Genomic DNA, 143,682 nt, shown 5'->3' with positions numbered 1-143,682 from the left:
AGTGGGTTAAGCCTCTGCCTTTGGCTCAGGTCATGATCTCAGGGTCCTTGGATTGAGCCCCGCATTGGGCTCTCTGCATGGTGGGGAGCCTTGCTTCACCCTCTTTCTCTCTGCCTGCCTCTCTGATTACTTGTGATCTCTCTCTCTCTCTGTCCAATAAATAAATAAAATCTTTTTTATATAAAAAATATAAAAAATTTTTATATAAAAATATCTTTTTTATATAAATAAATAAAATATTTTATGTAAAAAAAGATTTTATTTGAGAGGGAGAGAGAGAGAGAGTGAGCGCATGCAAGAGCAGGAGGTGGGAGAAGCAGGCTCCCTGCCAAGCAGGGAGTCCGATCTGGGGTCTATCCCAGGACTCCAGAATCATGACCCAAGCCAAAGGGGCGTGCTCACCCAACTGAGCCACCCACGTGCCCCGAAATACTCTTTATCTTGATTGTGGTGATTTGTGTACATCTGTCAAAAGCCATCAGACTGTACCCTCTAAGTATGTGAAGTTCATTGTATGTTAGTTATGCTCACTAAAACTGTTTAATAATTACTTTTTATCCTACAGTAAATTAGCTTGCTGTATCCGTTTTTTAAAACTTACCTATTTTAGAAAGAGAGAGCATGAGCAGGGGGAGGAATAGAGGAAGAGGGAGACAAGCAGACTCCCCACTGAGCAGGGAGCCCTTACCCAGGGCTCAATCCCAGGACCCCAGGATCATGGCCTCAGGTGAAACCAAGATTCAGACACCCAGCCGACTGAGCCACAGAGGCACCACTATCCTGCTGTATTCTCAAAGACAGATATTCACTGTTACATCTGATGCTTTGGCATCAGTACAAAAGACTTAGAAGTATTAAAAAGAATGAGAAACATGATCAAAGGGCAGCTGCCTTGTGGTTTAAAAGAATGCAAAAATAACTTCAATCAACGAAAGGTTAGTACAGATGGGGAAGCAATTTTAGAAATAAATGCTAATTATCCTCCTTTCATAAATTATTTCTACATATATTTTGTTCATGACCTGTTTTGTTCCTTGAAGTTAAACTTTTTTTAAACTTAAAATTTTAAAGATAAATAAACATACACATTTTATTGAGGAAGGAGATTGTAATCATTGTGACCGGTTACTATCAGATATTCTGGCATGCTTTGTAATGTATACCGGGGCTGAGCGATGGCAAATGTTTTTTTAAGGTAATGAAACAAGGGTGTTACTTGTCAATAAATAAAAGTCAAACATGTATTAGAGGGAGAAATGAATTTCTCTTATATACATTTGCCTTTTGTCTCTTATAGACAGAACTTTGGAAGAAAATTAGTTTTTGTGAAAACAAGATGTATGTGAACTTAAATTCTTTAAAAGCTCAGGGGTGCCTGGGTGGTTCAGTCCGTTAAGTGTCTGACTCTTGATTTCGGCTCAGGTGGTGATCTCAGGGTCCTGATATTGAGCCCCGTGATGGGCTCCAGGCTAGGCGTGGAGCTTCCTTAAGATTCTCTCTCTCGGGGCACCTGGGTGGCTCAGTGGGTTAAGCCTCTGCCTTCGGCTCAGGTCATGATCCCAGGGTCCTGGGATCGAGCCCCGCATCAGGCTCTCTGTTCCGCAGGGAGCCTGCTTCCCCCCTTCTCTTTGCCTGCCTCTCTCCCTACTTGTGATCTCTGTCTGTTAAATAAATAAATAAATAAATAATCTTAAAAAAAAAAAAAGATTCTCTCTCTCCCTCTCCCTTTGCCCATCCCCCCAGCCGTAGAAAAGAATAAAATATTGCCATTTGCAGGAAGGTGAATGGAGCTAGAGAATATTATGCTAAGCAAAATAAGTCAGGTAATGACAAATACCACAGGATTTCACTCATACATGGATTTTAAGAAACAAAACAAATGAGTGAAGGGAAAAAAAGAAAGAAGCAAACCAAGAAACAGACTCTTAACACTAGAGAACAAACTGATGGTTACCAGAGGGGAGGTGGGGGTGGGTATGGGTGAAACAGGTGATGGGGATTAAGGAGGGCACTTGTGATGAGCACCAGGTGATCTATGGAAGTGTTGCATCACTTTGTTGTACACCTGAAACTAATATAACACTGTGTGTTAACTGGAATTCAAATACCCCTCCCTGAATGCTGAAATCCAGATCTTTTTGAGAATTCAGGGTCATGACTAAGTGGATGAAAGAGAAGTCATTGTAGTGACATGCCAGCAGAAGTTGCCGGAAACCCACTGGTAACTTGCTGGGGAAAATCTCTCCTCAGAGAGGCACCCTGCTATAAAACCATTCAAGATGGGTGCCAGGGGAAACTTCTGGACAATAGATGGGGCCGGCTTCTGTGCACTGTGGGACTTGCATGCTGAAGAAGCAGCATTAGTGAAGCCCAGCATCTAAATGAGCCTGCTGGGCAAACACATCAGACCGTGGTAGGAAATCCTGCCCTCCGGCAGTGTCTCTTCAAACACCTCTTACAGAACTGAACACTGTGCAGCTAGTAGAAGACAATTTCAAGGGTCCTGACCCATTTTCCCACCCGCAGGTGAAAAGGGTAAATTTGGTCCTGAGAGTCAAGGAAGCACTAACTGGCACAGGAAGTGAGAAAGGAGGAGGAAGAGAGGCAGTGCACGGAGTGATGAAGACCCAGGAGATGACCTTATAGCACACCTCACGCAAGCCCACAAGGTTCTGAGGAACAAAGGAGCTGAGTGCTGGTCCTCCTCAGCCCTCCAGCCAGAGGATTTTGGATCAGTTACTATCTCTCTGCAGATAAAAACAGTTCATTTTTTTAAGATTTATTTATTAGAAGGAGAGAGCACGAGCATGCGTGCACGAGCAAACAGCAGGGAGAGGAACAGAGGTAGAAGCAAACTCCCTGCTGAGCTAGGAGCCCAATGCAGGGTCTCAGTCCCGGGGCTCTGGGATCATGACCTGAGCCAAAGGCAGATGCTCAACTTACCGAGCCACCCAGACGCCCTGAAAACAGTTTAATACTTCTCTGGGTCCCACCTGCTTTCTCTTCAGAAAACTATCATGGGGCATCGGGTGGTGCAGTTGGTTAAACATCCATCTCCCAGTTTCTCTTAGGTTGCGACCTTGGGGCCATGAGACCAAGCCCTGCATTGGTCTCTGTGCGCAATGCAGAGTCCGCTTGAGATTTTCTCTCTTCCTCTCCCTCTGCTCCTCCTGTTTGTGTGTGTGCTCTCTTTCACTTTCTAGAATAAATGAACCAATCTTAAGGAAGGAAGAAAGGAAGGGAGGGAGGGAGGGAAAGAGGGAGGAAGGAAGGAAGAAAGAAAGAAAAAAGAAAAGAAAAGAGAGAGAGAGAGTAAACTAACTATGGTGTCTCAGGCAGGAATAAGTACCCCCATCCTCCGTGGTTTTCACATCACAGGCTGTATTCATATGGTGGCTGACTCGGGGCCCACAAGAGTTTACCCGAAAGTGATGGCTTGAGCAGACAGTATAGTCATTTACCCAGCTTACCCCTCCCCAGCAGGCAACCAAAAAGCAAAGGAAGGGCAACGTAAGAAACATTTATTAAGTGTTCTTTACCACATAAGCCCTTGTGTACTTACTGTACATTTACATATATATTTTATACACATACATTTTCCAGAAGACCTGAAAATTAGTGACTTGTCCAAGTGCCAGAGCTCTGACTTCAACTCCTCCCTTGTCATTCTGGTTCCAGACTTCAGTTCACTAATCCACGTGGAATGTTGGCTCTCCGTAGATATCACTGGGATGTATTGCTGATAAGACAAAGCTGAGCTTATTCTTACTGCAGTAAAAGCAACCTTGACAGAATTTGGGGTGGGGAAGTGAAGCCAGGATGTTATGAGATATTGGAGTCTGGCTTAAGGAAGGCCTTTTCGGTGAGGGAGTCTTGGTTAGGATTAGGTAAGGATGGTGATGTCTTGATTTAGGTTGGTCACCCCAACAAGGTGAGGATTTTTAAGGCAAGGAATTCAGAGTCTGGCAGGGAGTATTATGTCTTTCAGGAAGTTCCCAGAATGAGCAATAAAGTCATTTGCAACTATTACCTTCTTGGGCAAGAGTGTGCTGAAACAGCAAGTTAAGATGACGACAACAAAGTTTGAAGTTAGAAAGTCACATTAGTGAGTGTAGACAGTAAGCTCTGTGGGTATATATGGTTTAGGTTGTTATCCTTTAAGGTTTTTCTCTTCTCCTTCTTTATGGTCACATTCAAGCATGATGTGTGACAAATTATTCTGTTAATGGGGTGATCATTAACCAATTTCAATATGAAGACCACTCAGCATAAAAACTAGCTCTTACATAGTCTTCTCTATGTGTTCTTTATATCCTAGCTCATTGAATCATTGTAACTCTGTGGGTAGGTGCTACTTTCGTCTACTTTTTATAGATGGCGAAGTGATGCACAGAGAGGTTTCAGAACTTATTGCTGTTTACGGTGCATTAGGCATTTGAGCTGGGAATTGAACCCAGGCAGTCTAACTCCAGAGTCCTTTTTAGGACCTAATCAGTATACTAGTATACTAAGTATTCCATATTAGGGCTTTACAGTTACCATTCCTTCAAATCATCTGTAACTCCTATCATTCAGATCAGAGAGGTGATTCAGATTAATCTATTGCCCAAAGTTATCCAGTTAATAAATTATAGCCTTCAAACAAAGTCTGCAAACTTCCTCACCTGAGTAATTATTTTCTCCACCCCCCCACTTGGTCTTCTTTAACTACCTCTTGATTTCCAAAGAAGAATTAACAAATCTATGGGCGCCTGGGTGGCTCAAGTTAGGATTTCAAGGTCCTAGGAGTGAGCCCCACATCCCAGGGCTCCTTGCTCAGCAGGGAGTCTGCTTCTCCCTCTCCCTATGACTCTGCCCACAATTCATGTTCTCTCTCTCTCTCTCTCTCAAATGAAAAAAGTCTTTTTAAAAAACCCATTAGATATTGTCCAACAAAGACAAAATACACCAAAAAATCTAGTTCTGTAGTAAGTTAGGGGTCTCTGCAAGTTAGAGCAGGGACTGAATTCTAATTGCTTCTGTATAATAGAATAAGAAAAAAAGACAGAATTTCCATGTTTTCCTAGCTTTGGAAGTGACTGAAAATAATAATCTTTGACTTAGAAAAAATATTTTACTTTTATAGTAGAAATGTAAACACAGCAATGATTTGCGATTTCTCAACATGTTCTTTCTTGCTGAAGGACATTTAACTAGTTTTGACCTATAGTCAGGATAAGCATAGCACACAGGCAAAATTTCCAACAATAAGGATCCACAGACAAGAAAGATAAGTCTCGACTTAAACCTTATTTGGCAAAGAGAAAACAAAGCATGGCACCATTAAATTTTGAATGCTAAATATATTTCCTTGCTCTTAGCTCAGGAAATAAAGCTTTAGAGAAGTCACTAGAGTTGACCTTCTTTTATTCTTTAACAGGATAAAACTCTTCTCTCTTTTAGTTCATGTGCCCTTTGTTCTGGACTCCAAAGTTGATGGACAAGTTGATATACAGTCGCTCTGAGTACAGGGGAAAAACCAGAGGTGTGTGGCTTACAATTGCCAATAAAGATATAACCTTTTCTTTGTTGTGCATTTCACAAGCAGATTACATAACCTTTTGGGGATATGTCATCACCTCCAGCAACATACTCATTTTTTTAAGTTTTTATTTTTTTAAGATTTATTTATTTGAGAGAGAGAGAGAAGGAGAAGAAGTACAAGCCAGACGGAGAGGCAGAGGGAGAAGCAGACTCCCTGCTGAGCAAGGAGCCCAACCTGGGTCTTGATCCCAGGACCCCGGGATCATGACCCAAGCCGAAGGGAGATGCTTAACCGACTGAGCCACCCAAGCACCCCTAGTTTTAATTTTAATTCTAGTTAGTTAACATACAAAAATATGGAGCAGTTTGCAAATTTGCCTATCATCCTTACACAGGGGCCATGCAAATCTCTGTATCTTTCCCATTTTAATCTATGTGCTGCTGAAGCAAGCACAACAGTAACATATTTAAGTAACATATGCTAACTGCACAAGGATACTTGGCTTTTTACTGAGTGTAGTTTGAGTTGGGCTTTGTTGCTTCCCTTCTTTCCGCATGGTGCATACAGAGGGAGGAAATGCGAGAGAGGGAGGCAGGGGTTGCAGGAATGTTCTAGTAGGCCCGCTTGGAGAAAGGCACACATGTTTCCTGTTCATCGCCCCAACCCAACACACACACCCACATTACATAAAGAGCCCCATGCAGACAAAAGGAGCTCTTTATGTTGCCTTAAAATGACATAGGAATTGTTTCTCAGTTGCCCTGCACCAGATTTACATGCCCAAAGCCATGCAATATTTCCACACCTTAGTGCACCCTAGTCCCTCTTCATCCCCTCTCTCCTGACATCATTTCTCTGTGAATCAACTACTGAAGAGGCTGTCACCTGGTTTCTCATGTATATCACATTTAAATCAAATTAAAGAGAACATTACACTCGAGAAAAGCCTCACATCAGTCAGCAAGTGAGTATTTGCCAAGAGACTGTGATGAGCCCACACGGTTAGCAGATAGCAAGTAGATCCAATATAGGAAGTGGCTTCCCAAACAGGAGACTCTCCTTGTGTTCTTCGCCAAGCCAGGATTCTCTTCTTTGGGACAGCCTCCTCAGCCTCGAAGCTTTGTCCATCCCTCTGAAATGCAACTAATCAGTATTTTGTCTCCACTTCAAAGAGTAAAACTTCTGGAGCTGGGAGCCCAAAGGTAGGTACTTAAGTGCTGACTTACTTCCCTCACAATCCATACCACTTCTCTGAGTAGAATCTGTTCATGATTAATCTCTCCCATCTTGATTCACATTGACTCCCTCTCAGATGGGGATTTTCTTTCTGACCTCATCTTCAAATTTCGAGTTGAATACTACTAATGCCATGAAATTAGAAGGGATGATTAAATTTAGGGGGGAATTATATAATTGTTCTCAAAAACATGCCCTTGAGACCTTAGAAAAGATGGTTATTCCTAACTGGTACGTTCTTGTTTCATTGTAGAGGTAATTTCTCTTATTATCTTCAAATTAACTTTTACTTCTTAATTTTACATGGGATTTCTATTTGAAGTCAAGTTGTATTCTCCATTTCTTTTCCTACCTAAACCTCCAGAGAAGATTTTGTGTATGTGTTCCTCACTCACACCATCTGTCAGTGAAGAGTGATGGAAGGTATTTCAGCAGGGGTTCTCGTGAGTGGTAGAACTTTCTCAGGAAACGTGCTGAGGATGGACCTGTTTTCACCCTAGGGATGTGGTTGTGTTGGTAGATGGATTCCCCAAAAGAGCAGAAGCGCCAATGTGAACATAGGGCTGGCAAATTTTTAACTGGGGGAGAGAAGAAAAAGGATTTGAACAATTGGGAGTCCTCTTTGCTTCCAGGTGCAGCGTAGGCACGAAACTGTCTTAACAGGTTTTCCTTTAGGCTCTACTAGACATATGGTTAGACTGAGATTATAAAGCCACATTCAGCCTCTCCAGATAAATTACTAGCCTTCCAGCTTCTGTGGCTCATGTTGGGACCATCCTTGTGTAGTCCCGGAAGTGGCTGGTGTCCTGACGTTCTTAGGAAGAATAATGGTTGTCCCCAAAGGTCCGTGTCCTAACCTCTGGAGTCTTCACAAAAGTATCCTTCCATGGCAAATGGGAATTGAGGTTGGGGTTGAATTAAGGTTGCTCATCAGTTGACACCATGACAGGGAGATTTTCCTGGATTATTCGGTGGGCCTAGTGTAATCACAAAGGTCATTAAAAATGGGAAAAAGGAGTGTCAGATTGATACCAAGTGAGAAAGATGGGACTGGCATTGTTCCCTTTGAAAATGGCCTGGGTCCAGGAATGCAAGCAGCCTCTGGAAGCTAGAAAGAGCAAGAACACAGATTCTTCCCTGGAGTGCCCAAGAGGAGTACAGCCTTGACAGCACCTTGATTTAAGCTCAGTGAGACCCATTTTATACTTCTGGCCTCAGAGCTATAAGGTAATAAACATGTGTTGCTTTAAGCCACCAAGTTTGTGGTAATTTGTTACAGCAGCCATAGGGAAGTAAAACAGGCACCCTACGGCTCCTTGGCATATTTTCGTTTAATTTTTTTACCTTATTGGATTTTTTTACTTTAAAAAAGAGTTTTTTTGTCCTGCTTCACCAATCCTGCCCATCTAATGTTATAATGTGATATTATTCTTCCCCAAGTTTTTTTTTTTTTAAATGAAAATTTTCACTCTGCAACTTTCCTCTTTCCCTTAAAATTCTAGGGATGTTTTTCCAGGTTAGTTCAGATGTAACTCCATATAAAAGTTAAATGTTTATTCTTTTTATCAAAGCAATTAAAGAAAATATATAGAAAAGGGCTAAGTTGAGGCAAGAAACATAAACAAATATTAACCCATGACTCTACAATCTGTGTAAAGTCTGCTGATAATTTTAAAATATCATTAATGGATATAAATAGGTAGTAAATCCATACTGTACATATTAGTACAAGATAGTAAGTAAAAGCTTTCCCTCTTTTCCTTCCTCCGTATTCCTCTCTCCAAAGGTAACTACTCTTCAAGGCTTCTTGTGGGTTTATTTTAGAATTTGTATATATATGTGTGTGTTTGTATATATATGCATGTGTGTTTGTGTATGTTTCTATCCCACACTTATAGGAGACCATTCATGTTTGTATACCTTGATTTTTTCCTCTTAACTTATGTTATAGATCTTTGCCAATGTGACATACACAATCTCACTTTTAGTGGCTGTATAGTATTCTATCTGAAGGCTATTCCCAATTTATTTGACCAATTTCCAATTAATGAATGTGTTCATGATTTATTTTTTTCCTCTATAATAATGTTGTAATGAACATCTTTTTGAACACAATTTGAAGAACTTTTGCAAGCATACATCTAGGGTATGTTTCTAGCAGTGGCATTACTGAATGCAAAGTACATTTAAATGATTGTTGGCTATTGCCAAACTGTCCTCCAGAAATCACTGTATCATTTGAGACTCCCTCCATAACCATATGGCAATGTCCATTTCCCCAAACTCTCACCATCACTAGATACCATTATATATATTATATATATATATATATAATATATATAGGTATATATACATATATATACACACAATATATATATATATATTATATAATCTATATTATATATATATATATTTAAAATTTTATTTATTTATTTGAACAGGCAGAGATCACAAGTAGGCAGAGAGGCAGACAGAGAGAGAGAGACGTGGAAGCAGGCTCCCCACCGAGCAGAGAGCCTGATGCAGGATTCGATCCCAGGACCCTGGGATCATGACCTGAGCCAAAGGCAGAGGCTTTAACCCACTGAGCCACCCAGGCACCCCACCATAATATAATTTTAATTTATTACTAACATTTTAAGTGATACACAGCATTTCATTATTTTGATTTTCATTTCTTTAGTTATGAACAGGATTGAGGTAATAATACTTCTGACATTTAGTTGCTTTGTTTGATGATTCACATGTTCATTTGGAGGAATGACAAATCTGATTATAACAAAATAAGAAATGTTTGTATATAATCTAAAAATTAATTCACAACTGACAAGTTCTGCGACTTTGAGCAAATCTCCCTGGGCCTCAATGTCCTCATTCTCACAATTAGGTTGTACTAGATAATCTCTAAGAACACATCTAATTCCAAGTCTACAAGTTGAGTTGACACAAGAAAAAAGGATCAGGGGCACCTGGCTGGCTCAGTGATAGTGCGTGCAACTCTTCATCTCAGGGCTGTGAGTTTGATCCTCAGGTTGGGTGTAGAGATTTCTTAATAAATAATAATAAAATTTTTAAAAAAAGATAAAAGGATCAAAGATATCACAGTTACAAACAGTTAATGTCTCAGTCCATTTGGGCTGCCGTAATGAAATACCATAGATGTAGTTTATTTAAAAAATTTATTTCTCACACTTCTGAAAGCTGGGAAATTCAAGATCAAAGCACCAAGATTCATTGTCTGGTAAGAGACAGATTCCTGGTTCATATGTCTTCTCACTAAAACTTCACATGGCAGGAGGGACAAAGGAGCTATCTGGGGACTTTTATATGGACCCAAGTCCCATTTATGTGGGCTCCGCCCTTATGACCTAATCGCTTCCCAAAGGCCCCACCTCCAAACACCATCACAAGGGGGATTAGGTTTCTTTTTTTTTTTTTTTAATTTCTTTTCAGCGTAACAGTATTCATTGTTTTTGCACCACACCCAGTGATTAGGTTTCAATATATTAATTTGGAGGTGTGGGGCAGAAACATTCAGTCAGTAGCAATAAATAAGCCACAATGTATAGATGTTTTTTAAAAATTGAGAATAATAATGCACAGCCCCAGGGGAGAGTCTTATTTATTCTTGACTTTTTAAATGTATTTTCATATTTTTATGTCTTAACATTTTAGTTAAATGGTATAGAGCCAAACTAAAATGTTTAAATGAGAGGAGAAACCCTTATTTAAAAATCATTTCTTAGGGGCGCCTGGGTGGCTCGGTGGGTTGAGCCGCTGCCTTCGGCTCAGATCATGATCTCAGGGTCCTGGAATCGAGTCCCGCATCAGGCTCTCTGCTCAGCAGGGAGCCTGCTTCCCTCTCACTCTCTTTGCCTGCCTACTTGTGATCTCTCTCTGTCAAATAAAAAAATAAAAATAATAATAAAAAAATCATTTCTTATTTAGCAACAGGGTCCTTTCCAACTCTGTGGCTTATACTATGAATTTATTTTTATTTCTTTTTATTATGTTCACTTAGCCAACATGTAGCACATCATTAGTTTTTGATGTAGTGTTCAATGACTCATTAGTTTTATAAGACTGGTACCAACATTGTTCAATTGTATTAATTGTTTGTTTTAAGTATCATTATTTTATGTATTTACTTCCACATATCTATATGGTCCTAAGGTGTCATTTCTATTGGGAATATTAATTCATTGCCCAAACAGATAGCCGTTTGCCTAGAAATTTCTCCATGGTGGTTTTTCAGATGCCTTCCAATTTCAACTAGAGTTCTATTAACAAAGTATAAAAATAGCTTTTTTTCACACAACTCTGTCAACAACTGATTTATTTTTACTAATTAAATATAGTTAAGATGACACCACATAATTGCTCTGATTCACACAATTTGAAATTCTTCTGGAAGCTTAACTTTTGTGGGTATTTTTTGTTTGTTTTGTTTTTAAATTAAAGATTTTATTTATTTATTTGACAGACAGACACACAGAGAGAGAGGGAACACAAGCTGAGGGAGTGGTAGAGGGAGAAGCAGACTCCCCACCGAGCAGGGAGCCCTATGCGGGGCTCGATCCCAGGACCCTGGAACCATGACCTGAGCAGAAGGCAGATGCTTAATGACTGAGTCACCCAGGCACCCCTGGAAGTTTAACTTTTGAATAACATTTGATATACTTCTTCTTACATAACTGTACGTTCATATTCTTTGACCATGCTTCCATTAGAAAATAGTTACTGCCTTTATAAACCAGTATCTCCCTCGCTTACATATTTTGGTGTTAAAATTTCCATTCCTACACATCAGTTACAAGTATCTTTCTCGGGGCGCCTGGGTGGCTCAGTCAGTTAAGTGTCTGCCTTTGGTTTGGATCATGATCCCAGAGTCCTGGGATCGAGTCCTGGGATCATGTCCCACGTCAGACTCCCTGCTTGGGGGAGAGTCTGCTTCTCCTTCTGCCTGTTCCCCTGCTGGTGCTCTCTCTCTGTGCTCTCTAGCTCTCTCTTTCAGATAAATAAAATTTTTTTAAAAGTATCTTTCTCATTCAGTTGTTTTCATTTTATTATTCATTGTTGTGGGAAAACATTTCACTTATTAGATCCATTTCACTACAGTTATTTTTATTACTTTAATTCTCAAAAAATTACCTCCCTTGTACAACTGACTTAAGATCTGTGATTCCACTTTCTTCTAGCATTGTCTATGGGTGGCTTTTAATATTTAACTCATTAACTAATTTGAAATATTTAGAATGTGATACAAGTTATTTCTGTTATTTTATTTTTCTCCATTTTCATATTCATTTTCTTTAACACATTTATTAGTGATTTATTTTTATTACTTTGCGTCACCTCACATATCATATTTTGACATCTTAAAAGTGTTATTTGTCTACTCTTTATTGCTATTTTACTTTATCATTCTATTTTCTCTATTTAGGATAGTATCAGAAAATTATGGCAATCGTTTAAAGTTTGACAGAGTAAATCTTACACTGTTATCTTTTCTTCTAAGAATATTGCTTGGTTGCATGTTTTTCTTTTTTTTTCCTCTTAAAGATTTTATTTATTAATTTGACAGAGAGAGAGATCACAAGTAAGCAGAGAGGCAGGCAGAGAGAGAGAGGGAAGCAGGCTCCCTACCGAGCAGAGAGCCCGGTGCGGGACTCAATCCCAGGACCCTGGGACCATGACCTGAGCCGAAGGCAGAGGCTTTAACCCACTGAGCCACCCAGGCCCCCTGGTTACATGTTTTTCTATAAAAAGTTTACAGATAGTCAAGTTCTCTTAAGCATTCTGTTGGTATTTCAATCAGTAATGAATTAAGCATAGAAATTAACTTGTGAGATACCTTTTTTATTTTATTATCTTCCTAAACAAGAGCATATATATTTCTTCCTGTGCTCAGGATTCTCATTTCTGCTATTAAAGATGTCCAGTCCTTTTTTATAAGTTACAGATGCCCCTCATCAGATTAGTAGCAAACAGTTAATGTTTCTATCATCCCTGACATTTCTGAAATATGGATCATGCAGACTTTGTTTTCACCACCCAGTCACTTAACATTTTGTTGTTTATGCAGTAGTTTCCCATCCCTTATCTCATTTGAGACTCACACCAACCCTATGAGACAGGTCAAGTTCCAGACTTATGACTCCAAAGATGAACACATGTAAGAAGTTAGCCCAAGGCCCATAACTCTTGAAAATAAATCTCAAGCTCCAGTCTGGAACCCTCTCCATCTCCATTTTGGATTGAGAAGAAAACATGTAGGGGCGCCTGGGTGGCTCAGTCAGTTAAGCATCTTCCTTTGGCTTAGGTCAGGATCTCAGGGTCCCAAGATTGAGGCCGTGGTGGGGCTCCCTGCTCAGCGGAGAGTCTGCTCCTTGCTCTGCCCTTCTCCCACCCCTGCTTATGCTTTCTCAAATAAATAAATAAATAATTTTTTAAAAAAAAGAAAACAGTGAAATGCCATGTGTTTTCTTTGTTATTATTGTTGCTTACTGTCATTTCCTTTAGATCAGTAAAAATTCATGAAGGTTCACATGGTACAAAAAGCAGACAAATCCTGGCATTGTCATTCATTACTGTTGTGCTGATAAGCAAGGCTTAAGATCTTTGAGTGAAATTGGAATACCACCTGTCATGTCCACTTGGTGAGGTTTTAAAGATAAAATGTCATCATGTAGATGACAATCCTAAAGGAATGTTTCTAAGGCAAAGTCACCAAATTTCTCCTAGTCAAAATTGTAATGTAGAAAGTGAGGAGTGACCTCCAAGTTTTCTTCCTATGCAAATATTCCATCATTCAAGGCTGTTAACTAGGGGAGCAATATATATTTAATTTAAGGTACAATATTCTTGCTTGATAATTGTAGTCTCCATCTTTTACTGATGGTGGCAGTGCTTGTCTCTGTGGACAGCAGAACTTCTGGAGTTACAACAATCTTGGTAGATTTCGTAAAACCTTTATTAGGTCTGCTACATGTTGTATAAGGCCCAGGGGTATTTTGTAAGTGAAAATGAAGTGAAACTTTGTCTTATGTTAGAATATAGTAATAGCCTCTTTTTTTTTTTTTTTTTTTTTGAGGGGCACCATTAGGATGTCCCCGGCCCTGGGGTTAATTCCTGTCAGGTGATTGTGCAACTCTGAGCCAATTCTTTACACTAGAATGTTACGACATTCTTGTTGGCGGCCATCGCTATGTCCACGTCAGTTCTTTAAGTAGGTTACAGGTCATCCTGCACATAGACACCCCTTTTTTTTTTATTTGACAGACAGAGATCACAAGTAGGCAGAAAGGCAGGCAGAGAGAGAGAGAGAGAGAGAGAGAGGGAAGCAGGCTCCCTGCTGAGCAGAGAGCCCGATGTGGGGCTCGATCCCAGGACCCTGGGATCACGACCTGAGCCGAAGGCAGAGGCTTTAACCCACTGAGCCACCCAGGCGCCCCAACACCCCTTTTTTTATTGCGTATATAAATGGCAGTGTGAACCTTTATTTCTTTTTAAGGATTTTATTTATTTTTAGACACAGAGAGCATGGGTGAGGGAAGGGGAAGAGGGAGAGAAGATCCAAGCAGACTCCCCGCTAAGCACGGAGCCCATTGGGGGGCTCTATCCCTCAACCCATGAGTTCAGGACCTGAGCCAAAACTAAGAGTCTGGCGCTCAACCAACTGACTGAGCCATCCAGAGGCCCCAGCAGTGTGACCCTTTAAAAGTACAATCCATGGAAGGGATTAAGATACTCCGGTCTACCTGTTAGACACTGGATTTTGTATACTTCCATAAGCAGAGGTAGTCTTGGGCAAAAATTGTGAAGGTTATGTCATTTATCCTCCAGCTTCTATCTTTTCTTCCAGATCCTCTCCTTGACCTTTTGCCCAATTTTCTTCTATTGGCAGGAGCTAGATCTGAGAGGCAAGATTTAGAGCAAAGAGCTCAGCTCTGGCATCAAAAAATCTCTGTTGTCATCCTTACTCTGCTACTTTGAATTTGATCGACCCCAGATTGACCTGGTTTCCTCACTTATAAACAGGGGTGAATGATCGCTTATTGAAGGCTACCAGAAAATAAAACAAATAGGAAAGTATTTATGTAATTTATACATTTAGGTTATTAATGTATCAAGATCTGAACATAAATATTTTATGTATTACTCCTTACAGTAGTTTGTGAATAATCCCAGGGTCTTTGCACATGCTGCTGGCCATGCTGGAATGACTTCTGCCTTTTACCCTCAGGATTCAGATTCCAGAAGGCTGGTTCAAATTCCCCTCTTAGAGGCTCCAGTAGTACTTATGTTTACTTCTGTTGGTCTTTACCACATGTTGCAATTCCCATTTACCAGTCTGCATCTCCCTCCAGATAAACCAGATGCTTTAAGAAGCAGACACTTTGAGGACATGCAGTTTCATAGGTCCAGATAAACTATAAGACGTCTAATAGATACTTGGTACCCAGGGGAGAAGAGGAGTAAGAATGGATAGAACAAATATAGGTAAAATGATAATACAAGACAGATGAGATGTACTCTGGAAGGTAAAGTAGGGACGGGTCATATTTGCTTAAGGAATCCACTTCATGGAAAAAGTGGAACTGGAGATAGTCTTTGAAGGATGAGAATAGTTTGACAGGCAAACATTGACAAGACAGCATCCTAGATGATGGGAGCAGCCCAGTCAAAGGCACAGACAGAATAGGGGAAAGAGCAGACTGTCTTTGGAGGGAATGGAAAGCACACTCATTGGCAGGGGTAGAGTACAGATAGGGAAGTTGTGGGGGGGTGCGGCTAGAAAGGTAAACAAGAGCTTACTCTGAATTTGGAGATGAGGAAGTTGAAAGAGTTCCCACTGCTGTTTGGCCCTTGTCCATGCCTTCCCCTAAGTGCTCAGAACAAGCTCCTCCCACTTTTCTCCTAACACTTCCAGTCAGGCCCCAGTCTCCTTTCTGCCATCAGTAACTAGCTTATATCAGGAACCTCTTCTGGGACTATCAGAGTAAACCCCTGCCAGTGATTTACTCTCATTGCCTTTTCCTCCTACTATCTGTTTGGTGTCAAAAAAAAAAAACAAAAAACAAACAAACAAACAAACAAAAAACAAAAAAAAAAACACCTCTGTGGTCATCCTTACTAGGTCTTCCAACTTTGTCACCCTGATTTAAACAATCAGAATCTAGGGACGCCTGGGTGCTCAGTTGGTTAAGCAGCTGCCTTCGGCTCAGGTATGATCCCAGCATCCTGGGATCGAGTCCCACATCAGGCTCCTTGCTTGGTGGGGAGCCTGCTTCTCCCTCTGCCTCTGCCTGCCATTCTGTCTGCCTGTGCTCGCTCGCTCTCCCTCTCTCTCTCTGACAAATAAATAAATAAAATCTTTAAAAAAAAAAAACAATCAGAATCTACAGACATAGGGCTGCTTTGAATTTCACTTTTTTTAATGGTTACATGATTTCCATGTGATCCATACATGACAAACCAATAAGGTGAAACATGAGAAATCACCAAATGAGTCACTTGGACAAGTGGTGTGGTGGGCTGGGTGCAGGAGGCAGAGGGTTTACAAGACAAAAAAGCCAGATGAGCTAGCAGGACCGGTCCATGTTTTTTTTTTTCTTGCCATGCCCTGAAGACTTTCAATAACCTTGCATCTCTGACCCTAGCCAAGCCTGACCAAAGCAGGCATGGGGCCTGAAGTAATCTTGTCCTGTTAGCCTTGTGCCAGTGCTTACTGTCATGCTCACACCTTGCCTCTGACCTCTTGCATGTTGGCCGGACATATGACTGTATATCTGTGTTGCCTTCTCTATGTGCACAGCTGTTTGCTCATTCCAGGGAGTACAGCACTTCCCTGACCAACCTGGCTGGCCCTTTCCACTGTAGGGCCCTGACATGGCCTAGAGATTGCAGCTGTGGCACTATATTGAATGTTCTGGAATGATAGTTTTGATCCCGAGCCAGCCACTATCCAGCATCTCTCTAACCTGCCCTCCCTACTGCTGACAATCTCAGAAGCCATTCCCATAGATAAGTGAGCTCCTCTAGCCCTTGGACTGCTCTCTTCCACCTCATCACCATTGGTCTCCACCACAACTATCTTTGCTGGGCCAAAGATGAGCATGTCAAAGACATGAAAAGGGACAAACATACTAGGTTGCATTGCTGGCCCCAGTTTTTCACCCCTACCAGCAGGCAGGCACTTGCCATGGTCTCATCCTGGGTGTAGTGAATTTCCCTGCCACTTGATTTTGGCCTTGGCCATGTAACTTGCTTTGGTGAATAATATCTATATGGAAGTTTGAGCCTAGGCCTCAAACGAGGAGTCAAGGCCTTGCATGTTGCTATTTGTTCTCTTGCACTTATGCCATCTCCATAGGATGAACATGCCTAAGAACAAGCCACCTTAACCAAGGGAAAAAAAAAAACCACACATGGAGCAGACCCACCCTATTCAGTACGCGACATGCAGTGAGAAAAAGGGCTACCCTAGCTGCCACATCCTGAAGCAGTAACATCCAGCTGAGCCCAGCCTTGATCAGTAGAACCTCAGGCAAAGAGTAGATGCACAAAGACTTCTTGCCTACCCTATCTGTCCCATGTCACCACTGCTGACCAGATCAGGGTGACCACTTGATTAAAGGGAAGCAAAAGGTACATGAGATGAGCTAATCAAAGCATCTTTTCAAGGGTTTGTATGTGGAAACAAATTGTAATCGGTAAGGGACAGGGCCAGCTAGACTCAGAACTGGAGGTGTCATTCAGAGCTCTGGGCAACCTCATAAATAGATAGGGAAAGCCAGTCTTGAGAATGAAGTGAGGAAACAGGACACATGTTCAAAGAGTTAAGAGAAGGGCACCTGGGTGTCTCAGTGGGTTAAAGCCTCTGCCTTCAGCTCAGGTCATGATCCAGAGTCCTGGGATCGAGCCCTGCATCGGGCTCCCTGCTCGGCAGGGAGCCTGCTTCCCACCACCCACCCACCTGCCTCTCTGCCTACTTGTGATCTCTGTCAAAAAAATAAAAAATATAATCTTTAAAAAAAATTAAGAGTTTAAGAGAAGAGTCCCAGAAAGACAGAAACAAAAAGATGACTCGAGTAAACTCAGTTCCCAGAGGCCTCTAGAACCAGCATACACAGAGCTTCATTGAGCAGCAGGTCTTGTGTCTAAGAAGTTGTCAATCCTGTCATTAAAACCATCTGTCATCTCCCACTTGGTGTGTACACGTGTGTGCACATGCACCTAGTATGCACAGCATTTTATTTTTAGCCAGTTTAAGTGGGTTTTGTTCCTTGTAACTGAAGAACTGGACTAAGATATTTTCCATAGTGGAGGAAGAGGAAAGAAGAGCAGCCAATTGTGTGGTTGGCATCCCATCACATGATAGAAAACCACACCAACTGCAGGTGGGACCGTGTGTCATGTAGCTTTTGTTGCATAAGAAACCACCTTGAAGTTGAAGGGGGCTCAATAACAAAATATGTTGCTGGCAGTTTTGTGGAATGTGATGGCCCGGATCTTTGGGACATTCGTGATGGCTCTTCTGGTCTTGTCTGGCTGGGCTGTTGCTGGTTGTTCTAGGATGGCCTCACATTTCTAGTGATTGCTAAGCCATTTTTCTAGCAGGGCTTTAGTGGCAATGACTTATCACTCCTCTATGGGGGTCACTCACCTCCCAACAGGCTAGCCGAGGCTTCCCCACATGGTGGTTTGAGGACTACCAAAGAGGAAGCAAAAGAGCAGTAGCCCAAATGAGGAAGCTCATTTTAAGTTTCTGTTCACGTAATGGTTACTAGTGTCCACGAATCATGGCATATAGACCCAGAGTGATGGAGACTAAGCAAGGGCCTACATGCAGGGTGGAGTGAACACTTTGGAAGCCTTTATTGCAACAATAGAGCAAAACTACAACAGACAGGGAGAGAGAAAGGAATACTGCCAAGAAGCGCCTGAGTACAAGGGCCAAAAGCCAAGGGTGTGGTATTTTTAAGGGAATGAGTATAGGAAAACCTCCATTTTGCTATAACTCAACCTGTATACCTTTGGAAGGGTGCAAGACTTTAACTTGGGGACTTCTCACTCTACAGTCATGGAAACATTGGTCTTAATAGTTATAAAATAAACCATAAGTATCTACAGTGTTTTACCCTCGCTGGAATGCCTCATCTCCATTTCCTCCTTTAGAAAAGAAGCATTTCAGTAGAATTTTAACAAGGGCAGAAAATATCAAAAGATTAAAAATAAAGTATTCCCTGAATATAGTTTACATAATAAGCTCTCTTATACTTGTTAGTAGAGAAGACTCCCAAATAATAAACATAATTATGGGGGGATACTGTTCTGTTGCAAACACTTCACTGGGGTACCACCAAAAGCCCCAAATCCTTACTTGAAATGGGGCTTGTCTCTTTAAGTATCATAACCACATAGCTGTGAATCATAAGTTAAATGTGGTCACTCTGTTCCCTATTCCTGAACACATATGTCAGCCTGGGTATCCATATCTGCAAAGTTGGCAGATAGGAAGCTTCCAAAGTTCACTGCAGTATGGACTCTGTCACCTGTGGAATATGCAGGCATCCCAAAGCGTCTAGACATTGGCACTAGATTACAGCAAGTTCTCCTGAATAGGCAGAAATGTCATATCTCCCCATCCAGAAGAAGAGGGAGTCATGAAAGGAGAGCCATACAAATGTATGCTCTTCTTGTCATACACATGCTAATTTACAAATAGAGGTTATTTCTCCTTTAACTATGTTCCTCTTGCTATGTTGCCTAACTGCAAGTCAGCAATTGTGACATCACCATCATTTCCAGGCAGCCAGACACAGGCTACAAAGAGAAAATTTCCATTCGCAGACTGCAGTGTTACTAACAGCACTTAGGGAAAAGGATATGAAGGGGAGTGGAGAAGTTAAGGTATACAGTATTTGAAAACCTAAGTACAAAGTATGTAGGACAAATTTCTGAAGAGCAGGGATTTGTGGACCAACTGTTTTTGTTTCTTTAAGATTTTATTTTTAGGTAATCTCCATACCCAGTGTGGGGCTCAAACTTACAACCTGGAGATCAGGAGTCACATGGTGTACTGACTGAGCCAGTCAGGCACCCCAAGGGACCAAGTGTTTTTAAAAGAAGAAAAAAAACCCTCTGTTCCCCATAAGCCAGTGATTTCATGTGTGCCAATATTTTGCAAAATTTTAAAATGACCTTTTAAAAAATTAAATGTCTAAGCTTATTTAAGTACAACCAGAATGAATCTTAATAAAATTTATTTTATCATAAGCAAGGAAATAGCCAACATAAGCCATGTGGTCAAAAATAAAGAAGGTCAAAATCAGAGAATTGAAATGGCAATGAAAGGGAAGCAGGTGATTTCTCAACCTAGGTAATGAATGCTCAGTAATGCACAGTCAGCCAAGGAACATGAGTAGAGGCCAAAGCCACTCAAATATGTCGAAACTATCTCTACAGGTTTTTAAATAGACTTTATTTTTTAAAGATTTATTTATTTGTTTGAGAGACAGAGCACTAGCAGGAGAGATAGAGGGAGGAGGAGAGAGAATTCCAAGCAGACTCTACACTGAGTGTGGAGCCCGGTGTGGGGTCTGATCTCACAACTCTGAGACCATGATCTGAGTTGAAACCAAGAGTTGGTGGCTGAACCAACTGCATCACCCAGGTGCCCTAAAATAGACTTTATTTTTTTAGAGCAGTTTTAGGTTCACAGGAAAATTGAGCTGAAATAACAGAGATTTCATATATACCCCCTGCCCCCATATCCACAGCCTCCCCCATCATCACCATCCCCCACCAGAGTAGAACATTTGTTACAGCTGATGAAGCTACATTGACATACCATCACCCAGAGTCCATAGTTTACATTATGATTCACTTTTAGTGTTTCCATTCCATGGGTGTAGACAAATGTATAATGACATGTATCCACCATTATTGTATCATAGAGTAGTTTCATTGCACTAAAAATCTTCTGTACTTTGCCTATCCATCCCTAAGTCTCCCCCACACATGCCCAACAACCCCTGTCAAGCACTGATCTTGCTGTCTCGGTAGTTTTGCCTTTGTCAAATTGTCATTTAGTTAGAATCATACTGTAAGTAGGCTTTTCAGATTGGGTTCTTGCACTTAGTTATACACATTTAAGTTTCCTCCATGTTTTTTCATGGCTTGGTAATTCATTTACTTTTGGCGCTGAATAATAGTCCATTGTCTGGATGGACTACAATTTATCCAGTCACCGACTGAAAGGCATCTTACTAGCTTGCAAGTTTGGCAATTATGAATGACGTTGCTATAAGCCTCGGGTGCAGGTTTTATGTGGACATAAGTTTTCACCTCCATTGGGTGAATACTAAGGAGTATGATTGCTGTATCATACAGTAAGAGTATATTTAGTTTTGGAAGAAACTCCCAAACTGTCTTCTAAAGTGGCTGTACCATTTTGCATTCCCACCAGCAACAAATGAGAGTTCTAGTTGCTCCACATCCTTGCCAACGTTTGGTGTTTCTCTATAGCTTTTAATTCCTCATTCTCTAACATAGAGAGATTGATGATAGAAATAAAGACCTAAGTTTTGTGCACAGTGGTGAGGAATGGAGCCTGGGTGAATGGAGTACAGAAAGTATGATAGAAAACTCTGAAAAAAGACCACAGGGTCACCTGGCTGGCTGGGTTGGTAGAGCATGCAATTCTTGATCTCAAGTCATGAGATCAAGATCATGGTCATTAGTTCAACCTCCATGTTGGGTGTAGTACTTACTTTACAAAATAAAATTAAAAAGATCACAGCTTTTTTTTTTTTCAGTGATGGCCTAATTATTTTTATATATATATATATATATATATAATGTTTATATGTTTGCTTTCAGAAAAGAGTACTATTGATTCATTGTAGGTTGGTTCATTGTAGGTTGGCTTATGCTCTGAGTTCTTTGGCTTATTCTCTGAGTCATCAGTAGCAGTAAATTCATAAGACGCATGTATGTACCTCACCACTTGGTGGGCAATTTCCTACATTTAAGTGACCTTGGCAAGTAACTGAGATCCTTGCCTTTATTTTCTTCAGCCCTAATAAATGGAGTTGAGCTAGACAATTTGAAAAATTCTTCCCAGTCCTTTAAGAAATTACATCCATATGTTTCTTCACAAATAAGAAGTGTCCCTGAAGATAAGTGCTTTCAATGGAATGTTTCCTAAGAGAGGAGAGTTTCCCAGTAAAAAGGCTATGAATGTACTTAAATGAAGATCGTCATTCCTCTTTCCTTACATGCCATTCCTGTGTGATAAATGATAGTTTCTTCCAAAAATTTTCCTAATCAGGTTTAAATATGGAGCCTAAACAACTAAACTTTAGTTACCCTTTCTTTTCAAAAGCATACTTTTAAAAAAAGAATCAGCAAGGGGGTGCATATGTGGCCCAGTCAGTTAAGTGTCTGACTCTTGATTCAGGCTTGGGTCACGATCTCAGAGTCCTGGGATCGAGTCCCATGTCAGGCTCCCTCCTCAGTGGTGAGTCTGTCTTCCTCTCCCTCTGCCCCTTGTGCTCTCTCTCTCTCAAATAAATAAATCATAAAAATTAAATTAAATAAAAAACATCTGCAAATGAATGATTATAATCCCATTGAAAGTAGAGAATGCCCTCATTCAACATCAATTTTTGTGCTAAGGAGAATAGCCCTTTATTATCTGTCATGATCTGTATACTAGCTGGGCTCAGCTGGGTGGTTTTTCTGCTCTGGGTGATATTGACTAAGGTCACTCATTCAACTGGGTTGCTCATTCAGTAGCTGCAATCAGCTGGGAGCTCTACTGGGGTTGAAATATCCAAGACAGTTTTATTCACAATTCTGGAAGTTGGTGCTGGTCAGCTAGAGTGCATAGTTCTCCTCCACATGGGTTCTCATCTGCTGGTAGGTTCGATTGGCTCTCTTAAAGCTGGGTTCCAAGAAGGAAAGACTCACTCTTATGTAAACGCTTATCAAGTCTCTACATCATGTTTGCTGATGTCCTGTTGGCTGTACAAGTCACATGGCCCAAGCCCAGTCTCCTCTATACCCGTAAAGACATAGAAGTGACTTGTGATGACTGGGTAGAGATGGGAATTGTTATAAGGAGATGGATATGTGTTTAAGATCATGGATGGGTTTTGTCCTGCTTATCAAAGGAAATATTACTATTTCATAATAATGTTATTAACATGGGCAGCCTTTGATACAGTGTATGCCAAAGAACAAATTATATATATATATATATATATATATATATATACACACACACACACACACACATATATATGTATATATATATATATTTAAAGATTTTATTTATTTATTTGACAGAGAGAGATCACAAGTAGGCAGAGAGAGAGGGGGAAGCAGACTCCCCACGGAGCAGGGAGCCTGATGCGGGGCTCGATCCCAGGGCCCTGAAATCATGACCTGAGCCGAAGGCAGAGGCTTAACCACTGAGCCACCCAGGCACCCGCAAATTTATATTTTGAAATGGTTTCTACAGCTGAGATTCTGTGTGTACTGCCCTACTTGTAACAGTTGTCTGTGTTTATTTTATATCTACCAGCAAAGCCTAGAGTAGAACCTTAAACCAATGAAAGAAGTGTGGGAGGGTACAGCACAATGACGTTATTACCAGAAGGTATGATTCCATGATTATTCATTCATTCACTCATTCAACAGTCCCTTATAGAACACCCAGACCCTAGTGCTATAAACAATGATCAGGACAAAATCCCTGGCATCAAAGAGCCTAGGTCATTGCATTCTGAGGGGTCAGGTTAGGGAGAAGGTGGCAGGAATCTGCATCTCTAACAAGCACTTACGTGACTCAGACTAACGGTTTTGAACCTCTGCCTTAAGCCTTTTTCTACCAATATTCTAAGTGTATTATTTGTTAGCAAAGAACCAAGATTTGGAAGAAAAGGTACTAACACAAGATAAAAGACAGATTTCTCTTAACACGGTTTTGTCGAATCCTAGAAAAATGGAAACTAGCGTATCCATAGTCCCGTGATTCTCAAAGTGTGATCTCTGTATCGGTAGTATCAGCATTACCTGGGAATTTGTTAGAAATGCAAATTATCAGGGCGCCTGGGTGGCTCAGTGGGTTAAGCCGCTGCCTTTAGCTCAGGTCATGATCTCAGGGTCCTGGGATCGAGTCCCGCATCGGGCTCCCTGCTCAGCAGGGAGCCTGCTTCCCGCCCCCCCTCTGCCTGCCTCCTCTGCCTACTTGTGATCTCTCTCTGTCAAATAAATAAATAAAATCTTAAAAAAAAAAGAAATGCAAATTATCAGACCTCACCTACTATACCAGAAATTCTGGGATTGGGATCTAGCAACCTGGGTTTTAACAAGTCCCATAGGTGGTTCTGATATGGGTAGAATTAGTAAATCATCGCCATATCCTAATTCTATTACAGTTGCAACATTGCATACATAATTTTAGGTACCTACACTGAGATTATTAACGTCCATGTGAGTGGATTTTCTGATTTGCCTGGGGGGAGAGGAAGTCTCCTAATAGGGCTTTCTTAAATCAAATATATTTAAATTCTTTTTTTTAATTTTTTTTAAAGATTTTCTTTTTTTATTTGAGAGACAGTGAGAGAAAGCATGAGCAAGGAGAAGGTCAGAGAGAGAAGCAGACTCCCCGTGGAGCTGGGAGCCCGATGCGGGACTCGATCCCGGGACTCCAGGATCATGACCTGAGCCGAAGGCAGTCATCCAACCAACTGAGCCACCCAGGCGTCCCTTGTATATTTAAATTCTTAATGTCTTTAACTCCCTCTACTAGCTTGGGCAAATTACCTCTTACATCTGGGTAAATCATCTCAGACCCATAAAATAAAGGAGTGTCTGAGCTATTTATTGTAATCCTTTCCATCATTAACTTTCTCTCTTATGCTTTTGACCCATGTCAATCCCCATCCAAGTAATCATTGCTAGAATAGCAAGAGAGATAAGGAAAGGCTAGCTTCCCGGATAGAATAGAAAAATAGGGCAAATATGGTAAGACCAAGAAGCATTACTGGACCTCCCCTCTCCATGGAAAAAAAGAAAGATTCTCAATGGAAATGGTGTCTTTCTTCTTATATAAATTAACAGCAGGAAAGAGCAGAGGAGGAATCATTGAAACACCTAGAGACTCTCCAGTTGGAGTTGACTTTGATTTCTTGCTCTACCTGTCAGAAATCATCACAATGAACTTGAGACAACTCAAGCTGCTTAAATCGTCCGTATGAAGCCTCAGTGTTCACCTCTGGGTTTCTTTGGTGGAAACAGATTAGCCTGAGAAAGAGCATCTTGCCTTTCATGATTAAGGCTGCTTGTAGAACACATTCACACATCCTCCCATCCAAGTCAACAACATTTGCCCTATTTGACAGATGAGCAAAAGGAAGCCAGGGAAGAAAATTAGTTACTCAAGGTCAGGAAAATCAAGTGTTGAACTCAGAGCCAAGATCAGACCAAGATCCTTAGCATTCCAAACCAGTGTTTCCTCCACTGCTGTACTTTCAGATCTGGAATGGGTGGCAGGGTGAGCAAGGTGGACTAGCGTCCTACCTTCTTCCTTTTTATTTATTTTCCTGGCTTCCCTTCCCTCAGACTGCTCTTTAAAAGAGCAATAGGCCTGATGTCAGGAGCTGGAAATTCTAGTCCTGGTTCTGCCACAGAAGGCTGGCTGGTCTCAGACAAGTCATTTATGTTTCCTGGGCCTCACATGCCCCACTGTTATTCTGCCTCAGTAATAGTACGAAAAAGGAAATCGGAGTATGTATTGGCTGATTTTCATGTTTATGTAAATTTGAGTTTTCAGACCGCCGCTAGGGTTTGAAGGGTTGAGAAAGAGCAGGCAAATGGGAGTAATTCCAACCGGATAAGAGGAAATAGGACTAGGAGGTTCAGAGTAAATATTTAAGGTGTGGAGATTAGATAAGGTGAGCTAGACTCTTCTGTTTAAGACCCTTGCCTTTGCCCTTCCCTAATCTCCAAGTGCGAGCTTAGGTATGTGTAACTCCTGAAACCTTAAGTCATCTTTCTTCCTCTCAGTTTTGTTTTGGTGAAAGGAATTGGGATGTGAAATACAGGCTGTTGTGGGAAACACAGGATCAATATATTTAAGAGTCTCTCATGTACACCTAGCCCCACTTATTCTGAAATGTTTGAATTCTTTTTCTTAAAGATTTTATTTACTTCACAGACAGAGATCACAAGGAGGCAGAGAGGCAGGTGAGGGTTGGGGGGGGAAGCAGGCTCCCTGCTGTGCAGAGAGCCTGATGTGGGGCTCAATCCCAGGACCCTGAGATCATGACCTGAGCCAAAGGCAGAGGCTTAACCCACTGAGCCACCCAGATACCCCAAAATGTTTGAATTCTGATTCCACTATACTGGTAGGCAAATAATTTGCTATCCTCTTAGAATCTCAGAGTCAAAAGTATGTGAGAGTTGGAACATGGTCACTCTTTTTTTTAAATGGATCGATATGGTAGGTTCAGTGGCTTTCTTTTTTATCACCTTCTAGAATCAAGGAAATCCTTATCTATATCATTTAATGCCTTTTGTGGTGTTTAGAAGCAAGTTAGCCTACGTCCTGTACATTTGCCAGAAGGCCTGTCTGTGTATTCTTCCAGGAAATTCAGAAATACTGATTCATTTGCCCTCCTCTCCTAAGCAGGCCAGTTTATCGGTAGTTATTAAGTCCAGCATTTCTGTAAGCAGGCCTCATGGGGAACACCAGAATCTGATAATTATACAGAGTATAGGAAAATTTCCTTCCAGAGCAAGTGTGGTTAAACTATAAACACAGAGATGGACAAGAGAATGTGGTGTAGGGACGCCTGGGTGGCTCAGTGGGTTAAAGCCTCTGCCTTAGACTCGGGTCATGATCTCAGGGTCCTGGGATCAAGCCCTGCATCGGGTTCTCTGTTCTTTGGGGAGCCTGCTTCCCCCTCTCTGCCTCTCTGCCTACTTATGATATCTGTCTGTCAAATAAATAAATAAAATCTTAAAAAAAAAGAAAGAGAGAGAGTGTGGTGTAGAGTAAGGGGTTGAGGGGGAAAAACAGAAATGATGTTACAGAACCCGGATTAGGGAAAAGGATGGAAGGAAATGAAAAAGTAACAATAGTAGAGTCCTTTTGAAATTGACAGCATGGTAATTATTTTAGTGATTTTCAATCAGCATCTTTTAAAAATTGGGGAATTGTATACAATTTCTGGACACAAGAGACTCCCTTTTGAAGCTCCAGTTTTCTGTCCAACTAAGGAACTATCAAACTGGGCCAGAGGCAGCAATTCTTTTACAAGAAATTGCTCATAAAATTTCAACAGGACAAGTAGCATTCAGATTATATGAGGCCAGTAAAGTGAATTAATACATACCAGGGACAGGTGTGTTTGACGGCACCAATAAAATAATCAATAGTGTAGAAATTAGAAGCAGCTCCACCAGTTGGCACCAAATTACCAGAGTTTTTTTTTTCTTTTCTTTGTCTAAATCATGTAATTACAGCTTGCTTCTTTCTCATAAGAACCCCTTGCTTTCCCCACATGAGCAGGACACTTTTCCCACTCCTCTGGAATTTGTGCACCTGAATTGCAATTCTGAGATCAACAAAGGCTTGTCTTCTTTTTCAGTTTTGCCTCCTTTTCTCAGTTGACATAAATGGTGTGAGAACAGCATGGAATCCGAAGGGATGCACCACTCTGACTCAGGATTTGAACATGGTACTTGCATAACCAAGCAGCTAAGGGTTCTGCTGGTGAGTTCTTTTAGTTCTAAACCTCCCTGTTTCCATAATTTTCTTTTTAAGTAGGCTCTATGCCCAAGGTGGGACTCGAACTCATAACCCCAAGATCAAGAGTCACATGCTGTACCAACTGTGCCAGCCCAGAGCACTCCACCCCTTATCCCCAAACTCCCTTTTTTTGGTTGAGGCTCAGACCCAGGTTTGGGGTGTCTTTCCCATGTAGGCTTTTGTCTGTCTGAACTACAGTTACTCTCTTCTGTCTGGTGATTACTCAATGGAGTTTTCAGTTTGGAAAATTGCTGCAGGAGGGCAGCCCCTGACTGGCTGGGTGTATGTTATAGGGACATTTCTTGTAAGTTTCTGTCTTGTTGGATCAATCCTACTTGTGTTACAGTGGCCACTCCTGGCATCTTCTGAGATTCCAAAATTAGTCTATTTGTGTGCACAATTGGAAAGAGAAAAGAGACCAAGCAGCTTGAGTAGGAAGCATATTTTACTTAGTTTTTAGAGGCCTCTGAGAAATTAAATCATTCTAAACTTGCTTCCTTACCCAAAAGTAACTTAACTTTCTAAAGCCAACTCTGACCTCCCTCAGAGATGATCTAAACCAAAAAAGCTTCTGAGAAACTGCCATAGATATTGCTCTTTCTGTACCTTCTCCCTCCTGCTCTTCACCCAAATATCCTAGGATTTTCTTAAACATTTATTGACTCATATATTTTGAGAGAGAGAGAGAGAGAGAGCACATGCACTTGAGTGGAGAGGCAGAGGGAAAGAATCCCAAGCAGACTCACCACTGAGCATGGAGTCTGACACAGGGCTTGATGTGAGTCTCGATCTCAGGACCCTGAGATCATGACCTGAGCCCAAACTAAGAGTCAGACAATTACCTGACTGCACCATCCAGGCTGTCCTGTATATCCTAGTTTTATAGAACTTCCATTCTATAATATCAAGCTGGAGGTTCCTCTGGAGCTCCAGTCATTCAAACTCCTTCTAATCTTAAACCTAATGAAGGAGGTTCTAGGACTTCATCAATCATTTATATTCCTTGGACCAAGGCAGAATTGTGAGCTGCTACAAAGGACCTTCGCAATGCCCTTGAAGACCTTCTAGGATTTGCTAAGGAATTCATTTTAGCTATTCAGACGTATAAACCTGGTAATTCTGACCTTTATCAACTTATACACATGCTTATAAGTGAGGGGAATATAAGGGCATGAATGGGAAAAGTAGGCTGGACAAAGCCTTTTGATGATTTTTCTAAGTGAAAAGCTATAGGTAAAACAGAAGCTTTTAACTCAACTTTTAGCTCAAGATTTACATAAAACTATCCCTAAGATTTTTCAAAAGACTATAGATTGGAGAAGCAAATCAACAATGTACTCAATGGCCAAAGGAATCTGGTTTTTGATTATTATACTTTAGAAAAAAAACTTTTAAACACTACTTTGGTGTTGACAAAAGTAATTGTGAAAACACTTCCCCAAAAAATTTAACTCCACCTTTGCTACAAAAAAAGACAAAGTTGGTGCAAACAGCCTAAGAGCACTCTCCCCTCTAAGGACACAAACAACAGGGTGGGGAAACAATGCTCATAGAACAGAATAGGGCAGCTCTGAGGACAAGAGGGGATCTTTCCTTACTTCTACCCAATACCTTAGGGCAAATAGAGGTTATTGGGAATAGGGTGAGATGAGGTCTCTCTCTCTCTCTCTCTTTTTTTTTTTTTTTGAGTGAAGTTGACACACAATGTAACACTAGTTTCAGGTGTACAACATAGTGACTCAACAAGTTTATACATGATGCTACATTCACCATAAGTGTAGCTCCCATCTGTCACCACACAACTCTAATACAATACCACTGACTGAATTCTGTATACTGTGCCTTTTATTCCAGTGACTTAATTCATTCCATACCTAGAAGTCTATCTCCCACTCCTCCCCTTCACCCTAAAGACATGGGAGCAACACTGCCAGTGTTAAGCCCCATCAACCTTCCTTTCCCCCTTCTTCTGAATACAGAAACACTATAAGTGGTAGGAATGTCTCATATCCCATGACAGTTTTGAAATTCTTACCTATCCCTTTTCAGCTGGGGCCCTTACAAGGCACTCATCAATTCCTTCTCATCCCTACAGACCCTATTTACCTGGCAAGAATGTTTAAAAAGCAGCTCTGTAGTCAAAAGTTGGCCAGATTAGAAGCTGGTATTCAGCACCTGATAGAGATTTTAAGGCCTCTCCCCTAAATTAAAATTAGAGCTACATACCCAGAGGGAAAGAAGCAAACTGAGGATAACAGAATCAGAAGGGTAGATCAACCTGTGATGTCACTTAAGCCGCAACACAGTTCCTTGAGGGATTAAAAGCTATGGTCTTTATCTACAAATCTTGGCAAAACTAGAAATACAGCCCCAGAAACAACTGAAAATCCTTCAGCCTCTTCTTTTCACCAAGCAGAAAACATCCACTATTTACCTCAAAAGTCTTGTGGTATCTCTGGGAACTCATATGTAGATCAGCCTCTATTCCTAAAACTTGGTTGAGGGGGAAGTTTTTTAAAATTATGAATGGCTCTAGAAACACCCTTGGCTAAAATCCAGCCCAGAGCTTCCATAATGTTACTTGTCAAGGAAAGATACAAATGGTGCGTGCCTTCTCCACAAATATTAACAGAAAAAGTTTAAGCTGAGCAGGAAGCCTTAACTGATTGATTCCATGTGCCAGAAAAACACTTTGGATCCAATTTTTCTTTTATAAACTAGTGAGTTCTGAATTATCCTACTTGTCTCATGGCTAAAAAATTTATTCTACTTTTTTAAAAAAGATTTTATTTTTAAGTAACCTCTACCCCCAACGTGGGGCTCAAACTCACAGCCAACTCCAAGATCAAGAGTCCCACACTCTTCTGACTGAGCCAGCCAGGCTAAAAAATTTAAAACAATAGCTTTAAGGTTACCATTTGTTGTTGTTGTTGTTGTTGTTGTTCATAGGTGTTATACACGTGTGGTATTTACTAACCTCTGGGTATGGCCAAATTTAAATTATAAAAGAGTTCTGTTTAATTGGCTTAAAGAAAATTAGTGCTTATATAAAGTAAGTTCTCAGAGATGTAATAGAAATGAACCCAAATATGTTTCCAATTCATGTGATCTAAGATTAATCCTTAATATATAAAAGCTAATTGAAGTTGGTTGGTTTAATTAAAACAGGTATGTTTTTAGAGTTGCCAGAATTAAATATAAAGCTTTTATTCTACCTAGGTTTGCCAAAAGTCAAATTAGCTCATGTTATCTCTATCACAGAATTTGTCGGCAAGGAATATAACTTAAAAGGTGATGGCTAGCTGTTTAGTGCCTTGTGAAATTTTCATGACTAATCTAAACATAATTATTAAGAACAAGTGAATTAAATAGATGTATGGATATTATGCTTAACTAATGAATCATTGAACACTATGTCAAGAACTAATTATGTCCTATATAGTGGCTAACTGAACATAATAAAAATATTTAAATAAATAGATGTAAGTAAGATAAAAGTTTGTAAATGAGCTTTCCAGCAATATTTATGTCTACTTAAATAGTTTTTCCAAATCCTTTTTGGTAACTTAAAACCTTAGAGTTTTGTTAAGTTAAATTACATGATAGATAGTCTAGACCATTTCCAAATCAGATAAAATAGTGAAACATTAATTGCTAAAACATAAGCTTATTTACTTTTGACTGTTACAGAGAAACTAAAGATACTTAGGTGTAAACATGTTTTGTGCTATACTGAGAAATTTACTCTAAGAAGGCATATGTTTTTAAAAATTATGAAATGTATTCATAAATTTGCCAGTCTAAAGAATGCTGGTATAGGGGCGGCTGGCTGGCCCAGTCAGTGGAGGGTGCAATTCTTGATCTCAGGGTTGTGAGTTCAAGCCTCACGCTGGGTGTAGAGATTGCTTAACAATAAAAATCCTAAAATAAAAGATGGGGACCTGGTTGGATAAATTGGTAGAGCATTTGACTCTTAATCTCAGGGTCATGGGTTTGAGCCCCATATTGGGAATAGAAATTGTGTTTAAAAATAAAAAATAAATAAAATCTTAAAAGAAAAAGTGTGCTAGTATCCCAGTTCACAATTGCTTACTTCTTAGTTTTCATTAGAACTTAAGGTTTCCAGGGTCACCTGGTGGCTCAGTTATCTGACTCTTGATTTCGGCTCTGGTCATTATCTCAGAGTTGAGAGATAGATCCCCATGTCCAGTTCTGCACTGGGTGTGGAAGCTACTCAAGATTCTCTCTCTCTGGGTGCCTCAGTTGTTAAGTGGCTGCTTTTGGCTCAGGTCATTATCCCAGGGTCCTGGGACTGAGCCCCGCATTGGGCTCCCTGCTCCGTGGGGAGCCTACCTCTCCCTCTCCCACTCCCACTTTCTCTGCTTGTGTTCCCTCTTGCTGTGTCTCTATCAAATAAATATTTTTAAAAAATCTTTAAAAAAAGGATTCTCTCTCTCCTCTCCCTCTGCCCCCCACCCCCTGCCCACCCCTCACTTGCCCACTCTCTAAAAAAAAGGAAGAAAAGAAATTAAGGTTTCCTGGAGTGCCTGGATGGCTCAGTTCATAGAGCATGTACCTCTTGATCTTGGGATCATTTGTTTGAGCGCCATGTTGGGAGTAGAGATCACTTAAAAAAGAAAAACAAGGTTTCTAAAAGTTAAGAATTCTACTAAATATAATTTAGCCTACTAGAAATAATAAGGAAACATTTTCATATGCCAAGAAATTAGGATGTTATGTGTTCCATAAGGAAAGATATGAGAAATGGAGTGTGTTTTTTGTTGAGGGAAAAGAAAGTTTTGTGCTAAAGCAAGGGTGGTTATTTAAAGAGGAACACAGAGACAAAATCTGAATGTAAGAATGAACATTGTAGAAAGTTTGTGAAAAGGGAATCTTTGAAAAAAATTTATGCATGATCAGGACAACAATTGGAATGAATGAGTTTTTTTCAAGACCCAAAGAAAGTCGCATGCTCTACAGTCAGGTGCCCCTGGAATGAATGAGTTTTAATGTCAAAGGTACACTGGTACAAGATTAGAATTGGTTTCCTCTCACTGTTAAAACAACAAAGTTTTCTCGGATTATTTGTCCACTCCCAATAAGAAAGTATAAACAAAGGTTTTTGTCTTTGACGTACTCCAGGTAAAAATGTACTCTAGGTAAGAAAACTGAATTTTTGAGGTGTTTTGTCTTTATCTGGTCTTTGATTACTTAAGGAAACTGATCTTCTCAATATTAAAAGAGCTAAGTTTTGTTAACAACTACGTAACCTTCTCTATTTGCTTTTAGAATCTTTTATTCTCACCTTGGATAATAAATAAAAGAGTATTAAGTTTTGTAATTATCTGTGATCCTATTTAGGCAGATGTTTTAAAAACTTATGTTATTTTTAACAAACTTCCCCCAATTCAAATTCTAAATGAAGTCTTTTTTGAATACATTGTCAAATTGCCAAAGCATGGTCAGGTAAGTGATGATAAACCTTGGGTTATATTGTATGGATGAATTGCTATTACTATAACTGCTCTAGAAATAATAGTAAATTCCTAAAGTTTTAATATGTCCTGGTACAATGTTATCACTTGTAATTCAAATGATTAAAGTGTTGTGTGTCACAGAAATAACCACATTTCTTTGTCAGCTGCATTGTAATGAACTCTCATGGAACTCTCATTGGATCTTGAACCATGGCCATTCTGAATCTTTTGTCATTTACAGTTCTTGTTTTATACTTGATGCTCTTGCAAATGTGTTTCAGCTTCAAGAAGATTCAGGGAAAGGACTTTTGATAAATACAGGTTTCTGATAACAAGACGGAACAGGATACGAATTTCTGTAACTAGTGTGAAATGTGGATTCAAACAAGAAGAATTAATAACATGCACCAGAATAAACTGAGGAAGATGATCACAGTTTTTATGAGTCTTGTTTGAAACGTTGCTGGTTTTCTAATGTTTGCTCTTCCAGCTTTAAGGAAACTTTCCCTCTTAAGCTATCTATGAACAGAAATTTGATTAAATATTCCTTTGTGAACAAATATGAAACATTTGTGTTTTTCTCCCTACCTGACCCCTCCAGAGTTTAGAAACTCAGTGAATATTTCTGTTTTCATGGCAATTATAGTTATTTGCAGAGTTAATTAAGAATCTGCTCTCCTTGTAACAGAACACCATTGTAAACATTGGTTATGTTACCAAGGCTTTGACTGGAATGTTGTATTTGAGAGAGAAGTGCATAGACTCAGATATGACCAAATAGCTTTAGGGAACTAAGGCTGACTTTATGGAGCCAATGAAGCCCCTTGGAACAATAAGCCTGATACCTTGCTTATAGGGTTCCCAGCAACTTTACAACATGAGTAAGGAAGGTCACTCCCTGGCAGGTGCAGGAACCTCAGGATATTTGGGGGACCTCTAAAAGGGAGGATTCACCCAAATCCATAGCTATTAATTATACAAAAGTCTGATGGCAAGTTATTGGCGTTGGCTTCTTAGCCTGAGGAAGCTGCTGAAAAGTCAATCTAAAATTGCTTATGAAAAGTTTCAGCAAAGCAGATTTAAAACAAGCTATAGAATCCATCACTATTCTTGCTACACTTCAGAAAAGAATCAGGCCAAGGTGTTGAAATTGGACTTATTTTACAAATTAGTATTCATTTGGCTGTCTTTGGTGGAAATGAGGGTGATTTTAGGGACTGTTAAGAAACAAAACCCAACTGAATAAATCTAAAGATCTAATTGGTTTTATTAAATAATTCATGAATCAAGCAGCACCCCATCTAGCATATAGAGGGAAGATTTGAGAAATTGTACAAAATGGAGGGTGTTTATAGGAAAGAAGGTGGGGCCTGAACCTTATTAGTAAAAGAAAAGGATTGTTCTAGGCAGGGTCACTTTCCCTTGGGGGAAGAAGCAGGGGATCTTATCATGCAGATTACTTCTTCTTCCTTTGGAGGGGGATGGAGAGGCCCCACATGACAGACTCCTTGGCATTGAGGAGGAAAATTCCAGACTGACCCATCAGTTAAGATTACATTTCTGGATTTGCAACGAGGTGGAATGAACTAGAGGGTATTTTGCTAAGCGAAATAAGTCCGTCAGAGAAAGAAAATTATCATATGATCTTACTCATATGTGGAATTTAAGAACAAAACAGAGGGTCATAGGGAAAGAGAGGGAGACAAATGGTAAGAGGCTTTTTAAATCATAGGAAACAACCTGAGGGTTGCTGGAGGGAAGGGGGGTAGGAGGATGGGGGTAACTGGGTGATGGGGACATGAAGGAGAGCAGGTGATATAATGAGCACTGGGTATCATGTAAGACGGATGAATCACTGAGCCCTACCTCTGAAACTAATAATATATGTTAATTAATTGAATTTAAATTAAAAAAATTACATTTCTGGGGGAGATTGAAACCGAAATTATATTAGGTATTAGGTTCCAGTTTGGGAACTCGGCAGAAGTCACACCATTTTGGGCCTGTGGTCTTTTTTTTTTTTTAAAGATTTTATTTATTTATTGGACAGACAGAGATCACAAGTAGTCAGAGAGACAGGCAGAGGGAGAGAGGAGGAAGCAGGCTCCCCGCTGAGCAGAGAGCCCGATGCGATGCGGGGCTCCATCCCAGGACCCTGAGATCATGACCTGAGCCGAAGGCAGAGGCTTAACCCACAGAGCCACCCAGGCGCCCTGGTGGTTTTCTTTTTAAAGAGAGAAAAAAACCCTGCAGTAACACACATGTTCAGATATTAGATTCTAGTTCTGATTGAGGGTGGTTGTTTCCCCATAAAACTGTGCTGAATCCTGAATTCTGGTGTCCTCAAATATCTGGCTATGATTCTCCAACTAAGGTTTCTAGTTTTCTTTCCTTCTTTTGACTTGGAATCACTGAGAACTAAAATTGCTGTTTTGGGAACGCCTGGGTGGCTCAGTAGCTTAAGCGTCTGCCTTTGGCTTTGGGTCCTGGGATCCAGACCTGTATTGGGCTCCCGCTCCTCGGGAAATCCGCTTCTCCCTCTGCTCCTCCCCCCTTTGCTTTCTCTGTCTCTGTCAAATAAATATTTAAAATCTTAAAAAAAAGTTGCCATTCCTGAAGCCCTGCAAACTGGAGCTAGACAACTTGAGAGAGAAACTTCAGAGAAACTGCCACAACAGCCCATGTTTAGACGGTCTTCATGCCTTTTGCTGTATGGGCCATTCAGAAAGATCGCCAGAGATACTCAGACTGCAAACTAGGAAAATTTATCAGAGTGCCACCGCCTGCTCTCTCTCCCTCTGAAGATGGTATGAACTTGATATCTAGAAATCTCACTGGCAGCACTCAGGACCACAGTGGTTTTATAATTTGCTCCAACCAGTAACATTTTTTCCTTTGTTTTTCTTTTGTTTCCATAGAGAGGCTTTTTAAAAAATTACCTGATTGCTTGCACAGTATGGGCCTAACTTTGGGAGCCCCCTTTCAAGACCACCTCCCTAAATGAGACACAACGGTTAACTGAATATACCTATTTTCAAAAGACTAGTTCCTGAGATACAGAGCAGACCTCTTAAGGTTCAGAACAAAACATTTAAACTCCAGTTAACGGGGAATAATATTGATCTCTGATATTTTTCCAGAAAAAATCTTGATCAAAATGCTCCATTTTTCTTTCCAACTCATGAACTCTTGAAGTAGGCCAGGAGCAGCAACTATTTTACATAGAGTTGGTCATAAAGTTTAAACACAGAACTGGCATTCAGATCCTAGGAACCCAGTCAAGTGAATTAATACATACCAGAGACAGTTTTGGTTGATGGCACCAATAAAACGATAAGATAGTAATCAGAAGTGCCTCCACTGGTTAGGACCAAAGTAGCAGTTTTTTTTTCACTTATCTAAATCATAAAATCACCCCTTCCTTCTTGCTCATAAAAAACCCTTGCTTTCCTTTCATGACCAAGACCCTTTTTTGATTCCTTCAGAATTCTGAGCCCCCAAATAAAGGCCTTTGTTGTTTTCAATTTTGCCTCCTTTACTCCGTTGATAAAATGATATGCAATAGAATAAGACAATGCAGAATGCGTAACATGGAAAGATAAATTGTTTTAGAAACATTTCTCAATAACGTTAATATGCATAAACTACTTCTATGTAAAAATACATGTATTAAATATAAAATGTATGCGGACATACGCGCGGACACACACACACACACCTGGAGTTGTTAAGCTATTTCTCACAGCGGGTTTTGATTCAAAGTTTGAAAAGCCCCTGAAAGAGGACTCAAAAGGATCCTGGCAAGGTAAATTCAAGGTCAAATGAGAGAGCCCCTTTCCTCGCATTTTGCAATGTAGAGCAGTTAATACAGGGAGAGGAAATTGCGTGGGAAGGAGGGGATACCCGAGCGAGGTCAAGCGGGGAGCCAAGGGCGCATCAGGACAGGGAGCTGCTGGATTCCTGACTGTCAGCTGAAGTAACCGGGAGGTTGATGCTATACGCTTCCCTTAAATGCTAAACCGAAAGAACTTCCGCGTTCCTTGTCCCTGAAAAGCTTACAAAGAATGGGGATTCGCTGTGCTTCGGGAGGTCACACTACATGGGGCCAGTTCCCGCACAGGGAATTATTATCCAGGGAAAGGAGAGGGGAGGTGGGCGGGGCGTGGGAAGAGCGGGAAGGCCTGACCAGTTCAGTCGAGAACGACTCACGTCGTGCTCTGCACAGCCCACCAGAGGGACCAGCAGTTCTGCACTCTGGGACCCCTTCGCGGAAGGAAGCCCCAGGGGCCGGGTTGGGAGTTGTCCCCCTTTCCCAGAGACAGCGGCGCTCCCAGCCAAAGGGCAGCAACCGCCTCCGCCCCCGGCCCTGCAACAGAATGGCTGGGCCGCCCGGTCGCAGGAACCCACGTGACCTGCTGCGCGGGCCACCGCCTCCGCCGCGCCCAGGCCCCGCCCCCGTGACGTCTCACCGCCCTCTGATTGTCGGAGCGTTCCGCCTCTTTCCGCGTTCGCTAATTGGCTCGCCGGGCAGGCAGCGCATTCCCCCCTCCCTCCCGCCCCGCCACGCCCCCGGAGTCGTGGAGAACGCGTTTGGGGGCGGGGTCTGGGTCGGAGGGGCGGGGTGATAGGGTTCCGCGCGGGTAAAGGGGCTGCCTGGAGCTCTGTCCAAGCGTTCTGCCGTGCACGCCGCCTCGCCTTGCAGGCTCGCCGTCTGCCCCTCCCCCGCCCGCCGCCGTCACCGGGGAAACGGGCCACGATAGCCCGCTGACCCGAAGCTGGTTTCATGGCAGCCGCGAAGAAAGCAGTTTTGGGGCCACTGGTGGGGGCAGTGGACCAGGGCACCAGCTCAACGCGCTTTTTGGTGAGCCTAGGGTGACATTTGAGAAGGCGCTGAGCCGAGGCGGGAGCCCAGGGACCTCGGGGCTGGTTTTCTTGTCCCCATCCCGCGCCTTCCCCGACCCCGGGCCCAGTCGCTAGGCAAAGGGTGGAGGCCAAGGCCCCCAGACCGGGACCTGCCACGCTGGAGCTACCCTGCGTGGGCCTGGGGGACCTCGGCCTCTCGCAACCCCCGCGGTCGAGTTGAGCAGCCCTGGCCTTGGTGGTGGAGCCGGGTCACCTACTAATAGGGGACTCCACCCCCAAAGGGAGCTACGACTCGCCGAGCATCCGTGCAGAGCGGCCCGCCTGCAGCCAGGGACAGGTGGCCACATTGACCGCTAGTGCGGGCTTCACCAGGAGCATTTGGCCTGCGGGGCGCAGGACGTCCTTGGATGGGGCGAAAGCTGTGTCACGGCTTTGGTAGACTAACACGGCGTCCTTTGGAGCAGTAGAACGAATATAGTATTGGCGTGGGGATGCGTTGTCATCCTCTCCCACAGAAATTGCAGAAGGTGGAATGCCGGCGTGGGGGGGTGGGGGGGGCGCAGAACACCTTAGGAAAAAGTCACACTACACTGCTTTTACCGGCATCTTTACTTAATTCCGGATACTCGAACATTTCAATTTCTGATACTTTGCGGGTTACAGATGGTTTTCTCCGTGCTTCACATCGTAAAATGATAGGAGAATTCTGTTTCCCTTTTTATTTACCATGTATGACAGCAGTTTTATCACAACGGAGTGCTAGTTAAGGGACTCTGCTTATTAATATGTTCTGTCCAATTAGGAAACTTGTTCTTAAAGTGATGTAGGACTGAGTTTAGTAAGATAAAAGTAATTGAAATAAATGGTGTTTAAGAACTCAAGCTTTCAATGGACATTTGACTCACTTGACAGGTTGATGTAAATATTGAATGATTATTTAGCTTTGTCTTTACTTCAAATCATTTGTCATGCGTTATTTTGTATGTGTATATACTGTGTATATATATGTATACATTATATATGAAGTTTATATGTTTCTTCCAAGTTCTGTTGAGCTGACCACTTGACTAAAACCTGTATTTGTGCTTTCATTTTGATACTTGTCTCTCTTGTCTAAAGTGAAAAGCTTTCAGTACGATTTTAGTTTGAGTCTCCCTTAATGACTTACCCTGGTTTGAGTTACCATGACGTAGTTCTACTGTCTCTTATATTGCTTATCTTTTGATCACCCAGGGCAGGTTTCACTTTGTCTTATTTTCATATCTTATTTTCACTTCGTCTTATTTTCATACAAATGTAAAGTAATCCTGAATCATAAGTAAAATAATCTAACTGGATTTGATTAATATATAAAATACACAATCATCATTACCATCTCCCCAATTTAAGAAAGATCTTTAAGACATGTGTTGGGGTGCCTGGGTGGCTCAGTTGGTTAGGCGTCTGCCTTTGGCTCAGGTCATGATCCCAGAGTCCTGGGATTAAGCCCTGCATCAGGCTCCCTGCTCTTCAGGAAGCCTGCTTCTCCCTCTCCCACTGCTCCGCTGCTTGTGTTCCTTCTCTTCCTGTGTCTCTCTCTGTCAAATAAAATCTTTTAAAAAAAAAAAAGACATGTTTGTTAACTGTGGGTTAATTTTTGAAATCATATTTAAGAATTACCCACACAATGCCTGCAGGGGCCAGCCAGGTAGAAGAGAGCAGACTCAGGCCAAAGGGGATAGCCTACAGCTGCCAAGCAGGAACACCAGGCAATGTTGCCAGAGCTTCAGATTTTTAAAGAAAAGCTGATAGTCTAGAATTCTCAGTGAAATCTTTCTCTTAAATGTTGGCAACTAGTTCATAAAGCTCAGTCGGGGCCAAACTCAACATGGTGATTATTCTCAAGTTTATACAGCTTTTGCCCTCTGTGAATATGGGTGAAGAATTTCAGAACTTTGCAGGCTTCCTTTTTAGCAGCCAGCCTTACTGTGCTTGTCTTCTTTTTTGACTCTTCACTGTTGACGTCCATGTAGCTCAGCAGTCTTTTTTTTTTTAAAGATTTCATTTATTTATTTGACAGACAGAGATCACAAGTAGGCAGAGAAGCAGGCAGAGAGAGAGGAGGAAGCAGGCTCCCGGCTGAGCAGAGAGCCTGATGCGGGGCTCGATCCCAGAACCCTGGGATCACGACCTGAGCCGAAGGCAGAGGCCTTAACCCACTGAGCCACCCAGGCGCCCCTAAGCAGTCTTATCTATTGTAGGTCATCCCTCAAATTCTGCTGCCCAAGAGGCATTTTTCTGCATTGGTGGGGAAAGAATTTGTCAGCTTCAAGTTATCACAATAATTTGTTCAGTGTGTGATATGAACAACCTAAGCCCCCAGAAGCTGGGTTCTCTTTACTGGGCTCTGTATGGCATGATCTCATTGAGTAAGCTAAAGTGCAAATTCAGATTCCCATCCTGCTTATAGAATGATGCATAAAAGTTGATCAGTTAAGTTTTCTGCTTCTTGAGAAACAAATATGAAGGCATGCCTCACAGGTACATAAAAGATTTAGACATTGTGTGAAGTGGAACAGAACTTAGGAACGGTTTAGCGAAATGTTTTCTTCTTTGGTTATAAGGAAAGTGGTTGCTAAACCACTCCCCGCAAAATACAGATAATAGATTTGCTGAATAAGTGCTTCCATCCTAAGGTGATTCCCAGGAGTTGTTCCAGTCGTTTTGTTCCGTGTTATAATTATGACTCAGAACTCATTGCTTACCTTCTCAGGAAAGAATACAGTGGATGTGAACTGTCATAAGGAACCTGGCAAAGTTAAAGGTGTTTGAACAACTTCCTGACCATTATTAATCAGATTTGCATACCTCATTCCACTTTTATAAGACCCATAACCTCTGCAAGCTTTCTTCTTCCTTTTTCTGTAATAGGAATGTTAGCTTTCTCCAATGTTGGACACAAGATTTCTTTATTCATGCTCTGTTCATCCGAGCAAATTGCCTCCTCCCCTGTTCCTCATATCTGCTGCCTGAAATTCCAGTCTGCTTCCAAATGGTGCCTTAACTGCCATCTCCTAGCAGGTCTTCCTCAACCTTTGGAATTTCTACCCCTTCCTATCCTACTTTTCTTAAAACCTCTCTTCCTAGCTCTTATCACCTGCTCTGTATTATAATTATATACCTGCTCTGCTTCGGAGCAGGGACCTCTTTTGAAGTCTTGTTGGTCTCTGTGTTCCTTAAAACATCCTGGTCAACACCACAAGTGAACATGTGTTTTGTCTACAGGGAGCACTTGCTACGTATTTATTGAAGACATGTTTATTTCTCTTTAATAGGTAAACTGAAATTTGATTCCAGTTTTGTTGTCTGTCTGTCTTTCTTTTTTTTTTTTTTTTACCTTGCCAAAAAATCTTAAAACTTCTTGACTTGGGTATATTTATTTAATTTCTTCTATTTTAGTAGTAGACCTGCCTTTTAAGAACATGCTCAGTTCTAGTTGTCAGAGTCCCCCCTGCGACCCTATGCATAGGCTTTGTGCTAAAGGAAGAATTTCATACTTGTCTGATAGGAAAGTGAACTGAGGTTGGCACATGATTACTCAGATTACAGAATAGGAACTTCTTGGAAAGAGAATCAGTGTAACAGGTTTTAAGGAGGGGCCATTTCTTTAGAAGACTATAAAGTTTCAGCTGAAATAGTCAGCTTCTTTCTTTAATTTGGTAACTTTGTTTCCCCCCCCCATTAAGTTGGATGTTACAAAAAGCAAAGACTTGGAATTTGTTGTGACTTGAAATGTGTTAGATGCAGCAATTGAGGATTTTTCCAGCATTATCTCATTTAATCCTCCTAACAACCATGGTGTAGGTAGTATTATTAGGCTCCTTTCCTGTGCCCAAGGTCACAGAGTAACGGGTGGAACTAGGATTCAAGGCCAGCTCTGTCGCACTCAGAAGCCTGTCCTCCTAATTCCTGCCTTAGGCTTCCCGGCTGCCTGGAGTACTGTGAAGGGGAGATGAGAGGCTGGGGAAGCCCACTCACCCACCTTTCAGGTGTCCATTCAGAGTACAATCACAGATGAGTCTTCACCAAGAAAAATATATGTACACATTTGTTTTGCAGTATGTAAAAATAAGACAAAACAAAACAAAACAAAAAAAACAAAGTTGCCTTTGAATAAGTCTTTCTGGTTTTGATCATCTTGTGACTCAGATTCAGTGGGTTCTGGGCTGGGCTCAGGTGTAGTCACCCTGGATAAGGGTTGCACGACCATTTTGTTCCAGTAGCCCGCATGTTCGAAACATGGCTAGATCTATAGTTCCGTGCTTGTTTTGGCACGAACCATTGCCTTGGCCCCGCTTGTTCCATCAGACTTTGAGATCTCCTAAGGCTTAGGGACTGATTTCCACTTTCCTTCTTTCATTCGACATACTTAATAAGCACCCATAAGGGGCTGGGAACTCATGAAATTTGGTAAAAACTAATCTGTTCCTAGGTAGGATGAGGCCACTGTTGTGATAAGTTGTGTTTCTTTTGTGTTTTCTTTTTTCCACCAGGTTGGCTTATTTTCTTGGCCATCACCTTACACAAATGGCAAGAACACTGTCTCCTCACAGAGCTGCCACCCCCTTGTTCTCTTGTCTCCCATAAGCATTGCATGTTAAGAACTTTCAATTTTGAGCTCTTTAAAGGGCAGGATGGTATCTGTTTTTTCCTCCCCAAAGCCTAACACAGCACTTCACATGTATGTAGTGGGTGCTCCTTACATGATGACATCTGAGCCCTTCAGATGTATTGACTAGAATTCTAGGATTGGAAGACTAGGAAGGGTAAAATTTGTGGAGGCTTGGAAAAAGACTAATTTGGCAGCTATAGCTAGAAAAATATAATGTCACTTGCTGTCTTTTCCTTACTTCTGGGCTTGTTGGAAGATGCCAGGATGCCTTTTGTGGTCAAGTTGGCAAAATAATAGGTTTGTAGCCAGTATTTTTATTTTAGGTCTTTCAAATTTATGTAGTATCATAGAGTTCTAAAGGGGGAGTTTACATTCCTGAAAAATGTTTTATCACATAGTGAAGCTGAGTGTGGTGTAAAAGTGTAGGCTAGTGGGGAAATTAACGTGAGGAGGGAAATGAATGTGCATGTTTATGATGGCTCAGTTAGTCATAGGATGAGTGAGCAAGAATAAGTGAATTCATCTTAGGACCCCAAGGGACAGTTTCTTCGTAAGGACAGCATGTTGTCTCTTTACTGCTGTCCTTCTCAGATGAGGAAGGCCTGCATTGTTTGAGAAAGTCCTTCTTAGATAGTTTTTATAAAAGTAATTGTCCTTGTGTCTTCACTTTTTAAGCTCTCTCTCTCCTGAGAAGCTAGAATTGAGTCATGACTTATGCTTCGTGGTGACTAGAGCTGGTAACTTCTAATTCTACCACTTGAAGGCAATAGTATCAGTAGCCCTAATAATAATAATAAGCATTAGTAGTAGCTGCAGCAGTAGTGGTGACATTTTGGGGGTGTATGCTATGTGCCTGCACTGCTAAATTTCTACATTCACTTCTTTCTTCAAATTTTTTTTAATTTTTGAGATTTTTATGTGTTGAGAGAGAGAGCATACACACAGACACATGCATGTGTGTGCACACAGGAATGGGGAAGGAGCAAGGGGGAGGGAGAAGGGGGTGGATAAAATCTCAAGCAGACTCCCAAGAGAAGCAGGGAGCCCTTTGTAATGGGCTCCATCCCAGGACCCTGAGATCAAGACTTGAGCTGAAGAGTCCAGTGCTTAACTGACTGAGCCACCCAGGCGTCCCTTAGTATCATTCAGGACTTAAATGGTCAGTATTCCTTTTTTTTTTTTAAACCTCTCTTCAGTTTGTAATTGCCCTCCCCATAAAACAGAATCTGGAACTGATAAGTGATTCGGGCTTAGAGATGCATACGGTGGCTTTGAGTCCTCAACCTCCACTGCTCAGTTGGACTGCCGGCTGGTTGGCAGTAGTAGCCGCAGTAATAGTAATGGAAATAGTCATGGTAGTACCAGCGGAGGTCTTGTCATTTGGATGTGGACGATGTGCCTGCCCCGTGTGAGATACTTTCCATAAATTCTTCCATTTGATCCTTTGATGGATGGAAAAGTCAAGGTTCAGAAAAAGTTAAAGTCAAACTGCTGATGTGGGCAGAACTGGTGATTGACCCTATACCCCCAGCTCTCTGTACTTCCCGGGCCGGTGCTCTTTGCCTCCGTGTTACACCAAGCATGAAGTTCTCATCCACCTCTCTGACCAACACAAAATTCTGAGAACAGATCCACCTCTTTCTCTCTCTCTTTTTAAATTAATATATAACCGACATGTAACCTAGTATCAGTGTAATGTGTACAAGTGTTGTTTGATCCATTTATGTATCATAATACAGTGACCATGGTAGCATTAGTACCTCTGTCATGTCACAGAATTATTTCTTTTTTTGTGGTGGGTACAATTAAGATCTAGTCTCTTGGCACCTTTGAAGCTTTTAATACAACACTGTTGGCTCTAATCACTGTGGTGTGTGTTAGAACTCCAGGACTTACCTATCTACTAGTTCCAGGTTTGTAACCAGGTTTGTAATTCTTCAAGCTTACCACCTAACATAGAAGCAACTGCCCACTGGGCATCTCTCTGTCTATGCCCAAGTAACACCCCAGACAACACATGATCTAAAATGAACTCTGCAATCTCCTTAACCCCTTTGTGTACCACAATGACCCTTCCTACCGTATCCTGTGGCTTGTAAACAATGCCAATGCTAAGCTGTCCCGTCATCCATGAGTGTCCCTTTTTCCTTTACTTATCCCCCTGCCAATCCTTGACGCATCTAATTGCTTGTATCATAAATTAAATCTCTCTCAGCAATGCCCTTCAGTTTCTTTCAGTCCTCACTGCTGCTCCCCCTCTGACGGGAGCCCTCCGCTGTCTCACCTGGATCCCCGCAGACACATGGTAGCTGCTTTCCCCACCTCGGTCTAGCCTCCCATCCCTTGCTAGGCCTACCTGCACTCCCTTCCAGTCCACCTTAAGTCTTAGCCTAGAAGTTACTTCTTTTAATAGCCCATCTCTCTGAACCCTATGGGTCTGAGTGAGGTGTCCTTTCTCTTTTTATGTCCTAAAACTTGGTATTTGCTGACACTTAATGGAGGACAAAAAGATTGTAATTCGCGTATTAACATGATTTTGTAGTGGAAAAGCACTGAATTGGCATTTAGAAAACTCAAGAGTTTAGTCCTGTTGGTGAGTATTATCCAATCTTCTGGAGCTTACTTTGTAAGTAAATGTTAGAGCCATGGGGTTCAGTTTGTGTCATACATTTGTTTTTTGCCTTAGAACTCCATTGTTGAGCTTTTTTCTTTTTCTTTTTTTTTTTAATTTTTATTTATTTATTTGACAGAGATCACAAGTAGGCAGAGAGGGGGAGGCGTCGTCGGGTCGGGGTGGTGCGGGAAGCAGGCTCCCTGCTGAGCAGAGAGCCTGATGTGGGGCTCAATCCCAGGACCCTGGGATCATGACCAGAGCTGAAGGCAGAGACCTTAACCCACTGAGCCACCCAGGCGCCCCATTAAGCTTTTTTTCTGAGAGGGCCTAAATCTGGAAGCTAATGTCGATAAAATGTGAAATCCGAGGTATGGTGTGGCCCAGAGGCTCAGCTGGAGCTCCCTGTCCCTCCTTTCGAGCTTCTGAAGGGTCCTGGAGATGTAAGGGGCATATTTTGAAAATGTGAGCTGACAGGATCTCAGCGATGTCTTCCAGGAAGTACAGATTCCTTGCGCCTTCAAATGTTCCTTTTAATTAATTTTCTTAAAGAAAGCCTATGACTCTGTGCTGTTGTGCATCTGAAGTTTTTTTTTTTAAGATTTTATTTATTTATTTGGCAGAGACAGAGTACAAGTAGGCAGAGAGGCAGGCAGAGGAAGAGGGGGAAGCAGGCTCCCTGCCGAGCAGAGAGCCGGATGTGGAGCTTGATCCCAAGACGCTGAGATACGACCTGAGCTGAAGGCAGAGGCTTAACCCACTGAGCCACCCAGGTGCCCCTGCATCTGACTTTTAAATTCAGTGAATTTCAAACCTGAAAAGGGAGAAAAAAGTGAGGAATATCTATAATTTTGAGGTTTTTCTCCTTTGCCACCTAATGAGTTTTAAACAATGACTATGCTAGAACTTTTATAAAACAAGCTATATAGCCACCGCCATCTTTGGTTGACAGTAGCTTTTGAAATCTGCTAGAAAACATCAGACTAGCATTCTTGCTACTGGGCGTTGTGTTCTCAAATAGAGTTCATAACCATCCAGGCAGAAAGTACTGTCAAGCATTGTTAGCCTTCTTCGTACATTTGTCTATCTGCAGACAAACGGACAGTCATTAAAACTCGTCACATGAACCTAGATGTATGAGAAAAATAGTACTGCAGAATTTCACCATCTTGTACAATAGCCACTAGCCACATGTGGCTATTGCCCACTTCCGATGTGGTTAGTCCAAATTGAGATGGACCATAAGCATAAAATATATATTAGATTTCAAAGACTTGGTTCTAAAAGAAGTAGCAGGTCTCATTAATAGTTTTTGCTGTTGATTACTTGTCAGAATGATAATTTTTTAGCTATAGTGACCTAAATAAAACATTAGTTAATTTCACCTGCCTCCTTTTACTGTTTTTTTTAATGAAAAAAACTTAAAATTACGTAAGTGTTTGCATTGTATTTCTCTTGGACAAAGTTGCAGTAAGCAAGTTGATGATTCTAAAAATAGGAAACCTAGAAAGTGTGCCACAAATTTGGAAGTGTTGCACAGGGTCAGCTCCTAAACCTCTAGAGATGGTATCTATATTCTGCGCAGTTTCAGAACTCTGAAAGAGTAAGGCGGTCCAGGCTCCATCCTGTTACATCCAAATGGTTTGTGATCACCAGCATCGTGGTCTAATAAGCCGGATGGAATTTACCAGAATCCTTCCTTTTTCTCTGCCTATTCCAAAGGCCTACAAATCCATTAGTGTCAGGGGTCCTGAAGTTAGCCTAGTAAAAACTACTAGGTGATGGAACAGGGATCCTACTCCATTCAGAGCCCCACAGGTCTGCTGTTGCCGTCTTTGTGAATCCAGCCAACCAGAAGGGACACCTTGTCTCCTACCCCAGAGTCCTTTGGGGATTTGTGAGTAGATCCTGGGAGTCCTAGTAGTATGGATAAAAATAATACAACTGTGGTTCCCTATTAGAGAGTTCCTATCACATAACCATTTCTCGTTTGATTTGGTAATTTTCTTCCAATAAGTACCGGGTAGACCATATTTTTTCAGGCATTCAACAAATGTTTATTGTAAGCCCTATGCCAGGCACTACTCTAGGCCCTAGAGATAATTCAAAATAAAACAGAACAAATGGAGTGAACATCCTAGAAATAAACCCTAATGCTAAGTTGTAAATTAGAGGGATGATATTTGGGATTCTGTCAAGTGCCTTTTATTTATGACATGTCAAGTTAACCTTTGACTTGTAGGATATTTTATCTCTTCCAAGGACTTGAGAATTTACCTTCTTGCTTTCATCACGTCCTCCATAAAGGAAGATAGTGTGCTGGGGAGGGAGGGCAGCAGCTGCTCACGGTGTGTTTTCTCTTCTTACTTTCCCTTTCATAGACTGCATTGAACAGGTAGTGTTCTCCCACAGGAAACCTAGGCATGGAAACGTTTTCTTAACTAATTGGATGTAACTTCACCACTGTAATTACAGTGATTTCGGAAGTTGAGTTTAATTAAAATAGGAATCCCGACTCTGAAAGCCTAAGGACTCTGGTACTCAAGTATAGGTTCACACATGTGAAAAAGAGTGTATGAGAGAAAAGGTGGCGAAGTTTTTTTTTTTTAAGATTTTATTTATTCATGAGAGACAGAGAGAGGGGTAGGCTGAGGCAGAGGGAGAAGCAGGCTCCCTGCTGAGCAGAGAGCCCAACCTGGGGCTCGATCCCAGGACCCCAGGATCATGACCTGAGCTAAAGGCAGAGAAGCTTAACTGAGTGAGCCCTGTATGCGCCCTAAGGTGTTTTTTTTTTTTTTTTTCCTGAGTATTGTTTTAGCAGTAGTAAAATTGTGGAGGATTGTACAGCACTTCTTCTTTGGTAGCTTTCATCCATTGGTTTAAATGTTTTGTACCAAGGGGCACCTGGGTGGCTCAGTGGGTTAAGCCTCTGCCTTTGGCTCAGTTTGTGATCTCAGGGTCCTGGGATCGAGTCCCGCATTGGGCTCTCTGCTCGGCGGGGAGCCTGCTTCCCCTCTCTCTCTGCCTGCTGCTCTGCCTATTTGTGCTCTCTGTCAAATAAAATCTTAAAAAATTTTAAATGTTTTTACCAAAGGTCAAAAATTCATGACAGGTATGTCACACGGAGCACTTCGCCGGATAGGACAGGAAACAACTTTAGCCCTGTTGATAGGGCTCTGTTTTTACCTTTATTGAGAGCTAGATGCATTGCTGTGCTTCCCTTTGAAGGAATTTGTGCAGTGCCCTTCTCTGCCTGGGCATCTATGACTCTGTGTCTCTGTATCCAAGATGGAAGCAGGACAGAACCTTACAACGTCATCATCAGTGTTTTACCGCCTCTCTCTTATTCTTGGTTTTCCTATTCTCTCTTGAGATCCATGCTCATTAATTGGTTGATGTATTCAGTTTCCTACATCTGGAGTGAATTTTGTTTTGTTTTGTTTTAAGAATAAGGAATTGTCCCTTTAGCTTCGTGTCCAATAGATTTCTCTTTATCATGACTCTATCTGAAGAGAAGGTAGAACATCATGTATGGCCTTAAAACTGATCAGACTTTTTCTGTCAGTGACTGAGAACTTGTTGCTGAAAAGCTCTGAACACCTTTGCTCTCTATGTGCATTTTTACCCTAACATTGTAATATGTTTTTCAGGTTTTCAATTCAAAAACAGCCGAACTACTTAGTCATCATCAAGTGGAAATAAAACAAGAGTTTCCAAGAGAAGGGTATGTTTCCTGCTTTAATACGTAAAGATACCTCATGTTTATTAATCCATCTCCCTTTACAAACCTTCTGGCCTTGTAAAGCAAACTTGACCAAACCCCTCCTGAGAAGACTTGAGAGAGAGGTTTTAGTCGAGGAAAGAAGTAATACTTTGGTGGCCCAGCTATAATAGTGATTGATGACTTGGGAATTCAGTGACAGGAAAGGAAGGGATAATAAAGTAAAGGAGTATTAAATATCAGAAATCCTGCACTGACTTTGAAAGCATTTAGTTCTCCATTCATCCTTGGCGAAACAGTGCTTTGCTGTAAGCATTCACATCTCTTACCATCTAATGCTAAAGTCATCCTTCTTGGGAATAATGTGCGTATGTAGTAGCTGTGATTAAATAGAATGTTAAGTGTATTATTTAGAATTTAATGATGTTTATGATGTACCCACTTGGAAAAACTGTGGCAGTTTCTTATGAAATCAGCCATATATCTGCAGATTCTGCTCTTAGGAATTTATCCAAGAGAAATGAAAGCAGAAAGCATATGGCTATAGAAAGGCATACATGAATGTTTATAGCAGCTTTATTCATAATACCCCAAACTGGAAACAACCCAAATGTCTGTCATCTGTGGAATGAATAACAGTGAAATACCGTGAGGCAAATTTTAAAATGTGAACTGATGCATGCAACAACATGGTTGACTCGTATTAATATCATGAAACATGAAAAAAGCTGAACACAAAGGAGTATGTACTACAGGCCTATATCTGAGATACAAGAAGAGACTAAAGTGAGATGATAGAAATCCAGAAATTGGTTGCCTGTGGAGTATGTGATTGACTTGAAAGAGGCATGAAAGAACTTTCAGGAGTGATAGGAATAATTCTATATCTTGACTGACTGGGGTATTGGTTAGATGGATACATACATTTGTTAAAATTCAAGAAATTGTGTACTTTCGATCTGTTTATTTTACTTTAAAATTAAATGGTTTTAAGAAAATAAAAAAACTTGATGCCCTACCAAATTTTGGTATTTTCTTTCCATGAAAAGTGTTCTCGTTCATTTTAGAAAATTACTTTTAATAGTAAAAGCTATTGATACGGTACCAACATTAGAATGACTGTCCACAGGCCTAATCCCAGTGCAGTTTGGAGAGAGAGCATCTGGGTCTTAAAGAGATAGAAGTTAGAAATATGTGGAAGGAAGTTAGGTTTTTAGAAAAAGAAGTTAGAGAATTCAAAGCTCAGGAAAGCATGGCAAGCTCAAGGAAGACCAAGAAAAAAGGCACTTGGAATTCCCTTGTACTTGCAGATTGTAGGGTAGGATTTTTAAAATTTGGGGTCCTTTTTACTTGTGGTTTTCCTTAATTGTCATTTGTTTTTTCCAAATTTCTCTTCCATGTCATTTATTATGAGACTTTTATCTTTCCGAAGTCCTTGTACCTTACCAAAATGGCACTGGCATTGGGTCTGAAAACTGAAAGCAATCCCTTGTCTACGTGAGATAATTACTGGGAGAAATTTAAATTTTTTCTCTAAATTTTCACAAAATAACTTGGGAGAAAAATGGCAAAAGAGATTAGTACACTTCTTTTCCTTTTGCTTCATAAATAAATAAGTACATACCCAAATAAATAAGTAGATCAATCAGTCCATCCATCCCAAGATTCATACATATATTTCACTCTATTTAGAAATAGCTAGTAACTAGTGAAAACATGTAGATGGTTTATTAAAATTCATCAGAGCCACAGGATGTAAAGAATTGGGGAACTAACTTCTTACTGGATTTGAAAAAGTTATTTAAAGTAGGTAGAGTGTCTACTATTTGTGGTCATTACTTGCTGTCTTTCAAATGATTAATTACTATTGGAAGAATAAGGAAAAGACAAGGGAATAGACTGGTGTTTACAATCATTTGTTTAGAATATTGGTGATGCTTTCCTTTCCTGATGTGATTTTTGTTGATTTGTGCACCAGTCACACCCTCATAGGTGCACAATTCTAGAGAAATAAATGACATATGTATTGCTTTCTTGTGGACTAACCAAATACATTCTTTTGTTCAAAGATGGGTGGAACAAGATCCTAAGGAAATTCTGCAGTCTGTCTATGAGTGTATAGAGAAAACATGTGAGAAACTTGGACAGCTCAATATTGATATTTCCAACATAAAAGGTATTTGAATAGAATATTTTTCTCCATGTCTTATTATCTCAAATTTGTACATTGCTTTATTCAGCACATAACTGAGTGCCTGTGCAGTGGCAAGCATCTCTGTGTGAACCCAGCATGCGAAAATAAATGAGAAGATGAGGTCCCTGTTCTCATGAAGCTTTTATTCCAGTGGGTGTGAGCCCAACAATAAGAGCAGACAACTACAAGCTGATCTCAGATACTAAGAAGTCCCATGCAGACGCTCAGACTGGATGATACAGTGGGGTGTGCCTGGAAAGGCTTACTTTAGTTTGGATGGCTAGAGAAGGCCTTTCTGAGGAGGGGACACATTTGCTAAGGTCTCAGAAGCCAAAAGGGGCCAACCATGTGAATAACTGGGAGAAAAAAGTTTGAGGAAAAGGAAGCACCATGTGCAACGGTCCTGAGGTGGGAATAAGCTTAGTGTATTTCTGGGTCAGAAAAAGGCCAGTGTGTCAAAAGTGGAGTAAAAGAAGGATAAGGGCAGAGGTGCACCCGGGGTTTCAGTAGGAGCAGAGATTGGGGAAACAGGGCCTTGTCAGCCATGGTTAGGAGTTTGGGTGTTACTCTTAGTATTACAGGGAGCTGGCCATGAGAAGGTTTTAAGCAAGGTGAGAGGATGGCAGTTTGCAGACCGCTTCCTCACTACAATGTTGAGCTTTGTGGTTAAGTCATGAAGGTCTGAATGTGGACACAGGGAGACCAGTGTAGAGGCTGCTGTGGAAGTCCTGAGAAAAGAGGATGGTGACTTGACTGACAGTGGTAGCAGGGGAGGCCGACAGAGGGGGCAGAACTTGATAGTGTATTGGAAGTTAGGGTAATAGAGTAGTGCTGTGGAGGGAAATGATTGGTCAAAGCTGATGCTTGGGGTTTTTGCTGGAGCTCCCAGATAGATTGGGGAACAGCTGGGGGTGGGGGATTGGAATCAAAGCATTTTAAGAGAATCTCCCTGAAATAATTGAGAGTGTTAGATCACTACAGATCTCTATTAATTCCAAGTAGTTTTATTGTTTTTAAAGATTTATTTATTAGAGAGAGAGAGAAAGCGCACACAGCCAAGGGGAAGGGCAGAGGGAGAGGGAGAATCTCAAGCAGACTCCTCCCATTGAGCCGCCCAGGCACCCCCTTAGCTAGTTGGACCTTGCGTAAGTAAGGGCAGCCATCAGTTCGGAGTGATGGTGCCTTGATTCACATCACATTGGCTCTGAGATTTACTAACACTCCTGAGTCGAAACTTCAATTACTTATTTTGGTAGAGATGCTGGGGAAAACCTTTGAATTTTTTTTTCAGACTTTCATCTATTTGTATAAATAAAACTTACTTAAAAAAGACTGGATGGGGCACCTGGGTGGCACAGTCGTTTAAGCATCCAGCTCTTGGTTTCAGCTTGGGTCGTGGTCTCAGGGTGGTGGGATCAAGCCCCACATCAGGCTCTCTGCTCAGCGGAGAGCCTCCTTCCCCACCCGAACCCCCGCACCACACCCCCCGCCTGCCTCTCTGCCTACTTGTAATCTCTGTCAAATAAACACATAGAAATCTTCAAAAAAATTTAAAAATAAATTTAAAAAACCCGAGAGCATACAATTTTCAGTGATTACATTCTCTTGTATCAAATGTAGTTACCACACAGTTAGAGGAAAGAGAAACCCCCACATCTGCTGCCTGGCCCTGCTGAACATATGCACACACACATCTGTCTTCTCTCTACTCTGGGCGGGGGCAGCGTCTTAGAACACCTTTCTAAGGTGTCTTAGAAAGGCACCTTGTTCTCCAAAACAGCTTCCCAGCTGTGGCTGCAGCTCATTTCCAAATGTTACAACGTGCCTTAAGCACACATTTTTCAGAGGCTGTTTTTCTTACAAAGCTTTAGACCTCTTCCCACACAGCACTTATAGTGGCCCCAAAGCCTTCCTCCAGGGCTCTTACTATTTCACTTCTGGTCGTTTTTGGGTTTGTTTTTTTTTTTTTTCCTAAAAATGTGTTCCAATTACAAATTAGGATTTTATTTTTAATAATTTTTAAGTGGGCTCTAGGGCCAGCATGGGGCTTGAACTCATGACCCCAATATCAAAGAGTTGCATGCTCTACCAGCTGAGCCAGGGAGGTGCTCCTGATTTTATTTTATTTTATTTTTGTATTTTTTATACATTTTTTAAAAAGATTTTATTTATTTATTTGACAGCGATCACAAGTAGGCAGAAAGTCAGGTGGGGTTGGCGGGGCGAGAGTGGGGGGCAGGCTCCCTGCTGAGCAGGTAGCCGGATGTGGGGCTCCATCCCAGGACCCTGAGATCATGACCTGAGCCGAAGGCAGAGGTTTTAACCCACTGAGCCACCCAGGCGCCCCTTTTTTATACATTTTTAAAAATATTTTTTATTATTCATTTGAGAGAGATAACAAGAGCACAAGCATGAGCAGGGGGAGAGGCAGAGGGAGTGGCAGAGGAAGAGGGAGAAGGAAACTCCCTGCTGAGCAGGGATCCCGGTGTGGGACTCGATCCAAGGACCCCAGGATCATGACCAGAGCAAAAGGCTAACTGAGTGAGCCACCCAGGCGCCCCCTGGTTTTATTTTATTTTTTTTTAAGATTTTGTTTATTTGACAGAGATCACAAGTAGGCAGAGAGGCAAGCAGAGAGAGAGAGAGGGAGGAGGAAGCAGGCTCCCTGCAGTCCCCTGATGTGGGACTCTATCCCAGGACCCTGAGATCATGACCTGAGCTGAAGGCAGAGGCTTAACCTGCTGAGCCACCCAGGCAGCTCCCCCTGGTTTTATTTTTAAATGAGGGTGCCTACGGTCCTTAATTTTCCCAACAGTTATAACAACCAGCAGTATTTACAAAGGCTTTTTCTAAGTATATTTTCTTAACTGTCATAACTTTTCACAGACAATGTCAAGCAAAACTGAACCAGAGATTGTGAAGTTAGCATTAACTAGTTAATTTTACTTGCAGCACTTATTGTTGAGAAAAATATCTACCAGGAAAGAATATGCAGGTAAAGCATGAACCTCCTAGATACAATGTACTGCATTGTGTTTTATATATGCCATTGATGATAGTACTTGTAATTAAAAGACTGTGGGGCCAGGAAATTATATATATTTTATACATGGAACTGTCATATGCCCCTAAATGGGAGATAGACCAGGATGGAGAATTATAGAACCCGAATGTGTAATTCTGAGAAAAACAGAATTAAAATTAGGCACGATTTTTTTTTAATTTTTAACGATTTTATTTATTTGTCAGGGGGAGAGAGAGAGGGAAAGAGCATACAAGCGGGAGCGGCAGGCAGAGGGAAAAACAGGCTCCCTACTGAGCAAGGAGCCCGATTCTGACTGCTAGTTGCAGTACACACACTTCTCTTAATAGTGCCTAATTTTATGGGATGCCTGGGTGGCTCAGTTGGTTGGCGTCTGCCTTTGGCTCAGGTCATATCTCAAGGTCTTGGGATTGAGCCCTACATTGGGTTCCCTGCCAAGTGGGGAGCCTGCTTCTCCTCCTGGCTCTGCCACACTGCCCCTGCCTATGCTTGTGCTCTCTCTTCTCTGTCAAATAAATAAAAATTTAAAAACCTTTAAAATTTTTATTTATTTATTTTAGGGGGAGAGAGTGAGCATGCACAAGCACAAGTGCTGGGAGGGGCAGAGGGAGAGAAGCAAACTCCCCGCTGAGTAGGGAGCCCATCATGGGGCTTGATCTCAGAACCCTGAGATCATGAGCTCAGTGGAAATCTTGAGTCTGGTGCCAAATCAACTGAGCCACCCAGATGCCCCAGAAAATTTCCTTTAAAAAAAAAAAAAAAACACAGGGGTGCCTGGCTGGCACAGTAGGTAGAGCATGTGACTCTTGATCTCAGGGCCATGAGTTCAAGCTCCACATTAAAAAAAAAAAAGAAAAAACCTTAAAAAAGTTCAGAGGATTTTAGGGTAAAGTGACAGGAAGTTAGAACACTGAAAAAGTTCAGAGGTACTGCATAAGGCCTGTGTGCCCTGAGTAGAAACCAGTAATGAAGATGTATTTATGGCTGCAGGAGAATTCCTGAGAAGCTCTTTTGCTGGACTTTGACTGTCTGCAAGAAAAGCAATAGTTACTTGGCACAAAGGAATCAAGATAGAAGGGAAAGAAGGAATGGTCAGGGAGGAACCTGTGACCAATGAGTCAGATAGAATATAGCCCTAGATTGCATTCTAAATATAAGTTAGAGTGAGCCAATAAAGAAGGGTAGCCCAAAGGGCAGAGGATAGTGACTCAGAGACTGTAGCTAAGTGAGCAAAAATTAACCTAGTGGGGAGGAATAGGAGATTTTACTGGACCATGAATTCATTGTGATCCCAAAGTGTAAAGTTGTCACTAAAACTGTCATGTTCACAGTATTCCATTGCTGAGGTCCCACTGAATTCTCTGGCCTCTGTTTTGTCCTCAGTACTGCTGGGCAATTCCTTTATGGGTCCTTCTATACAACTATTAGTCCACTCTTTTCCTCAATAATATTGATGACAATGAGGGGCACTTGGGTGGTGCAGTCGATTAAGTGACCAAATCTTAGACGGCTCAGATGGGATTGACCCCTAAGTCAGGCTCCATGCTCAGTCTGGAGTCTGCTTGGAGTCTCTCTCTCTCTGCCCCTCCTGCTTGTGCTTTCTCTATCTCTAAGATAAATTAATTACTTAAAAATAATAATATTGATGACAATGAATGGAAGCAGTAAGGAGCATTTATTGAGCGGTTACTATGTGCTGGGCACTATCATAATAAGCATTAACCTAGGGGTTCCTCATTGTAACCTGTTAGGTGAGAACTATTACCTCCATTTTGCAGAAGATGAAACAGATTGAGATCTAGGGTCATGCTGCTAGGAAACAGGAATTCGAATTTGAACCCCAGCAGTCTGGTTTCAGAGCCTGAGCTCTAATTAAATAGTGCCGGAAACCCTATGATCTTATTTTGCTTGAGCTCATTTGAGCAGATAGCCTTGTGTTCTACTTCACAGAGAACATTGAGGCTGTGGGGGCTTAATTCCTCATTTCCTATTCCTGTACTTACCTAGAACTCTTACCCACTTCCCCACATCCCAAGGAAAGCAATAGCCTTTTGTCTTCTTGAGGCTCTTCCCTCCACCTGTCATTAATCTCATCCCCTCCTGTCACTACAAGAATCAAGACCATGTCCAATTGATTTCTAGCTCCCCTGCTCCCCCACCACATTCTCCTTTGTTTTCCATCTTTATTCCTACAAACATCAGTGTCTTCTGATATTAAGGAAATGCCCCCAAATCTCTTCCTTTTACCCTATGCCTTGAAGTTTCTTGAAGTAAAGACTGTCAGTCATCTTTGTACCCTTAGAAGAGATGTTCTGGTAAGTAAATTTGCTTTGGATATAGGTTATTTAGATAAACTATTAGCTAGACTCTCTAAGAAAAAAAAGAGAGGGCTCAAATAAATAAGAAATGAAAGGGAAGAAGTTACAACTGATACCAAAGAAACACAAAGCATTGTAAGACAATGCTATAAACAATTATAGGTCCGTAAGTTGGACAACCTAGAAGAAATTGATACATTCCTGGAAACCTGCAGTCTTCCCAGACTGAATCATGAAGAAATAGAAAACCTGAATAGGCCAAACATAAGCAAAGAGCTTGAATCAGTAATCAAAAACTAAACAAAAAGGCCTCTGCCCAGCAAAGGAAACCATCAACAAAATAGGCAACCTACTAAATGGGAAAATGTATTTGCAAATCATATTATCTGATAAAGGGTTAATATCCAAAATTACAAAGAACTACAACTCAATAATAGCAAACAAACAGTCTGATTAAAAAATGATCATGGGACCCAAATGTCATTTTTCCAGAGAAGTCCTACAGATGGCCCACAGCAAATGGAAAGATGCTCATCATCACTCATTATCAGGGAAGTACAGATCAAAACCACAGTGAAATATCCCGTCACACCTATCAGAATGGCTGTTGTCAAAAAGACCATGACAGCTATTAGGGAGGATGTGGAGGAAGGGGAACCATCATGCTCTGTTGATGAGAATGCAAACTGGTACAGCCACTGTAGAAAACAGTATGCAGGTTCCTCAAAAAAGTAAAAACAGAGCTACCATATGGAAATGAAAACACTAATTCGAAGAGATAAACACACCCCTATGTTCATTGCAGTTATTCAAAATAGCCAAGACAGGAGCACCCATAGTGTCCATTGATGGATGAATGGAATATCCAGTGGAATATTATTCAGCTATGAAAAATGAACTCTTGTCATTTGTGACCACATAGATGGACCTTAAGCGTATGCTAAGTGGAATAAGTCAGAGGAAGACAAACACTGTAGGACTTTACTTTTATGTGGAATTCAAAAAACAACACAAAACTCACAGATGCAGAGAACAAATCAGTGGTTGCTGGTGGGAGGGTGGCAAAATGGGAGAAGGGAGATGAAATACAATCTCCAGTCATAAAATAGGTAAGTCATGGGGATATATTGTATAGCGTGGTGACTATAGTCAACAGTATTGTATTGCATATTATGTAACTTTGTATGCTGACAGGATACTAGATTTACTGTGATCTCTTTGCAGTACATACACCTACCCAATTCTATTGTATACCTGAAACTATGTTCTGTGTCAGTTATAGACCTCAGTAAAGTACATATATTGTTCATTTTCCATAGGCCAGTTTTCATTGCTGTTACACACAAAATCTCCTTAAAATAAAATCTAAGTAATTAACTTTAAGATTTTAGGGGCACCTGGGTGGCTCAGTGGGTTAAGCCTCTGCCTTCAGCTCAGGTCATGATCTCAGGGTCCTGGGATCGAGTCCCACATCGGGCTCTCTGTTTCGCAGGGAGCCTGCTTCCTCCTCTCTCTCTATCTGCTTGCCTCTCTGTCCACTTGTGATCTCTCTCTGTCAAATAAATAAAATCCTAAAAAAAAGACCTACATTTAGATTTTAGTGTATTATTTTAAAGATAAATGGTTGTTTTGAGCTTTAAAAAGAATTACTTAGCACAAGGGAACTATTGGTCCTCCTCAGGTCTCTGCTGGTCAGAACATTCCTATCATGTTTTATTCTGGTTGTACAATTTGAACAGTACAGACAGAAAGTTGTGTGTTCCTAGGGGTGGTGGTGAAGGGATTTTAAATGATGCCACATGGAAGGGTGGATATCTGGCTCTGTCGGAGAGCATCTGACTCTTGATCTTGGGGTTGTGAGCTTGAGCCCCATGCTGGGCTTAGGGATTACTTAAAATAAAAATAAATAAACCATGCCATATGGTGGGAGTAGTGGAAGAAAATTAGACTGTTTAGCTTACACAGGGGAAGAGAAGACCTGGGGGGCAATATAGCTGCCTCAAGTTTGTGAAAAACTTGCACGTAGGAGAAGTATTAACCTTACACCATATATCTGCAAAGCCTGTGGCAGAGATCTGTAGGTGAAAACTAAGGAAGAGGATTTTTTTAAAATAACAAAGTTGTGAATAAAGATTGGTCTGCCTCGAGAGAGGTAGTATTTTATCACTAGAAGGGCTGTCTGAATGGTCATATGATGAATGGTTTTCGGGGAAATTTAAGAGGAAGACCTGTTATTGATTATAGAGCCTTTAAAGTCAGTTCTCACCTTATACTCCAGAGAGTTCGATCCTTCCGTCTGATGTGTTCAACCCGGGCTGCATGGTAGAATCGCTTGGAGAGTTGTAAAGGAAAAATACTGATGTTCAGATCCTACCCCAGTCTGTTAAATTGGAATGTTTGGGTCATGGCCTGGGCACTGATATTTTTTTTAAAAAGCTCTCCGGTTGGTTCTGATGTACAGCCGAGTCTGAGAACCTCTGCTAGAGCCGACTCAAGCTGAATTGAATAAAACGGCATGGGTTAGTATTTTCACCTAGAATAACTACGACTACAGTGTTTGAGTTGTGTGAAGGTCAGTGTAATGTAAATGCCATCACATACTGTATTTATGCCTTATTCAAATTCATATGTCTTAGAACATATTCCATTATGGAAACAAAATAATTTCTGAAGAACCACAATAGGAGGTTGCCCAGTGTGAAGGGTTTTATCTGTAGCTGTTTTCTTAAAATGTAGGAGTGCGCGTGCCCCCAGAGGGAAATTGCCTATGACACTTCATAAGTAAATGGATGAGGTGATTATTGGTCTCCATAGAATAATGAATTGGGTATTGTAAATTTGAAATTAGTGCATTCCCTTTTTTATAAGGTCACCTGGGAGCCTTTCGTTTGGATACAGACCTGGGTCCATGTTGTCATGTGCTTGTAGTGAAGTGCAGAGCAGTCTTGCAGAAATACAGAGAAGCACTTGACAGTGGGTGTTTACTTCTCCCAGAGCTGCTCACAGACAGTATATTCATTGCCACTACAGAAGTGCCAAGTGTTTTTTCAAATTGTTAAGTTTCGTTATGCTTGTTAAAAAAAAATACACATGAGAACGATTCTTCTGAAGTAGTTTTCTACTTGTTTAATTTATATTCCCTTCTGTTTAATCTTCTCTTTGAAGCTATTGGTGTCAGTAACCAGAGGGAAACCACTGTAGTCTGGGACAAGTTAACCGGAGAGCCTCTCTACAATGCTGTGGGTAAGCTGTTGTTCATGGATGTCAAATGCAAGGCCTTTCTCCACTTGCAAGCACTGTCCCCCTGAAATGTGTGGCTGAGAAAGCATGCAGCCGTGTTTCCTGTATTCGGATGGGATGGCCAGAATTGTCCTCTAAGAAATGAGTTGTTTTCCATTTGCCACTTCCAGGTATTAATTGACATCTTGAATCACATCTTTCTCTTACTTTCTCCTTTTCCTGATTATTTGTATTATACAAATGGTTCAGCATTGCCACAAATGTTTCACAGTCCCTGCTGTTCCTGACGCCTAAAACAGATCACGCCTCCTCCCCTGAAAAATCAAAATTACACATGTTCACAGTCATCTCTCCATGAGGTACTTGTGTACTTGTTCTTCCCATCTAGTAATTGGAATTGACTCATCTGAGGTTATGAAAATAAAATCTCTACATTTTAGCTCCTTCTGCTACACATCGGGCTATTTCAGCAGGGGTTCAAAAACTCAAAATTGCAAATAACACCCAACATTAGGTATTACATCTTACTTAAATGTGAATGACCATGAGTATAATGTAGCATACTCTTTGCACGTGACATTTGGGTGGTAAATGACACTGTCAGTTGCTAAAAGGAGAAGTTTGTTGTAAATATACTGTTACTGAAATGCATCATTCTGTTCACAAATAGTAAAACACAAGTTTTTGTCAATAAAATACCAGGTCGTGAGGTGGGGAATGGAGGCAGAAGCAGAGATGGGATGATTTCTAGAGTGACCTGTTTTTACTTGATAGTTATTTGAGTAGTGTAGTTACTTTAGTATTGATTGGGAGAAAGTGATATTCAAGCAGAAAATACACTAAAATGGTGCCTTGTAAGAATAGCATGAAACCTTTAGAAAAAAACCTTAATAAAAAATTAAGGTATTTAATGTTACTGTGTTATCAGAGGCCATTTAGTTTGTCTTCTGTACTTGTTATAAAAAAAAAAATTAAAGGCTCAGAAATGTCAAAGAATTGCAACCATAGGTCTGTTACACAAAAGTACATGTTTTAAATCTTTATTTTATTTTCATTCTTATGAGCAAGTCATGTTGAATACAAGTAAAGCAGGACATTACAATTTTCATGACTGATATCCAGGGGGTACTCATTCACAGATCACTATTTGCCAACTTCTTGAACTAGTTAGGGTTTTACTTTTTTTTTCCCCTTATGGAAAAGGAAGGACCTTCTCAAAGGAGCCAGAAAGTTCCTGTTAAACTCTAACTTTGAATTGTAAAAATGCAACTTTGGACTTTGAGTTGTCATTTTAAAATAATGCAACTAGGTTAGTTGAAGTTATACTTAAAGTAAAAGATTTAAGTAAAAATTTTATCAGAAATACTTTGTTTTTCTGATGTGCTTATGTACTCGTTTCCTTTTCTTCTACCATTGTCCCTCTGTGCCCCATCCTATGTGCTTTTCAGTACTAATTTCTACTGCATCTGTAGAATGTGAAGAACTTTTTTCAATCCTGAGCCAGGCTCTTGTCTGAGAACTTACGTGTTTGGTGCTATACTGGGTGTATTATAGAGGGTATGAGTTATTGGCCAGTTTTTATGAGCATTTTGTAACCTAGTTTTGGTAAGAGACTAATACAAAATTAGGGAATCATTGATAAACTATGCTGCTAAAATGAATAGGAATTAGAGCAAGTGCATGTTAGTATGGATTTTGAATTTGGACATACTGTTGGGGGAGCTTGAACTCCGTCCTAGACCTTGAAGAATGTGTTGGATTACATTAGGAAAAACGAAAAATGAAAGCTAGTGTGAACAAGTTATGAAAGTGAAAATGTCTAAACATACCTCACCAGAGTGAAGAGACTAATCAGATTTGCAGATAGGATGACTTATTTATTAGTTTTAATAGAACTAGCAGTGATAATAATGCTCAGTAAGTCCTAACATTGCTGTGTACTACACATTGTGCTAAACACTTTGCCCATATTATTTAATCTCAATGATCCCAAAGCAGGTTTTACATGCCTTTTCTTACAAATGAATTATGGGGGAAACAGCTACATAACTTGTCCATTGCCATATAGCTGTAAGTAGAGGTAAAGCCACAGTTTGAACATAAGTCTCTCCAACACTCAAGTCTGTGTTCTCGTTTGGTTAAAAAGGGGTTGGTGAGGATATGGAGGGCACTGAAAGCCATACACTGGGTAATATGGGACAAAATGAGTAATAAAGGAGAGTTATCTTCCCATATGGTAGAATGGGTTATTTCAAATGCACCTCTTGAGAACAGCTCGAGAAGTTGTACAAAACAAAATAAAACTGCCTGAGGGACTGGAAGGCTACCAAGGCAGTGAGGAATTATGGGAACAAAATCCAGGAGCGAGGGAAAGCCCAGAGAGATAAGCCTGGCATTTGTTGCTGCTTATTCCTTAGAAATACTTGTAGATTCTAAGAGCGGTATCTGAGGCTAAGTAGTATTTTCATAGGTTCATGGAAATAGGGAGGCAAAAGGTAGTCAGGCTGGCAGGAGTAGAGATGAATGTGGGCAAAATCTTGCAACTGTGAAGGGCCACCCCTTGAAGTAAGGTAAAGTAGGAATATACTACCCATCACAGGACTTAGAGCCCAGATTCAAGTAAGTTACAGCACTGAGTGGATTATGGTGATCTAAGATTGCTAATGCGTTTAGCCTAACTTCCTTTCAGAAACAAAAATGAACCCTTCCTGGAGGAAAATTATCTCTAGAATTTTTCGTATATGATTTCTAGTTTTCTGTAAAAAATAATTAAGCATACAAAACAAGACATGGCTAAAAACAGAAACAAATAACCTTAGAAACCAACCCATAAGAAATCCTGATATTGGAGTTACCAGACTTTAATCATAATCAACATGTTCAAGGAATCCCTTGACAGGATTGATCATCTTAGCCAAGAGTTGGAAAATTAAAAACAAATTCTGGAACTGTATTAAAAACTCAGTTGATAAGTTTTACATCAGATTAGACACAGTTGAAGATGAATTAGTTGACTGGAAGAGAGATCAGAAGTAAATATCCAGACTAGAGCACAGGGAGACAAAGGTTTAGAAAACCAAAAAGAATCTGGGAGAAAGATGGGGTAAGGTGAGGAGGTCTAACATACTTGTAATTGGAGTCCCAAGAGAAAAGGAGAGCGAAACGGTAAGGTTTTTCAAAACTGATGAGAGGTACAGATTCAGGAAGCACTGTGATTCCCAGGCAAGATAAATACACAGAAAGCCATATGTAAACATATGCGGAGACCTGAAGATAAAAAGAAAAACTACACAGCCAGAGGTTATGACCTTCAAGAGAACCCACACTGACTTTCAGTTGATTTTTCAATGGTAGCAAAGTAAGTCTGAATACCGTAGAATGAAATCTCTAAAGTGCTAAATGAACATAACTTCATCTAGGATTCTGTACCCATGAAAATTAAGGTGAAATGCAAAAGCAAAGACAAAAACTGCTAATTTGGTGGCATAAAACAGTAACATCTTAGGATGTTCAAAATTTATTAAGAATTAAAAGACATGGCAACAGTTGTACATGAAAGGAACTTGGGGTAGATGAGTCTATAAACTGTTTTTGAGGTCCTTGTATTGTCAAGGATGCATGTTGTAATCTCCAGGGTAAGCAATGAGAGTAAAATAATGTATAATTAGCAAGTTTATAGTGGAGGAATATTGAATGATTTTTTTTAAAAAGGCAGGAAAGGAAAGAAAGAGGAATGTGAACCAGGAAGGAAGGAAGGACAAATAGAAGGAATTTAAATCCAAATATGTAAGTAAGTACATTAAAAAGGATGAGATTCGTTTCTCGTAAAAATCTGGCAAAAGCGTTGAGCCTGGTAATCAGTGGATGGGATTAGTGCCAAGACAGTAGAGAGAAGGCAAACTGGAAAGACCTTTCTGAGGGAAGTCGTAACCTGTATGTTAGTAAATCAGATGGGGCATAAAGATAAGGGGCAGCGAGGGGTGGTGGGGGGCAGGGCTGCAAGATTTTTAGCCTCAGAGAACAGACGGAAATTAAGATTTAATGGCTGTCAGCCTGGGAGAAAAATGGCTGGCTTCTTTGAACAAGGTGAATATTAGACTTGTAATCAAAGCTCATTTCTGAGAAATTAGGTTCGTGGCTCTTGTATAAAGAGATTGTTCAAATGTAAGATGGAGACTTAAAGTCATTACCAGAGAGGTGAAAGTCTCATTTTATTACAGATGACATCACTGTAGGAATGAAGGTAAATTATTCAACGAAAGTTCAAGTGCCCTTCTGTGTACATACAGGTTCTGTGATAAGCCCTAGGCAGCTGGTGACGAACCGGGCCGTCACCATGCTTGCCTTTGAGACTCAAGGCTAAGGAGAGGAATCTAGAAGTGAGAAGGGAAAGCAAATAGAAAAGGAGAAGGAAGGAGTAATTAGCTGAGAAGGGGAGCCACTACTCAATTATGACAAGGATAGATTCTGCCTCCCATTTCATGTTGCCCAGGAAAACACTCAGGTGTCGTATCTCCATGCAAGTCTCAGTTGAGAATATCAACATAATATTAAACATTCAGCAGCTTTCTCTTAACACAGGGTGGGATTGGTAGAAACAGAATCATATTTTCACCTATCTTTGTCTTTGAGCTTCGTCTTTGTTTATACCACAGTCTGTGGGTTTGATTCTCTCTCTCTCTCTTTCCCCCTGCCCTATGCCTTTCTCTTACAAATCTTTCACTCTAGGCCTGTCCTCTTCATCTCTCTTTACTTAATTATGTAACCGATGAGCAGTGTTTGTTATAAACAAGCCAACAAGAGAAGCAGTCTACGCTTCTTTTTCTTAAAAATTGCATTTTTTATGTGGCCTTCTGGTTTATGTTCCAGAGGTCCTTAATAAGCCATCAGCTTACTCACCCCCCAGTACCTGCCTATCAGTGGACCTGAAATACATTTGATGAAGAAGCTGAAAGCTGAGAAAGGCTATGTTTTTCTTGTAATAAAGGTGTATGAAGAAGCTGAAAGCTGAGAAAGGCTATGTTTTTCTTGCAATAAAGGTGTATGTGTTTACTGATGTCTTTTGTAACAGATACAGTTACAGGCACAGAAAAAAAAGCTTAAAAATCAGTCCATGGAGGCACAGATGGCCTGTTTCATACAGTTTGAGAATGTATGTGTTAATTGTGAGGTAGACATTGGTGTCGTACCTGAAATGAGCAGTGTCACTGGGCATCACTGCTTTGCAGTTTCTGGGCCATGATGTAGCCATTGACTCCGATGGGCCACCCGGCTGGATTGCAGGACCTTCATGGCCCTTGTGTCCTTTGGCTTCTCTCTTCTGTCTTCACTCATCCTTGCCCCTGTGATACTTTTCTCTCTCCCTCTTAGCATTCCCTTCATCAGTATTCTTTTTCAAGGACTTCCCTCTACCCCAACCCCTGCCATTTTTCTAAGCTTTTTTCTTCCAAAACCAACTTTTTAAAAAAAGATTTTATTTATTTATTTGACAGAGGGAGACACAGTGAGAGAGGGAACACAAACAAGGGGAGTGGGAGAGAGAGAAGCAGGCTTCCCGCTAGGCAGGGACCCCAATGTGGGGCTCAGTCCCAGGACCCAGGGATTATGACCTGAGCCCAAGGCAGACACTTAATGACTAGGCCAGCCAGATGCCCCCAAAACCAACTTTTATAGTGGTCTGCATACCTTGCTGGGTTTACAAATACACTGCAGATGAAACTGAGCACAACTACAATGACACAACCAAGCCCAGAACCACTGAAGTGGGGGGAATGGCTCGAATCAGTGACGTTTAATATCTTCTTGTGCACATTTCACTGATGCTACCAGTGAAATGTTCTGCCCTAATGAGAATGGCACAACTGTTTCCCTCCTCGTTGGACAGATTTTGTCATTCTCTGTTATAGTCGATGGGTGTGCATGGCACCATCCAGTAGCTTTCAATAGAGCACAGCTCATACTTTAATATCAAAGTACTATTCATATTAAAGACTCACATCCAGGGAGGCAAGAGCCACTGATTTAAAACCTTTAGTATATGAAAGAAAACCACTGACAAAAATCATTGGTCTCCGATCTATTTTTCTTTAGTTAAATGGTATGGCAAATATTTCTTTCCTAAGATGTTGGATTTAAAGTTTCCTGTGGCTCAGCCGGTGAACATGTGACTCTTGATCTTGGGGTTGTAATTTTGAGCCCCACGTTAGGTATAGAGATTACTTCAAATAAAATCTTCAAAAAAATAAAAATAGGGGTACCTGCATGGGCCCATTTGGTTGAGCATCAGAGTCTTGATTTCGACTCAGTTCATGATCTCAGGGTCATGGGATCAAGTCCCATGTTGGGCTCTGCACTCAGCACAGCTTCACTTGTCCCCGCCCCTCCAATAAATAAATAAAATATTAAAAAAAATCAAGTTCCCTATGACCTACAACTGTTCATGCAGAGTGCTGCAGTTACAAACATGGATCATCCTCTTTGCCTTTTTTAATTTTTATGTACTGGTTCACCCTGGGCCAGTGATTAAACCTGTTTTGTAATCATTTGTCAAGCACTGAAGGACCTTGAGCTCAATTTTTTTTAACCTTTTTCTGGGACTGCATTATATTTCAGAGTATCAGCATGAAAGAAAACCCCAAATGACAAGCTACCTAAAACTTGGAAGCACACTTGTTTTAAACAACAAAAGCATAGTTTTGTTTTTATTGTTTTGCTTTGGAAAGGAGCAGATGTTTTTATTTTTCTAATATCTAGAATATTCAGCTTGGTCAAGATATACTTAATTTCTCCTTATTTCAAGTTGTTTATTACCAGTCTTTGAATGTCTTAACATTTCCTTCAGTCTGGGGTAAAAAAAAATGTGTGTATTTTGCAGTTAATGAATTCTTCAACTCTGGCCAATTTAAAAAGAAACTGGATTTGATTTCAACTCAGAGGTTTCTGATATTTGCTATTTCTTTATATTCCATTTAAGATTTTGAATTCAATCTGGCTTACCTGCATGGTAGGGGTTTCATGCTGGATTCAGACTCTGGGTTCAAATCCTGGCTTCTCCGCTTACTACCATTCTGTGCCTGTTCCCTAGACAGTTAAAATGGAGACAATTTAAGTGTGGACCTCTTAGATGTGAGTTAAAAATGAGTGAGTTAACACATGTAGAGTATTTACAGTGCCTAGCAGATAAGAAGGTTTCAGTAAGTGGTAGCCATGGCTACTGTTCTGAATTGGCTGCTGGTCTTTTTAATCCAGAAATGCCAAATGGAATGATTGACTTATCCACGACAGGTGTTCTTGGGAAAAATGCAGAGCTTACCTGGGTCACACATACTTGAGTGAGTCATTGGTATGTTGCCATATACACACTTAAGAGCTGAAATAGTTTTTAGTCCCCCCATTGTAGCGAATATATGTTTTAAATCACCCCCCTCCCTTACACTCCGTTTTTCTTTTGGCCACTTGAGATTTCTGAAAATGTCATCAGGCAAGGGACAGTCATCAATTATAGTCTCTTGTCCTTTGCAAGTGACCTCTTACAGCTTAATTAATAGTTTAACTTTTGGCAAGTGATAACACACTTAAATCTGGTTGACTATTATGCGTCTCTGTGGGGGAAGAGAGCTGATAACACTTTGTTGTAACTGTCAGCAGTCCTGGCTTAGGGTGTGCCCCTTAACCTGGGGCCTGGCAACTCCCTTCCCGTGCTCCCTGTAGCTCCTCCTCACAGTCAGTCCTCCCAGAGGAGATTTCGTTAATTTGCCTTCGCTTCCAGTCCATTGAAAATAATTCCGATTATTTCTTGTCGATTTTAAATTTTTTTCTTAGGTACTTTTCCCTTTAATTGTTCTGACTAATCAAAACAGATACAAATATCTAAATATTCTCAAAGTCAATTCTTCCCACCAAATTGACCGTGGTCCGTGGATGTTGAGGTGACTGCATTTCTCTTCACTCTTAAAACTTTTTTTCTCAGACTAGACCAAATCTAATGGATCTATATTGGATGTGACTTTAACACAAATGAGAGTTTATCACATCCTCCAAGTGGGTTTTTTAAACTTACTCACTTCATGGTTTGAACCATTTAAAATGTTTTTTTTTAAAGATTTTATTTATTTATTTGACAGAGAGAGAGATCACACGTAAGCAGAGAGGCAGGCAGGGGGCGGGGTAGTGGGGGGGGAAGCAGGCTCCCCGCTGAGCAGGGAGCCCCATGTGGTCTTGATCCCAGGAGCCTGAGATCATGACCTGAGCCGAAGGCAGAGGCTTAACCCTCGGAGCCACCCAGGTGCCCTGGTTTGAACCATATAAACCAGATCGACTGGGTCTAAATGATGGACATGCCTTATGAAAGTAGGCTGTCTAGTGTTCCGGACTCCCTAGGGTGGGTTTTCCTTACTTCTTTCCCCAAATTAACTCTGGAACTTACCAGTTCCCTGTTCTCTTGGGGCATGCTTCTCCTGTTTGTGGCGGTGGACTTCACCTCCTAACACCCTTATCAGGAAAACACTTTCTTGGGGCCATGCCTTCCCAGAGCAGCCTTTTCCCATCTTCTGTAAATCGCCCCAAGAGACCGTGGCGCGCTTCTGGGCGCCCCTTGCTGAGGGAGGCTCGCTTGCACTCAGCAGTTTCCCATCTCGGGCTGGGCCAGCACTCAGTTACCCGCCGAGCCGCTTTGCTCGCCAGGGTGCAGCTCTGCGACAAGGTAGGGAGGAGTCATCCAGAATTGGAAGCCTGTATTCTGTACCTGTTCTTTGTCCACACGGACGTAGTCGACCGAACCAGAGACTGACATCAGGCACTGCCTTCGTGTCCCATCCACTCCCTGCCTCTTCCTCCGCTTTTTCTATGCTCACGTGCGTAGAAAATGCTCATTCTGGGGAACTTGCCCAAGTGGTCTGCCATTTTCCCAGTGGTCAACGACAGAACACAGACCTCGAATCTGGCCACCTCTAGCATGAATTGCCATTATTTCTCCTAATGCTCCAGCCGCTCCAGTTTCTCCTGGCCCTTCCGACCCAGTTGCCGTTGTTCGCTCTGGCTCTTCGGTTCCGGCTGCTGGCACTTCCTCAGGTATTGGTGCTCCGGCTTCTGCTCACTCCCCAGCCTCCTGACTCAGACGTGCTGGGGGAGATTGACCACCACTGCTGGATGCGGATCTGGCGCTTCTTTTGATTGTTCTCAGAAATTATCTACACAAGGGGCTTGGTCGTCCAGCTTGGGGTCTTCTCTTTAGCTTTTGGTCTCTCTTCCTGCAAATCTAATTCTGCCATCTTAGCTTCTTTAATGAGTTTTCTAATTGTTTCGTTCTTAATTCAATTAATTTTGAGCATTCGTGAATTGTTTGGTAGTATATCCACCACTGACCATTTTTCTCCTTGGCAGTTGTACTAATTTGTTCCATGTATTCTAATTGCCTTAAACTCTTGAGCTGTAAAAACAAAGTGAATCTGCCAGCCTTCTGTGATCACGGAGTAACGGCAGGAGAGGGACTACGGAAACCATCTAGTCCAACTGCCTTATTTTATATTCAGGAAATCTAAGCCACAAGGGGTTAAATGACTTGGCTTGAGTCACGTAGCTTGTTGGTGGCAAAATCAGAAGACCTAGAACTTGGCTCTCCTTATCTCACGTCCAGTTTCTTGATTCATTTTGGTGAGGGGTTGATTCTGTGGATTCTGCTGTGGATACTTGCAAGCTCTCAAGTGAGTAGTAAAGTGCCCAGTTATGTAAGTGGGCTTTGTCCAGGAGCAGTTAAGTCCCAGAGTCACTGGGACTTGAGAGCCATTTGGTCATCAGTTTGCCTGTCATTTGGTTTTTAAAGAAATGACTGGAACAAACTGCATATCCTAAAGTTTGTGCCCTAGAAAAGAGCTTCTCAAGTTCTAGTATATAATACTGAATAACTTGGGATGCTTATAGCAGAAGTAGAAAGACTCAGGCCTTCCTTGCCTAGACCTGCAGCCGGAATCGTGCAAGGTAGGGCTTGGAATGTGTGATTTCAAATTTTTCCAGGAGTTTCTGGTGTGCTTTTTGGGTAAGGATCACTGCTGTGGAATCTAACAGTGCTTCTTAAAAGATGGGCACCTATTTAAAAGGTGTGTTTCTGGGCTCCCTCCCTGGACCTACTTTTCTAGAATTTCAGGGAATGGGGTCCATCTTTAAGCTCCTTAGTGATTATTTACATTAAAATACAGAAAAGTCCTGATCTAGGAGGCCTTGAGTCATTAAACAGCCCAGAACAACGACTTTCAGGTCTTTTGTTCATGTTCCTTGATGAGAAATATATTTTACATCATGATTCATCAAATTCCTATAACTAAAAAGTTTCACATACTTACAGAGTTCAGCAAACTCTGTTATTTTCCATTCTAATCCACCCTATTTCTTTTTTAAGAGTAGATAGTCAAAACACACCCAGTTGATTTTTAACCCCCAGCCTGTTGTCACTCGAAACATGGAGAATTGAGATGTGTTTGTTAATTCTGTCACAGACTCAAAACTTCTCTGTTGAATTCCTCTCCTTTTCCCCATTACTTCTGTTAACATCTGCTGGGGTTGCCTGTGAGGAAAGTCTACTTTTTTTGCAGTCATGCCATATGGCCCCTCTGTGAAAAGCAGACTGCCTTGGTGCCCTTGACAGGGGAGTTCTTGCCAACTCCATGCAGCTGCTGCTAATGGCTTACATCAATCACAGCGCAAGGAATAGAAAGCACAACCCTAGTTAAATAAAGTGAAAAATGTTTTAAAAAATAATTCTTTTGTTCACGGAACCAGTAGTGAAACAGTAGCTTAGTTCAGATGCTGTTTGATTCTAGACTTGGACCATATGACCTGAATTCCCTGCAAGTCTTCTGGGATGGCTTCCGCTGGAGCCAGTTCAGCTCTCTCTTGGTGGGGGCAGCAGGCCCAGCCACACACTGCCTAGTGGTGCTGAGGAGAGGGGCTCTGGAAGACTGAGCACAAATCTCCGTAGGGCTGATTGGACCACACACTGTCTACCGAACCAGTCACTGGGATGGGGACATGCTTGATCCTGGAGCTGGGGGTAGGGTCGAATCTCTGGCAAACCACATGGACTGAGACTGAGGGAGGGACAATTTCCTGAAGAGAATTTGAGATACTGTTCCCAGGAGCAAGAGAAATACAGGCAGCAAATGCAGATGTGGGCTACAGACCACGGATTCCCCTGGCGTCCCTCTCTGCCTCCTCTTTCCTCAGCTGTGACGAGCCTTTTCTTGCCTCTTCTCACACCTGCAGAAACCACTTTTTTTTTTTAAAGATTTTATTTATTTATTTGAGAGAGACAGCATGAAGGGGGTGGGAGGGGGGAGGAAGCAGATGGAGAGGGAGAAGTGGATTCCCCACTGAGCAGGGAGCCTGATGTCAGGCCTGATCCCAGGATCCCGGGACCACAGCCCAAGCCAAAGGCAGACGCCCAACCGACTGAGCCACCCAGGTGCTCCAGAAACCAGTCTCTTGTCTTGAAATAGGCACTGTCAAAATAAGCTCAGGCAGCCCTCAGGGGAAATGACTAAGTAATTACAAAGAACTGATAAAAATTCACTACCGAAAAGAACTGTTTTTACATGAGTAGAAAGGAATAGTCGAAAGGGTGAACCAAACTATGCGATTAAGTGGCCAGCATTCACATGTGTAAGTGGCCAAGCCTATTTTATCTTTCCTGGTGCCCTTTAAATAAACTATGGGCCTGAGGCTTTTCAGGAGACATCTGAGCACAGTCACTGCCTAAAAATACCAACTGACCGCTAATAGATTAAAAGTGATAGAAGTTAAGTGCAAAACTTAAATCTGACAAACAGAACTCCGCTGACCTATCGGTTACCTTCCACAGTTGCTTTATGTACTGTGTGATACCTTCTCTTTCTCAGGCCTTCTGTCAGGAAGCAGAACAGAAAATATTTTCACTAGAGGATCAGAAAGTGGACGCTACTTACTAGTGTAAATAATGTTGATCTTCCAAAATAGATTTTTTATGATCCAGCATGGAACAAGAATGGCGACCTTTAAATAATTCAACAATTCTGGCTTCTAGCCTGCTTTTGAAATGGAGGAGTTTAATGTACAGAAGCATTTCATACATGGGAGACTGAATCTTACTTTTTCCTTCAATAAATAGTACCAGGTTCTGTGCTTTGTCACAAATTGCTCCCAAGTTTTATAAGGTACCTGCTTTTACCTAGTACAGTCATCCTGACCTGTGTCTTATGCCCCTGGCAACTGGCCTGTGGAGCATGAAGATTTTCTCTGTACTCATGTATTCTTAGAAACTTCTTATCCAAAACATTTTTTCATGGTTTTTTTTTTTTCCTATAAAAACGATACCAAATGAGTGCCCTCAGGTTTGTATTGTTCTCCTAACTTGGTCTGTAATTTGGCATAAAAGCTTTAAATTCTTCCTCATAAATTTATTCTTTTTTCTAACAATATGCCCATTCATTTCTAATTTTCTAATTTCAATCCTTTGAAAGCTCAGCATTTTAATTGCTTATGGAAACTAATCAGTCTCCTGTCCTTGACAGTGATTTCAGTAAGATCTGATTTTTTAAATGAAGTTTTTCATATATGTTGTTATATTTTGGTCTATAGTGTGGCTTGACCTAAGAACCCAGTCTACCGTTGAGAATCTTAGTAAAAGAATTCCAGGAAATAATAACTTTGTCAAGGTAAGAGATCGCTTCAAAAGTATACTGTAAGAATGCTTATTCTTAAAAAAGATTTAGAGATTTCACCTGAAATACTAATTGGGCCTTACATCCTGTTGCACACTAGTTATTTGATACGTTACGCTATTCTCTGCAGACAGTTAAGGACAACGAAAGTATTTACCTTTCTGTCTTCTTGCCCTGTGGTGGATTAGATGATTCGTATTCTGAGGTTGATAGTCTGGAGGGGATTATAAAGTGTCCCAGTGGCTTAAACCATACTCCCTCTTGTTTTCTAGAAAATTCTGGATGCTTTTGAGTTTTTAGGCATCGGGATTCAGGGAGAGAAAAGTCACTCCAACTCCTCACGGAACTCCTTCCAGTTTTTTCATATGAAGGAGGCTGATAGAAAGTGCATAAATTTCAGTCCATAATTAGAGCTCTCGAATTAAATTAAGGGAGAGAGAATTTTTGAAACAGGCAAGGTATTTTTCTTATGAAGGTCAGGGCCCACTTCTCCTACCATCCAAAAGAAGTTCTGGTTTTTTGGCATATCTTCATATTTGTCAGTCGGACTCTTAAAACAGTGGTTCTTGGTTCTGAAACTAGGGTTCAAATCCCATTAATTGTAGCAGTTTAACAAATCATTCCCTACCCTCATCCCCTGAATAACTATCAAGCTAGTCCTAAATATACCCCTACCCATTTCCTATTCTGTTCCTCATTGTCACCCTGCTCAACCCTCACCCCCCCAGCTGCACTTTGCTGCAAGTGATGCATGTTTTTCTCTTCAGTGCTCTTTTTTTACAATTTTTAAATTATTTTTATTAACCTATAATGTATTATTTGCCCAAGGGGTACAGGTCTGTGAATTGTCAGGTTTACACACTACACAGCACTCACCATATCACAAACCCTCCCCAAAGTCCATAACCCAACAACCCTCTCCACCCCACCCCCCACTTCAGTACCATTTTAGGCAACTTTTAAACTTGGTGCCTAAATCATTAAAACGAGATATTATCAACTGCCTCACTGTTGACTTTGTGGGATGACCCTTGGTCCTTCAAATCAAAGAGGAATAATCTCATAACTTACTTCTCTCCTCACTTTTGAGTACCCGTCTTACTTTTTTTCTAGGAAAGCTAGAAAACATGAGTTAAGAGTCATAACTTAGAGGGTGCATTGAAGTATTGGTCTGGTCTGAATTTTCTTATCAAACATACCCATAGCAGATAAGAAGGAAAAAGGTATCACTTACTATAATTAGGGGATAAATCAGGAAACTTAAGGATTGGGGGAGGCGAAAGATAGTTGCATTATTTTGATGTATGTATCTTCCTAACCACTTTCATCAGCTCTTATAAATATATTTGATATTTAATGTACTAACAAAAACAAGAGTTGGATCTGATCTGTTCTCGAGGAAGACTGATAAGCCCATATGTATTTTATACTTAGCATTTATCCTTTATTCAGTACACCCTCCCTTTGTTTAATGTAATTGCTGAGTTTTTAGACAACTACTTTCTTAATACAGAGCAACTCAGTGTTGCTTTCTTCTGGCATGTCCTTGAGCTCTACTTTATTCTCCACTTGTGTTATTTGAATATGTGCGTTTGTGTATATATATATATTTTTTTTTTACACATACAAGTGTATTGTTTGTTATATGTGTTTTAAAACCTAAAATTTTCTGGTTACCATTTAATATACTCTGATTTTTAATAGTTTAAATTTTCACTTTCATGAAATACAAAATGAAAAGGCAGAATTTCAGACTAGGTTCTGCACGTAATAACACAAAAGCTAACATCTACTTGCTCACCATCTAGATTATAGGGTGTTGTGTCATTTAATTTTCTCTTTACCTTGCAGCGTGGATACTCTTTGAACTGCAAACATATCACGCTGATTTTTGTTCATGAACATGCTTTTCTGTGCCATGAGATAGGAAAATTATTTTTATCCATATTACCATGGGACTGACTTTAGGGCCATTGAATATTTTGCTATTGGTTGGGGTTTTTGGTTTGGTGTTTTATTTCAATTTGCTGGGTGAATTTCATGACTGTGTTTAGTCCAAGACAGGCCTTCCACTTAGCACTTACTTCAGTGCGGTGAAACTTCGTTGGCTCCTTGACAATGTGAGAAAAGTTCAAAGGGCTGTTGAAGAAGATAGAGCTCTTTTTGGGACCATTGATTCATGGCTTATTTGGGTACGTTTAAATATAATGTTATGTATGGAGAAAGTTTTTGAGAATTTTTTTAGATGGTCTTCTATTTTCTACTAAGAGTTCAAACTTTTTAAAAAAGATTTTATTTATTTCTTTGAGAGAGAGAGCGAGCGTGTGTGTGTGTGTGTGTGTGTGTGTATGCATGAGCTGGGAGAGGGGCAGAGGGCAAGGGAAAGAGAATATTAAGCAGGCTCCATGCCCAGCTTGGAGCTGATGTGCGTTCTCATGACCCTGAGATCATGACCTGAGCCAAAATCAAAGTTTGTCCTTTAACCAATTGAGCCACCAGGCATCTCGAGTTGAAACTTGTTAGCTGGCAAAATTATTAAGAAAAGCCACTTGAGAGAGAGCAGAACATTTCAGCCTCCATTTAGGAGGCATTTTTGCAAAAAGAAAGTAGAAGAGGTTGTAGGGGGCTGAGGGAAGGGGGGAATGATTACTAATAGATACAGAGTATACCTTTGTGTTGCTGGAAATATCTTGGAACTAGATAGAGGTGTGGGTGCACAACATCATGAATGTGCTAAATGCCACTGAGTTGTCTGCTTTGAACTGATTAATGGTTAATCTAATGTGAATTTTTCCTCAAAAATTTTTAAATAGATGCTTTGGAAAAGGCATTTTTGCCTACATCTTCCTTACTTTTCTTGCTTTATTGCCATAAAAATGGAGGGTGATTACCAAAACCACATCTCATATTTATTATCTTTAGAAAAGGTAATTTAGGTAATTAATTAGTAATTCATAATTTAGGTAGTCTTTTTCTTCTTGCCTATCATACACTCTTTTCCAGTGGTCATTTTTTTTTTAAAGATTTTATTTATTTATTTGACAGACAGAGATCACAAGTAGACAGAGAGGCCGGCAGAGAGAGAGGAGGAAGCTGGCTCCCGGCTGAGCAGAGAGCCCCTTGTGGGGCTCTATCCCAGGACCATGGGATCATGACCTGAGCGGAAGGCAGAGGCTTTAACCCACTGAGCCACCCAGGCGCCCTCCAGTGGTCATTTCTTAAAGGAAGTAACTATTTAACATAATAGAACACCTGTGTGACTATCATCGGCTTTGAGCATTCCGCAGCTGTCTCTTTTTAAGCCATAATATGAAAAAATCTTAATGGAATTTTGAAGTATAATCTTTTTGCCTAAGCTGAACACAGATGAGTAGAAACTAACATTTTAGACATTTCCCAGAGTTATCTCAAAAGTACATGTTCTCTCTCCCCCTTTCTCTTTGTTTGTTCTTTTGTTATTTTTATTATGGGCATTTTCAGTTATACCCAAGAGAGGGAATAGTGTAATGAACCTGTGCAACAGTGTACCAGCTACGGCAATCAGCTATGGCCAGTCTTGTTTCAGCTACACTCACACACTTTTTTCCCCACAGAGAAGTGTAAAGCAAATCCCCACACATACCATTTCATTTGTAATTACTTTAGTAAGTATGTGATTATCTTTTCAACATTCAGGAGAGCTTCAGAGGAATATTGTCCCCGTTCTCACTTGCCAGATCCACAGAGCAGATCTTCTAGAACCAGCACTAGGAAGAAGTGCATTCCCCAGCCCTCCCTGTGCTTGGCCAGGCCACGCTGGGGTTGGTGCTCTCTTGGCCCGCAGTTTTCATACCTGTCACATTGAAATACTTCTCACAGTAGTTCTGACAGTCAGTTGTTTGAAACCAGAGTAAGGCAGGGTGGGGCCCCTGTGAGCTGAGGGATTAGCTGCGGGTTGGGGGCGTAGGTGCTGAGATGCCTTATCTTTTTTTTTCTTTCTTTTTTTTTTCCTGAGATTCCTTTTCTGCTCTGTTGTTCCTTTCTTACCTCTTACTGCTCCCACACAAAAGAAAGCAGCAGTGCTGGGGGGTATTAACACAGGAGATTTTAAAACTCTGCTTTCAGGATACATACTTGGGTAGGCACAACCCAGTGAGAATTGTTATTCCAAAAAACAAAATCACAAACAGAGGAACAGCAGCACAGAGTTCTATAAGATCCTGAAGAGGCAGACATGCTGATATATTTCATTTTGCCAAATGTGGTAAGACTGCCTTTTCCAAAGATAACAGATGAAAACAAAACTGATGTTTTTTCGGTTTAGCTAACAATTTACTAGAACGCTGTTGTCTAATATGGTAGCCACTTAAGCACGTGTGGCTACTGAACACTTCAAATATGGGAAAGCACTGCTTCCTAGCCATATAAAATATTAAATATCAAATAATCGATATGTTCAGTGAGTGTAAAATATATACTATGCTTAATTAGGTGAAATGTTGGGGCGCCTGGCTGGCTCAGTCCGTAGAACATGCCACTCTTGATCTAGGGGTTGTGAGTTCAAGCCCCATGTTGGATGTAGAGATTAATTAAAATAATAAAATAAAATAAAATAATATAAAATAGGGGTGCCTGGGTGGTTCAGATGGTTAAGCGTCTACCTTTAGCTCAGGTCCTGATCCTGGGGTTCTGGGATCAAGCCCCACATCTGGCTTCCTGCTGGGCAGGAAGCCTGCTTTCCCTCTCCCACTCCCACTGCCCATGTTCCTGTCCCTGCTGTCTGTCTGTCTCTCTCACATAAATAAATAAGATCTTTTAAAAAATAATAAAATAAATACATACATAGGTAAGTTGTCTCAGTAATAATTTTTCATATTAAAAGGGTGTTTTTGGGGGGGTGCCTGGTCTCCTCAGCCACTGGAGCATACAACTATTGATTTCAGGGTTGTAATTTCATATTGGTTGTAAATTCGTATTCTCAAGTACTCTCTGCCCCATATTGAGTAATTTGAAAAAACTTTTAAAAATAAAATCTTAAATAAATAGAAGGGTACTTTGGCTATATTGAGCTAAATAAAACATATAGTATTATTAAAATTAATTTTACCTTTATATTTTTAAATGTAGCTATTAGAAAATTTAAAATTATGTATGTAGCTAGCATTGTATTTCTATTGGACACTGCTGAAAACTAGAAAATTAAATGATTGACATATTCTGTTCTCCTGCTTCATGCACTCTGCTACTGATTATGGCCCTTGACAGCGTGTAAATTAAATTGCAAATTAGGGGTGCCTCAGTTGGTTGAGCATCTGACTTTTGATACTGGCTCAGGTCACAATCCCAGGGTCCTGATTTGGAGCTCTGCATTGGACTCTGTGCTCAGTGGGCAGTCTGCTTGAGGATTCTCTCCCTCTCCCTCTCCCTCTGCCCCTCTTCCTGCTCACATGCCCTCTCTCTCTCTCAACTAAATCTAAATATTTTAAAATCTTTTTAAAAATAAAAATAAATAAATAGCAAATTAGTACAAATCTAACCTGTCCTTTTATTCTGTCTAGAGTTTGACAGGAGGGGCCAATGGAGGTGTCCACTGTACGGATGTAACAAATGCAAGTAGGACAATGCTTTTCAACATTCACTCTCTGGAATGGGATAAAGAGCTCTGCGAGTGAGTTGTGTTTTGCCCTAAAAAGCATTTCCCATTACTATTTATAACCTAAATCTTACTATTTTCTTATGTTGGTGGAGCAACAAACTTTGTCGATATCTCAACTACAAATATACAAGTCTATACTGTGTATTCAAAAAAGAGACTATTGTTGAATATATAGCAAACAAGCCAAATTTATTATCTTGTTTAGGAAGTTAGGTTTCTTTCGAAAAGTCTTTTGTAAGAAAAAAAAAATACTTTGTTTTCTGCGTGCTTCTTATTTTTTATCGGCTTGTATAAAGATAGAATGATAAATACCCAAACATACATCTATGTTCTGTTGGCTTATTATTTAACTCCATGCTCAAATACGTCCATCTTTAATAACTATTTACATTTTGTCCTTTAAAAACATATAAATATTTCTAGATATTTATTTAAAATAGTGTTATATAACCAGTCTTATCATACTGTTTTTCAGATTTTTTGAAATTCCGATGAAGATTCTTCCAAATGTCCGGAGTTCTTCTGAGATCTATGGCCTAATGGTAACAACAAAAAAAATTAATTCCATTTAAAAAAAAAAAAAGCTCTACTATTCAGAATTCAAGTCAGTTGTGTGACATTTTCTAGTTTGAGAGTTGTGACTTTTCTGTAAGTGTGGTAGTATATAATTTAAGAATTTAGTGCTGCTTAAATAGTTCTATAACTTAAAAATTTTAGAATCCTTTTTACCAGTTGGTTTTATATTTCATAAACTTTAATTGGCCGTTCTTTAAGTATTCTACTTTCAAAGTATTAATGGAATAATTAACTACAGAGGGTGGCATGGGAATGTTTGAGCCTGTTTATTCTTTTAGTTGAAATAACTTTAGTAGTTTGTGCTTACAATTTAGAGGAAGGACTCTTCACATTTTAGTGTTCTTTCTCCTATTGTATGTCTTTTCATGGCCAGACCACGTTTTTATATTAGATTTTTTGTCAGCCTGAGCAAAACTTTAGCAAAGAAACTGAAAACAAAGAGTCTGTTTCTGATTTGTGATTGCTAATTAAACTGGTTTCCATAAGGGACATTTTACTGTTGCCTTCACTAAAACTGGGAGAAAAAGTACTTTCAGCAAAAAGTGTGCTTAGCGTCATTGAGTATCTCTGATTACACGTCAGGGATGAAAACCTCCAGGAGGATTTGAACTGGTATTTGAGCACAAAAATCTAGAATTTACGATAAAATTTAAAAATATGTCTAAGGTCAGTTACCAGAAAAATACATTGTTTAGACATTTCACAGATAATAGAAACTGTACTTATAGAGTTAATAATAATAGAGTTGATTACTAAGTGCTCTGGATAAAGCTTGAGCAGAGTTCGTAAATATTTCTTTTATAAAAAAGCCTTGTAAAACATCATGGAAGTTTCTAAGAGAAGCACGGCTCAACTGCAGTAAAAGTGCTTAGATGACTTAATAGCTGTCTACAGACTGTGTGGGGTCAGAGAAAAAAACTTACCCTTGAGAAACAGTTTTAGAGAATGGTTGGAAAAGCATTTACTGGCCTAGTCTTTTTCTTGCATTTAAAATATTGTGCTTCTGTCCTCCTTTTTCCCCTTGCTGACTATAGAAAATCTCTCATAGTCTGGTGAGTAGGTTGCCCACCAATTATGCTACCCATTCATTTGGAAAAGATAACAGTGCATTTCCGTTTAGTTTTAGACAAGAAGAAGTCCATTTACTACTAAGCAGATTTATCTAGAATATCCATGAGCCTCCAAATTGCTATAAGCTCTAGACAAGCTCCAGGTTTTCTTCAAACTCAGTCATGTCTGTTTGTTTTTAAGTTTCCCATAACACTGAAAGTGGTGTTTCAAAGTAAAAGACTAAGCTAGTTTCTTGGAATGAGAAATTCTGATACTCCCCATGACAAAGTACAGTTGTGATGTGCTTTGGGCTTTGGCGTTAACAGGGAAATTAGATGTGGTTTTTAAATGTCCTAAATGCCTATTGTAAGTGATACTTGACCAGCCTTTCAGACTAGTTAGTTGGAAATGCACTGTCACTTTTTCTGCATGCTTCACCAGAGGATGTTCCCAGGAATCCTCCAGAAACCCCCTCCCTCCCTGTGAAGGAAAAGGAGCGCTTTATGTGCTGGAATGCACATGAATAGATCCCGCTGGTAGTTTGATAATACCTCCATAGTGTCAGCAAAGCCTTCTCGTATTTAAATGTATGAAGATAGACAGCCTCTCGGTTTCCTATGGGTTCACTTTCAGTTCCTTATGAAGTGTGCCCTTCGCTTATTAATCCAGGTTCAGGTTTCCTAAGAGTATATCCAGTAAATAAAAAGAGAGGTCTTGAATTAAACGGAAGGCATGAAAGAAATAAAATAATATCTACCATCTAGAAGATGTTTTCTATTTTGTACAGGGTTTCCACATATATGCTATTGCTTCCTTATCGTACCTATGTGAGGCAGCTTCTGTTCTTCTGGATAGGGAATCTGAAGCTCCTAGAGGCTCACCAGTGGGAGACCAAGGGGGCAGTCCATAGAAAGCTTTTTTTTGGCCCTGTTCCTAGTACATCACACTACTTCGTGGATCACGTTCCTTCCCCCTAATTCCTTAATACCAGTAGAAATTCCTTTGTATTAGAATTTTTTTAAAAAATGAAGTTTGGTAAAATACACAGCCACTTAAATCTCATTTTTCTCCCTGGTATGCTAGTCATATTTGATCTAAATAAAAACCACTATGTGTGACCTAAATTAACTCTTGCTTATCTAAATTTGAAAAATGATGTCGGCTATGAACAAATAATACCCAAGACCCAAATGCTCTTGGGTTTCTTACTTCTCTTAAAAGCAGTTTGGTTAAGGAAGGATACTTGGTAAAATACAACCTTCCAAAATGAGGCTGTTCCATGCCAGTTTGATAGCTATTCATATGTTTGTTTTAAAGGATGTGTTCGTTTTCCTTATTAATGGCAATGATAACAAAGAGCTATCAGACCTAGGCATTCATGTTACCTAGACTCCATTTTATATATCAAGAAACTGAGGCATAGAGAGGTTTCAGCAGCCTGCTCAGGGACTTAACACTAACTAACCAAGAGTAGACCCCTTGTCTTCTGATTCCCAGCCCAGTGTTTAATGTCCATTCACCAGTACCATGTGTTGTCTTGTCATTCTAGAAATATGTCTCGTATCTGTCATTGAACCACATATGTAGTTGAAACACTTGCTTTGTCTTGTCTGCCCACATGCTCTGGCATGTTGCTGTTTGTGTTCATTCCTGTTGCAGTTGTGTTAGTAGAGATAATAGTTTGTGGTTACTCATAATCCTTTTTTAAAATTTTATTAGAAAGCTGGGGCCTTGGAAGGTGTGCCAATATCTGGGGTAAGTTTCCTCTCCCTGCTACTTCCCCAACCCTACCTGCTTTCGTGTGAGGGGGTTTCTTCCTCTATCTTAATCAGTCTGCCCCTTCTGAAACTATGGAAAAAAGGTGAAAGCAGCAGAATTGGCTGATTCTTGTTCTTAGGTGCCACAGTGTGGGCCACTGAGAACATTTTGACCAAATTCTAACTCTTCCTTCCCATACCTAGTATCTTGTAGGGGATATTAGGAAATGGGGAAATGGCCAAATGGAATCAATGCAGAAATCAAGACATTTCATTCCTTGATAAAAGAAGGAAAGGAAAAATAAATCCTATGGCTGTTCTAAAGGGGAAAGTAATGATACTGTCTTAGTGTTCTTTATTGTCATTGATGCTTTCAGTGTTTGGGGGACCAGTCTGCTGCATTGGTGGGACAAATGTGCTTCCAGGATGGTCAAGCCAAAAATACGTGAGTTGAAGAAACAGACCCAAAAACCAGTACTGTTTTGTTTGTTTGTTTATCCCTTTGGTCCTTTGAATGAGGAAAAGCTGTTGAAGTTCATCCAGGCTAAAAATCAATAGCTTAGGAGTTCTAGTAAGTTCTTTGCCATTTAGTTTTCCTTCTCTTCTTCGAATAAAATACATTATGCCATATGGAAACACACTGCTGAGGCTTGAAAAGATCTTCATTCAATACATTTTTCCATCCAGAAACTAAATTTTGGTTTAAAGTGTTAATGGTTTTGGTGGGGTGGGGATGGGGAGTGGAGGAGAGCAGAGCAGACGGGAGGAAGAGCCATGATTTAAACTATGTTTCAGGGGCGCCTGGCTGGCTCAGTCTGTACAACATGTGACTCATAATCTCAGGGTTGTGAGTTCAAGCCCCAGGTTGGGGGTAGAGAATACTTTAATAAATGTTTGGGGCACCTGGGTGGCTCAGGTGGTTAAGCGTCTGTCTTCAGCTCAAGTCATGATCCCAGGGTCCTGGAATCGAGCCCCACATCAGGCTCCCTGCTCAGTGTGGGGAGGCGGGAGATGGTCTTTTCTCCCCCTGCCTCTGGCCCTCAACGGCCACCGCCCTTGCCCAGCTCATGCTCTCTCTTGCTGGCTCTCTCTCTCTCTCTCTCAAATAAATAAAATCTTTAATTTTTTTTTAATTTAAAGAAAAAATTTCAAAATGAACTATATTTCTCCACATACACTGTTCCTGCCCTAGTCTTTCTCACTAAATTGTAAAGGTATATTTTTGTGGGATTTTCCATGTTGTTTTCCTGGCATTGTGCTTTCTCCTCATTACCTAGAGTTTTTCCTTCTAAAAGAAGTAGAAGGAGGGGCACCTGGGTGGCTCAGTGGGTTAAGGCCTCTGCCTTAGGCTCAGGTCATTATCCCAGAGTCCTGGAATCAAGCCCCACATCGGGCTCTCTGCTCAGCAGGGAGCCTGCTTCCTCCTCTCTTTCTGCCAGCCTCTCTGCCTACTTGTGACCTCTGTCAAATAAATAAATAAAATCTTTAAAAAAAAGAAAAAAGAAGTAGAAGGAATGATGGAAGTAGAGGTTTGGTGAATTTGTTTCCTAATCTTATCTCCTTACTACTCCTTCATGGGGAATCTGAACAAGCCCCATATCTAAAAGATAAGATTTCTTGCATTTTTCAGATAAGAAAACCTGTTCAGAGTAGTTAAGCTAGTAAGTGAAATAAGTGGTCTTTGCCCCCAGATCCATCTGATTCCACTTAGCTGGGGCTCTGAACCTCTCTCGTATTACTGTACTCTGTGTAGGAGAGACGCACATTAACCCAGCAGGAGACTATCTACATTTATTTTTTTCTAGAGGATTTCCTAATTATGTCATCAATGTTTACCGCAGTGGTTAAATTCTTCTTTGTGAATAATGGAATATCTAACCTTTTTTTTTTTTTTCCTGTTTCAAAAAAATGTTTTTAATGAAAATAGAAGTAATTTCATTTGCACTGCTGTAAGAATACGTACGATCTTCTTGTTCCAAGTCATGATAAAGAATGTTCCAGACTGGAAAAGAATCCTCTTTCTTCAGAAGGCGGATGACTATCTGTGGCATTCAGGAAAAATGGGTTGACTTGGAACAGTGTATTAGAAAAAATACATCACAGGCTTGGTCCTGGCGCATGCCAATCTTTCTTTTTTGAGATGATGATGATGATTTATAACAGTTTCTATAGCTAAAAACAAATCTGTCAACCGTTAGGCCAGGTGACAGGATCTTGTCTGTTTCTCCTGGCCTGATTCTGAAAACCAGTTCTGACCACGAGAATAGTAGTCTCCTTACGGCTCTGAGGTGTGGTTGTGTGTGGTCTCTTAGTTTTCTGATATCACAAGGACTTGGTTATAAGGTGACAACATTTAGGAAGCCTGGTCATCGAGCCCCACCTGCCTGAGAATGGCTGGTGGGTTTTTGCCACGGCAGTCTTCACTCCTTTGCTAGAGTCATTAATACACCAGTTAGGTACAATGGATCTGGGGTTGATTCACCACCGTAAATGCGGCGGACGTTGGCGGAGTGCTTGTTATATGGACTCAGATGGGCCCCCTCTCTTGTTGCTCTTAATATATCTAACCTTTTTAATGAATTGCTCTTGTGGTCTGGCATGCTCAGCGGTCCTCATGTGACAATGTGACATCATCCATGTGAGGTTTGGTGGGGGAGGAGGGGAGATAGGTAAAGTCTTGCAGATCAAGGTATCCTGAGGTTATGACTGAGAGAGCTTGAACAAGCGGGAGCGTAGGTCTGGGAACATGCTCTTTCTTCTGGCTTCTAGGCAGCTGCACCAGGAGTCAACAGACATACTGGAAAACTAGGCTCTTAACTCTCCGCCCTTTTTCCTTTGCCAGTCACGCTAGTGCTAGTAAATCAGAGCGTCTCTGTCCTCTGTCAAGTACCTAGCATGGTGTAGAGCACATGGGACGTTCCCTATAAAATTGTTGGCTTTTCCTCCTCTTTTGACTCCCTTCCTGCGGAAGTGTTATCACACAAGTCCTGAAGGGTTAGTCTAAGCCAGGGAGGGCTTATGGAGGACCTGCACAGCCACTGTGCATTGTATTTTTTGGAGTCTGAGTAGAGACCAGATGGGAGTTGTAAAATGAATGAGAGAGAAGCGATCGTCAAAATGAAGTCCAAAGAGGTTGCAGAGGGTGGGGCTGAGAACTGGCTCAGTCTCTTCAAACCTCAGCAGGGAGCACAGGACAGGTAGCTCAGAATTCACTGGAAAGCCCATCTCTGTTTTAGTGCGGAGGAACGGATTACGGGTGATTCTCATTTTTCTTTCTGCTTTTCTGTATTTTCTGATTTTTCTTGAATGAATGTGGATTATTTGAACATTTAATTTTGCTTTTAAGGACAAGAACCTAAGATAGATGACCTCTCTCCCCAGAGGCATTAAGTATTCTAAAGGAAGCCTTGTCCCTCATGGCTTTGGCTGGGGCCATTCACCCTCGTCCTGTGGGCAAGCTGTGGCTCGTTCCTCCATCAGGGATAGTGGGCAGCCTTCGCCGTCACAGAGGTTAGAAAAGTCAGACATCCTTCTGGGATGCTCAAACACAGCACCGTCTTGAGAAGGGATAGGCAGGCCATATAAATGCTGAAAGCTCCATGTATGTTTGATGTCTGGGAAGAAAAAAATCATAAAATTTCAGAGGACAATAATTGCCTGTGTACTGCTTTGCAGATTGTGGCCTATAGGTAGCAAGAGTCTCTTCATACATTGATAATGCTCATTAATTACACGTGAAGTATACTCACTTAAGAATTCACTTTTATTAAATGCCTTGAGCCTCTGTGTCAGTTTGATACTTTCAGACTTAACATACTGTTGTTCGGTGTGCAGGGTGTTAATATGGGGGCTTCTCCTTTAAAAATGTGAAATAGGTAATTAACTTTTTAAGGCATGAAACAGATAATCATTTTTAAGAATATTTATTAAAGGAGATTAACTTAGCATTCATAGCTTTTCCAGCATTGTGGAAATAAAAGGGTATTGTGATTTGTGTGTTTTCCTTCATAAATGTATTATTACCCATACATAATCTTAGTTGACTGGTGTCTTTAAAAATGTAGATATTCGTTAATCACATGCTCCCTGAATGTGTTGGCTGTTTGTCTACAGGCAAAGAATATATTTGAGTGAAAAGAGGTAGACCGTCTTGGGTTACTTCTTATTCACAACAGTGGTGCCTGGAAGAATGTTCGCTAGAAAAAAAAAATGCCCTTCGTTTCTATTTGCTTCACACCCACATGATGGGGCCTGCTGACTTAGTGCTTACTAGTGGTGGCTTCTGCTGTGATCCTTCTGCCTGGCCCTGAACTGAGTGCTCCCTGATCTCCCACCTGCTGGAATATCAAATTACACAGCAGCAAGGCTCATAGGGCGGGATCTCAAGCCTTGGCAGAATAGTTTGTAGAGCGCCAAGGGTGACAGTCACAGCCAGCTCCATGGAAAACTGTTTCCCTGTGACCCTTACTGGTATCACTTTGGATTACTTCTCTTCCTGGCACACGTCAAAACTACTCACTCATGTCCAAATGCCAGACTTGTTGCAGAGTCCAAAGCTTATACTTACATGGCTGCAGTAAAATAAATTCACTTCTTCCATGGCAGCCATGTTCCATTCTCACTCTGACCCTCCCACCTGTTAGAATGGCCTACCCTGCAGAGAGAATGGGAAAGTGAGGCCTTTAGTAGCTTTCCTCTCTATGCCACTCTGGCTGAGGTCCATCTCCACTTTCCCGCATTCTGGTCCTAGCCTCCCCCCTCCAGGGCAGAAGATAGCAGAAGATAGCAGTTCATGACTGTACTAATAACAGAGCTAAGCAGCCAGCCCCATGGGTGAAATGCTTCATTCCACGTGGGTTAGAAGCAATGTCACTGGGACTGGGATGTAGACTTTGTTGTCATTTGGTGATATTCTATACACATAGCCCTAGATTGTGACTAGGCACTAAATACTATGCTTGCATTTTTCCATTAGGATTGCAGTAAGTACATTTTCTTCTAGACTTAGTCTTTAAAATGTTATTCTAAAAGGAATACGTAATGCTTGTAAACTTTTGGAAATTGTCTAAAACTTTAAGATAATGACTTATTGTATGTCAGTTTAAATGATTTGTATTATTGATGTTTCATGATTTATTTTTAATAACCTTGTCACGCTGTTCCTTCTTCCCCCAACTATAGGTATGGAACAGGCTGTTTCTTACTATGTAATACAGGCCGCAAGGTTGGTTTTGAAAGTCTTCTCTAACTTCATATAAATAATGCTTGAGTATAATTTGCTATTAGGTTACTTATTCTGCAGATTTTATTTAATCTTTATTAGGGTTTAATTTAGAGCTCAATAAAAATGATGAAAATCACTAAATTTAAGTGGCTCTAGTAAGAACTATTTTAGGTTCTTTGAAATTTTTATGTGTGTTTTTGATTGTTGGTGGGATATCTATACTAAGGCCATGTCAGATTCTTAATGCAAATCTAATTTGGAACAAGGAATAAACATTTTGTACTGTTTAAATGTGTTGTTCTTAATACTGGTAATTTTGACTCTTTTAAATTGTTACATATTTATTGAATTATTTTTGTACTTAGGTCATCTTAGCTTTAAAAAATACTATTCTGCTATCTTTTTATTTTCCTGGCTACTGAAGTATTTTTCTCCTTCCTACAGTGTGTGTTTTCTGAGCATGGCCTTCTGACCACAGTGGCTTATAAGCTTGGCAGAGACAAACCAGTGTATTATGCCTTGGAAGTAAGTAGTTTTCGATCAATATGGGTAGTATGGCAAACATTCAAAGCCAGTGAAAATCATGATGCTTTCTAACACCTCTTCTGGTTAATCTTAATATATAGGACTAAAAAATTCAGTTTTTTTTTTCTTGGCATTTGGTTGAGTGGAAGGAACCTGGAATTGAGCTGGGGACAGGACTCCCAGGAGATCTTGAGTATTTGGGCTCCTTGGTTCTTTTACTAGTCCCTTGTGGTACCTTGTAGCTGCTTGACTTGCTCTCCAAGTATTTCTGTTAGCTGGAAAATTCTGTGTTTTATAACTACAGTGCCCCAGTGTTCCAAAGAGAACCACTGGGTGCAAAACCAGAGGAACTCTCTTCACGTGTCTCCCCATAAAAATAGGCTTTGTGTCCAATTTTGATTTGGAAAAGAAAGTGAGGAGATTTATGCCATGTTTCAGTAGAAGTATTTGTTTCAAACACATTTGTAAATTCTAGTAGGAATAGATCAGTCTAAGTCTGTAGGAAATGTTGAATTTATATTGGAGCCATTACTTCTATTGGTAAGGTGAAAGAAGCAGTATTCTTTTTATCAAATCACATATATATTCTTCTTTTAAGATTTTATTTTTAAGTAATCTCTATACCCAGTGTGGGGCTCAAACTCACCCCCAAGTCACATGCTCTACTGACCGAGCCAGCCAGGCACACCCTACAGTCTTTTGTTGTTGTTGCTGAATATAGTGGACACACGATGTTACATTAGATTCAGGAGTACAGCTTAGTGATTTAGCAAGCTTATGCATTTGTGCTTACCACAGCTATAGCTCTCATGTGTCCCAGACGACACTATTACAGTATCATTACCTGCATTCCTTATGCTGTGTCTCTTATTCCTGTGACTTACTGATTGCATAACTGGAAGCCTGTGTCTCCTCCCTCTTCCCCCATTTAGCCCATTCCCCACCCCTCCCCTTAGATACATTTCTCAAAGCCATCTCTTTACCATTCATTTTAAATCATTCCCTTGAAATGTACAAATACACAGTTGATCTGAAGGCTTACTGAGGCTTGTTTCTTAAAGTGTCCGATGATAATTTGGCCACAAGTGTTAGACTTCCGTTGCTAGTTCATAACTAGAATTGAAACCTCTTGACTCCCTTCATTCATTTCACTTGACCCCCCCCCCCACCCTCCTCTCCTCTGGCAACCACCCTTCTGGTTCTCTGTATCCATGAGTTTTATTTGATTTTGTTCATTTGTTTTATTTTTTAGGTTCCACATAAAAGTAATACATGGATTTCTCTTTCTCTTTCTTACTTATTTCACATGGCCTAACACCTTCAAGCTTCATCCATGTTGTTGCAAATAGTAAGATTTCAATCTTTCTATGGCTGAGTAGGATTCCTAAATACCTCCGTATCTATCCATAGATCTATAGTATGTATATGCATATTCTTAATATTCCTTATATATATTCCTATATATATAAAGCACAGTATTCATTTATATATATAATGTATATGTATATATGTATTATAGATGTATATATGCGTATACACACACACACACATACACACATACACCCCCTTTACATAATCCCTATGCATTCATCCATTGATGAATACTCTGTTTGTTTCATATCTTGGTTATTATAAATAATGCTGCAGTAAACATAGGGGTACATACGTCTTTTTGAAATTAGTGTTGTTTTTTTTTATTAGTTGCTCTGCCTAGAGCATGAAGAATTTATTTCCATTTTTTTCTTGCCCCCCCCCCCCCCGACATTAAGCACTGTGCTCCCTCTTCCACCCCCTTCTCTATGGATAATAGAAGCACTTTAGAAACACTTGGTCATGTAATAATGGTATCCTATCATTTCTCAGAAGTTGAATTCCTATAAGCCCTGTTGTGCTCTGTTTCCCCATGTGGAAAGCGCTTGGTACAGAGCTGGGCACATCAAGTATGGACTATCTGTTAAAAGTTAGCTGTGGCAATTGAGTAAGCTGCTCTCTTTTTTCCTTATACTGGACATAGTCTTTCGGAATTACAGATGCCTTAGACTTGGAAAGAGCCCCTGGATAGGGCTTACCTGGTCTTCACTTCCCTCCCAACATGAAGAGCCTTCTCTTCTTTCCTTCACTGGTAGCCCTCCATCTTCTGTTTGAAGATAGCACCAAAGACTGCTTCTTACCAACCCTGTACCACTGGACCTGGATCAGTTGCCAAGAGCATTCAACTACTACGGGGTGGCTTTTGCTTTTTTGGGTCTTTCTACTCCTGGATAAACTTCTCCAGTGCCCTGATGTCATACGGTTTCTGGATGCTTTCTGGTTCTGGACTGCATTACATGCATTCCAATTTGTCAGAATCTTCCAGAATGGAATAGAATACTCTACATGTAATCTGACTTGTACTCACTAGTGTGATTTATTTCTCTCTGACCATAAACATTGCTTCTGCTACTCTAGCCTGAGAGTTCATTAATTTAGTCTAAAAAACCCCATCATATCATTGGCTCCAGGAGCAGATGTTAAAATATCTGGCTCTTTTTCAAATGACTCATTGTCATGTCACGTCCTCTCCATTCTGTATTGGTGTGAATCTTTTTTTTTCCCTCTTAAGTAATCTCTGCACTCAAGCTAAAGCTTGAACTCATGATCCTGAGATCAAGAGTCACATGCTCTACCAACCGAGCAAGCCAGGTGTCCCTGCAGATCTTTTGTTAATCTATATTCAAGTCTTTGCTTCTTCCTGTCAAATTTTAACGATACTGATTTTAGCCTACAGTGACACAGTCTAGATTCTTTGACACTCTTTAATCTGTTACTTGTCCAGTTTTGCCTCATCTGGAAACTTAACAAGTATATGCTTTGAGGTTTTGTTTCAGTTCACGTAATTTTTTAAAACATTCATAGAATCTTTTCACACCACTGGGTGTGGTGCATAAACAATGAAGCTTGGAACACTGAAAAAAAAAATAAATAAATAAATGAATGAATGAATAAAAGATTCATAGAATTTTAAAGCTGAAGGGGATGGTAGATTAGACTGACAACAGGCTTTGTTATGTCCTCACAAGGCATTTGAGAGTAGGAAGTGTAATTGGAGTCACTTGGCATGGTAACTTTCGTTAGCTGCAGATCCAGGATGCAAATTCAGGTTATTGGACACCAAAATCTGGACACCTGGCTATTCCTCTGCCATCTCCAGTCTCCTGAGTCCATTTCTTTTCATTGCATCTCGGTTATGTCCCTCACTTTGTCTCCTAACCCCACAGCCTGCCTGAGCCACAACATACACACTTAAACACACACATACACACACATTCGCGGTTGGAAATAGGATTTTTTTCTTTTTTTCCCCTGTATCTTCTCCTTTTTGTTTCAAGTAACAGACATGTAAAAAAATTGTACCAAACCAAAAAAGAGGGCAAAGCATAAAGCTACACTGGTAAAACTGTTTCTCAGTCAATTCCTGCTAATCCCACTTGGTCACACCACTTCCATTTTTGGTAAGTGCTTACACAGTGTGTATTTAATAATCATTTATTTAATTCGACAGATTGATAGGGTTGGCAGTCTGAGGTATTAAAAACTTCCCCTCCATTCTTTAAAAACTGAAACTGTAGCTGCCCATCTTAAGTCTTTTAATCTTGCATTCTCCCTCTGCTGATTTGAAAGCAGCAGCATGCATTTCCTGTTGTTGTCATTGTTTTGGGTTTCTTTTCTTTTCTGAGTACCTTTAAATTTTGAAGATACTATTTTAACCGTAGGTCACTCGAGTGACTCAGTCCGTAGAGTATCCAACTCAATCTCAGGGATGTGAGTTCAAGCCCCACACTGGGTGTGGAGCCAACTTTTAAAAAGTGTATTACTTAACTGTATATTTTCTTAGCAGTGTTGATAGTTGTTTAGTAATTTGAATGTCCCACCCATGATGATGACTTAGAATGCTTTTCCTATCACTTCTACCAGCAATCCTGTCACTGAGTTTAAAGTTTTCATTTCCACCCCGCCCCTGCCTTTTTTTTTAAGTAGGCTCCTTGCCCAGCCCAGAGCCCATAGGGCTCCAACTCTGAGATCAAGATCTGAGCTGAGATCAGGGGGAGTGTCAGCACTAGATGCTTGAACCATCTGAGCCCCCCTGGGCGCCCCTCTGGTTTTCTTAAGCAGGCAGTAATTCTCTTTTCTTATCAGTAGATAGCAAATCATACCTAAGGGCTTATTTTATCATTTTTTTGTGTCCAGTATCATTTTTGGGGGGTCAGACCTTTTATGGCGCTCTCCCTATTTTTTCTTGCAGAAGGGCCTCCTTTTGTGCTTCTAAGAGCCTCAGGTAGTAAGCCTGTTCATTTTAGGTTTGTTGTTATTTTGCCCTCTCTCTGGGGTGGGTATAAAATCTTGGGTGATAACCGTGTGTTCTTCTACATCCCTTCTGGCCATTTTTGATGCTAATGAGACCTCTGATCTAAATTTGGTTTCTCTTACAGATAACCTGGCTTATCTTCTGGGGATGGGGGTATGGTTAACATGTTCTTATCGCTGGTGTTCTACACTTTTTACTATGATGTGCCTGGGTTTAGGTTTGATTTTACTTATCCTATTAGATATATTAGATAGAAGTCTGTTTTCAGTTCTAGAAAATCCTCAGCAGTTATCTCTTTGAGCACTGTTACTCTACTGTTACCTCCGGCCTCTTGTGCAGTTGCTATTTTATGGATTTTTGAAACCTTTCAGTGCATCCTCCCTGACTCTGAACTATTCTTTTATATATTTTCCAACCCCTTGCTTCTCTGTGCTGCATCCCTGGCTAGTCCTCCCTCCCTACCTTACATTCCAAATTCTTTCTTTAAAACAAAGCAGGGATGCCTGGGTGGCTCAGTTGTTTAAGTGCCTGTCTTTGGCTCAGGTCATGATCCAAAGATTTTGGGATCGAGTCCCTCATGGGGCTCCCTGCTTGTGCTCACTCTCTCTCTGACAAATAAATAAAACCTTTAAAAAATAAAGCAAATCAAAACTTTTTTATTGTGAAATATAAAACACATACAAAAAGATGCATAAAATACCACTTGTACAGCTTGACAAATGGTTATAAAGGGAAGACCCATGTATCCTCTACCCAGGACAGGACACAGAACACTGCCAACAGCCAGGAAACCTGTGTGCCTCTCCCACTCCCAGCCTCTCACTCTCCCCTAAGGTCACCAGTGCCCTGGCTTTTATTATAGTCACTTCCTTCCTTTTCTTTATAGTTCCAGCACTTAAGAGTACAACCCTCAGGGCGCCTGGGTGGCTCAGTCAGTTAAGGACCCGCCTTCCACTCAGGTCGTGATCTCGGGCCCTGGGATTGAGCCCTGAGTTGGGCTCCCTGCTCAGGGTGGAGTCGCTTTTCCCTCTCCCTCCTCCCACTTAACTTGCCTGTGCATGCTCTCTCAAATAAATAAATAAAATCTTTATTAAAAAATACAAAATACATGTAGGGATGCCGGGGTGGCTCAGTTGGTTGAGCGGCTGCCTTTGGCTCAGGTCGTGATCCCGGCCTGCTTCTCCCTCTGCCACTCTCTCTGCCTGTGCTCACTCTCTCTCTCTCTGACAAATAAATAAAATCTTTAAAAAAATACATGTAACTCTCAACACCAGAGTTGAGTTTTCATGTTTTTAATACTTTGTATATTAAAAAGAGAAAAGAGAGAGTGAGAGAGACTGAGTTATACAGTATATATTCTTTCATGGGGCTTCTCTCATTCAACATGACATCTGTGAGATTCTCTGTGGTATTACCTAGAGCTTTGACATCATTCCTTTTCATCACCATATGAAAATGCCACGGTTTAGTGTTTATCCAACTGTTGATGACCTTTTAGTTGTTTTCTCTTTTCGTCTCTGATGAAAAGTGCTGCTGTGAACATTTCTGTATACCTCTGCTGTATCCATCTTGCTGCGGCAATAGAATATGTGTATCTTCCCTTTGGGTAGAGGACTGCAGACTGTTTTTCTCAGTGGAGGCAGCAAGTTAACTATCACCTGCAGTGTATTGGAACGTCATCTCTTCATCTTGTTGCTTCTAGAGTTGACCCCACCTATTATACTCTTAAATTTGACTCAGTAACTTCATTTCCACCATTTTTAACTGGTGTTTGTTCATACCCACCTTATCTAGTTTTATTTCTCTCTTCTTTTGCTTCATAATTTCAGGGCCGTTTTTCAAAAATGGAAATCATGCCTCAATTTATCTCTCTGAATTCTTCCAGCACTGACTTATTTAAAGTCCTTGTCAGATTAAAGTGACTTCTCTTCCAGCTATTAAGGCTTGTCGACTGATTTTGTGATAATAGATTTCTTCATGTGTTTTGGACTTTTTACTTCCCGTCTCATCTTCTATTAAGCCATAGCGTTTGTCAGCAAATAGTTCTCCGTAGGCAAGCAGGAGAGCGCCACCTAGCACCTGGCTTCGAGCACTGAGGCTGATACTATTCCTTGTCTTTCGCAAGCAAGCCACATTGGACCCCTTTCCCTTGGAGGAGCTGGCTCCTGGCCCCCACTCCTGCTTCCTGACGCATACAGAAAACTGAAGCAGAACCTCCTATGCTTGTGGTCTCAACCCCTGCTCAGTTGTGCATTTCTGTTTCTGTATCCCTCGACCGCTGCTCTGCGTTTGAGTCAGCATGTGGTGTTTTAGTGTTCCCTTTTTACATTTTGCCCTGTTATCCTCTGTGTCTAGAACAGAGAGAGGGGATTTTTAAAGTGCAAACTTACCATTTCTGATGTGGACATCACCAAAAGAATTCTTTTTTTTTCCTCCCTCCTCCTTGGCATGTGATTCATCTGGTCCTGATACGTTAACCTCTGTAGGTTCCTATTTTCATTATCAGTAAAAAGGAATTGGGACACATGATCCTTGAGTTGTTCTAAGACTTTAAAACTCCTCTTAAACTGCTTCAATTTGTCCCACTCATTCACTAGAAAATTTTCCTTTTTATTATTTTTTTTCCTTTTTATTCTTTAAAGACTTTTTAAAGTAGTCTCTGCACCCAACATGGGGCTCAAACTCAAAACCCTGAGATCAAGAGTCACACGCTCCACCAACTGAGCCAGCTGGATGCCCCTGCTGGAAAATCTTTCTTAGCGGTGGAAGAGGTTGAAGCAAAATAGAGCAGTTGAGTAGGTCTGCCTTTTCTCTGCCATCTGTTAATAGGATGCCATCTTCCTTAAGCTGTGCTTCTCCCTTCTGTTGTTTAGCTTTTTCTAAATATTATTTCACAAAACAGAAATCCTTTAGGGGCCTTTAATATTTATGAAGTTGAGATTACTTAGGATTTGAGACTTGCATATTCTGTATTATGTCACTGAGATGCAAGTTCCCGGAGGCCACGGTACTTGTCTGTGTGCTTCACCACTGTTGGAGCAGGCTGGCATGGAGTAGGTACTCAATAAATACTGTTTACATGCCAAATCCTAATGCCATTTTTGTCTTTATAAATATGAGTTGCAAAGAGGACTTCTGTATAGTCCCCCTTGGTTTCTTACGTCCTTTCTCCCATCTCTTCTTTGATAGGATTGATGATAATTGTGTTGAGATTTCCTTTTTAGAGTTTTTCATCTTTTTTTTTAAACAAAAGATTTTATTTATTTATTTGAGAGAGAGAACACAAGTGGGGGGTGGGAAGGAGTAGAGGGAGAAGCAGACTCCCCAGTGAGTGGAGAGCCTGACACAGCTCCTGATCCCAGGACCCGGGGATCATGAACTGAGCACCACCCAAGTGCCCTGAGTTTTTCATCCTTCTTAAGCCAGATACTCCATTTTTGGTATAAGCCTATATGTTAGTTACCTGTTGCTTTGTAACAAAGGTAAGTGGCTTAACTCACAAAGCTGCAGTCAAGGTGTTGGCTAAGGCTGTGGTCTCATCCAATGCTCCGTCTCCTTCTAGGCCCTCTCACTCAGATACTGACTGAGTTCAGTTCCTTGTGGTTGTAGCACTGAGGGCTTCAGTTTCTTGGTTGTCAGCCAAAGGCTGCCCTCATCTCCTAGAGGCCACCCACAGTTCATCTCACATGAAGACCCCAACAGAGGACCCCTGTACTTTTCTCAAAGCTAGCAGGGAAGGGAGAGAGTCCATACAACAGCCGTGGTAATCTTTGTAGCTTAATCATGTATCCTGCATCATGGGTCCCCCATCGCCATTGATGTGCTGTTGATTGGAAGCAAGTTCGAAGTCCCACTGCGCTCAAGGAGAGAGGATCCCCCATGGGCAGGAGGTGGGGACCATGGAGGCCACCTTAATTAAGGATCTGTCTGCCATAGCCTGTAAACGTTGTTCATGGACTTTTGTAATGTAATTTCCTGGAAAGTATACTTTCTGAGCGGTAAATCCTTTTTATCTTAATTTCCTAACTTGTTACTGAAGTATTAATAGTATAGATTACATTTTAAAAATAATGGTCCCCCGGTTTAACTCTAGGTTTCTGTTCTCTCTTCTGTGTAATTAAAAATGCTATGGAGTTAGATTTTGCATTTGTAATCTTAAACACAAATTAAGTACAGTATAAATTATATACACAGATGCATATTACTGTCGCATACACAAAGCTATGTTTACTGTGCCTAATGGATGATTTTAAGCAATTTGAGGATAATCTTAATTTTATGTAATTTTTCTCCATACCCACTGATTTTAACCATAACTGCCTTGTATCATACAACTACGCCATATCCTGAGATGTTTCCTTTATGTGGATACTGTTCATGGCAAAGAGCTCTTGAGGAAAAGTATATTTGTCTGCTATGACATTACATCAGATATACTTTATTATCTTTTGTTGTTGTTGTTAGAGAACACGCACAAGTATAAGCAGGGGTTTGGGGGAGGAGCAGAGGGAGAGGGAGAAAGAGAGTCTTTTTATATTTAAAATCTTTATAAAGATTTTTATTTATTTGTGTGTGAGAGAGAGAAGGTGCACAAATAGGAGGAGCAGGCAGAAGGAGAGAAGCAGGCTCCCCACCGATGGGGGACTCGATCCCAGGACCCCTGAGATCATGACCTGAGCTGAAGGCAGATGCTTAACTGAGTGAGCCACCCAGGTGCCACCTACTTCATTATTTTTAATCTGCTCTTCTGATAGCCTGTTTCTTAGCCTTCCAATTAAGAGGCTATGTATTTAGTTGTTTTTTAAAAGATTTTATTTATTTATTTGAGAGAGAGAGAGAGAGAGCGAGCCCAAGTAGGGTGGGGAAGGGCAAAGGGAGAGGGACAAGCAGATTCCTCACGAGCAGGGAGCCCTATGTGTCCCTCACCCCAGGACCCTGAGATCACGACCTGAGCTGAAGGCAGATGCATAACCAACTGAGCCACCCAGGCACCCCTAGTTTTTATTTATTCCTCGTGTCCTATTCATCATTTCATTTAATTTTCTTTACTACACCTTCTCATTTCTATTATGTCTTTCTTAGAGTACAGCTATTCATTTTCTATGCACCTTTCCCTGGGTCAAGCCTTCGAATGAGAGTTCATTCATGTTTGTAGACAAAACACTGAAGTATTGGGTCTTAATATTTAGGAGGTAGTTGATGGTAACTTATTTGATAGCAAGTAGATGGTCACCGTCTATCATTTTAGGCTTCTGTTCCTGTACCCTTTTTTCCTGCCCTTCTTGAAAGCATTATACCATCTTCCACTTTATTCCCTGCCTCTGAATTCAGAAGACCACATCTTTTGTGAATTCGGAGGTTTCTTTCATTTTTATTAATTGTTTAGAAGGCTAGCTAATACCATGTATTATGTCCAGGTACCAAAATTACATTCTTATTTCAGATGACTGTTTTTAATCTACCTTTTATTTTCTTATATTGAGTTTACTTTTTTGCTTATAGGCAAACATTCCTATCTATATACTCCTGATAACCAAATTCAAAATAATTTTCTTCTGGAGCTTTGAGAGTGGCTTTATGTATTTTTTTTCTTTTGTTTCAATCAAAGTGATGCCCTCTGGCTCATGACCAGTTACTTTTCATGAAAACCTTGATATTCCTTTTGCCAAAACAAATTGCTTCCTCTCCAAAAAAAAAAAAAAAAGTATCTAAGCATATAGTGTACTGCCTCTTCAGTGGAAATGAGGTTTGTCAGTATTTGGTTTCCCAAAGTATAAAGTTCCACTAGCTGATAACCACAAAACCATTACGCTAGACTTGTAGCCCAGCAGCTGTTTGAAGTTCATTAGTTTACTTACCTGAATAAAAACTAGCATTTAGACTCAAAACCTGTTCATCTGACTCCAAATCGTATGTTTTCTTCCTTATTGCCACAGCCTCGTCCCCCACCTTCCCATCCCTTAGTGATTTTGTTGAATAATTACTTTGTAGTTAGCTTTTTTGCTCACTTTTTTTTTGTTGCTGTTGCTTGATTGAGGAACACTGGGTGTTATACACAAACAGTGAATCATGGAAAACTACATCAAGGACTAGTGATGTAGTGTATGATGAATAACACAATATCATCATCATCATATACTGTTAGAGGAAATGTTTTTGAAAAAAACTTCTAATATGGCCTCTCCTGATAACTCGAGAGATGAGGCGGAAGTGTTTTCTGGGTGATGATCTACTTCATAGTTCGACAGCAGTCCATAGAACAGCAGATTGGATAGGTTCAAGGGTGTGCTGGAGGGCTCACTTCTTTGCCCTCTCTCATGAAAAAACTTCTCTAATGACCTAGGTAAAACTATGTTTGCATTAGTAGACTTCATTTATGATACTTGTCAAGGCACCAAAGTTCACATTTTTAAATGGTATCCATCTTGGAGTGTCATGCATTAAGAAATGCTCAAAAAAATCTTACAGTAGTAACATACATTCTGGGCTTCCTTTTCTTTTGTAGGGTTCTGTAGCTATAGCTGGTGCTGTTATTCGCTGGCTAAGAGACAATCTTGGAATTATAAAGACCTCAGAGGAAATCGGTGAGTATGTTCTAACAAAACAGAATCTAAAGAATGAAAATTTTTAATATTTTACCTTTGCACTCTGTTAGTACTTGTACTTTGAGCCGTGTGTGACATTAAATGATACAGATTCCCATTATGAGTTGGATTTATACATAAAAGACTATTTTGTGAAGATTTGGAAGACAACAGATTGATATAATTAGTTGTGACTCTTAATAAACTGGCAAGGTAGGGCATAAAAATTACTCACATAATTTGAACAGTGAAGATGGCCAGAGTTTGCAGGTAAAGTAGTACAGTTAACATTTACCTGGTGAGAAAGAACTTTAAGTCTCAGACTGAGCAGTAAAACCCTGGTGCCTATCGTTTAACTATTAATATGACTATTTTTAGTACGGATAATTATTTTTGAACTCCTCTCCCCACTCTTTGATCTACTTCTTTACATCAGCCTGAAGGTGAAACAGTCAGAAATACACTTCTTACTGGGGCTGCACTGGAGACTACTTCATCTCGTAGTCAGCCACTTTAGAAATAGTGGAAATGAGTCAAAATACCTGAATGAAATGAGTCCAGTTCCTTTATTTCTTGGCCTGGGTTACACTGTAGTGGGAGGTGTTCAATGTGGGGAAGTTTGCTTCTGTTGCTCCTAGCTTACGTCTTTCATTCGGAACATTTTGCTGTACTAGTGAATAAGAAATCAAAAGCCCAATCCTAATTTTTTATGCAGATGTGTTTATTGATTAATAGAATATTTTAGAGTGACTTTTATTTCTCTCTCTTTTTTTTAATACTAGAAAAACTTGCTAAAGAAGTAGGTACCTCTTACGGCTGCTACTTCGTCCCCGCGTTTTCCGGGTTGTATGCACCTTACTGGGAGCCCAGTGCAAGAGGGTAAGAGTTGAATATGAGATGTCCTTTTACAGGTCTTGATTTATTTACTAAATTAGCTAATAGCTAATTGGCCACTAGTTTCCTGTCTATTTCCAAAAGATTTTAAAGTGTTGAGGAAACCTTTTCTGTTTGGAGAGCATTAATTTCAGAACCTTTAAATTGCAAGAAGTTAGAAATCATCTGACAATAAGCCCCTGCCACATCCATGTTAGTGTTGTGATCTTTTTTCTTCAAGGCCTCTGCCAGTCATGTGTCCAGCGGACATCATCCAGATGAATTTTAATTTGGTGTTACATTATTGTCTTATGTTCATTTGGATCCTGGACTTTTTCCTGTGTGGATGCAAGATTGTGGACCAGAAGAACTTTCTAAGCTGCTCAGTGTTTATGTCCAGTTTTTTTTTTAATGTGCATTTCCCCCCTGACCTTGTCTGTCTACCAAGGTCAACCTTTCCATATTCAGGAAATTTCAGATTGATGACTCGTATACTCCACTCTAATCTTAAAAATCTTCGTGTGTATTTTTAGGATCATCTGTGGGCTTACTCAGTTCACCAATAAATGCCATATTGCTTTTGCTGCATTAGAAGCTGTTTGTTTCCAAACCCGGGAGGTAATAAAGGCTTTTTTTCTTGTACTTCGTCCACTTTTATCACTTTCAAATGAATTCTATATTAATGCTGGAAATTTATTACATGCTTCATTATTAAATACCTAATCAAAAATTAAGCCTTCCTAAGGTCTCTTCTAATAAATACAAGTTTCTCCCCTTTTTCATAGCTGTCATGACCTTCTGAGTTCCTGTCATCTGCCAGGGGCTGAGTGTTTTACAGTTGGGGGGATATTGAGTAGTAAATGTTAGGTAAAGGAAATAGTAGCACAAACATAGGCATCAAGGCAAGAAACCAGGGTGCAAAGTTGGGGTTTTGGGCATGGCTGGCTCTTCGGGTGAGGGCGGAGGTGTAGTGAGGAAGAAAGGTGGTATAATATATGAAGGAAGGCTTGGAAGACCAGAATAAGACATCTAAATTTGAGGGGCGCCTGGGTGGCTCAGTTGCTTAAGCGGCTGCCTTTGGCTCAGGTTGTGATCCCAGGGTCCCAGTATCGAGCTGTGTGCTGGGTTCCCTGCTCAGTGGAGAGCCTGCTTCTTCCTCTCCCTTTGCCCACCGCTCTATTTGTATTCTCTCTTTCTCTCTGTGTCAAATAAATAAATACGTTTATTAAAAATTTTTTAAAAAAATCTAAATTTGATTCTATAGGCTTTGGGAAGCTCTTCAGGGTTTTTGGGTAGAAGACTGCCATTTTCAGAGATGTCACCATGGAGCAGTAGTTTAATTACATTTATTGCATTGTTTTATTTAAGATTTTGGATGCCATGAACCGAGACTGTGGAATTCCACTCAGTCATTTGCAGGTAGATGGAGGAATGACCAACAACAAAATTCTTATGCAGCTGCAGGCAGACATTCTGTATATTCCAGTGGGTTAGTAAGCCTTCATTCCTTTACATTCTGAGGGTAATGTTTCTTTCAGAAGAAGTGGTATTTTTAGGCATATGTAACTGCAAAGATGTTGATATTGCCGTCTTCCCTCAGTGAAGCCTTCAATGCCCGAAACAACTGCCCTGGGAGCGGCCATGGCGGCGGGGGCCGCAGAAGGAGTTGGCGTTTGGAGTCTCGAACCCGAGGATCTGTCAGCGGTCACAATGGAGCGGTTTGAACCACAGATCAATGCTGAAGGTATGTTTAAAAAATGAAAACTTAGGGGGGCCCGGCTGGCTCAGTCAGTAGAGAAACACGCACCTCTTGATCTTGCGGTCATTGGTTTGAGTTCCATGTTGGGTGGAGAGATGACTTAAAAATAAAATTTCTTTTAAAATTTTAATGTAATGGTATACCATGGAAAGGAGAGAGAGTTTGCCTTTCTGTTTATAGATGAGTTCAGAAACTAAGTAAAATAGCAAATGCTACTGTCTTAGATTGGTTACTAAGAATATTGGGGTACACTGCGTATGAATAGTTTCTTCTTATTAAAAAAACTTCCAAAATCACTTTCTTTGCCATTCACTTCTGTTTACAGTCATTTCATGCAGAAGGATAACACTGCTTCTAGCTTGCTAACACAGCCTTTTTTAAACTAAGAAGGGAGATAGATGAGCCACGGAGCTGAACGTCTTTGGTGCCTGCCAGGGTTTTTTTTGTTTGTTTGTTTGTTTTTGTTTTTGAGGAGCCCTTGGTTTTTTATATTTTCTTCAATTCTTATTTTTTAAAATTATCTTTATTAACATATAATGTATTATTTGTTTCAGGAGTACAGATCTGTGGTTCATCAGTCTTAGACAATTCACAGCACTCATCATAGTACATACCCTCCCCAGTGTCCAACCCCCAGCCACCCCATTCCCCCCTCCACTGCCCCAGAAACCTTCACTTTGTTTTGTGAGATTAAGAGTCTCTTATGGTTTGTCTCCCTCCGGATCCCATCTTGTTTCATTTTTCCCCTCCCTTCCCCTATGATTCTCTGTCTTATTTCTCAACTTCCTCATATCAGAGAGATCATATGTTAATTGTCTTTCTCTGATTGACTTATTTTGCTCAGCATGATACCTCTAGTTCCATCCACGTCACTGCAAATGGCAAGATTTCATGGAGTTTTTTGACGGCTGCATAGTATTCCATTGTAGATATATACCACATCTTTTTTTTTTTTTTAATACCACATCTTCTTTATCCATTCATCTGTTGATGGACATCTAGGTTCTTTCCATAGTTTGGCTATTGTAGACATTGCTGCTATAAACATTCGGGTGCACATGCCCCTTTGGATCACTACGTTTGTATCTTTAGGGTAAATACCAGTAGTGCAATTGCTGGGTCATAGGGTAGCTCTATTTTCAACTTTTTGAGGAACCTTCATGCTGTTTTCCAGAGTGGCTGCACCAGCTTGCATTCCCCCAACAGTGTAGGAGGGCTCCCCTAGATACCACCTCACACCAGTCAGAATGGCTAAAATTAACAAATCAGGAAATGACAGATGTTGAGGAGGCTGCCAGCTAGTTTTAACACATGATTAGCCGGGCCTAAGTGGCAACAGTGTGAATAAATGAGCCTCAAATACCCGATTCACTGCCCTAACCAGCTAAGCTAAGCCACAGGCTCTGACCAACACCTTATTAAAATACGGTGGTGCATTTTTTCCCCCAGTGGTGCATTTCTTAAACGGAAATAAATATGAATGCAAAAATAAGGCTTTATATATATTGAATTTGATTTTATAACTTTTTAAAAACCTGTGTATAAAACTGCATCAAAGTAGATTTTGCACTACTGGGAAATAAGCTTTCAAATGCATTTCTCTTTAATTTTCTGGAAGACTAAGCCAGCACTGCCTAATTTTAGTCCTTCCCACATGCAAGAAAGTAGATTGTAACACTAGTAATTTTACAGTCAGAGAGTATACCATGTAACTTGATGTAGAAATGTATTTCAAAATCTGATACTCTATCTGTAAGTAATTTTTACTTTTTAATATTGGATTAAATGGGGCTCCAAAAATTCTCTACCACTGGAAAAAAATGAATTTTTTAAAATAAACAACGTTTAGAGTGAGTATATGGTCTCGTGATGCTAATGCCATTCTTAAAGCAAGGAAGTTTTGTGCGGAAGTGTTTCCTGATTTCTGAGGACAGCCTTCTTTGCCTTTTTTTAAGGCCTTAGCCCAGAGTTGGTCAGTCATGTCATCTGTCCTTCCCTTCAACAGCCCCACTCCTCTCCGCATAACACCCACATACACACAAACACAACGTGTGAGATGGGTACCTAGGTGTAAATAATTCATTCTCTAGCAAACTTCTTTTAGAGCCCCGTACAGGCCAGAAATTGACCTGATGTGGGAATATAGAGATGCCCTTCAGGAGACTCATGTATGTTGGGAGAGGCAGATAAGGCCATGACAGTTCATTGTGGTGGCTCATAGCCTCAGATGTGTGGGAAGTGCTGTGGGAAGACCGAGGAGGGACATTAGTGGGGCCCTGGAAAGCTTTCTGAAGTGAGTGATGCTGGAGCAGTGTTGCCCAGGTGTCACAGGCGTCAGGTGCTGTGGAAAGACCAGGAAGCCTGACAGGGATACCTTCCTCCATGCCTCGCTGTTACTAGGAGGAGTACATGTGGATGGACACACCAGTGGTGCCTGTTTTTATTTAGTCCTCTTACTGTGGATTTCCATGGTAAAAAAAAAAAATAATCCTGTCTCACAGGAATGCAGTTTGAATCTTGTGAGAAATCAATACTTGTTAAGTCCTTTGACTAGACCAACTAATAATTCTTCTTCTAGTCTTTCCACATTATAGTATACCCCTTCCCTGTACCCCAAACTTCCCCTGCTTCCTCCCCACAAGAAAGAGCAAACAGATCCAATGGGAATCCCTTTCTAATCCATCACCACTTGTTTGTGAATGGCCTGCCTGGTCTTCATAGATAGCCTGGCTCCCAGTCTCCCTTTACCCTGCATGCGACGCTGAATTTCTCCTCCATTTTCCAGTAGGTATCTCTCTCAAACCTGAGTTCTGGTAAAGCCCCATGCCAGTTGAATGCGTCACAATTTGTTGAAAATGCTGAGTGAACATAAGTACGGTGCTTAGACTATCTCTGTAAACTACTTTTCAGATGTGTGTTTTTCCTACCTTCTATTTCTAGAAAGTGAAATTCGTTACTCTACATGGAAGAAAGCTGTGATGAAGTCAGTGGGCTGGGTTACAACTCAGTCTTCAGAAAGTGGTAAAAATGTTTTTATTATTCTTGTACTTTGCCCTAGTGTGTTAATTAACTTCTTTAAGTATCTAACCATTTACACTTAGTAAGGCTGCCCTGAAGAAAAGCATTGTCATATGTCCAGAGTTTCTAACATTTTGAAAACACTTTAAAGTTCTAAACATAAAATGTAAATTATGAGATAGATACATACTTAATTCTATCCTGCCCTCTCTTTTCCTTATTAGTTTCCTGGTACTTCAGTGGGTAACTGAGCTTTCTAAAAGTAAAATTATTTCTTTCTTCTCAATGAAAAAGAAAATCAGAGTTTTCCTTTTTTTATTTTTTTTTCACTCAAGTGTCTCCTTTTACCTTTTTGGGGGGCTGTCTTCATAGCCTGAGCTAACCAAAACTTAGGTTAATTTCAGAATATATTTCTCTACTTCCTAGGCTGATTCCAAGTTCTTAGTGAATGTACATTATGAGAACTCATTGGAGTCAGAGAGGAAGAAATGTACCAAATAGTGAATTAGAAGTATCATAATAGATTGGGAAATATTGGCAGAAAATAGAGAACTATTTTTTTCAGTCACTTAAGTAGGAAGTCATAGACAGCCTTAACCTGCCTTTACTATGCACTTGATAATTAAACAGACTTAAACGTGCCTTTAATATGCCATAATATTTAAATTCTTTGCTAAGTGAAGATTTAGAATGTAATAAATAGAACAATGTCCAATAATGTACAGAAATATGCAGTTTAATGGAGAAGAGTTTATAAATGAAATATTACCTGCCTTCCAACCCAAAATTGGATATAGAATTACTTTTAATGTATTTGGCTTTTGGGAGATACTTCTGGAACCATCCATTACCACAGATCACTGATCTGTATTTTTAGTCCTGGATGTTCCTACCTGAAGCTTTTTTTCCTCTGAAATAAGCTTAATATCTTTTTTCTTTAAATCTGTTTAGTTTTCTTTCCAAGTTGGTGGCAAAGCTTTTCTTACTAAGATCTTTTGTGATTTTGAGACCCTTTATAACAAAACTTCTTGATCATAAGTTCTCCTAGCCTGGTGCTAGTTGCTTGCAAGATACAACAACGTGGACCCTGATTTATTTTCTAGTTGCCCTTAATCAATGGCTAATGAGCAGTGGAGTCCTGTTTACGTTGACTTGGTGGATTTTTTTTTAAATGGCACAGTCATCCCTTTGTCCCTCCCTGCACCCAGTGTGACACACACACACACACCTTACTAGCTAGCAGTTGAAGATCAAATTTTAACTGCAAAATTCCCATAAAACCAATTGGTCATTTTCAGTTTGTTTGTCTACCTTACTCTCAGTGAATTTAAAACATAAGAAAAATTAATGAAAGAAAATTGCACGATTTCTTTAGTTTCTGCTGTTGAGTTTTAGATTTTTCATGTTTTGTTTTTGTTTCAGACTGCAGTGCATTTAAGAGTTTGAAGACATTCTTTAGTAGATTTTTGAAACACACTCTAATGTATAATATTGAGTCTCTAGGCTCTATAATAAACTCAGACTTATATTCAATTAGTGACATGCTTATTGTATTTCTTTAAGCAGTGTAAACTATATATAACAGTAACAGTACAGATAGAATCCTATTTTAATAATCTTGAAAGGATATTAGGATTGCTACCTGGTCTCTCATGCTCCTTAAATTGCTTTAATTTTTAAGGAAAACACTATGTTAGCTTAATTTCCAAAACAGTTTACCAATCAGTCATATTTATTTTCTTATTTCTAACTATATTTGAATATTTTGTAAACAATGTTTAATACACATTCTGACACATGTTTAAAATGTTGTAGAAGTGATTGGGAGTCTGATACTTTTTAGAGAGAGCTCATCATAGATGATAAGCTTGGCCTTGCACTCCAGACACACCAAAACAGCATTTTGGAAACAGGTCAAATTGGTTTAAAATGCACAGCTAGCAAATAATGTGTGTGTGTGTGACCAAAAGGGATATATTTTCATAAAATAAATGCCACCTGTTGCCTAACTGAACACGAGAAAAAAAATACATATAATACAACACAAATTTAAAAAATTAATTTAAATTAATTAAATTTAAAATTAATAATCAATAATGGTTAATAATTAATTAATACCAACTAATTCGGTGAGGACTTGTGAATGCAGGTTGTCCTCAGGGTCTTCTTTGCAAACTAAAACTCGCTGTAGCCATATCAGGAAATTAGTGATTAGAACTTAGCCTAACTGGAAGAAAACAAAAACAAAGAACTTAGTGTAACTGATACCTTGCCCTGAAAGAACAAGAATATGTGTTTCCTTTCTGAGAATCAAATCAAAATGTGGTCTCTACAAATATGGAAACAAAAAGAAACCTTGGTTTTATCTGAAAAATAATATAAGCAGTGGTAAAATGGAGGAAAATGGTTTATATGCCTCTTTTAATCTGCCTTCTAAGGCAAAGAAATATGTGGTGAAGGGAAAAAAGAATCCTCTCCCAAAAAGGCAAATAAATGACTATCCTTAGTTTATTATATCAAAAACTATGCCCATAGCAAATAACTAGCTGCATTTCAGTGAAGCCTTTTCATCCAGTGGTTGTATATTCTTAAAACTTGGAGGTTAATTTTGAATATGCTTCTTTCTTAAAGAACATTAAATAATACAAATATATAATTTTTAAATTCAAGAATACCATATATGCATAAAGAATATTCTTTAAAGGAAGGGATTTTGACAGAAGTTAGGTTAGAAAATACCAGCACAACCATATTTTCAGGCAGTTTTTTAAAAATGTGGATTCATGGGGCTCCTGGCTAGCTTAGTCCATAGAGCTTGCAACTCTTGACCTTGGGGTCATGAGTTTGAGCCCCACGTTGGGTGTAGTTTACATACGTATGTGGATTTAAAAAAAATTCGCGTCTGCCTAGGTGGCTCAGTTAGTTCAGTGCCTACCTTCAGCTCAGGTCATGATCTCAGGGTTCTGGGACCAGAGCCCTTCATGGGGCTCCACACTCAGCGAGGAGTCTGCTTCTTCCTCTCCCTCTACCCCTCCCCCTGCTTGTGCCCTGTCTGTCTTCTCAAATACATATATAAAATCTTCTTAAAAATATATGGATTCATACACTTTAGTTTTTAAGATTTTATTTTTAAGTGATCTCTGCACTCAGCATGGGACTCAAACCCACAACCCTGAGATCAAGAATCGGACACTCCATAGACTGAGCCAGTCAGGCACCCCTGTAATTGGGGGGGCAGTAATAGTAATTGTGAGGTGCATTTCCTTACATAGCACATTCTGGTTAAAAAAGAAAACAAAACCAATTATTTTAGCAAAAATAGCCTTTGAAGTTCATTTTCACTAGACCAGTATAACTCTTCTCTGATAGCTAAAGGATCTCTACTTTGAATTGGGTTGCTCATTTAGTATCTTTGGGGTAAGAATTAAAATAGCAAAAATCAACAGCCTCCCAAAAAGTTCTCCATCAACTCTCTTCAGCTTTGCCAATGGAAGGCTTATGTGGGTTTATATATGTATTATGTTCTTGGCTACCTGTGGCATGCTATCCGTATTGTTTGTTAACTGTCATAAGCCTTCAAGATTGATTATATTTTTGATTTGAAGTAATAACTCTGCTAGCTTTTATGAATATACTGTTTTTATAACTTATTTTGTTTTGCTGTCATGTGATTCTTAACACAAATATTGTAATTATGTGTCTCTCTTTTGGTTTGCTTGACTGGAATTCCCTTCTACTTGGATGACCACAGGTGACCCTAGTATCTTCTGTAGTCTACCCTTGGGCTTTTTTATAGTGAGTAGCATGGTAATGTTAATCGGAGCAAGGTACATCTCAGGTCAGTTACTCTTTAAATTAGACAATTTTATTAGTTAGCACGAATGTATTTGTGTATAACTTGGCAGAAAATGTTTAGTGTTTTTCATTCTTCCTGTGCTTAGGAACCTGGAAAATCCATGAAAGGTCTAATTTGTTAGACCTATTAATCTTTCAGAGCAGTCAGAATTGAGGACTGTGGCTCTGCTTAATTCTTTTATTGTTAGTAAATGACAGTTTCTTTGAGGGGCTACCTTCTGCTGTCAGCTGTGGCAGGAAGCAGAAGTGAAAGTAGTGCTGTGAAAGCTTACATGAAAGGACTTTCAGAGTGACAGATGAATGTTCAAATATAGTTTTTTGACAATTTAATTGGCTCTCAAACGTACGTAACTTCTCCAAACTCAAGAAAACTTGCTATGCGAGTCTAAGTATTTCAGTTCTGGTTAAGAGTTTCCACGAGAGTACGTTAGCAGAGTCTCTGGAAAACTCTAAAATCGGGGAACATATATAGTCTCTTTTATTTTAGTTAAAAGAGTATATTTTGTGAGATGAAGTTTTAAAAATGATTGCTAAAATAATAAGAGTTAGACTTAAAACTGAAGTATTTTTTGCACATTAATTTCTGCTCATTAGAAAAATAAAACTACTTAGCATGTTATGAAATACATTGCATAACCTGTGATAATTTAAATGTAATAATCGTTCTGGGGAGCTTTTCCTGATGATAGCTCAATTTTTCTTCCAATTGAGGCTTAAGAGCTTACGTGGCAATGACTTGTCCCATATGTTACCAAGAAAGTGAAATGTTTTTTTCATAATTTTTTCATAATCTTCATAATTAGAGAAAGAGTTCAGTTATTTCTCATAATTAATTAGATGTTGACCTGGGTTTAACATGTAAAATGTACACTTTATTGATAGTGGAAGGAACATCTGATTGTAGAAATCTGGCAAGCCTTAACTTGACGTCATTAATTTAGAGCTCTATGTAAATTTGAAATGAAAAGTATTTACAGTAGCAGAACATTAGATTATCTTTTAATGATAAAATATGAGTTACTTGCCTGAGAGCTTAAAACTAGACTACCATTTTCCATATCCTTCATATTTGGGATCAGTTTATTCAAATCTGCTTTCGTAAAAACAATACCTTATGTTGGTATTAGTGCTTTCACCTTATGAAGGACTTCTGGATGCATAAGTCTATACAGAATTTACAGATGTCTTTTTTCTTTCTGCTTCTTGGGAATGTTTGGTGGAAAAGTACAAATATTGTAATTTTCCAAAATCTCCAAAATGAATATCCAAAAATATTTTCCAAATATTGTGATAATCCAAAAATAAGTAATTTAGGTTTACAAAGAAACTTACAGTGCTCGCTTCGGCAGCACATATGCAAAGAAACGTATGACTTGTTTTAGCAAAAGCTTTATCATTTTTTCATTATCCTGAGTTTTTTTTTTTTTTTTTTGGCTACATAATGATGGTTTGGAAAGGGGAGAAAATATTGCAACTGAATGTTTTCAGTGATTTTTTTTTCCTCCTGTTTCCTCCTTGGTACCATGAGCATGAAAAATCCTACTCTCTCTCAGAATTGAGCCATATAGCTTATCTCTAAGCTAAGGGATACATTATGTGTCTAAATTCCTAGGCTCCCAAATGGATAGGATTACCATCTTTAGGTTCTCTCTCTTGGTAACATATGCTGAGATTCGAGAACAGTGGGGATCGCTTGCCTTGATAAACAATTAACAATAGCGTTAATATTTGCTAATTTTGGAGTTGGCCTAGTTATATTTGTTTGCATTTTAACTGAAGCCAGTATTTAGAAATAATGTGCAATGTGTAGCTCCAATGATTGAATAGACTTCATTGCCTCAACTCATAAATTGCGTGTATGTTGTTACTGATACATGTGGTTTTTGTCCCTCGTTTTAGGTATCCATAAATGATACCAACTCACGGATTCCAAAGATGCGAGCTCTTTGCCTAATGAGAGAATCCAGCGATTGTCTCCTTAATGTGATGACACTATTCATAGACTCTGATTTTATTTATAAGCCACTTGCTGCATGACCCTCCAAGTAGACCTGTGGCTTGAAATAAAGAAAATGCAGCAGAAAGAATGCTATAGAAACATTCGGTGTGTTTTTTAACATCATGAGTTAAGATTGGACCAGCCACCTTGGGGGCTGACCCCTCCTTTGCCATCGTGTCCTGCCCCATTCCCTATGAGATCTAGGAAGAATTCAGGTCCTTCATTTCATTGGAACCTTTCATCAAACACACTCAAACGCTGATGATGGTCTAGGATTTGGTTCTCTGCACTACACACACTTGACTAAGGGGTGATTACTAACCAGCTAAAAATGAGTGGCTTTTTGTTCCATTTCTTTTTAACAGTCCCTAAAAGTCCTTTTTTCTGCATATTAAGGAGGCCACAACATCTTCCCCGAATGGTTAAATGGACACCTCTATGGAATTCCTAAAATGCAAATTGAGTACTCTCATAGTTTAGACATTTTCCAGAAAGGTATTTGCCAAAACTGAAATTCTTCAGATACTTTACGTGGTCTCACTCATTCACTGAATTGCTGTCTGGATCTTCTAGGGAAGGACACTTTTTCCTTTCTTTTTTCATCTCTCCTTTTTATATTTTTCACTTGGTATGTATAACATACATGCCTATATATATTTTATATAGCGAGGGCAGCCCATTTATAAATCAAGAGGACATTTTACATGATCTCACTAATACAATGAATATCTGTCTGGATCTTACAGGGAAGAACACTTTTTCTTTTCATCTCTCCTTTTTATATTTCTTAATTGTATGTCTAACATACATGCCTATATATTTTATATACAGAGGGTAGCCCATTTATAAATTCAGAGCACATTGTATTCAGTAGGTTATAATGGGGCTGGTCTTAAGTGGACCACTGTGTGTATAAATATTTTGGGGAAATCACTGTAAACATTTTGGGGCAACGGTTATGCATATTTACAAGGAGAAACTTTTTCTTAAGAGAGCCAGCATTTAAAGTTTAAGTATATGTTCTTAGTCAATAAAAGAAAATGTACTTTATCGTGACTTCAGCTATATTTCTTACACCATACCTTTTTATTTAATTGTTTTAGCTGGATATATGTCTTTAAAAAAAAGGAAAAAGACAAAATTGTGGAATACTATGGTAAATATTGTTTTCAAACAAGCCCTAGTCCATATAAAGTTATCTTCCTTTGACACAATTTTAGAAATATTTGGGATTGTTTAGAGGGAATAGCAAAAAAGGTTAAACACTGAAGTAGAAGAAAACCTTAGGAATAAAGCCAAGAATCTCTTTGTATCCAAATGTGTTATTAGTTGCTTGTAAGCAAGTACAATTTCTATTTGGGATCACAGAGACTTATCTCCATTACTGTCCTAATACAACTGAAGAAAGGTTTGCAATTAGAAATGGCTTCCAGTGAAACCAAGAATTTCTCAAAATAGTATTACATGTTATAAAAACGTACCTAATCCAGCATCTTAATGTCAATTTTTTTTAAATCCTAAAATTAATTTCTGTTTACTACAAATAAAATACTATCTCCTAATATTTTCTTCAACCAGTGCTGAAAATGGGGAAATATTTATATATTAGTATAAAAGGTCTTGTTTTGTTTGGCATAAATGGTGGCTTGCATTTGCAGTTCTGATTATGCTGTTTCTAAATTATTCAATCTACTTGGGTTTTATTGCTGCAGCTGCCACTTGAGTGACAAAAATATTATAGAAAGGTACTGTGAAATTATTACTTTGTGATGAGGGTACTTTTAAACATAATTATGTTTCTATGAAATCAGTTAATTGTAAATAATTGTTAAATCACTGTTCAGATAATTTTAAGATTCCATTAATTTTCTATAAATTGAAATATTTATAAATGTTTGGAACTGTGCATATTGGTATTTAATGGTAAAATGACTTAAAATAAATTGACCCCTCATTCTTACTTGCATTTCTCATTTATAGACTAGAACTTAAAATCAAGGTTAAATCCAGAAGGATGTTTCAGGAAACATAAAGCTCAGCTGTTAGCACTTGATCAGGCACACTCTGAAACTAACCAAGAGCCTAAGAAGTAGTTTCTGAAATGGTGAGCACCTTAGTCATTCTATTGGGAAAGACTACACTGTTCCATCTCAGCATCCAGAAAATAACCGGTGAGGTCAGAAATCATGATCACTTAGGGCCTCTTGTGCTAGCCATGCCTTTCTACTGGTTTCTTTCTGTTCTATCTGGGTTTGCTGATGGAGTCAAGTGTGCCATTATTCTCTCAACCTGATGGCCAAAACTTCAATCTTTTGTTCTTTAGTTAATCTGTAAAAGAAGTAAATGCATCTTTGCTTCTGTAACAATATCTTAGAAATTTTAGTGTTTCTTTTGAAATGCCCAAACTTAATTCTTTGCTTTTTGGGTGTTTTGTATCATGTTGGGAATGAAAAATGCTAGGTATTTTTGAGAAACCAGCAGAAAAAGATGTCATAGCCCAGAAACTAACAGCACCGATGGTAGAGTAGGTAGCATTTAACTCATAGTGTCTACCTAATGGTAAATAGAAGTACAAACATTATTTTTACAGCTTTAATGAGCTATAAAATTGATACACAGAGAACTGCACGTATTTAATGTATACACTTTGAGGAGTTGGGACATATGCCAACACCCATTATACCATCACCACAATCATGGTAATAAACAAATCCATCCCCTCCACAGGTTTCCTTGTGTCCCTTTGTTTTGTGTGTGTGTATGGTAAGAATGCTTAACGTGAGCTCTACCCTCCTAATGCATTTTTAAATGCACAGTACCATGTTGTTAATTGTAGACGGCACATTAGACAGCACATCTCTTGAATTTACTCTTCTTACATAACTAAAGCTATTGAACAGCAACTCTGCTTTCCCCCAATCCCTGGTAACCACCAACCTATCCTCTATTACTGTGAGTTTGACATTTTTGTTTCCTGTTTTGATTCCACACATAAGTGAGATTATGTGTATTTGTCTTTCCGTGTCTGGCTTATTTCACTTAGCATAATATCTTCCAGGTCTAGTGATGTTATTGCAAATGGTAGGGTTTCCTCCTTTTTTGAGGCTAAATAATATTTCAGTTTGTGTGTGTGTTGTGTACACACACACACAACACATATCACATTTTTTTATCCATTCATCTGTTGAAGGACCTTTGGGCTATTTCCATATCTTGGATGTTATGAATACTGCTGTGGTGAACATGGGAGTGTAGATAGTTCTTTGAGATCCTGATTTCCATTCTTCTGTGTAAATACCCCGAAGTGGGATTATTGAATCCTAGAGTAATTCTTTTAGTTTTTTAAGGAATGTCCATACTGTTTTCCATAGTGACTGTACCATTTTACGTTCCTACCGACAGTGTAGAAGGATTCCAGAAATTATTTTTTACTAACTTTCATAGCGTATTTTAACTAAAAACACTGAAATAATGAAGTCTACTTGACGTTTGTTTTTGCAACCTAACACCCTTTTTTTTTCCTGACAACTTTCAGGAGGTCATGTAATAGTTGGAAAACTGAGTGACTCTGAGGGCACCTGGCTGGCTCGGTTGGCAGAACCTGCAGCTCTTGATCTCAGGCTTGTGAGTTTGAGCCCCATGTTGGGCAAAGAGCTTACTATAATAAATAATAATAATAACTGTTTAAAACCTCTTTTTAAAAAAGATTTCATTTTTTTAAAGTAATCTCAACCCAGTGTGGGACCCAAACTCACAACCCTGAGATCAAGAGTCACATACTTCGACTGAGCTGGCCAGGCACCCTGAAAACTGACTTTTAAATCCACTGGATTACTACTTGGCCTGTACTTTATATAGCTACTTATCTTAATTCCTGTTTTATGATAAAATACTAGATATGCTAAACACCATAGAGAAAAAACTTTCCTGAGGTTTTCCTTTAAATCCCATTTAGTGAAAATGACCCATTAAATTATGTGTGGGGACTATAAAGATAAATACTCTGAGAAGCAGAAAGTAGGTTCAAAACAGGTTGCTCAAGGGGTGCCTGGCTGGCTCCGTTGGTGTAGTGTACTGCTCTTAACAATGTTAGAGTTGTGAGTTCAAGCCCCATGTTGGGTATAAAAATTACATAAAAATAAAATGTTAAATAAAATGTTAAATAAAAAATAAAAATAAAAAATAAATTGGTACAATCACAGAACAGAATATGTGTAGCTTTAGAAAAGAATGATACTGTAGAAACATGGAAACTATCCAGGAAAAAATGAAAGCAAGGTGCAGAGGAGTGCATAAGTGTGCTCTTTCTATTAAAAGAAAAGCGAGGATGTTTGCCTATGCTGTGAGGACATCTTAAGGAGCTGTTAATAGTGTTTACTTAGTAGGACAGAAAGTAGTGATAATCGGACATGTGGGAGACAAGGGTGAGAAAAACCTTTTCACTGTTTATATCTATTTGAACTACATTAATTGTTAGCATATGTAATCTTGAACCATGTTAATGTATTAGTTGTTTATAAATCTAATTTAAGGGGTGCCTGATCTCAGCCCAGGTCTTAATCTCAGGATGGTGAGGTTAAGCCCTGCATTGGGCTCCATGCTGGGCATGGAGCCTACCTAAAAAAAAAAAAATCTAACTTAAATTTCTGAATTTAAATTCAGAAGTCATTGTACATGAGTGTTCATGCCATCATTATTCATAATAGCCAAAAAAGAGGAAACAAGCTGTTGATGAATGGACAAATCAAAGGTGGTATAGCCATACGGTGGAATATTATTCAGCTATAAGAATGAATAAAGCACTGATAACATCCATGTTGTAACATGATTGAGCCTTAGAAACTATACAAAGTGAAAAAAGGACACAAAAGCCACATATCATGTGATCCCACTTATAGGAAATGCCCAAAATAAGGAAATTCATAGAGGGACAAATGGTTATTAGTTGCCTGAGTCTGGGTTGGCGGGGAAGGGAACAGAGAAGAAATTGCTAATGGGTATGAGGTTTTGGTGGAGGGGGGTGAAGAAAATGTTCTAGGATTAGTGGTAAATGTCGTACAACTCGGTGAATATACTAAAACTCACTGAATTACACACTTTAAAGGGGTGCATTTATGGCATATGTATTATATCAATGAAATATATAATGTTACGAATTCAGATGTTGTAAGTTAGTTACCCACAGGCAAATTCAGCCCACAGGCTTGTTTAAAATAACAAAATTGTTTTTAATTTGCATTAATGTAAAGTCAGTGTATGACCAGTCCCTGATGGGATGTGAGTTCGTAATCTCTGAAATGAGCCCTCAGAAGGAAGGCTCCTTGAAAAAATGGAGGTTAGTAAATTTAACTTTTTTTCTTCCACTTCCATTAACGTTTTCGAGTATCTAATATTGGAAATAAGGGAAATGATTTAGTCACTAATACATAAAAGATTGCAATGAAATGGAAGATCTGGCCTTCTATTCACCTTCCCCAGAGGTTTCCATGGATGGTCTGTCCAATAGAATGTATTCTATACTAATATTATAGGATGCGTTTAACCTGCTTCCCCCCAAAGCCTTCATAAATAAAGAGGCAGTCTTCCAAAAGTGTTACCTAAAATATATTGCCATAATTATCAGTAACTTGATTTTTCTCTAACTGGATCCCTTCAATGGTGTCATGTCTTAAGATTCTAAACAGTTCTTTTTTTAAAAAAAGATTTATTTATTTGAGAGAAAGAGTGCAGAGGGAAGTGGAAGAGGAAAGGGAAAGAATCTTAAGCAGACTCCGTACTGAGCGCAGAGTCCAACCTCACGGCCCTGAGATCATGTCCTAAGCCGAAACTAAGTGGGACGCTTAACTGATTGGCACAACCCACGAGCCCCAGGTTCTAAACAGTTTAATTTCATATGTTCATTATCTCCCCATACTGTTTCTCTCCAAACTGTTTAAACCTTCAGCCCTTTGCTGATTTACCACCACAGTTTCTTAAAGGAAGAAACAATAGGTCCGTTTGTACTATACCTGTTCAGCTCATTGTAAATTGAATTCAAAGAACAGTGAATATTTGCGGGTTCACAGTCTGCATCACTGGTTTCTCAGCTCAGGGAGCTTTTTTCTTTTTTTTTAAACTAAACTCTACGCCCAGTGTGAGGCTTGAACTCATGACCCCTGAGATCAAGAGCCATGTGCGCTATTGATGGAGCTGGTCAGGTACCCCCCCAGGGAGCTCTTTTGAAAATGACCATTTCTAGGGTGCCTGGGTGGCTCAGTGGGTTAAGCCTCTGCCTATGGCTCAGGTCATGATCTCAGGGTCCTGGGATCGAGCCCCACATCGGGCTCTCTGCTCAGCAGGGAGCCTGCTTCCCCCTCTCTCTGTCTGCTGCTCTGCCTACTTACGATCTCTCTCTGTCAAATAAATAAATAAATAAATAAATATAAATAAATAAAATGAGCATTTCTTGGGGTGCCTGGCTGACTCAGTTGGTAGAGCATGTGACTCTTGATCTCTTGATCTCAGTTCAAGCCTAAAGTTAAGCCTAGTACTTGCTTTTAAAAAAAAAAAAGAAAAATGAGTGCCTGGATAGTTCAGGAAAAAAAACGACTTTTATCTCATTGTTCTTACAGTAAGCATCTGCCTTTGGCTAAGGTGGTGATCCCGAGCTCCTGGGATCGAGCCCTGAGTCAGGCTGTCCAGCTCCCTGCTCAGTGGAGAGCCTGCTTCTCCATCCACCCCCTCCCTCTGCCACTCTCATGCATGCTCTCAACCCCTTTCTCAAATATATAAATGAAATCTTAAAAAAAAATCTGAGCATTCCTGTGCTGTTTTTTTTTTAATCAAATAGTTATTTTGGAAATAGGTAAGAATAATACTGCTCTTAGGAAAATTGGAAAATAGGTTAGAAGAGTAGAAAATAATCCATAATCCTAAAATGATGTCTGTGGTTATTTTTTTCCCCCAAAGTTTAAGGCAATGTTTTCGGAGATCTTGAATGTTCATAAACTTGATGTAAAAATGTTAACACAAAACAACACAAGGTGTCATGTGTATGGACACATACAAGTGAACCAGAAGAATAACACTTGCGTAGGGATGCTAAATACTGAGTTTAAGAGGGTGGTTACTTCTGAAAGGGAGAAGGTGAAATCAGAGAACCTGAAAAGTTGTGATTCTTCAAAAAATTAAAAGAGCTAAAGCTATTATAACAAAATCTTAAGCTCTGATGCTTCTGAGCAGTGAGTACACATGTATTTACTATCTTCTCTACACTTAAAATATTTCATAATAAAGATAAGGCATATCGCTCTCCTAATCATACATGCTTAACCCATCCCTCGGTGCCCATTAGTGCAGTTTCGCTTATCCCAAACGCCTTCCCAATTAAAAGGGCTGAAGTCTCACTGATCTTCTGGCACAAATATTCAAAGCCCTTTTCTTCCCTCAGAGGCACAAATATATGCCAGGCCTGGACAGGGCCGTGGGTATGGTACACAGGGCTTTGCATGCTCTGAAGCCCATTACTGCTTATTACTGCTTCCTAGTTAACTTCAGTGACTCTGGCTAATTGAATTGCACTCCCTGGTAACTGCATGAGCGTCCCAGAAGGAAGGTTGCCTTTCAAAACGAAGGAAAGAAAATCCTGTCTTCATAGGCATCCCCACGTTCTTTGGTGGAGCCAAGCAGCTGTTCCGTTCAAGCCAAAGATTTGTTTCCCACAACTGGAAGAACTGCTGAGGCTACAAGTGTTAACAGAGACTTCTTTCACCTGATCATAGTAGGCGGGCTTTCAAATATAGAATTATTTTAGACACGCATAATGCCAACATGAAGTGATTCTAACATGGACAGAGGCTCAACCATTTCTGCTGAATTGTTTCAAACATTCAGTCACAATTACAAAGCCATGTGCACCATACAAGATTCGTTTATCTCCTCCAAGTTTATCCCCTGTAGCCAAATCTTTTATCGCCTTCCTAAACGCCCTGTAGATGGAACAGGATCCAGTGACTGGGCTATTAAAAGCAGGTTTCTTGTTAGAAACAAATTTAACCCCTAGGTGGCGCTGCTGTCCACAGTTCGGCTTTTCTGTCTTCTCAGCTTCGTCAGCTGTAATGTACTGACCAAGTTCGGGTACTCATTGCTCGTAATCCTAGTTGAATAAAAGCATTGCGGTGGCCACGGGAGATATCCATGATGCCCTCATGTGAGGATCATAAAAATCAAAGGCTTAAGCAAAGCCATAAATCCATTTACACGTCCCTGCAGCCTTGATTTTCCTTAGTTTTTTCAGGTCATCATAAAATTAGATTTATAATTCCCTTCACAATCTATACTTTAACATTTATCCATTATTTAAAAAGTGGAATATCTCTGGTAATTACACATTATATGCTTTCCTAAATGTATTCACAAAGGTCTTAAGTTATAGCCTGTTTTCTTTAAAGGTATTTTTGTATTTTTTTAGATTTATTTTAGAGCCCAAGCTCAAGGCAGGGGGTGGGGGAGGGGGACTGTGTGGATAGGGAGAGGGAGCTGAGCTGGAGCCAACACGGGGCTCAATCTCAGGACCCTAAGATCATGACCTGAGCAGAAATCAAGAGTTGGTGGCCTGACTGAGCCACACAGGTACCCCTGAAAGCTATTTTTAAACACATAAGTTCATAATTGACATTTGGGATGACATGTTAGAATCAGTCAATTCCCGGCGCACCTGGTGTCTCAGTCTGTTAAGCGTCTGTCTTCAGCTGGGGTCATGATCTCAGGGTTCTGGGATTGAGCACTACATCTGGCTCTCTGCTTGGCGGGGAGCCTGCTTCTCCCTCTCCTCCTGCGGTTACCCCTGCTTGTGCATTCTCTCCCAAATAAATCAAAATTAAAAAAAAAAAAAACAATTCCTAAACAAAATTGTGCCCCCTTTCCCGGTACCAATCAAATTACCTTTTTTCCTATTGTTTTTGTTTTACACCTGTTTGGTTCTAGAAAATTATAAAGAAATAATCTTACAACAATCCACAAACATGGTAAAATCAAGACAAAATTTTGTTCATTGTACCATATGTTGATATGATTATTGTTTCAATACCAAACTAAACTTTTTTAACTCTTAATGGTTGTCATTAGCTTTTTACATATTGAGCTTTACAAAGTTATGAAGAAAATATTCTTACTACAATCCATCAGCTTTTAGATTATATGTTCTAAGCACCATAAGCACTTTAGCATCCAAATAAAATAAAACTTAATTTAGAAAATGATGAGAAATCTAATTTATAGAATATTTTGTGGCAAAAACAAACAAAAACTTTCCCCAGTTGTACAGGACAAAGGGTTTACTTTGAAAAAAAATCACAGTAATCATATTAATGTTATTCAGGTACAAATAGGATTAAATTCCTTTAATCACAAAACAATTTTGAGCCAACGATTATAACACCCTAATTCCTTGGCGTCTTTTGAGTAGACTATTTTGTTTGTTTTTGTTTTAAATTTTGTTCATTTATTTAAGTAATTTCTGCACCCAGTGTGAGCCTCGAACTCAACGACCCTGAGATCAAGAGTCGCATGTGGCACTGACTGAGCCAGTCAGGTGCCGTAAGTAACATATATTTGAAATTGAATTCTTTTTATATAAAATAAAGCATTTTAAATTTTGTTTTAAGTAGGCTCCACACCCAACATGGGGCTTGAACTTACAACTATGGGATTAAGAGTCTAATGGTTAAAAAAAAAAAAAAAAAAAGGATTCGCATGCTATAGCGACTGAGCCAGCCAGGTGCCCCTAAAATAAGACATTTTTTAAAAAGATTTTATTTATTTATTTGACAGAGATCACAAGTAGGCAGAGAGGCAGGCAGAGAGAGAGAGGAAGGGAAGCAGGATCCCTGCTGAGCAGAGAGCCTGATGTGGGGCTCCATCCCAGGACCCTGGGATCACGACCTGAGCCGAAGGCAGAGGCTTTACCCCACTGAGCCAGCCAGGCGCCCTAAAATAAAACATTTTTAAAAGAAATTTCTGTGCATATACTACTCTCAGAAGAACCATAAACAACTTTGGAATCACATAATCTGAATGAATTTTTAGCTTTGAGAAGTAATAGTATGTTGCTTTGCCTTGTCCTGTTAGAAACTTAGCTGGGTGTGTATAGATGCTAAAAATGTATAAGCAGGAAAACATAGTGAAAGACTGTCTTACACCAGTACTCTTTTTGGAGCTCTGCTGTAGAAAGATTTTAACAATGTTTTTATCCAAACCAGGTAAGTAGATGTTAACTTGAAATAGAGTGAATGGCCTTAGAGCTGTATTATTCCTGTCTCTGCATTCAGGTTTCTAGGTTAAGGAATGATGAGTTTTGTTCCTAAAATTGTTTTTAGTGGAGCTCACTTTAGTCCCCTTGGAAAAAGGTGTGGAGAAAGGCAGGTATGGTTTTTCCTACCAGCTTGAGTTATTTATTGACTTTAGAATATGCAGATGAACTTGGCCATTCTAACCACATGGGCTTAAAGATGTTTCTGAAATCAAAGGGAAAAAAATTCAAATCCAATTCTGCCATTAAATATTTGATTGCTAATGTAAAATATACTTAGATTACTACCAAAATGTACATGAATATCTTCTCAAAATCATGATTAACGGCCGATTCAGTTAGTGATGTCTTCAGTGTGAGCATTTCACTTAGGGTAGTTGCAGGTCTCGATAGCTGGGTGTATCAGTTACCCATTGCTGCATGGAAGACTCCCGAAGAGGAGATCCAAAAAGCTATACTCTTTTTTAGGGAAGCATACATAGGTACTAAAACTGTTAAGAATGCTAAGGAATTATAACCAAGGAAGTCAGAATAGTGGTTATCTCTGGGAGCGTGTGGAGAGGGTATGGTTGAGTAATGTCTTTCGTTCATTCGGCTGCCATAACAGAAAATACCATAGACTGGGGACTACAAACATCTATTTCTCACAGTTCTGGAGGCCGGGAAGTCCAAGATGAAGGCACCCATGACAGAATCGATGTCTGGAGAAGGCCTGGTTCCTAGCCACTTCTTGCTGTGTCTTCATAAGGCAGAAGGAGCAAGGAAGCTCCCAGATCTCTTTTCTTAGGGCACTAACCCTATTCATGATGGCTCCACCCTCATGACCTAATCACTTCCCCAAAGCCCCTCCTCCAAACACCATCATACTGGGGATTAGGCTTCAACTTAGCAATTTGGGAGGGATATAAGCATTCAGTGTACGGCAGATGGTATGATATGGGAAGCTTACAGGATGATGGCCATTCTAGCTCGTGATGGGTACATGGATGTTCAATTTATAACAATACATAGCCTCTTCAACTACATACTATATACTCTATTATATAGTATATTGTATACAATATATTATTATATACTCTATAGAGTATATGTTCTATTATATATACTCCTTCTGCATCTATATCATATCTCACAATAAAAACGGCTAAACATATAAAATATTTAACAGAGACCATGGGTGAAAATACCTTAAATGAGGAAAAAAAGCACGAGAGCAAAATCACAAGCCTATCCAAAACTTTTACTCTCTTCCCTGCTATGTTTTGTCCATAACACTTACCACCATCTGACACATGGATTTTATGAAATGACTTTGTCATCTACTTCCCTTACCTACATTTTTCATGAACACGGGATTTTTTGTTGTTGTTTTTAATCCTCCATGCCTAGGAGTGTGTAGCACATGGTGGGTGCTGAATATGCATGTGTTGAATCAAGGAATGAGTGAATAGCATTTTAAAAATTAACCTTTTGCTGCAAGAGAGACTGTGCTGGTGGTTTGCTGCTTTATGAATGATGGGCCTCCTGGTGGCTTAGATAATGATTTTCCATCATGTATCTGGTGATCAGTCATTGGAGTGTTGAGCTTCCCACAGAGTTTGGTGGGAAGGAAGGCCCATTGGCCATTTTATCTTCTAGGAGTTGCCTTTTCTGTCACTTTTAAGCTTATGCATTTTCCTTAAAGTTGAGGTAAAGTGAGAAAGGTTAACAGAAATTACCACAACTCGGAGCAATTCTGGGACATAGCTCCTGCATATTACAGTCATCCTGTTATAAACTCCATGATCCTGAATTTCTCCTGCTGTGACCATGTTAGGTCAGAGAATACTATTGAGGTTCCTAAGAAAGGTCTACACTACACTATTTTTAAAATAAAATTTTAAAGAGTTTATTTATTTATTTTTGAGGAAGGGGGCATGAGCAGGGGTGGAGCCAGAGGGAAAAGCAGACTCCCTGCTGATCAGGGAGCCCGATGTGGGACTTGATGCCAGGACCCCGGGATCATGACCTAAGCTGAAGCCAGATGCTTAAGGACTGAGCCACCCAGGTCCCCTACACTACACTATTAACAGTGCTTTCCTACTGGACTATGGGGATGGGGACTTTTAACTTCTCCTGGATATATATATATATACTTTTTTAAAAAGTTTAGTTATGAATTGCAACTACAGAGAACAAATTGAAAGCAAATTCAAATTTGCAGGAATCTTGAAGAAAATGAAAATACATTTGAAAACATTGGAGAAAAGCAATGGGGGAAAGAACATAGCACCTAAAGTCTTGGGCTCTTTGCCTGGATTTGACGCACGGTAATGAGTCGTGTGGCCTCCGTCTCATTGTTTAACTTGTTTGCCTCAGTCCCTCATCTAGAACATAAAGATAACAATTCCCCCTTCTTAGAGTTATGAGGAGTAAATTAAATAATACATACACATTGCTCAGAACAAGGATGTCAGAACAACTGCACAATAAACGTCTGTAGGGAAAATAGTAATGATACAATGTTTTAAAGGCAAAAGGATCTACAAAAGAAGAGGGTCCCTTCATGCCCTATGCCCATCTCAAAATGTCAAATGTCCTCAGAGGCCAGGCAAGAAATGTAAAGAGGGAAGAAGGAAAGCAAGCTGGGAGACACACAGGTCTGTAGAAAGACTGCATACGTTGCCCGAATGGCAGTTGTTGCCATGGGGAGTTGTGGGTCCCTGCTGTAATATCTTAATAAGCATAATCCTACTCATATAAAGTACACACCGAGGGCCTGAGAATAGACTACTTTAAATTCAGAAGCTCTTGGGAATGGGTGAACAAAACCTGAAAAATATTGCATGTCCTTAAAAAAAGAGGAGCCAGAATTTCAATCTAGATCTGTCTTCCTTTAAGGCAAAATACCTAAGAGGTTCAATATAAAATATTGACCTTTTGGTTTATAAAATGTTCACATGACATGACGATGACAGGCAGGGAACAATGGTGATGATGACGATGACGATGATGATTGAGTTGTTACTATATTATCCAGCTTAAGTGCTGTACATCTTTTTTTTTTTTTAAGATTTTATTTATTTATTTGACAGAGAGAGAGAGAGAGAGATCACAGGTAGGCAGAGAGGCAGGCAGAGAGAGGGGGAAGCAGGCTCCCTGCTGAACAGAGAGCCCAATGTGGGGCTCGATCCCAGGACCCCGAGATCATGACCTGAGCCGAAGGCAGAGGCTTAACCCACTGAGCCACCCAGGCACCCCAGTGCTGTACATCTTTTATCGTGCATTATCACATTTGAGTCTCAGAAATACCCTTTAAATTAGTTAATATTACTTCTACTAGATAATTTATTGAGCTATCGGAGTATGTTTTCTCCCTGTTGTATACTTTTTTCCTTTTAATGATTGGAGGGCTTTAGGCTTGGGAGGAGGAGAAAGATATAAGTGCTTCTGAAGCCAGTGAGGAAAGAAAGGGAACATAGGAAGTGGGTCCCAAGTTTCCACAAGAGGAGAGTCTCAGGCTCTTCTCCCTACAAAGAATTGGGGAGTGGGGAGAAAACTTGAGAAGTCTTGTAGGAGAACAGGTGTGGCAAGGAACAGGTAGTGAGGTGGTGTTCAGGGACGCTGAGCCTGTGACTAGAATCTTCCTCCAGAAGAGACAAGCATCTCAAATCCCTAGGGGTAGCCAGAGATGTTGAATGCTTTGCCCAAGGTCAAAGAGCAAGTGTGTAACAGAACTGAGATTCAGGGGACACTAGGCGTTTGCCTTCTGCTCAGGTCGTGATCCCAGAGTTCTGGGATCAAGTCCTGCATTGGACTGCTTCCTCAGCGGGGAAAGTGCTGTGCTTTTCCCTCTGCCCCTCCCCCTCCCCCTGCTCGTGCTCTCTCTCTCTTTGACAAATAAATAAAATTTAAAAGAAATGCATTCACTTCTTTTTTTAATATTTTTATTTATTTATTTGACAGAGATCACAAGTAGGCAGAGAGGCAGGCAGAGAGAGAGGAAGGGAAGCAGGCTCCCTGCTGAGCAGACAGCCCGATGCGGGGCTCGATCCCAGGACCCCGGGATCATGACCTGAGCCGAAGGTAGAGGATTAACCCACTGAGCCACCCAGGCGCCCCCAAGAAATGCATTCACTTCTAAAAAAGAAAAAAAAAAAGAGAACTGAGATTCAAGGCCAAATGTGTCAGAATGCCAAGGCAAAGCTCTTCACCACTCTACCAGACTTCCTAGCATCATTGACTCTCTTCTGGTCATGATGAACTGTTGTCCTGCCATATGCGTTTCTGGACCCCAAAACTGGTTAATGCATACATTCAGAAATGGTACCAAGAAATGGTAGTGGGACAGGAGACAGTCATTTAACTGTCTTCCCTGAAATCCTACTGGGTTAGCTTTGATTCCACATTCTAGTGTGTGACACAGGCTTATTTCCGCTTTCACTCTATGAAGTCTCCATGATGACTATTTGCAAATGTATTTACTTGCAAGCCCTTATTTTCTACTTCAGTAACCTCTGCCATTAATATTTATTATTAATCCATAAAGCACACATAATTGGATCTAAGTAGGTGACCCTAAATTAGCAAAGTCCTAGCCCATCAACTGCAGAAGATGTATTGGTTCCAGGAGTAATTCATTTTTTTAAATCACCGATTCTCTGGGGGGATTTCAGAGCCTCTTTTCATGGCCATTGCTTCTCAGATAACTGACAAAATAGCCTGAGCAGACTTTGAAAGTGCTGGATATTTGATAAATGTCCAGAACTTTCATTTAAGGTTAAGGACAGAAGATGATTATTCCTCTGTGAATAATACCAGAAAAGGAAAGACTGTCTTGAAATACTCAGGATAAAAAGGGCACAGTGAGTGATACACTTGATAACTTAATTTGGTGTACAAATTTCTTTTTTGATGTTGGTTATTTTGGTTTTTAAAGATGTTATTTATTTTTTTGAGGCAGAGAGAGAGAGTGAGAGAGAGAGAGAGAGAGAGAGAGAGCAAAAGCAGGGGGAGCAGCAAGCAAAGGGAGAGGGAGAAGCAGGCTCCTCGCTGAACGAGGATCCCGATCTGGGGTTCCATCCTAGGACCCTGGGATCATGACCTGAGTCGAAGGCATACGCTAAACTGAGCCACCCAGGTACCCCTAGGCATACAAATTTTTTACCCACCTCTCTGGCAGTGATAAGTGTGGAAATAATAAGTTAAAATATCTCTATTAATTTCACAAATAAAAGAATGGATCAAAAAAGGCTCAGATAAACAACAATCATTCAGGGAAAAATTTGAAAATAAAAAGCCAAAGAAATAATTTACTGTGTCTTAAGACTTTAAATACCACATTTTCAACACAGAAGGGGAGAGAGGGAATACAGGGAAAGGAGAGACAGAGAGAGATTGAGAGAGAAATTCGGGGATAGAGAAGCAAATGAAAAAACAAGAAAGGGCACCTGAGAGGCTCAGTCAGTTGAGCATCTCTTTTTTTTTTTAAAGATTTTATTTTATTTCAGAGACAGAGAGAGAGAGAGAGCAGGTGAAGAGGCAGAGGGAGAGGGAGAAGCAGACTTCCCAGTGAGCAGGGAGACCGACATGGACTTGACCTCAGGACCCTGGACTATAACCCAAGCCAGAGGCAGGTGCTTAACTGACTGAGTCACCCAGGCACCCCTTGATTGATTATTTTTAGTAAAACTTATTGAAGAGACAACCTATAGAGAAAGGACGCTCAGAGCCTCCCCTATCCCAGGAAAGCAGGAAATAAGTCTCCCATGTGGAAGGAGCTGCCCCTGTACCAGGAAGTAAAGAGACATCCTTACCGCCAGATGTGGGGAATTTAGAGGCCAGAGGCTTTCTAAACAACCCTGGTTACTTTTTACTAACTTACTACCGCAATCCAAATTCTGTCTAGAATTCCTTGCTAATTGACACTCCCAAAGTTAAGTTTTCTTTGTTCTGTCAATTTCTCACAGATTTATTATGTCTTTCTCTACGAAGGATAAAAACTGTGTGCCTTGGTCATTTATTCAGGTCTCAATTTCATTATTGGACCTCCATGCACACTTAATAAAACTTTGGGTTTCTTCCGCTGTGAATGTGTGTCGTGTAAATTTAATTCCTACTGCAGCTGGAAGGCCTTGAAAAGAATTTCTCATTCCCTTCAAAACCATGTGTTGCTGGCTGTTTGATTAATTGCTGCTGGTTTGATTCCAGCTCCCTATATCCTGCCCCTGAGTGAGCCTCTTGGACGATGACTCTGGGCTTGATTATGTGACTTCTTTTACCAATGAGACAACAGTAAATGGGAAGCAAGCAAAAGCTTCCAAAGTCGTAGCACGTTGGGATATCGTCTCTTATTTTTGCTTGATGCCCTGAGACTACCATGTCAACAAGGCCAGCTCACCTACAGAAGAGGAGAGCCCATGGAACAGTTAGGAAGTCACCTCAGCTGAGGGCTCATAGTTCGCTGACCAGTGCACGACAGCCCAGATGCCAGCAGCAGAAGAAGCACCCAACTGAGCATAGCCCAGACTGCCAAAGTTCAGAATTGTGAGTCCATGAATGATTGTTGTTTTAGGCCATTATGATTGGGGGGATGATTATGACCCAGTAAAAGCTGATACACCATGTCAGCCACCTCCTGAATTGTCTTTGCAAGTCTTACATAAAAGAGTCTTGTTTCTCTCTCTCACAGGTCAGTAGTGTGGTATTGTGACTTATGATAAGACAAATATATTTGGTCCTTGGCACAGAGCTTCCAAAACCCTTGGAGTTTCCTGTGAGGAGAGTGGTAAAGGGGTCTTTTGTTATGTTAATGAGATGAGTTTGGGGAATTACTTGAAGATGGAGTTGCCGGTGGAACCAATCATGTTCTTAGAGGGCTGGAACTCCCAGCCCCACGCCCAGACCTCCGGGTAGAGAGAGGGACTGGAGATCACACTCAATCACCAATGGTCAATGATTTAATCAATCACACCTGGGTCCCGAAGCCTCCACAAAAACCCAAAAAGAAGGCGTTCAGAGAGCTTCTGAGATAGTGGAGCGCTGGAAGTACGGGGAGATGGGAGGGCTGCAAGAGCTTGGCGGCCCTGTGCCCCTTCCCACATAGCCAGTCCTGTCTGTCTCTTACATATGGCTCTTCCTGAGTTACATCCTCTTCTGATTCAACAGGGACCTGGTAAGTAAATGGTTTCTGTGTGTTTTGTGAGCTGCTCCAGCAAATGAATTGAACCTGAGGAGGGGATTCTAGAAACTTCTGATCTATAGCTGATCCGTGAGAAGCTCGGTGATGACTTGGATTTGTGACTGGCATGTGAAGGTGGGGGTTGGAGTAGGGGGGTGGCAGTCCAGTGGGATTGAGCCCTTTACCTGGGGTATGTCACGCTATCTGCAGGTAAATGGTGTCGGAATCCAGTTGAATTGTAGGACGCCCGGCTGGTTTTGCCGAGCTGCTTGGTGGTGTGTTGTGGGGGGGAGATAACCCGCGCATGGCAACTGGGTGAAGGATCACAGGTAGAATCCTTAAAACAGGTATTATGGAGCCATTTGGGGAGCTATGCCTCAGCTTTGATGCCTTCCTCTCCGTCAGCCTGCACATATCCATCACCAAACTCTCTTGTTTTTACTTCCTAGAAATCCGAAATGCCTCCCTTGTTATTCATTTATAGAGGCAGCATCCTAGTCCAGGCTTGCTCTGAGAGTGAACGGGGATTGCTCTTTCTCCTCTCCCGGCATCACCCCTGGCCGCATTCGGATCTGCTGTCCGGTGTAACAGAATGAGCATTTTCAGGCAAATGTGACCATGCACAGCACCCATTTCTGTGTCCACTCCTTCAGTCGCTCTCATTGACCCAAACAGAAAAGTCCCTGTTTTTCCCTTTCCTGGCCTTTGCTGCCCCATCCCCCACTTCTGGCCTCACCTCCACAGGCCTCTCTCTCTGCTCGAGCTCTTCCTTCAGGTTGGCTAACGGGCTGTGCCCCAGCCACAGAGCCTTTTGTGGCATGCTATCACTTTGACCACGAATTTTTCTCTGTTTTTTTTAAAGATTTTATTTTTATTTATTTGTCAAAGAGAGAGCACAGAGGCAGGCAGAGAGGCAGAGGGAGAAGCAGTCTCCCTGCCATGCAGGGAGCCCGATGTGGGACTTGATCTCAGGACATGGGGATCATGACCGGAGCTGAAGGCAGCAGCTTAACCGACTGAGCCACCCAGGCATCCCAAATTTTTCTCTGTTTTGCCCCCACGGACTTTTTTTTCCCCAACCTTCTTCTGTACCCCCTGGCATCGCCTGCTGAGGGAAGCCTTTCCTGATGACCTAGGGCAGGTTCTAGCCTCCTGGACTGTACTGACGTCCTGTCTCACTCGACGGTTGAGTGTGCTCATGTTGGTATGGTGCCTAGGATGAATGTCTGTATTCCCAGCTATACTATACACTCTGGAGGGTAAGAAGTATGGAACTTTGCTCCCCCTTGGCACCCTAATCCCTTAGCATAGTGCCTGACACATAACCAATACCCAGAATATGACTGGATAACTTTGATGGGTAGAATTATGATTGCACTTGGCATGTGAAATAAATTCAACAGATAGTTGCTAAGTTAAGAACTGCTGAATGCATAAGCCTGGGATAGGAAGGGGATAATGAATGAAAAATTCATATCCGAATTGCGCTGCGTTTTTTGCATGTCATACACTAAGTATTTCTGGAATGAATGAGTAATTTAATTAGAGGATTTTGAAGGGATAAATAAGACTGTACCAAAAACCAACAACATTTCCTTTATTCTTGCAATAATCAATTATGTGGTTTCCTTTGTGTAGCTATGGCACTAATTTGTAAACAAAATTTAAATGAGTACTTCCGTGGCTATCCATCTGTGAACAGTGGTGAAGTTCTGTGGGATAATACCTTGTGATCGTAATTACTGAATATCTCTACAGTCCGCAAAAATTTCTCTTTCGGTTTGTGCAACACTAAACTCTTACCAGTAGAGAAATGAGCATAAATTCAAGTCCCCTTTTCTTAAGCATAAGTAGCAATCAGAACAGAAGATAAATATTTTTTGACCCCTGATCATCCTCCTTATTAACCTTCTCGAAAGCCTCTTCATCTCTCAAATGTATACAAGTATAAAAAAAAAAAGTGGTGTCCTAGAAAATCCGCACGTTCAGAAGTACCTCACAGACCTCCCTCAGTGCTTTGCTGCAGGAGTGGTCCCCGAGCTGCTCACACCTTTCTGTATCCACACCTGTGATTCCGGGGTGCACTGACTGAGTGCTTGGCTATGTGACTTGCCTTGCCTACAGAATGATGAATATAAAATGATGGCTTATTTAGGCCTGTGTTAGGAGGTTATTATTTATTTATTTATTTTACCCAGCTAAAGCTAGTGGCCCTAGTCTCGCTACTCTACCAGTTTTCTAAACACGAACCTGATCTCTGAGTCCATTACTTACAGGCCTTCAAGATTCAGAAGTGGCCTTGATCTCAGGGTCATGAGTTAGAGACCCATGCTGGGTACAGAGAGAACTTAAATAAAACTTAAAAAAAAAAAAATCAGAGACACCTGGGTGGCTCAGTTGGTTAAGTGTCTGCCTTCAGCTCAGGTCATGATCCCAGGATCCTGGGGTGTATTTCCACATCAGGTTCCCTGCTCATTAGGGAATCTGTTTCTCCCTTTCCCTCTGCCCCTCCCCTCAACTCATGTGCATGCTTGCTCGCTTGCTCTCAAATAAAAAAATAAAATCTTTAAAACAAAAATTCAGGAGTGGGTGTGTATGTTTAACTTTCAATCAGAAAAGGTCAGAAAAAGGCCCAGCCAGTGTCCATGGAATTACATATGTTTCTGTAGAGTCTAATCTAGGAGCCACTTCTCAGTGTATTTTGAAATTTCAGCCTCTAAAATTAAGAATCATGCATAGGGGATCTTTGGCCACACATGACACTGACTTAGGGCTCTAAGTCTTAGGGAAGGAGAGATGTCAGCAGTGATTTCCAGTTGAATTTCTTTCTAGTGCATACTCAGCATCTTAATGCAGTACTCTGGCTGGGATGCAACCCTCTTGACATTGTTAAACAGTGATAAATAGGTCCAGATGCTTTACTTTAAAAGGACATTTTAGTTAATGTTCCTTGAGGAGAAGCAATAGTAACCAGTGTTGCCATTTGTCTGGTCATTCTGGGCTCCAGATGGCCTTATCCGTGCTTGAGGAAATACGAATGTTTTATTGAGCTGAAAGATTAAATAATACGAGCTGAGCCAGTTCTACCACTTTGGAGGGGTTTTAAATTGAAGCCGCAGGCATTTCTGGTGAAATGCACACATGTAATGTAACCAAGTAATCAAAACTGCCCTCTTTTGCAACAGGAGGAGTGAGCTGTGTCTGTTCCACAAACAACAATTGATAGAACACTCCCTCCCCGCCTCCTAGCAGAAAAGCACTTGGGAATATTATTGACTAAATTTACAAAAGGAGTAGTTTCAGCACTATGTATCTCTAGGTCTCTAAAATGATTAAATAGCTTCACGAAAGATTTTGAAAGTGGGATTACCTGGATAAAATGCTAGTAGGTGATTGCTTAGAAGTCATTGTTGGTTCTTTAACTTCAAATACACTTCCTCCAAAGGTTGTCAGATTAGTTATGTGATGGTTGCGTCAAGAAGATAAGATTGTAACCCTTATTCCACATTAACACTTAATAAAAATGAGCTGCTATTAGTACTTGGTCACTAGTGATCGCTGGGAACCCAGTTTAGATGCTGGAAACAATGGGAACTAGCTTCGAGAGATGGCATACATGGCTAGTGTGGTTGATTTATCCGCCTCAACTGGCAATTGGCCATGTGACTTGCTTTGGCCAATGGGACACCAAAAATGTGATGCAACCACAGGTTTGAGAAGTGTTTGTACAGTTTGGGTTCGCCCTCTCTTGCACCTCTCCAGTGAACGCCTTGTGAAGAAGCCCCGGCTGTCCTGCAGAGGACAAGGAGCCACGTGGCCCTGTCACTAACAGCACTCCAGCCAACAGCCACCAACCTGCCAGACATAAGGTGGTCATCGTCTACATCATCCAGCTGGCAGCGTGAGTGGTCCATGCGTGAGAGCAAGTGAAATCAACACAAGTAGCCTTGCCCAGAATCTGCCCACTGACCCGCAGTCCCGAGAGCTAAATAAATGCTAGGTTTTAGCTGCCGACGTTTATAGAAGTTAAGCAGTAAATGCTAACTGCTACATAGCTTCAGCCAAAACAGAAGATTGATTGGAAGACATTGTGTGTTTTGAGGCTGAAGGAAGTGGAGGAAAGGACAAGATAAACTTGAACCTCAGGAGCAACCCGTACCAAGGACTTGAACACGAGCACTAAATAAAACTGATCGCCGTCTGGGATGAAGAGAATTTTAAAGGTGCATGTAGCTAGTGAGCAATATTAATTTTTTAAAAACCTGTCCAGTGTTCACCTAAATAGAATTCCAAATCCACCTTTAAAAACATTTCCTTCCTGGGGTGTCTGGGTGATTCAGTCCATTAAGCTCAGAGGCTTAGCTCCTGATCTCAGCATCCTGGGATCCAGCCCTGAGTCCAGCCTCTCGCCAGGTTCCCTGCTCAGCAGGGAGTTTGCTTCTCTCTCTCCCCACCTGGCTCATGCTTGCTCTCAAATAAATAAATAAATAAAATCTTTAAAAACATGCACTGCTTCACTATAGCAAAAGAAACACTTTGGTTTAATGCAGGGACCGCCTGAGAATAGCAAGCAAGCATTTGCAACTTTAACCACCCTAGAGTCCTGATGCTAGTCTGGGCTTTCATCAAAGGCAAATGCGTAGTAGCTGCAGAAGCTGTTGGCCCATCAGAATGTTTCCTCTGGATCTTCTTTACTAAATATCAGTCACTACATATGCCACATAGGCTAAAAAAAATGTATTCCCCTTTCCGGCACTGTGTCAGAATGGAAAAAATCAAACCTACTAGTAATAAATGAATAAATATGAAGAGTGAGGGCTTCTATATTTTTAAAATATATTTTTATTGAGATATAATTGATACAACAGTGTGTGTTTAAGGTATACAACATATTGATTTCATATGCTTATATGTTGTAGTATGAAAAACACCATAATATTAGCTAATCTCTTGATCATGTCACATAACTGTTCTTGATGGTGGGAACAATGGAGAGCTAGTCTAGAGGTTTAGAACATGACGTGGGTGACTTGTAATCACTATGCTGTGCATAGGACTCACTTACCTATCAGTTGCCTTGGACCCTTAAATACCATCTCCCCAGATTCCACTTCCCCACCCCTACCCCTGATAAATACTATTCTACTCCGGTTTTACAAGGTAGGCTTTTTTAGATTTCTTACACAAGTGATAGTATACATCATTTGTTTTTATCTGACTTACTCTGTATAACGTCCTCAAAGTCTGTCTGTGTTGTCATAAGTGGTAGGATTTCTTCATTTGTCATGGCTGAATAAGCTGTTGTGTGTGTATACATCACATCATCTTTATGCGTTCATCCCATTTTAGAAAGGTAAGGTATAGTCAAGTTTGGGTTATCTTGAATAGTGCTGCAATGAACGTGAATGCAGATAATTCTTAGATGCCGTCTTCGTGTCTTTTTTTTTTTTTTTTTCTTAAGAAAAAGTGTAGTTACTTTGCCTCCATTTTGAACATTGGGGGCTGGTAAACTCTGTGAGAAACATGGGGCTTGAACTCTGGACCCTGAGATCAAGCATTATACGCTCTACTAACTAAGCTAGCTGGGCATCCCTTCAGTGTTCTTCATTTCTACTGAATATATTTGACCTACATCAATGTGTAAATTTAACGTGTATAACATGGTAATTTGATAAATGTATATATTGAAATTAGACTCTAATTGTAGCAATAATGAACACTTCTGTCACATTACATACTTACTTTTTCATTTTAGTGGTCAGAACAGTTCTAGTCTCTTGGCAAGACGTTTTCATTTTCCTTGGATTTTTACTCAGGAGTGGGATGGCTAGATGGTGTGTTAATTGTATTTTTAATTTTCTGAGGAATTACCATATGGTTTTCTGCAGCGGTTGCACCAGTTTATGCTTCCAGCAATTGTGTGCAAGGCTTCCCTTTTCTGGAAATGTTGGCCAACATCTGTTTCTTTTCAATGATCACCATTCCAGGAGGTGTGAGGTGAAAGCTCATTGTGGTTTGGTTTGCATTTCCCTGATGATGGGTGATATTCTTTCATGTATCTGTTGGCCACCTGTACATCTTTGGAAAAATGTCTCTTTAGGTCCTCTACCCATTTTTAAAATTTTGCATTTTAATTGTTTTTTAAGTAGGCTGCACAACCAGGAGGGTGTGAACTCAAGACACCGACCTCAGGACCTGAGCTGGTAACAAGAGTCAGACCCTTACCTGATTGAGCCACCCAGGCACCCCTCCATTTTTGAAATCAAATTTTTTGGGGGGTGGTGGTGTTCAGTTATATGAGTTCTGGATGCATTTTGGATATCCAATCCTAATCTGATAATTTGCAAATATTTTCTACCATTCAGTAAGTTGCCTCGTTTTGTTATTCAAGTGTAATTAACGTAAAGTATTGTTAGTTTCAGGTATACAGTATAAGAATTCAGCAATTCCATACGTTTCTCAGTGCTCATCAAAATAAATGTACTCTTTATCCCCTTTACTTATCTCACCCATCCCTCTATCCACCTCCCCTCTGGCAACCACCAGTTTATTTTCTGTATTTAAAAATCTCTTGTGGCGCCTGGGTGGCTCAGTCAGTTAAGTGTCTGCCTTTGGCTCAGGTCATGATCCCAGAATCCTGGGAGAGCCTAAGGTTGGGGGGCATCCCTGCTCAGTGGGAAGTCTGCTTCTCCCTCTCCATTTGCTGCTCTCCCTGCTCGTCCTCTCTCACTTGCTCTCTTTCATTCTGTCTCTCAAATAGATAAACAAAATCTTTTAAAAAAATCTCTCGGGACGCTCGGGTGGCTCAGTCAGTTAAGCATCTGCCTTTGGCTCAGGTCATGTTCCCAGGGTTCTGGGATCAAGTCCTGTGTCAGGCTCCTTGCTCAGTGGGAAGCCTGCTTCTCCCTCTATCTCTGCCTGCCACTTTGCCTGCTTGTGCTCTCTCTCTCTCTGACAAACAAATAAATAATCTTAAAAAAAATCTCTTAATGGGTTTGTCTTTCTTTGCTCAATTTCACAATGAGTGAAATCACATGGTATTTATCTTTCTCTGACTGACTTATTTCACTCAGCCTAATAATCTCTAGCTCAGTAGCCAAGATATGGAAGCCACTCAAGTGTCTATCAAGATGAATGGATTAGGGATACAAACCATAAGAGATTCTTAATCTCACAAAACAAACTGAGGGTTGATGGGGGGAGGGGGGTTGGGTTATGGACATTGGGGAGGGTATGTGCTATGGTGAGTGCTGTGAAGTGTGTAAACCTGGCGATTCACACACCTGTACCCCTGGAGCTAATAATACATTATATGTTTATAAAAAATAAAAAAATTGTTAAAAATAAATGTTTAAAAAAGATGAATGGATTAAGATTTATTGTGTATGTGTGTGTGTATAACATATACTGTATGTGTATATATAACATACATACTGTGTGTGTGTATATATATATATATATGACATATACTGTGTATATATATAACATGCTGTGTGGATATATATATAAGATACTGTGTGTATATTTTGTGTGTGTATATAATAGTAGACATATATATATATATACACATACACAATGAAATATTACTAAGCCATAAAACATTAAATCTTGCCGTTTGCCACAAAGTGGATGGACATAGAAGACATAATGCTAAGCATAGTTTGCCTTTCCATTTTTTTGTTATTTTTGCTGTGCTGAAATGTTTTAATTTGCTATAGTCCCACTTAGTGGTAGTAGTGCTTATGCCTTTTGGTGCCTTACCTGAAAAAAATCATTGCCAAAACCAGTGTTGAGAAGCATCTTCCCTGTTTTCTTATAGTAGTTTTACATATCTAGTCTTAGTTTTAAGTTCTTAATCCATTTTGAGTTAATTTTCATGACTAGTGTAAGATAGGGGTCCAACTTAAACTTCCGACATGTGGTTATCTGGTTTTCCTAATACCGTTTGTTGAAGAAACCACCAAGTGTTCTTGGCTTCCTTGTGAAGTATTAGTTGGCTGATAAATAGAACCCAGAAATAACCACCCTCGTTTATCATGTATCTTTTTTTTTAATGCTGTTAAAACAACTCTAGCTTTATAGTATAGTAAGAAATGAGGACATGTGAAGTCTGCAGTTGGGTTCTTTGGCATGATTGCTTTACTACTTGGGGTCTTTTGTGGCTCTGTACAAATTTTAGCTAAGTTAACTCTGTTTTTTTGAAAAATGCCACTGGAATTTTAATAGGGATTACACTGAATTTATAGGTGGCTTGCAGTAGTGACACTGTGATCATATTTTTCCAATCCATGAACTTCTGGTATCTTTCTTGGCATTCACTTATCTTCGGTTTCTTTGTTCAAAGTCTTTTTATTTTTTTAAGATTTTATTTATTTATTTATTTGGCAGAGAGAGAGAGATCACAAGTAGGCAGAGAAGCAGGCAGAGAGAGAGAGGGAAGCAGGCTCCCCACTGAGCAGAGAACCGGACATGGGACTCGATCCCAGGACCCCGAGATCATGACCTGAGCCGAAGGCAGCGGCTTAACCCACTGAGCCACCCAGGCGCCCTTTGTTCAAAGTCTTAACATTGCACAGATCTTTAACTTCCTTAGTGGGGTGTATTCCTAAGTATTGTTTTTGATGCTATTGTAAATAGGTTAGTTTTATTTTCAGAGGTTTCATTATTAGTCTATGGAAACATGACTGATTTTTAAAATGATATAGATAAATAATATATATCACATAATATTATATAGATGTGTTGTGTAGTTCTGCTGAAATAATTGATTAGTTCCAACCATTTTCTATTGCATCTTGAAGGTTTTCTAGTCTCTCATCTGCAATAATGACCATTTTACTTACTTTGCTATTTAAACGATTTTTTAAATTTCTTTTTATAATTGAAGTATAGTTCAATTAGTTTCGGCTGTATGTCATAGTGATTGAACATTGCTATACATTACGAAGTACTCATCATGGTAAGGACTGCTATCCTGTTACCGTGCGGTTGGAACAACATTATCAACTGTATTCTCTATGCTGTATTTTTCATCCCTGTGACTGACTTTATAACTGGAAGTTTATACCTCTTATTCTCCTTCACCTATCTGACCTATTCCTCCACCCTCCACCCCTCTGAAAAACCACTAGTTTGTCTTCTGTGTTGGACTCTGTTTCTGTGTGTGTGTGTGTGTGTGTGTGTGTGTATGTGTGTGTTTTAGATCTCACAGAGAAGTTAAATCATACAGTATTTGTCTTTCTCTGGCTTACTTTGTTTAGTATAATACTCTCCATGTCCACCTATGTTGTAGCAAATGACAAGATTCCATTCTTTTTTTTTTTATGGTTGAGTAATCCCACATTCTGTACAAATACTACATCTTTACTCATCTGTTGATAAACACTTGGGTTGCTTCCATAATCTTGGCTATTGTCAAGAGTTCTGCTGCTAACATAAGGATCCATAATTCTTTTCAGATTATTAGGTTTATTTTAGGTAAATACCTAGAAGTAGAATTGCTGAGTTATGTTGTATTTATATTTTTAATTTTTGAGATGCTCCATACTGTCTTCCACAGTGGCCATACCAGTTTACATTCCCACCAACAGGGCATGAGCGCTCCCTCCCTTTTGTCTATATCCTTGTTGCCCTTGTTATTTCTTGTCTTTTTGATAGTAGCCATTTTGATGGATATATGGTGATCCCTCATCATGATTTTTTTTAAATTTTTATTTATTTTTTAAATTTCTTTTCAGTGTTCCAGAATTCGTTGTTTATGCACCACACCCAGTGCTCCATGCAATACGTGCCCTCCTTAATACCCACCACCGGGCTCACCCAACCCCCACCTCTTTCCCCTCCCAAACCCTCAGTTTGTTTCTCAGAGTCACAGTTTCTCATGGTTCATCTCCCCCATCTGATTTCCCCCAACTCCCTTCTCCTCATCATGATTTTTTAAAAGATTTATTTATTTGAGAGAGAGTGCACATGCTTGCACCTGGGGGGCAGAGGGGAAGAGAGAATCCCAAGCAGACTCCCTGCTGAGTGTTTTGAAGGTTTTCTAGTCTAGCCCCTGCTATGGGGCTGAGATCATGACCTGAGTCAAAATCGAGAACTGGACACTCAATTGACTGTGCCACCTAGGCGCCCTGTGGTGATTTTGGTTTACATTTTTCTTTTCTTTTTCTTTTTCTTTTTTTGTTTTAAGGCTTTTTATTCATTTACTTGACAGAGTGTGAACATAAGCAGGGGGAGTGCCTGGCAAAGGGTAAGGGAAAAGCAGGCTTCCCAATGAGCAAGGATCCTGACACAGAGCTTGATCCCAGGACCCCAGGACCATGATCTGAGCCAAAGACAGATGCTTAACTGACTGAGCCACCCAGGTGTCCCTTGGTGATTTTGGTTTACATTTTTCTGATAATATTGAGCATTTTTTCATGTACCTATTCTGGCCATCTGTATGTCGTCTTCGGGAAGAAAAAAAATCTACTCAGTTCCTCAACCTATCACTTTTTATTTTCTGTAGTGAAATATAATTAACCTACCATGTGGTATTAGTTCTGGGTGTACAACCTAATAACCCAACACCTGCTACATGTGGTGTGGTAGTAGGCACTGAGGGAAGGAGGGGGAAACAGTGGCCTGACTGAGCCCAGGTGTGGTGGTGCAGAAGCTGCTCCAGAGAGTGGGGGGCTGGTTGGGGTGGGGCCACAGGAGCATACCGGGATCACACAAGCAGTGTGAGCAAGGTGGAGACAAGGTGTCACCTTGTTCTTGTGTCTGGCCAGCTAGGCTGAGTTCAGGCAAGAAAAAGGCCATCTGTCAGCACTTCCATTCCTAGATAAAGCTCCTGCACATCCCTATTCCTCCAGCAAACATCCTAAAATGTGTCCCTAAGTCTCCTTCACACAGAACCCATGTGTTCTTCAGACTCTCCTGTGCTGGCTCTTGGACCAGACCCCACAGCGTACTGGTTCTGTAAATGCACACATGCCGTTTCCTCCCAGCTTTGCAGCTCTCCCGGAGTTCAGCCCTACTGATTTGCAAAGCCAGACCTGACAGGTCCATATCTGTCTGGTGTAGGACGCCCCCCACCCCACCCGCCAGGCCAAGGGTGTTCAGGCCTGATCCCCTTGGTCCTTGGTGCTTGGGATAACCCCCTCCCTGCTCCCCTGCCGGTAGGTTGCTCTGCCAAGGGTTTGGTTCCCTGACGCATCTCTGCCCCTTCTGCCCTCATCACTGCCTTCTCTTGATGTCTTCAGCTGTAGGAGAGCTGTTTTTGTGGTCTTCAGCCATCTGCTCAGGGAGCTGAATTACATGGAATTGCTGCCTCTATGCGGGGAGGTGTGCTCAGGATTCTTCTGCCGTCTCCCCCCGCCTCACTTTTATTTCCCTGTCTTGACTAGTTACTCAGTCTAAAACTTGCAGTACCACATGCAGTAAGACCGGTGAGAAGGGGCATCCCTGTTGTGTTCCTGACCTCAGAGGCAAAACTTTTAGCCCCTCACCCTCACAATATAATGGTAACCGTGGGTTTTGTCTTTCATGTCCTTTATGTTTCTCCTATAATCATTCCATTGAGGGTTTTTACAATGAAAAGACAGTGTCTTTTGTGAAATGGTTTATGTCGGTATTAAATGACTGAATTTTGGGGCACCTGGGTGGCTCAGTGGGTTAAGCCTCTGCCTTTGGCTCAGGTCATGGTCTCAGGGTCCTGGGATCAAGCCCCACATCGGGCTCTCTGCTCAGCTGGGAGCCTGCTTCCCCCTCTCTCTCTGCCTGCTTCTCTGCCTACTTGTGATCTCTCTCTCTCTCTGCCAAATGAATAAATAAATCTTAAAAAAATTAAATAAAATGACTGAATTTTTACGGTTCATTGTGCTGAATCATGTTTATTTATTTGTGTATGTCGAGCCAGCGTCTTATCTCACCGATGAAGCCCCCTTGCTTGTGCTCTTTACTCCTTTTTATGTGTGTAAAGGTTATGGATATCTTGTTGAGAATTTTCGCATCTGTGTTGAACAGGGATGTTGGTCTCTATTTCTAGTGTCCTTACTTGGCTTTGCTGTCAGAGTAATGCTGACCTGGTTAATGAGTTAGGAAGTTTTCCCACTTGAATTTTTTGGTACAGTTTGAGGTTTAGTATGAATTCTTTAAATATCAGGTAGCATTTACAGTGAAGCCCTCTGGTCCTGAGGTTTTCTGTGCTGGGAGATCTCTGACTACTGATGCAAAGTTCTTCCTAGAAATTGATGTGCTCAAACTTTGTTTCTTGCTGATTTAGTCTTTATATGTAGTATGTTACTAGGAATGTATCCATTTCTTCTAGTTTGTCCTATTTGTAGGCAGATAATTGCTCATAATATTAAGATCCTTTATATTTCTGTGGTGTCAGTTATAATGTCTCTTCTTTTACTTGTAATTTTAATTGAATCTTTTTTTAGTTTAGCTAAAGTTTAGTCAGTTTTCAAAAAACCAGTTTAACTTTTTTCTATCTTTCTGATCTCTTGCTTTTTTCCTTTTTAAAAAAATTTTATTTATTTTTTAAAATTTCTTTTCACTGTTCCATAATTCATTGTTTATTCACCACACCCAGTGCTCCATGCAATACCTGCCCTCCAGAATACCCACCACCAGGCTCACCCAACCTCCCAAACCCTCCCCTTCAAAACCCTCTGTTTGTTTCTCAGAGTCCATAGTCTCTCACGGTTCATCTCCCCCTCCGATTTCCCCCAACTCCCTTCTCTCCATCTCCCAATGTCCACCGTGTTATTCCTTATGCTCCACAAATAAGTGAAACAATATGATAATTGACTCTCTCTGCTTGACTTATTTCACTCAGAATATCTCTTCTAGTCCTGTCCATGTTGATACAAAAGTTGGGTATTCATCCTTTCCGATGGAGGCATAATACTCCATAGTATATATGGACCACATCTTCTTTATCCATTTGTTCGTTGAAGGGCATCTTGGTTCTTTCCACAGTTTGGCGACTGTGGCCATTGCTGCTATGAACATTGGGGTATAGGTGGCCCTTCTTTTCACTATATCTGTATCTTTGGGGTAAATACCCAGTAGTGTAATTACAGGGTCATAGGGAATCTCTATTTTTAATTTCTTAAGGAATCTCCACACTGTTTTCCAAAGTGACTGCACCAACTTGCATTCCCACCAACAGTGTAAGAGGGTTCCCCTTTCTCCACATCCTCTCCAACACACGTTGTTTACTCTCTTGTTAATTTTGACCATTCTAACTGGTGTAAGGTGGTATCTCAATGTGGTTTTGATTTGAATCTCCCTGATGGCTAATGATGATGAACGTTTTTTTCATGTGTCTATTAGGCATTTGGATGTCTTCTTTGGAGAAGTGTCTGTTCATGTCTTCTGCCCATTTTTTTTGACATGATTATCTGTTTTGTGTGTGTTGAGTTTAAGGAGTTCTTTATAGATCTTGGATATCAGCCTTTGTCTGTAGTGTCATTTGCAAATATCTTTTCCCATTCTGTGGGTTGCCTCTTAAACCATACACAAAGATAAACTTGAAATGGATAAAAGACCTCAACGTGAGGCAGGAATCCATCAGAATCATAGAGGAGATCATAGGCAGTAACCTCTTCGACATCGGCCACAGCAACTTCTTTCAAGATATGTCTCCAAAGGCAAAGGAAACAAAAGCGAAAATGAACTTTTGGGACTTCATCAAGATCAAAAGCTTCTGCTTAGCAAAGGAAACAGTCTTTTCCTTTTCTTTAAGTCTCTTGTATTTCCACTCTGATCTTTGTTATTTCCTTCCTTCTGCTAACTTTGGTCTTTGTTCTTTATCTAGTTCTTTGAGGTATAAAGTTAGGGTTTTCAAGGTCTTCCTATTTTCTTAATATGAACATTTAGCCCTGTAAACTTCCCTCTGAAAACAGTTTTTGCAACATCTCGTTTTTGTTATGTTTTGTTTCTGTTTGGATTTGTTTTGTTTAAATGTATAAGTTTTTAAAAGTATTCTTCACTCCATGGCTTTGCTGTTAAGTGTGGTTAATTTGCTCATACTGGTCGATTTTTTTTCTAGCTTTCCTTTCATGATTTCTAGTTTCATACCATTGTGGTTGGAAGAGATAGCCTGTATGACTTGACTCTACTTAAATTTGGTACACTTGTTTTTGACATTCTACAGTTTATCATGGAGAAGGTTATGTATGTACTTGGGAAGAATGTATTCTGCTGTTGGATGTAATGTTCTGTAAATGTCACATTAATTTGGCCTAATGGATCATTCGGGTCTAGTATTTATTTTGTTTTCTGTCTAGATGATCTATCCATTGCTGAAAATAGCCTATTGAAATCCCCTACTATTACTGTACATTTATTTCTCCCTTCAGATGTGTTAGTATTTGTGTAATAATAGACTTCTGTGGTCTTGATGTAGGATGTCTATATACTTTAGATCTCTCTCTTTTTTGGGGTGGTGATTGACCCTTTCTTTGTCTCTTTTTAGTATTTTTGGCTGATAAGAGTATAGTCATTTGTACTCTGATTTTTAGTTTCTACTTGAATGGAATATCCTTTCTAACTCTTCCTTTGGGCCTTTGTATGTCCTTAAAGCTGAAGGGATTTTTTAGTAGGCAGCATATAGTTGGGTCTTTGTTTTTTTTAATAATATATCTAGCCACTCTGCCTTTTGATTGGTGAATTCCATAATTAGTGATTCATTAAAATTTTAATAGTGCTCTAAGTGTTTTCTGGTTATGTCATATTTCCATTGTTTTTTGTTTTTTCACTTCTGTCTACATTTGTAAATAAGTGATGTTTTTCCCCTTTGGTGGTAAGGTTGTTTGCTCTTTATCTTGTATGAATCTACTCTAAGTCTTTGTGCTTACCTTGAGGCTTACAGAACACCTAAATAAAACAGTTCATCTCAAACTGACAGCAACTTTCTACAAAAGTTTCACTCTTTTGCTCCCCTTCTTTATATTCTTGATGTCCTTGTTCACCTCTTCTATAGTGTTTATTCATTAACAACTTTTTAAAAGATTTTATTTATTTGACAGAGAGCATGAACAGGGGCATGGGGCAGAGAGAGAGGGAGAAGCAGGCTCCCCACCGAGCAGAGAGCCCTATGTGGGGCTCGATTCCAGGACCCTGGGATCGTGTTCCAAACCGAAGGCAGATGCTTCATTGACTGAGCCACCCAGGTGCCCCCATTAACACATTTTAATCCTTATAAATTTTAATACTTAGACCTTTTAATACCATTAAGTACACCGTCCTTTTACATAGAGGTTTTTAAGTCTTACCAGTATGTTAGATACTTCCATATGTTCTAATGTCACTGATGAGTGTCTTCATTGCACCTTGAAGAACTCCTTTCAACATTTCTTGCAAGGCCTGGTTAGTGGTGATGAACTCCCTTGGCTTTTGTTTGTCTAGGAGACTGGTTATTTCTCTTTTATACCTGAAGAATAACTTTGCAAGGCAGAGTATTCTCAGCTGATTATTTTTCCTTTGAACACTTTCAATATATCGTTATACTATCTTCAGTTCTGGAGGGACATTCCGAGACATTCACGGGTAGCCTAGTGGTAGTTCCTCTGGAGATGACAATCTGCTTTTCCCTGGCTGCTTTTAGGATTCCCTATCTTTGATTTTTAACAATTTCATTACAACATGTTAGGAGAAGTCTTTTGCATTGAGATAAAGGGGTCATCTATTAGCTTCATAAACTTGAATGTCCGTTCTCGCCCTAGCTTTGGAAAGTTCTCAGCTACTATTTCTTTAAGCTTTGTGCCCTCTTTTCTCCCTCTCTACTCCTTCTCAAACTCTGATTACTCTCATATGTTTTTTTGATGGAATTCCACAGATTACATAGGCTTTCTCCCCCTTTTTAAGATTTTTCTGAGTGGCTCAGTGGGTTAAATGTCTGCCTTTGGCTCAGGTCGTGATCCTGGAGACCTGGGATAGAGCTCTGTGTCAGGCTCCCTGCTCAGTGGGTACTTGCTTCTCCCTCTGCCTGCTGCTCCCCCTGCTTGTGTTCTCTCTCTGTCTGTCTCTCTCACTCTAGATCTATCTCAAATAAATATCTTTTAAAAATGATAAAATTGTTTTTGTTACTTCAAAAATCCCATTTTCTCCATTATTCTGTCTTGAATTTTCTGTACGCTACTGCAGATGTTTTACATTGTGTCTTTTACTTAATTCATTAAGTTCTTCAGCTCCAGAATTTTTTATTGTTCTTTCCTTATGATTTCTATCTGGTAAATACTTCATTTTGAACATGTTTATTTTTGTGATTTCATTGTCTGAGTTTTCTTGTAACACAAGTTTCTTCACAAGCAGCCATTGTGTGTTCCTGATCATCTAGATGATAAAATCCCTTGCACTAAAACTTTACTATTGAACCATTACCTTGTGGCAAGGACCTGTTTTCTTAATTTCTTGATGCTTCCTGTAGTTTTATATCCCTGCTTTCACATTTGAAGTAGCAGATAACTTAAATCCTTGCTAGTTGCCTTTGGATGGGTTATTCTGTCTGCTGGTGCTGTTACCTGGCATTTTCTCTGCTTTGCTAGGAATCTACCTGATCTATCCTTGCTCCTTCTTACAGCAGAATTATTAAGTTTTTCTCTGTTTGGTTCTGAGAACTCCCTGGGCTGGCTGTTAGTAATCTCTCTG

At 40.2% G+C, this 143,682-nt stretch overlaps 1 protein-coding gene, 1 long non-coding RNA gene and 1 other non-coding gene across 3 annotated transcripts; 1 reads left to right on the top strand and 2 right to left on the bottom strand.

Moving 5' to 3' along the window:
- Positions 1-5,873: 5,873 nt before the first annotated feature.
- Positions 5,874-5,977, bottom strand: LOC116862622. The gene has a single exon (XR_004381664.1). It is a non-coding gene; the product is annotated as a U6 spliceosomal RNA (small nuclear RNA).
- Positions 5,978-22,747: 16,770 nt separating this feature from the next.
- Positions 22,748-36,912, bottom strand: LOC116862621. The gene is made up of 3 exons (XR_004381663.1): positions 36,781-36,912; positions 23,639-23,644; positions 22,748-22,824 (listed from the first exon to the last, which is right to left on the bottom strand). It is a non-coding gene; the product is annotated as an uncharacterized LOC116862621 (long non-coding RNA).
- Positions 36,913-37,732: 820 nt separating this feature from the next.
- On the top strand, positions 37,733-110,650 carry LOC116862620 (glycerol kinase-like). Its single transcript, XM_032849975.1, has 20 exons — positions 37,733-37,925; positions 48,840-48,913; positions 50,980-51,086; positions 59,631-59,708; positions 72,312-72,388; positions 74,449-74,586; positions 77,932-78,041; positions 78,505-78,571; positions 81,375-81,410; positions 81,790-81,857; positions 86,594-86,636; positions 87,081-87,161; positions 98,012-98,090; positions 98,873-98,969; positions 99,497-99,581; positions 100,332-100,452; positions 100,564-100,707; positions 103,663-103,743; positions 107,492-107,578; positions 109,495-110,650. The coding sequence occupies exons 1-20, from the start codon at positions 37,848-37,850 to the stop codon at positions 109,506-109,508; spliced, it is 1,665 nt and encodes a 554-aa protein (XP_032705866.1). The 5' UTR covers positions 37,733-37,847; the 3' UTR covers positions 109,509-110,650.
- The last annotated feature ends 33,032 nt before the right edge of the window (positions 110,651-143,682 follow it).

This window comes from Lontra canadensis, unplaced genomic scaffold (genome assembly GCF_010015895.1).
Source record: "Lontra canadensis isolate GAN:19392208 unplaced genomic scaffold, GSC_riverotter_1.0 scaffold279, whole genome shotgun sequence".
In the NCBI taxonomy this organism is placed as follows: domain Eukaryota; kingdom Metazoa; phylum Chordata; class Mammalia; order Carnivora; family Mustelidae; genus Lontra; species Lontra canadensis.
Note: the sequence above shows the minus strand (reverse complement) of the source record. Positions and strands in the feature narration are given on the sequence as shown.

Bases quoted from the DNA above. Each gene is read 5' to 3' on its own strand.
- LOC116862620 (XM_032849975.1), top strand. From the start codon at position 37,848: ATGGCAGCCGCGAAGAAAGCAGTTTTGGGGCCACTGGTGGGGGCAGTG. The intron at 48,914-50,979 runs GTATGTTTCCTG...TTTTGTTCAAAG, and splicing joins CAAGAGTTTCCAAGAGAAGG to ATGGGTGGAACAAGATCCTA. The intron at 74,587-77,931 runs GTACGTTTAAAT...TATTCTGTCTAG, and splicing joins TTGATTCATGGCTTATTTGG to AGTTTGACAGGAGGGGCCAA.